This window comes from Neolamprologus brichardi, chromosome 6 (assembly GCF_056152115.1).
Source record: "Neolamprologus brichardi isolate AB-2024 chromosome 6, ASM5615211v1, whole genome shotgun sequence".
NCBI classification, from domain to species: domain Eukaryota; kingdom Metazoa; phylum Chordata; class Actinopteri; order Cichliformes; family Cichlidae; genus Neolamprologus; species Neolamprologus brichardi.
In genome coordinates this window covers 8,598,352-8,715,320 of record NC_142109.1, presented here as the reverse complement: position 1 = coordinate 8,715,320, position 116,969 = coordinate 8,598,352, and the positions used below count along the sequence as shown (strand labels likewise).

Genomic DNA, 116,969 nt, shown 5'->3' with positions numbered 1-116,969 from the left:
CCGAGCAACACGGACTTTCAACTCCCGCCACAGATTTTCTATGGGGTTGAGGTCTGGAGACTGGCTAGGCCACTCCAGGACTTTCAAATGCTTCTTACGGAGCCACTCCTTTGTTGCCCGGGCGGTGTGTTTTGGATCATTGTCATGTTGGAAGACCCAGCCTCGTTTCATCTTCAAAGTTCTCACTGATGGAAGGAGGTTTTGGCTCAAAATCTCACGATACTTGGCCTCATTCATTCTGTCCTTAACACGGATCAGTCGTCCTGTCCCCTTGGCAGAAAAACAGCCCCATAGCATGATGTTTCCACCCCCATGCTTCACAGTAGGTATGGTGTTCTTGGGATGCAACTCAGTATTCTTCTTCCTCCAAACACGACGAGTTGAGTTTATACCAAAAAGTTCTACTTTGGTTTCATCTGACCACATGACATTCTCCCAATCCTCTGCTGTATCATCCATGTGCTCTCTGGCAAACTTCAGACGGGCCTGGACATGCACTGGCTTCAGCAGCAGAACACGTCTGGCACTGCAGGATTTGATTCCCTGCCGTTGTAGTGTGTTACTGATGGTGACCTTTGTTACTTTGGTCCCAGCTCTCTGCAGGTCATTCACCAGGTCCCCCCGTGTGGTTCTGGGATCTTTGCTCACCGTTCTCATGATCATTTTGACCCCACGGGATGAGATCTTGCGTGGAGCCCCAGATCGAGGGAGATTATCAGTGGTCTTGTATGTCTTCCATTTTCTGATGATTGCTCCCACAGTTGATTTTTTCACACCAAGCTGCTTGCCTATTGTAGATTCACTCTTCCCAGTCTGGTGCAGGTCTACAATTCTTTTCCTGGTGTCCTTCGAAAGCTCTTTGGTCTTGGCCATGGCGGAGTTTGGAGTCTGACTGGTTGAGGCTGTGGACAGGTGTCTTTTATACAGATGATGAGGTCAAACAGGTGCCATTCATACAGGTAACGAGTGGGGGACAGAAAAGCTTCTTACAGAAGACGTTACAGGTCTGTGAGAGCCAGGGATTTTCCTTGTTTGAGGTGACCAAATACTTATTTTCCACCCTGATTTACGAATAAATTCTTTACAAATCCTACCATGTGAATTCATGGATTTTTTTTTCACATTCTGTCTCTCACAGTTGAAGTGTACCTCTGGTGCAAATTACTGACCTCTGTCATCATTTTAAGTGGGGGAACTTGCACAATCGGTGGCTGACTAAATACTTTTTTGCCCCACTGTATATATTTTGAAAACTATTATATGAAGCTAAAATTTCACAGGACTCTTTGTATATGTTCAGACCTTATACCATATTGCAAAAGGAAGATATTTGAGCTGAAAATGTCCTAAAAATTGGCTGAATAAGATGGAATTACCCACATATTAAAAACCCTTTAAAAACGTATCTCAAAATAGTCCAGCTTGTCCAAAAAACCCAACAAAATAAACAAAAAACACACAGATTAGGGTTGCTATCACTCAGGATGACTTAGCTCTGTGATAAAAAGGTAAAAAGTAGTGCAAATACGGTAAGCAACCTGCCTTTTGTCACTGTTAATGTTTTAAATGTTCTATATCAATGTTAGTTATGTTTTATGTCCTATTTTGCAGGCAGTATAATAAAAAAATCCTTATGTTGATCCCTTTTTCTATAACTGGGCCTCTTTTTTTAGCATCAGAAAACACACTTGAGGCAGCTGCAGTAGTAAAGTGTGGTTGCGGTTGATCAACAGCACACTTCTACCTCCGGGAAGTACCTGGACCCTGCATGTAGTCTCACCTCCTAAGCAATGCTGATATTCAGGTCTAGGAATTCATTCTCAGAGCAAATGATCTAATGATGGCTGCACTTTACATTTTAACTTTAGTGGCCAAAACCCATTACCTTATAAAACTGTCATGGTGGAATGTCGAGCAAGCAGCTGCTTAATTATGCATTCAGTGGATGTGGAGCAGCATTACAATTCATCTGGAGTTTCAAGCCTGCAGATCAATACAAATTCTCTTTTTACTTCTGTTTTTAAACTCTGTCAACTTTTAATGGTAATATGTGAATATAGACCGACTTAATGCTCCAATAGGTTCACCAGCTAGTCGTTGACTGTGTTAGCTGGGCAGGTAACACACATGTAGCTTACAACTGAAGATGCAAATGAGTGAAACTGGAGGCAGCAATGTGACTGAAACATGCCATTCACACAGATAACTCCACTCTAAGTAAACATATGCAGCACTAAGTGTTGTGTTAACAAATGTGACAAAAATGAGCAAAATTCAAAATGAAGACACATTTCCTATATGCTTTTTGAGTTATTTTGACACACAGTGTTGTTTCAGATATATTTTTGTGCAAGTTTTTGTGCCAGCAAACTAAATAGTTTTTTCCACAGTTAATTTCAGAAGTTATTTTAGTGTTATTTAACTGCAGTGACCTTGGTGCTTTTCCAAGAGTACACCCCTGTATTGTATTATACAGTACTTCTTTATTCTTTCTAAGTCACACTCGAGTCCTCTTTTGCTTGAGTCCACCCATAACTCATCTGTGTGAAATCACGTTATATCAAGTTCCTTGACCTCGTTTAACAAGTGATCTTTAAAAAGCTGCAAAATGACAAAGTGAGCTGCAGAGGCTGTCCCTCAGGTCTGCAATGGCAAAAGCAGTGACTGATGCCAGTGTAAATGCTCGGGCTCTAAAGTACTGTATTTTTTATGGGTGCATAATGTGGTCTCTAATGTTTGTGTGGCAGAGAGTGTGTGGGGACGTGTGTGGATGTGGGGACATCCACACACTCTGGCTGAATAACTACATGCAGTCAGCCAGTCAGTGTTCGTTTGCAGAGCGGTCACTTGAACACTAACTAAGCTGCACCCCTGTGGGAAATGTAAGCACACAGGATTTGCCACGGAAGCTGTGATTTTGTCTTCGCTCAAGAAAAAAAACAAGTTAAATAATGTGCAGAAAACCAAGGAAATAAACAAGTGAGAAAGTGCATGAAAACAGTTTAAACACAGTGGTGATATCTGACAGTATTTTACTGTGTTTAATGGGACAAATTGTGTATCTCAACGTGTATTTGTGTCTACATAATGCCACACATGTCGTCCTACATTTAAAGCACGTTGAACTCTTGTAGCTCCTTCTGTGCTGAGGGGAAAGGAGGTGATATGTTCGAGTGTTCGATCACTGCATTACGAATAGGCACCTCTCAATGTTGACGAAACATTACCACGCACGTTATCACGTGTATGATAATGACATAATAAGAAACCCTGAGTGCAGGGTTTCTCTGAACCACTGGATGGCACTGCTCCTCCTCCCACAGTTTCATTTCACCCACACCACTCCCTCCCACCATGTAGTCTGTTTCTCTCCCTCTCTCTCTTGCCCTTTCCTTGCGTCTCCTTATCTTGTGTAGGAGGAAGATTAGAATCACCAGAGAGCACAACGAGGATTACCAGATCAATATCGGGGACAATCTTTCTCTCCCATCTCTTTTACATGGTCTATCCCTCCGTTTCCTTCTCCTCTCAGGCTCTGTCACTCACTCGCTCTCTGTGGTTAATTCCTATTTTCACCCTCTGCCCTTCAAGTCACTCATTGCTTCTGGGTGAGAGAGAGAGGCAGAGAGAGATAGAAGGAGAGAGGGATAGCAGGGGGTTGGGGGGTGAGGGTGAGGGGAGCACCGATAATAAAGGAGACAGATACAGCTGAGTGAGATGGGGACAGAGATGAGAGATTTAGTTTCCTTTCACTCCACGGATGCTATTGATCCACTCTAACCTGCTTGCACACACACACACACTCATAATGGGCAGCACTCTTAATTCATTACACAATGCTAAACAGGCTGAGCTGAGGCTCGGTGAGGCAGCATATAACCCATTTTATACACAGATAGGCGAGTGGCGCTGATGAAAAACACCTAAAGGTATTTTTCTGTCCTGTCAGACCGACTTGGGGCCTGAAGGAGGGGAGAGGAAAACGGAGAGGAGAGACGGAAAAGTCGGAAATGAACGCACAGGTGCACAGATCCATACAGGTTTAAAATAACAAGTGGAACGGAGGAACCTTGTTTGTCCACTTCCAGGGTACACGGAGAGCTGGTAAATGAAATCCCACGAAAAGGAGATTAGTCAATAGACTCAGGTAAACACTTATAGATATAGTGCAGCGCGTGTATGTGTGTATGTCGTGGGGAGGGCGGTGGGGTTGGGGGACTCATCTTTTATGTATGAGTGTTTGTTTAGCTGCACTTGCAGCTGTGCCTGGGTTGCTTCCCATTCTCGGTCAGACACGACTTTCTCTTGCCATAATTAAACACAGTGCTCCATTTAAAACTGTCTGACTGTCAACACGCAATGTTTACATTATAAAATGTCCCGACAATACATTCACAAACAGAGGAACATGACATTTGGTGAAATGACAGTAAAAAACCCCCCAACAAACAGGAAATTATCTCATTACTTTTGCTGGGGCTCAGAGTTAATCGCATGAATGGACTTGCACACTTGACTGTTTGTTTGCGTGTTTGCACATGGGTTTGCATGTGTGAACACTGTGTGTGTGTGTGTGTGTGTGTGTGTGTGTGTGTGTGTGTGTGTGTGTGTGCGTGTGTGTGTGTGTGAGAGAGACCAGCTTGCATCTCAGTTGGGCACAGGAAATGGGTGTTTGTTTGGGAACAGTTGATGGTGAACCTGTCCCAGGCAGAACTATATACCAGGAGGTGGCCAGCGCGCATGCGCACACACACACACACACACACACACACACACACACACACACACACACACACACACACACACACACACGCGCGCACACACTTCCTTTCCCACTTGCATAATGAACCAAAGAAAGGTCTGTCTAAACTAATGGCCATATCAGCAAGTCCAAATAGTCAAAAAGACTGATGTGAGTCACACTCGCAGATCCACACACACAGACACAAATGAAATGTGGCTTTGCAGATGTGCATGTGTCTGTGCGTGTGTGAGAAACTCATTGATATGTGTGAGCGAAGGCGTGTTATTGGTTCCTACAGGCTCGTTTGGGGCTAATTAGAGAGAGTAATGAGATAAGAGGAGTGGGAGAGGGAGGCGATGCTCTGATGGATGTGGGGAAGGGGACGGCATCTCAATGAAGAGAGACTCTGTGGGAGGGAGAGAGATCAAATTAGAGGATGAAAGGGGAACAAGAGGCAAGGTAGTGAGGATGGAATAATGCAGGGAATCAATAATGTGGGCTGAGCGGGAACCTCGCCTGTAGTGGTTCAGTGAAGGGGAGGTCCCGGACAAAGGACACAGTATATTCCAGGAGCTCAGGGTTAATGTTCAGTACCAGGTAATAAGTCAGAAAAGCAAACATTTCCTGCATCTGGTGATATACACACTGAAGTACCTCTCTGAAGACCAAAACCTGTGAAAAAAACAAAAACAAAAAAACCCCAAAACAAATACAGCCAAGCATTGAGTAGCTTATAGAACAGCTTTTAGCGGCAATAATTGCTTTCTGTTATCTCTTTATCAGTTTCTGTGGAGGAATTCAGGCCCATCTTCTTTACATAAAGAAAATAAAAGAGACTGCGGTCATTTGTTTATGCACAGCTCTCTTCACATCACATGGTTTCATCTACATCTGGACTTTGCGTGGGTCATTGCAACACCTTGATTCTTTTCTTTTTCAGCCATGCTGTTGTAGATTTGCTGCTGTATCTGGGATCATAAACCTGCTGCATGACCCAGTTATACCCACGTCTTACCTATCAGACAGATTTCATGGTCGACTCATTGACTGAAGCTTGTGCCCACGTTCTTTCGCTACAAAACAAATCACACCTCCACCACCGTGCACTGCAGTTAGTATGAGGTGTATGAGCTGTGTTCGGTTTTCTTCTGTTACTTGCCATCCAAGTATGAACAAAGTGGATAATCTCATCTCTGCTGCAGAAATACTTTGTTTGCTTCTTCATTTTAAGTGGCTTAATATGAGGTGAGTCACTAATATGAGTACTGTGAAAAAATAAAAATAAAGAGCTTGAGGACAGCAGAGTTTGTTTATAACAGACCTTCCCAAAGTGTGGGGCCCGCTCCCTGGAGGGGGGGGGGGGGTGCAGAGCCATGGCAGGGGGGTGAAAAGGGGGGAAAAAAACAAAACGCTTGGACACTGCTAGCATGGGCACCTACAGAAACGCAAAGCAGGAGATGAAGCATCGCTGAATATGTTTCCAAACTAACTTCATTCTAAGCCAAAGACTAGAAAATATGGTGAAGCATATCTGCCCTTTGGCTTCACCTGCACAAGTGCGAAGGTAGGTCTCCCCTGCATAATTGGTTTTCCCTTCGTTGGGAGCAGCGCTGGGCTCTCCAAATCACGGACAAACAGCATCCCACATTCGTGATTTTTAGTTCACAAACACTTCTTGTAGTGACTACTCCTGACATTTTGGAGATGTTAGCTCTTTATACAGTAAAGTTACAGCGGGATAAAAATAACATCAGGCTGATCCTGCCACGATTTGTTCCCCCGCTTCAAATCACGGACAAACAGTATCCCACAGTTGTTTATGTTTTTAAACCTATTTTGCACAGAGAGGCATTTTTTGAAAAATGTATTGATAGCAATGTTGAATATTATTACACAGGAAAAAAACAACAACTACATGTAAAATATTTACACCGTGAAGCCTCTGCCTTTGTAAATGGATGGCCAGTAACTGCGTGTATATGTAAGCGTGTAAAACCTGCAGATAGTCAGATTAACAGTATTTCGTCTCTATCTGCCATTCTGCAATTCATCTCATGTAAAAAATAACGTGGCGCACAGCGTGACGTGAAAAAGGCACATACCTTTGACATTGCCTGACGAACTCTGTATTCCTCGTCCACACATAAATGCAAAAAAGGTGTTTTAAAAAATCTGTGTTTTCGGTGATTCGAAACGCCGTTTACGTGTGGACGAAACAGCTGCTTTTTCAAAAATACCAGTGTAGGTGCGGACGTAGCGTAAAAGAGTTAGTTTATTTTATTACTACCTGTATTTTATTGCAGATTACTTGTATTTGCTTAATTGTTTACTAAATATTTGAGGTGTGAAATAAACCGCAATGGAGCAAAATATGGGTGTGTGTGGTTGGAGGATGTGTGCGTGCGTGCGCGCGGGCACGCGGGGGGGAGGGGGGGGGCAGCAAAAAAAGTTTGGGAACCACTGAAGTTTATAATAAGAAAAACTATATTCCTCTCAAGAGTCAGGAGAATAGAAGAGTGCAGAGGTCCTTGTTACACTGTGAGGTAGAGCCATAGGTGTGAGGTCAGTGAGAATCTGTAGCTGAGAGACAGAAGTGACAGAGTGACAGAGACTCATGCATCCAAGCACTGTTTTCCAACTGCCCTGATACATGTAGTAGGCCTGTGTATTATTCCAATAGTACACTTGTTTGGCACACCTTCCACGTAGTTCCTTTTCCCCCCTCTGGTATTGTAATACATGTGACCAGTGCATGAAGAATATTTGAGCTATAAAGAAAGTATCTATCTATCTATCTATCTATCTATCTATCTACCGACCAACCAACCAACCAACCGACCGACCGACCAACCGACCAACCAACCGACCAACCAACCGACCGAGATGAGAAAAATTCCATCCATGTTCAACATGGAGTTGGTAGATTTTTTAACCTATACTGCAACCATCCACCAGGGGACCACTGAACAGGACGTGGTCATGTTATCCATGTTTATATACAGTCTATGGTTTCAGCTTTCAAATTCACTTGAATGAAGCGAGGTGATATTTCGAGCTTAAGAGCTGGGTTCTTGCCAAGACAACAACAGCGATGAACTGTCCTGTGTTATGTAAGCTGATATTTTTAGACTTTTAATGTTACACAGCAAGTGGAACTGTATTACATGCAAATTGGTGGACTCTCCTCAGCTCGTGCAGAATACGCATATTGTTACGCAGGACACAATCAAGCTTGAAAACTCTCTCATCATAACTCATACGAAAGGCGACTGCTGCTGTCAGCACGAGGTTTATGTTTCCCCAGTGATTCTACAGTGTTGTCTGTGTGGACTTTATTTCTTGCATGCCTGTCATTTATATTGTCATTCAAGTACAAATAAATTTAAATATAGAGACTTTGGTGTTCAGTGTAATTTAATGTAACCCTGAACTATTCAAAACCATTAGATTAAATTACACCTAGACCCATTTAATGGTATTTTAAAAAGTTTTCTTTTCTCAGATGTCTGACTTGAATTAAACAAAAAGTTCTCGGGAGCAGGTCCAGATATTGAACATGTCTGACAACTACAGAGGCGTGACAAACATGAATAACTTGAATAAATGATTTGTGAAGCATAACAAATGCTTCCCTAAAGGGCAAAGAAGCTCACTGAATGGTTTGATGAGTATGAAAGTGATGTGAGTCATGCCTTCGCTGTATATACATTGGTTAGTTTGGACCGAATTATAGGCAGCAAGTGTTCACTTTTCATTTCAGCCTCGAGTCTGTGGAACGTATGAGATGTGCTGGATTCCTGACTACAGTATCAGAGATGATGTCTCCAACTTGGCATGTCAACAAGCTGCATGAAGCACAGCTGCAAAGATCAGAAACGCATAAACCCTACAGTCATTGACCCTTCATCTCAGTAAAGATACAGTATGTGATACCAAAACAAACCAACGCAAAGAGTTAAATCATCCGAAGTCAGTTTAACAGAATTAAACAGATCAGCAGCTCTAAAAGGGGACTTTTGCTTCCAAAATTAGGCTTTTGGATAACTGAGCCAGAAAATTTATAATTAAACTTTTCCAACTTGTCACAAACTAAATGTTTTGCTACTTTCAACTGAAAAGAAAAGCAACATAAAATCATTTGCATTATACAGTCTTCACTTGTATCTAATGCTGTACAGCACGGGTGTCAAACATAAGGCCTGGTGGCCGGAATCGGCCTGGCAAAGACTCCAAACTGGCCCACTGGACGTCTTTGGAAAATGGTTGGGTCCATGGTCAAAAAACAAAAAATGAAAGAAAGAAAAAGAAAACTAATGTTAGTTACTGTTGATTAACAGAAACTATCTGTTACAGCACAGTCTGACAGAACTTTTTCTGCAGTTCTACTCATTATACTCAAGAGTCATGCTGACACATTTCTTTCATTTAGTGCGGCAGAATTTCTTTATCATGTAGAGAAACTAAGAAATACAGCTGAAATAACATCTCCGCTAAATTTGCCGTTAAAATTCTTTTCGCTGACAGAAAGGACAGTTTCGCTGGTGTGGCCTACTTAAGATCAAAATGAACTGCATGTGGCCCACGATGTAAAATGAGTTTGTAGAGAATATGATCAAAGATCACTGGCATATTCTTGAAGTAGACCATTATCTGTAGATAAAACACAGGCATACCTCTGGGGCACAAAACTGACGCCAACAGCTGAATATATTTAGTAATGGCAGCAGGGGACGACCTCTGTGGGTGAAAAATAGTCACAAATTGATCTATAACAACGGAAAATGCCCTTTAAATTTCCTGATCAATAATTGTGCTCAATCACTGGCTTCACATCTTGTTGAGGACAACATGATGCTAATTTTGTAAATTGTATCGCTCATAACTGTTTTGAAGAAGGTTAAAGAAACATTTGTTTTACCCCATATGGTGAAATATGCCTGGTTTCTTTGCTGAATTTTCTTAATACTTCCAAAAGCAAATGAAAAATTTACATGAACAAAGATGTAAAATTGTTATAAAATCAGTTTTTCTTTAGGTTTTGTTGGTATATTTCAGCAGAGCATCATTGCTGTTGCCTTATTTATGCAGTTTGGTGTAAACGATCATCCTGTAACCTCAACACCATATAATATTCAGTCATTCCTATAACTCTAATAATAACTATGAATTCAAACCTGGGATTGTGGGGGTTTCTTCTCATTTCTCAAAAACAAAGTAGGTAAATTCTCATGTTGTTGCGGCCTATAACAAGGTGGTGGCTTACATCCTGATCCCGAGGTGCTGAACCTTGGCTCCACCTTGCTTCTTATATTTTTGATATATAATATGCAAAGCTGGAGCGTCTCTGCCTGGATCAATGAAGATACATTTTATGCCCATCTTAGCTGCAGTAGTAGTAGCATTTATTATTTAGCAGCATTTCTTATAGTGACACAAGTGACTGCAGACAACACGCCTCCATGTGTCACAATTTGGCAGCTTCTTCTTAGGTTGCAGTTTTGTGAATGAAACTTCCCCCCACTTTTCCTGGAGAACAAACACACACCTCCTTATGAACAAATTGTTGTAAACAGACCGAAACAATTCGGAAAGCAACGTCCTTGTTCACACATGATTGTGTGATAGGCAGACAGCCTTGTCTGCCTATCAAAAATAATTGCCTTTTTTCATTAGGCTCTCCTCATTGAAAACCTATACAGTTTGAAGTGTAATCTCCAAACACCATTCAGCATCTAGTGTTTACTGGCTAACGGATATGAATAAAGACATTTTTAGACTAATTGAAAATGAGATGTTGCATTTCAAGGGGATGATCTAGATAAAATAAATTTCCTAGTGTATTGCCTTTGTATAGTAATTATGCTTACACAAAACAAATGCATAGCTTGTGTATCAATTGCTGCAACTCCTAATTTACATCACTATTACTTTCAAAATCCCCCAAAACCAGCACAGCATCACATAATCAGACTTGTGAATTTCAACCATTTCTAGTGATGTTCCTTCTCACAACACAGCCAACCAAACATCGGTGAGGGGGACATCATTAGTGTTCTTGGTGGAAAGCTTCCCACGGAGGTCCCTGAAGAGAAGATCCAGGTGACAATAAGTGACAAAGACAACGCAGCTGACATCTCTATGAATGTGCGAGAGAGAGACTGAGTAAGGGGTTTACTGCTGGTACTGGAGCTTGATTCTAATTGGCTGGATTTCCCTTCCCAATGTGCAAGGGCTTCTATTAATAGAACAGCAGACGAGCCCGGGTGGAACCTTATGCCTCTCTTTTCTCTCTCAGACCCCAGCATCCTCTTCATTGCTCATTTACACCCAAGCAGGAAAACTATCTGCCACTTCCCTGACCTCTTCCTCCCACCAGCCCATGCTTTCCTCTCAGGCTAGTCTTTCAGCCAGTGTCCTTGTTAGATAGGCTGATCTCTTCATTATTAATTAAACATGATCATGTCTCTCTGTGTGCTTTGCTTTGCATCGGTGTGCCCCACTATCTCCCAAATCGGGATTGCGTTTCTCTTCCAAAGGTCTCTCTTTTTGTCTTTCCTTCCTCACTTTACCTCTCCTTATTCTGTTTCCTTCTCTCCCCCTTCTGTTCCCCTCAGGTGGTCTCTTTTTAACAGCACTAAATTATTCAACAGGCTGATTTCCGCCCAGGAGACAAAAAGCCAGGGGATACTTGGACAGATAGAGATGAATAAATAAAAAGATAAAAATGATATATCCACCTGTCTATTCCTTGCGGAGCAGCATTTTGTCCAAGTCGTGATTGTGTGTCTAAATGAACAGCGTGTGTGTGTGTGTGTGTGTGTGTGGGCGTGTGAGACTGCATCGCTGTGTGGAATTCCGGCAGGTCTTCCGGAGAGGTGCTTCCACTATGCAGAAAATCTGAGCCAATGATGGTGATAGATGGGGAGAAGGGAACCTTGCAGCGGGGACCATGCCAAACTGACTGGGGCCCTGCCAAAGACAGCAGGGAGGTGGCCAAACAAAGGAGCATGAGATAGATGGTAAAAGTGAGACATAAAGGTGGAGGTGCACAAAGCAACTGGAGTAAATTTTCCAGGAGTCTGTCTGCCTGCAGTCTATCACCGAGATGTGCATTCAACAATATGTTCACTTGTCTCAGAAAGCAGAATAAAAATGTGTGCCAAGCTGTTATGTAACGTGTCTGCAAGGATAACATCACAACCTGCAATACCAGACAACGACCGTGGTTTACTGCATGCAATAAGCAGCAGTGACACAATACTGACACAAGAATCCACACATATATATATGTGTGTGTGTGTGTGTATGTTTGAAAAACCTCCTGCTACCTGTGTTTTTAAAAAGTGCAACCATTATTGGATGTGAAGATGACACTAAATTATGGGTTGGTAATTTCCTGTGTGGCTGCCAGGAAAGAGCTGCGCAATTTGGTACTAATTATAGGGGAAATAAAAGCAGTGTCCATTAGGTACAGTTACTTGCTAATCTAATTTTACTGGTTAGATAAAAGCCTGATATTTCCCTGTTATTAGTGCCAAATTAGTTTTGCATGGAAATTCTTGAAAATTTGAACCTTAATCAGCTTTTCTTTGGAGGGTAACCCAGGAGCACACAAACATTTTCTGTTAAACTATTTGAGATAATAGTGTCTGCAAAGAAGATGACTCACAGGCTTAGGAAAATAATAAAAAATAATAAAAGCTGTTTTTATGCTGTTCCCTCTTATTTTCTTAGAAACTTGAATGTAAATGATAAATATAAGAAGGATTCTGACCTTCAGGTCTGAGAAAGGTCTGAAGCCTGGTTGTACAGAAATCTGTGGAAAAATAACTATAGGACTCACTTTTTTGTAAATAGAAACCTTTTTCGTGAGTTTAGTGTAATATTAATTAAATGCAACTTAATGTTTGCTTTGTTGGTTAAATTTAAGATCAAATAAATGTTTTAGAGCATACTTAATTTGTGCTTGACAAGCATCTGAGAGTCCAGTGTTCTTGGTTCCTCACTCAGATTCATCTCTCACTCGCCATGTCCAGTTTCCAAAAACAAGATAGTAATGGGCAAAAAGGTCAACTCAAGGCTTCAGAACTGGTTTGAGTCTATTTGGGACAAATCATGGTGGTTCCATTCATCTTTAGAAAAAAAGGCTAATTTTAATTCAAATATTCTAATTCTCAGTTTAAAATGCGGCGTTCCTCAAGACTCTATCCTTGGCCTACTCTTGTTTTTTAATGTATATGTTTCCTGATCAGATCAGTCATAATCATGACATTGCCGTTACAGCTATGCAGACGACACATAGTTATATGTCCCTCTCCAATCCCAGTAGCCTTGACAATTTATTTACCTGCACTTTTCCCTGACAGTAAATCCAATGTATTAGTTACCTTTCTAAAAATTCTACTGCCTGAGCCTACAGGAAAATTAACTCACTGACCAAAATGTCAAGCCTTGCACTCATGACAGGGGAGTGAGTTTTGATACTGTGCTCACTTTCGATGCACATGTAAAAAAAAAAAAAAGAAAAAAAAAGAAAAAGTTGTCCAGTCATGCAGCTGTTGGCTTAAGCAAATTTCCAAAATTAGATCATTCTTGTCTGTCACAATTTCCAAACCTTATGCAAGCTGTTATATATTTTTTCCTTTTATTGACTTGGATATTGCAATGCTCGACAAACAGTGTCAGTCAGACGCCATGTGTAGAAATGTGCCATATACATTTATTACAACTATTGTTGTTGTTGTTGTTCTATGTGAAAACATAAGATTTAATGCTGCATCAACAGACTGAATGATTGTTCTTCTGATCGCTTATATGATAAATCCACACATCAACCTACAGCTTTATACCGGCTTTCAGGATTGTTTGTGTGTGTGTGTGTGTGTGTGTGTGTGTTTTTGTTTTTGTTTTGGGTTTTTTTAGCCACAAATGACCCTTTGGTTCACTTATTTCAGAGCCAGCTTCTAAAAAGCAAAAACACTCTAAACTACATGCCCATATCCAAGCACCAGACAAAGCTAATTGGCATTCACATCATGACTCAGTAAAAGCAAACAGGACTTAGTTTGGATATGATGGAAATTAAAAAAGCCCCCCCCCCCAAAAAAAAAAAACAGGACTGGAAAGGCTACCACATTGAATATACATCATTCAAAACAATTAAAGGAACCCTGCCTCTTTTGCTTATCCACATCGTTTGGTGGAAATGAAAATGATCGGTGTACAGAGGATTGAATTTAAAGACGACCTGGAAAATCAAATTAAAAAAATGATGATGCAGGCTAGTTTATTTCATTTCAGTCAGGTAAGTCAAAACGGTACTCTATTCCTTAAGTGACCAGATCAGTATTACAAAGTGTAATTGACTTGATGCTGTACTCCGTTTGAAAAGTAGGGAGTAAAACTGCTGAATGGCTCAGTATGGAGTGGGAAGCAGGTGAGCAGGCAGGTGTGGAAGGTCAGGTGACTGAGCTAGAAAGCATAAAGCCTACCGCTGCATAGCAGGTTATCTGTACAAGGACCTTTTTTATTTATTTATTTTTTCAAAACTGGCCAATAGTAAAATAACAGCATGGTGTGAAGACTGCATACAAAGTCTGCATCCGTGCAGGTTTATTAAGCACAATCTTCACCTGCACACCACCTGCCTTGTTTTCCAGATGGATGGCGTGCCACACACCTACAAATAGAAGTTCCCTATAGTTATTTCAGAGGCAGTTCCTTACTAATAAATAACATGAAATGACTTTGTTGGAAATATAAAAAAAAGGATATTGGCAGTGCTTCGTGTTTGAAGGCAGAATCTGTGGAATAATACATCCATCTGATAGCAGTATAAATCACCACAGATGCTCGAAGCTTCTGTTTCCATCTGAAAAAGGTGAAGGTTTCTTACAGCCTGCCAGTGGCTCATTTCCAATCTCCACCCTAAGGGCCCAATCAGTAAACCCTCACAGACTTAACTGAATTCACCTGGTAAATGATTGAGTGCCACAGGCTGCACGAGCTTGAGAAAGTGTAAACAGAGGTCAGGCAGTATTTGTTGACATGTACAGTTTTAAGAAAAATCCTGTTGGCTCATATCTGATTAAACAATATATGACTTTCATCATCTTGCCATCACAAGAAAAGCAACTGCACACAATTAAAGCTATAAAATTGCTTCATAGTTCCATCTTCCTTTTCCTTGTAATGCTGTGGAGTGACTGATTATGCCATTGTTTGTTTACTCTTTAATTCTCCCAGGCTTTCCCTGGTAAACGTTTAAAGTCACAGCGCTATGAACTGTGGGTAATTCCCTCAGGCAAAGTCTGTAGAAACGCAGACTTGTTGAACAGGAAAGTGTGCATAAAGGGCTTAAAACGTCTGCAATAGAGAGTGCTCATGCATTGCCGATTTAACAGTGGGATAGCCCTGAGCTCTCAAGGACTGAAGGGGAACGTGTCTCAAAGTCTGTGAGTGTGGGCATTGAGATTGAGCCAGCATGCTTGCTCCAAAAGACTTAATTAAGAGACACTTTGCATTTGCAAGTGGAAAGTGAATTGGAATTGAGTTACTATATTAAGTCATAAGAGAAAAAGTGCAGCAGTAAAATCATATTCTCAGACAACAGGACTTGTCTGCACGTGGCCGGAATTATCGTGATGCTGAATATTTCTGATAGTGTCAATAAAAATGAATTTAACTAAGAAATCACAACTGTTAAATGTGATCTAATATATCATGGTCACATTCCCATGTGTAATGTAAGTAAATCTGTTAATGCAGTTAAACCTCTGTGCGCCATCCTGTTCCTAGAGTAGTTCTAGGAGAACTCCCACTTAGAGAAAGTCAAACCCCAAACTGTCATTATCCACCAGTGGATGTCCTGGAGTTTGGTGCCTGTTTTCCAGTGGTCACCTGATCTTCACACCCACACACACGCACCTGTGGCTCATCACGGCTGACAAACACCAACCAAACTTAAGGCCTGGCTGGCGTGGTGTTCCTCACTGGAGTATTGTACTTACTAGTGTTAGTAGGGATGGGTATCGTTTAGGTTTTATCCGATACCGGTGCCAAATCGGTACTTTTGAAACGGTGCCGGTGCTTAAACGGTGCTCAAACCGGTGCTTAAAGAATGGAGAACACAAAATTGGTCCAAAAACCTCTCATGTTCAGCTGTTTTTTTGTAAAAAGATAACAATGTTAGCCTTTTCTGCAGCTATGGGGCACATATGGTATCACTCTTGGCTGGAAGCAGTGCTTAAACAATGGAAAAAACACAAACTTTGTCCAAAAACCTCTCATGTTTAACTGTTTTCCACTTTTTCTTTGGTCATTTTAGCCTTTTTGGCCAGGGTGAAGGGAGTATCTGCCATCAAACAAGAAGACAGCCGCATGTAACTACGACCGTGTTCGCTATTTCACCTTACATGCATTAATGTAATAACGTGGTTAGCCTACTCAACGTAAATTACACACGAACAACATTAAGCTACTCACGCAGAGAAGAACGGCTGCTGCTGCCATCATCATCCGTTATCATTTCTGCTACACTGGCAGGGCTAGGGGCCAGGACTCTCCTCTTCGGGATTTTGGGGGATGTTGCTAACTCCGGGTCCGATAACAGGCACCACACCCGCAGTAGATGTACACGGTGTGAGGTTTCGCAGCAAGCTATCAAATACGGCGCATTTCTCGGCTTTTAAAAAAAACGCTATGCGTCGCCAGGTGTTTCATCGGATTCGAGGTGTTACCTCCTTTGACAGTATCACAGTATCAGCTTAAAGCACTTGTTGCAGGCTGCTGAGTTTGCATATTTTGCTGTGAAGTACAGCCAGACTTTGACCGCTTCGCCTTGGGCATTTTTAATCTGTAGCTCTGCTCTAAAAGAACGTACGTACCTGGACCCGCCTACTATCCTCGGAAACGTAAAATGATTGGCTAGAATCTAAAGTGTATCACAGCTCAGGAAAAAAAGCACCGAAATAAAGCACCGAAATGTGCGCTGCTTTTCGGTCTGGTTACTACCGTTTATGTCAGAACCGGTGCCATCATGGTACCAGATACCGGTACCCAGGGGCGATTTTAGCCCAGTTTTGGAGGTGCTTCAGCACCCCCAAAATGAATCAAAGCACCCCCAAAGATGTCTTACTTTTTTTGAAAATATTTGCTGTTTGTGGGACACACTACTAAAAGTATAAAAAGCATACAGTACTTAATTGAGATGGAACATTTTAACAACAAAAGTATAGATAACCCCTCCCCCCTCCCAAAATGGTTTGTTCCAGCTCGGCTCTCTTCTACTCGCTGTAGCGCCGTTGCTGCCAGAGCGATGGTGGCTGAGACGCAGCAGAGCGGAGGTGGAGGTGCCTGGCTTAAAACAGGACATATTAGCGGCATTTAATTTTCAGTTACTCTTTATATAGTTAGGTAGGAGTCAGACCATGTTTCTTTTTAACTGAAAAACATTACACCACATAACCTGCTGTGTTGAAAATAGGGCTGCCACGATTAGTCAACTAGTCACGATTACGTCGACTATCAAAATCATCGACGACTGATTTAATAGTCGACGTGCTGTTTGAAGCTTTGTAAGATCACAAAAGACACAGGAACAAGTAGTAGAATTTAAGAGTGTAATAACAGACTGAAACAGAAGATGGCAGCACTGCATGTACAAGGATGCCAGCTGCCGTTAAAACCCGAAGAAGGAGCTGTGTCCCAGAATTCATAGCGCAGCCCAGCTCAGTTTCCAACAATGGCGGCAGCTAGTTAGTTTTAATATTACTCTTATTATTCTTTCTGGGTCACAAAATAAACGTTTAGCATATTTTCAGGCGAGAATGTAACTGTGTAAACCTCAAATATCTGCTTAGTTTATCAAGACACCACATATTTTCAAAAGCGCTCCGACGTTTTCAGAGACGTCTGTTACCCACTAGCTTGATAGCTAGCCGGGGGCAAGGCTCACTAGAGCCGCTGAGAACACCGGACTCCGGCAAATCGCTTACAAACCCACTGCGGTCTTTTGCTACTCAGGTTAAACATATACAAGTCACTTAGATAACTTAAAAATGTTATTGTTTGGCTTTTTTTTAGTATTTTATTTGTTCCTGAGTAAATTGGTTAGGCTGAGATTAAAGTTATAGTTTTTACACAGCTGAATAAACGTCAAGCAGACAACTGATTATCAGAAGTGTGAGATGCTCGAGAATATACTCCGGTGTCCCGTTATATTTTAGATAACAATGAGTTTATTAAACTTCACCGAAACAATCTGCAAATTTCATTCAAATTTAATAAACTATCATCTTGTCTTTATTTTTAGTTAGCACATACCTTAAACACTTAAAGCTGTAAGCTAATGATAGTTATATGAGAGCAGATGCATGCTGGTGCAATAAGCTGTACGCTGTACATCCAATGGATGCATGATCTGATTAGTCGACTAATTGCAAAAATAATCGGTGACTAGTCGACTATCAAAATAATCGTTTGTGGCAGCCCTAGTTGAAAACGTGTTTTCCGATGATGTTTGGTCTGTAGTAAAATTAGCGATATTTGACTGCCCTGTTGATCTCATTGAAATGTATACAGCCTATTTAAAATCTAAAACTTAACATTGTCCGTAGCCTGCTGTTGTTACCTCTGTCCTGTTTGAAATGTAATGAGAGAAACTGGTTATTTTGCCATATGTGCATGTGCCGATATTGAACCCAAGGTACTAACTAGCTAACTGACTGGATGCCCATTAACCTTATAACTCCTGTTGTGTGTGTGTGTGTGTGTACAGATTGTCAGTCCAAAGAGGGAGAGAGGAAAGAGGGGAACATGAGGACAAAGTACAAGATCAGGAAGTACCAGGTAAGAAAACAGACAGGGAGTACTAACAGGCAAAACAGGAACTGTTAAACTGGCAAAGAAAAAGAAAGACAAACAACTAATACAAACAACTCATACAATCTGGAAGTTGTGTTCTCCCTATATTAAAGCTGCAATACAGAATCTGCAAAACAAACTGGGTTGTCAGCCCTGGCACTGCATTACCATATTGAGCTTCAGTCAGAGGAAGTCACGGTTGCCAAAGACTTTATAAAGCTCAAGAGTGAGGCTGGTGCCATTCCAGATATGTTAACATTGTACAATCTTCTGGATAATCAGATCTTCCCCAAACTGAAAACTGTTATTCAGGTTGCCCTAACAAACCCAGTTAGCAGCTGTAGCTGTGAAAGGTCTTTTAGTGTCTTGAGTCAGCTCCATACCTGGCTGAGAAGGACCATGGGTCAAAGCAGACTCCAGCAGCTGGCTGTGATGTCAGTTGAGAAAGAGATGCGTGAGAGACTTGACCACCAAAATGTGATAGACGGATTTACCAACCTCAAGGTGAGGCGACATAGGTTAAAAGAAAAGAAAAAATCTGCAGAGCCATAGTAGTATCTGCAGTAAAGATATTTTCATACATTGTATACATTGTACCAAAGGCCAAGTGTCTCCATTTTCTAATAATATTTTGTATATTTCAAGGACTCTTCTATTTTTGGAGTGTATTTTTTATGTATCTGTATTGTATTATACATACACTTTAGAAGTGAATCTCTGTCCAAAAAATGCACACAGTTTACTTTTTACTCACTATGAGCATCATTTATCATTTTTCCCCAGTAATTAAGGTTAGGATATGTGTTTTTTTTAAATTCCAATCCATTCTTCTTTGGCAGCATTTTAATAACCTTGATCAGATTTTATGGTTTTGTTACAGACTTTTCAAAAAAGTGTTTTGCTTTTCTTTCACAAATGTGGGGATTCAATTGTGTTAAAATGTACAAAACAGTGATGTCATGTTTTGTGACGAGGACCCAGGCACAGAGAGACTTGATGAATTTAAGAAACTTATGATTTAATAAAGAAATTTGCAGACTTGCACAGAGAGGGTAAAATTGTGATGACTGATAATGGAGATGAAGACAACAGACGATGAGGACAGGGAGGAACAGGGGTTTAAATGCACCAAGGAGGCAGTCAGAGAGAACTCGGGACAACTGGAGGCATTTAGGGATGCAGGGACTGACAGAGATGGGGAAGAAGTCTCATTGTGATGAGTAAAGTTTACCTTGCCTGGATGGGCAGCTCTCTGTGTGCTCAGCACCCCCAAAGCTCTGATCCTAGAATCGCCCCTGCCGGTACCCATCCCTAAGTGTTAGTGTAGTCCGGTTTAGTCTCTTGTTGTTCTCCCTGTGTTCCTGAGTGTTTCTCTGACGTCTGTCTCCATCTCCCTTGTATAGACTTTCTGGGATTTAAACCTGTCTTTCCTGGACCCTTCCCAGTTGACCGTGAGTGAGAGTCCACAGTTGGAGTGGACGGTGTGGAATCTGGATTTGGACTCTGCATAGTGGAGTGTGAGCGTGTGTTCCCCTTTTCCCAGGTCTGGACCTGCACTTGGAATCCTCTTTTCCCCGCCTCACTGTATATATGTACAAACCCACTTGTTTGATTGCATAGTTCAGAGTTCTGCCTTTTGAGTTCAGCGCTAGAAAACTACAAATCTTAAAATCTGATTGGTCTCCTTTGGGTTTCCTGTATTAGCTGAAAAGAAACCATGACGTCAGAACATCTGGTGAAGCTGATTCATAAAATGTACGCTGCCAACGGTTAACATTTTGGCTGTTTTGTATCTTGGAATTTTTCTCTTATAGTGCAAACAATTGGTATGAAGGAAGAAATTAACTGTTTTTTTCTCAGGCTGTGAATCCCTCTTTTTACCCTCTAAAGAGGAGAATGTTAACATACGAGTCTGCAAGAATTGACTCAAGTGGCCAGCCGAGGAACTGCAGTTTTTCAGCGCTCACAGCAGCTTGCTTCTTTTAGTCCTGCTGTTTGCAAATTGAAAGATGGAGCAGTTTTGTTCAACCAAAGACTAATATGACCACATTTTGTTGCACATGCTTGTTCAGTTGTTTCAGTTTTGTCACTTTAATTATACTTCTTGCCATTACAACCTGAATGTAAAAACCTCATTTAGCCCTGTGTATAATTGTTGTAATTAAAAAGCATTGGTGATTATAATCAGCTAATTATTGCTGTGAAAGGCAGTGAAGGGAGGTGGTAGGATCACACCTGTTCTCTCCAGAGAATGGAAAAAAGCTCAGCCTGTGTAAAAGAAGCCAGTGATGCAGACTCAGTAATGCTGAGTGTTGTCAGCACGGTCTATAGAGTGAATCCACAAATTTTAGATTAGTGTCCATACACAAGAAATTTCATTTGCTTTAATGTCTCTTCATTTTTGTACTAAAATAAGTGGATGTTTCTGAGCAGTGACCTGAACTCAAAGCAGTTAGACACAATATAATCACAGTCACCATGGCAACAGAATGGCCATTTGTGTTGTTTCCACTGTCTTTATTATCCTCCATCGCTTTCTATCAATCCAATATTTTGTTCATCTCGTTATCCATGAGCCCGCCACCGCCTGTGACTCCTGCCTCGTCTGTACATCTGCTGTGTTACAGTATGCATTTCGTGTATGTGAGCTCATTTGTGCGAATGTGAGTGTGTGTTTCAAGACTGCCGGTTTCAAGAAGCAGCACTGACTAATTTCTGGCTGTGTAATCTCATCATTTTCAGTCCATAATAGCCACTTAAATTATAATGAGCAGGTTAACCTTTGCAGCTGTGCTTGTCCAAAGCTCGTTCAACTCAGATCCCGTGTAACACGGCTGGGCTCTTTTGATTTCAAGCTGAGGTCCAACCTTGGAAAACAAGTTATCACCAATTTTTTTTTTTTTTTTTTTTGGGGGGTGGGGGTGCTTTATACAACATACAGTGCTATTATTTTCTTCAATCTTTGACTCTACTTTGTATTGTGAAGTTTTCTATTATTTTTTTTTTTTTTTTAACTGAGCCGTCCTGTCATTTCAGATCCTGACATCCTGCCCTTGTGTGTTTTCCTTCTCTATTATTACCTGCGATACACTAATTTGTATCACATGGATCTTAGTTACAGGTGTACCATCCTATTCCGAGTGGTCCCAGCTGCCTGATTTTTTGGGATAATAAAAAGCGTGATTTTTTTGTGTGTTTTTGAGTTGTATTTGAATCTGCCTTCCGCATTGACTTGTTACACTCCCTAAAATAATTTTAAAACTAAGAACATTTGCTAAAAATTTGTAAAATGGGCAGCAAGTTTTATCTTATCGTACAGCACCAATGTATCATCTGGGAGACCTCATGACGACAGAAACATTAGCATTTAAAGAGACATCCACATACAGTAAGAAGCAAACTGACGCTTGGTAGCTACCAGCTGAAATTTCAAGGCCCAGCTCCTTACAGTACTGTGAAAAAAGTTTTTGCATGACTCTTTGCAGCAATAATTGAAGTAGTCATTTTCTCTATGACTTTGTCAGTACCTCGTGTTGTAAGAAAGAAGGAATTTGACCCACTCTTTTGTATATCATTGCCTTCTTTTATTGAGGTTAGCAGGGATTTGTTTATACACATCCACAGCATTTCAATCAGGTTGAGGTCTAAACTTTCACTAGGCAACTGAAAACTCTCTGATTCTTTCTTTTTTCAGCCATTCTGTTGATATAATTGGGATCAATGTTGAGGCGTTTGCAACTGGCTCAGCAGCTGCAAAACAAGCCCAAATCATCACCCCTCCACCTCCATGCTTGACAGTTAGTTGGGGTCTTTGTGCCAATATGCTGTGCTTGTTTATTCCTAAACGTGGCGTTACGGCAGACTACACTTACATTCTTTTCAGAATTTGCTAGCTAGCTCTCCTTATAAATTTCAATGCACAGCATAAGAGTAAACGTGTAGTTTGACCCATCAAATGAAAAAATAAACTGATTTTTATCACCAGCATGAGAGAAATAAAGTGCAGACAAACTGTCTCCTGATATGCTCACCTGGTTACTTACAAAGCTAAACCTCAAAATCAGATGTGTAATTGCTATGAGAGAAGATTACTCAGTCGATTTTCTCTCTCAAAACTATCAGCTCGATATTGAAGTTTGCCCAAATTAAGAAATATGTGTGTTCAACACATAATCACTCTAGTAAGTGTAGAAACTGAGAAGGAAAAATGGAGACACAGTTTACACTAACCACAATTTACCAAGTTTCCTTTAGTACATGGTGGGAATCATTACTAACATGTCGATCACATAATTTTCCCTTAGAAATGCTCATTTGGGTTTTTTTCTTGCAGAAAAAGGTTTAGAATTCAATTTTTTTGACCCTCATTGGGAATGCTAGCACATAAACATAAGAGGCATTTTCCATATACTGTTATTAAGATTGGAGGAACCAGTTGTCTATATGTCGAGTTTTTCAGGTGTTTTTTGTAAGCAGCATTTGTATTGGCTGTCACAGCAACATGTGCGAGACGGTCTACTGACTCATGGAAGCCAGTTGCCCAACCACACTGCTGCATTCTTGAGGAGCTAATTGCAATCAGTGCACTGGTTATAGGAATGGCATTCCAGACGCGATCGTCACTGCCCTTTAGTATCCATTACACTCTTTATTTCTCACTCTGTATTGAGTTCTTCCAAAGCCATGTTAAAAAGTACCTCACACAACATAGCAAGCAGATCCTGAAAAGCTAACGCTAAGAAGGAAAAATTTAGCAGACTGTCACATGATTGGATGCTGCTTTGTTCTAGAAGATGTGCACTGAAGAGCATCTGCGGCTATTTGAATATACTGCTTACACCTGCCATCCCACGAGGACATCTTTGGTTCCCTGTTTGTGTTTTTTAATCTCCATCCAGGCTCCATCCAACCAGATGCCCAAGTGGAGAAAGGTAGAAGGAGGGAAAGCAGAAAGCCTTTTTTGTTTTGGTGTATTTGTGTATACTATGTTGTGTAGAGATCAGGACAAAGAAGTCTTGGCAAAGTTTGACAGTAAACTTTATTGAATGAACAACCATGCTGACTGAACACGTCCACGATCACATCACAAACCCGGAATATCTCAGTCAGGGCCGTCGTCATAGCTCGAGGTTTGAAGCGAGGTGAAATTCAGTTCATGAGCTGTGTGTATATATATATAATTTTTTTTTTCCAACAATGCGACCTCGACTTCCAAAGTCACTTCTTGATATACGAGTGGAATGAAACGTAATAGAATATGGATGAGCTCAAAATGTCTGACTTCCTTCTTTTCTATCAGCGTCCCTGCTGCAGAGGCAGTTAATGTCCATCGTCGCGGTGATGAACACTCTTGTCTGTGACCTTTAGACTGGTGTTTGACAACCATGTACTGTGTCTAGTTATTAGCTCAGCGAGCTCTCATCATCTAGAAGTCATTCAAATTCAAACACAGACAGTACTTATTACCTTGTTGAGATGTGAGTCGCTGTTGTGTGCGTGTGTGTGTGCATGCGTGTGTATTTTTGCAAGTTTTGAAGTGTCCTTTAAAAACCTTTCTCCTTCATCTCTACTTTGTTTTTTTCATTTTTATTTATATCTTTTAGGTGTAAATCTATCCATCGCTCCTGATAACGTGAAACAGTGTGACATTATAGAGGACCTGGTGACCGTTGTTCCAGGTGTACAGTGCTCTCTCTCTGGGGTTGTAGTCCATCATGCTGATGTGGGAGTACTGGTTGTGGAAGGGAATGTCGGTGTATTCGTACGTGGAGGTGTTGGTGTGGTAGGCAAAGTGGACCTTTGCGCCGGCCAGATGGGAGTTGGTGACGTACAGGGTGCCGCAAATCATGAAAGCCTCCCCAGCACTCCGCTTAGGAAAACCCGTGTCCCAGCTGTGGAGGACTTCAAGCGAATGAGGGTCGAGGCGACTCACCTGGAGGCAGAGAGGACAGGGTTGGCAATGATGCCGTCTCACACGGTTGGGAATAAACTGAGGTAAATCTGTAGCAGCAGAAATGGTGAAATTTGTTGAAAGCAGCGTGTTTGTCGTAGATTGTACATGAGAGAGGACTTTTATTTTTTTGATTTCTAAAGGGCCTCACAGTACCACAGACCATCTGCATAAAAGATGGATGCAACCTGTGGGCTTGAAAAGAGAAGCCAAGGAGCCATAAACCTGTCTTCTTTCTGATGGAGGTGGATGAGAAAATGACCCTACATTTCAACTGATTCAGAAAACACTCGATCACTAGTTTCTGTCTTTACTGAAAACAGCACAACGTTCATTGGTGCATTATAAAGTAGATGATGGCGAGGATATGATTTAGGGCACAGCTAATAACTAACTGTCTCCCCAAAACACAACTGTTGTGTGTGTTGGTGTTTTTTGTGAGCGTGTGGCTTTTTTGTCGATTTCTGTCGTTTGTTTTCATTGTATTTGCGTTGTGCTTTATTCAAATTTCACTGCATATCGTGTGTTTTTGCTGGATGTTTCTATTTGCTGGTGTTTTCTTAAGATCCAGTGCCATACGTAAGATCCTGGCTGTTACACATGAATTTGATGTACAGCACAGCAGCTTCTTCTCTCTGTTTCAGTGTGCTAGTCATAACACTTAAATCAGTCAAAATTTGCTGTGTGGCAGTGTGTCTCATGTGTCTCTGTGGAGGAAAGTTAGAGAAAACGGAGACAGACCATAATGTTTCCAGCGTTTGGGATGGAGGTGTAGACAGCCCAGAGTCCTGTCTCATCTGCCATGAGGTCGATGTCAGAGGATCCTCCCCAGCTGTAGGGGAAGGTGTTGTTGTATCCTGCACCGCTTAGGCTACGCTGGAGTAACACACTGCGAGAGCGGAAATGGTACTGAACCTAGAAAGACACACACACACACGTACATACACGTACAGCATCTCATTTTAGTCGACCGTCAATCATCAGCATCAGCTGTTACTGATCGTGACCCAGTCTCGTACCAGGATGTTGCTCTGGTGCTTGTTGTAATAGAGAGACCCGTTGTAGACCACGTGGCCGGTTCCCGCCCAGGGGTGGGGTAACAGATGCTGCACGAAGTTTTGGCCTTTCGTGAAGTCCCCCATGGTCCTGTACTCTAACACACGCCTGCCCTTATAGTAGCCATCCATCGACCACACCTGTTGGAGAGAAGGCAAAGGAGCGCAGATGGCTCATCTATAGCCAGGTCGTAAAATGAACTCCTGCTGAGCAATAAATTCTGTTACGCTTTGAGAGTAATCCATCATGCCCCCCCCCCCCCCCCCTCCTCCTGCTGTCCAACAAACTGATTAGATCACGACATAATGTACTCAGACTGTCGCAGTTGGATGCTGCAAACCTTGAGTCGGTCAAATCAAATAAAAGCAAAGGCAACAGGTTGGTATCACCCAGACCTCCAGGTGGGGAAGATAACAAACGCAGGTTCAGCAGGCCTGCCAAAGCTCTGGATTTGTCAGCATGCTGAAGTTGTGCGTGTGAGGCCGCAGCAAGAGAGACGCTCAATATACAAAAGGTTATAGGGCTTTTCTTCAGCTGCTTTTCCTGCATCACAAATAGCAAAAAGTGTATGCAAGTCGGTTTTCGTCGAAGGTTGCTCACCAGAAATAACAAAACTGCTTTTTGTCTGCCTCCATCTAGGGAACGCCTGCTCATCCCCCCCCCCCCCCCCCCCCCCATCATATTCCTATTTCAGGACTAGTCAGTGGAAGCAGTTTTGGCTATGCATTTCCACAGTTTATAACATTCCCGGAGATAATTAGCAGCAATAAATTCTGATCTATCCCAGGCATGGATGTTTGATGTCCACCTTTTTCCCACCTCCTCAATCAAGCTGACCTGAATTTAAATCACCGCCTGATGAAAAGTAAAAACTCAATAATCTTAGTGAGAAGAGCTGTAAATATAGGACAGTGGAAGAAGTTGTGGGGAGGGAGCAGAAGATGAAAAAGATCAGTGGTGAAACAAACGACCAGAGAAGAAATGGGATGGGTGGAAAATTGAGCGTCTGCAGCGTGGAGGATTAATTACCCGGGGAGGGGACGAGAGGTGAAGCAGATGAAAGAAAAGAGCAGAGAGCACTGGGAAGAGAGAGCATTGTTGGTGAAAAAGATGCTCGTTATTCCCCCCCCCGCAAAGACTGAAAAGTACCGAGGCCAGATAAAAATGGGGGGTGGGGAGGGGGCAGATGAAAAGGAACCTTTTTGTTAAGGGGAAAAAAACCTCTCTTGCAGTAGAACAGCAATTTTTTAAATTACAGTTCATTTGTAGCAGCAATATTTAAAATTCACATTGAATTAGAGACTTTCAGACAAAGGTAACTGATTGCGGTTATTTTGAGGGCCTTCAATAGCAGAGTTTAATTGAGACTCGGCTAGTGGTTTGAAAAGACAATGAAGCAGACTGATTGGCCTCTCCCGCTCCTTCCAGTGCGCTCTCTTCTCTCCTCCAAACACTGATGAAGCTTTCTCAGTTTTAATTCGCTTTTAAATAGGTTTCAAAGGAAGATGAGTCCCTTTGTTTATTGGCAGCTGTAATCTTCTCGTGTCTGAATGCACCATTTACTTTAAATAAACAAGCTCCAGATACTGATTATATAGCAAACGGTGCGCACGGAAAGTGACTCGGGATTTTGTTTTCTTCTTCTGCTTCTAGAGCTTACGTCAAAGTTTTACAAATTAGTGAGCTATTTTCTTTCTGCTCCCCTCCCGGCTGGCCTACTCACATACGCCCTTAAAGGATCAGTTGTATCTTATTACAGTATCCACATGCTGTGAAGTGATTCCTCCCCACTGTGACTACACTAAGAAGGAAAGAATATCCACAGGTCCTGCTCTTTGCAAATATTCATTCGGGAGCACGTCTGACATTTCAAGTGGGTCTCTACTGGCAGTCACATGTTGGTTTACATTAGTGGGTTGGACTGCATTTACAGGGCATTTTTAGCATGTAACTGATGCACTGATACACTATTGCCAGTAAAAGCACCGGTCTCAGCATCAGGTGCAATTTAGGGATCAGCATCTCTCACAAGGATACTTAAACATGAGGAGCCAGTGGCCGAATAAACACTGCTGTGATCAGTGTACTGATCCTACTCTGAAACTACTGCCAGTTAGCTTAGCTTAGCAGTTTGTAGCTTCATATAGAGTAGGCTCTTGTATTTATATTTTCTTAAGAGGGAAACATACAGTACTGCGCAAAAGTCACTCTCTTTTTTAAAATATTTTTCTAGGGAAATGGGAAATAGATACAGGGATTTATTGAATGATCTGAAAATATACATGGAAATACAGTCTAAATTTGCTAGAGCCACTGCCTGAACTCTCATAGACAAACTCTCTTCTTTAAGTAGTCTTAGAATATTTCTCCAGGCTTGTTAAAGGACATTCAAAGCTCTTTGGTTTTTTGCTGCCTTTTGTTTTGTTCTGTATCAAGATGATCCCACACTGCTTCAATAATGTTGAGGTCTGAGCTCTGGGGAGGCCAATCCATGACTGATAGTGTTATTGTGTGATTTGGCATACCTCAACCTTTTCTCCTGTTCCTTCCTTTAAAAATGGCTTCTTGATACCAAACCTTTCAGTAGATGGATCAACTGAAGCCCCAGATGCAAGGGCGTAGATTTGGCATGGAAAGAAGGGACATGTCCCCACCAATATCCAGCGATCATTGAATTGTCCCCATCAATAATTTGATCTCTTTGAGTAAAGAAAAACAAAACCGACAGAAAGAAAAGAAAAACGATCTGTCAACGTCTCGTTCACCCAGCGGTGCAGAAAGAGTTAAATTACGTTCTCTACTGGAGTCCTACCTCATATGACAAATATGGCCAATGTGATTGGCTGTGCCTTTCAGTGAGCTCTGTTTAGTTTTAGCAGCGGCAAGCCTGCGCTGCGAGGAGGAGAGGAGGACGGCAGCAAAAAGGAAGAAGCTGGATATAAGAGTGTTTCAAAGAAACCTGTAAGTCACTTAAAGTCAAGTTCACTCATAAAATGTATCCGTCATAATAATGTTACAGGCTATGCTAGGCTATGGCCCACTATTGGTTATTTCAGTCTCCCACAGTAACATTTCTAATTTTGATTGAAACTGTCAGAGAAAACGGCAACCTCGAGTAAGCCAGGATATTAGTTTACAGAGGCTGTTAAAATTATATGTCTAACGTTAAAATGTTGGTGACACAATAATTTCATCCTAATGGCACTGACATATGCATAGGGTTCATTTTTGAGACAAAATATCATGAGGTAGTCATGATTTTGCAAATATTCCACCTTGTAGTGCTGTTTGCACAAATTGTTTTAAAAATGCACTCACCCTACAAACATTACTGATGTGTGACTCATCAGCAATGTTTGTATAGTGTGCCTAAATGGTTGCATAATTTTGCCGAGAGATCTTTTACTTTGTGGTAATCTTAGATGAGTGGTTTTATGGACGAAAACCACCAGGTCATTCAGTGTTCCCTTAGTGCTAATGTGTAAGAGATGTTGGTGTACTATAACTGAAGTAATGTTGTTAAGTCCTTAAAGTCATATTCTTTTATTGTCATGACTCTATATGAAGCTATTTTTATTTTTGTATGATACCTGATTTATATGGAATATGGCTGAGGTAAACTAAAGCCTAAAATACTTATTATACTCATTATATAATTCACATATAAAACTATGAAATGTAATTTTAAATGGTTTAAAAGCATGTAGAATACCATATGTAGGCAAGTATATTTCTCCTTTTTTTTTTTTTTTTATCAAGAAGCAAAGAAAAAAAGGGGGGAAAAAAGAAACAGGGCAGGGTTCGGTGGTTGAATCATCCGTCCCCACCAATGCCAAAACCAAATCTACACCCCTGCCCAGATGCATCTCTCAGGTCCTGTGTCAGGTCACTGCTGGATTATTTCCTGTTTCTTAAGGATGTGAGTTACAGATACTGTTCATCTCCTGTCAATAGTTTTTAAGCCAGCTGATTCTTTATTTGTTGCCTGTTATGTTTAGACAGAACTTCACCCCTTGGGTGAAAAAGCATCCAGTGTCCAAAGGCAACCTTTGAAAGACCTTCAGAAAACCTGGAGAACTATTGCTTTAAAAAATTACAAGAATGTTTGGCTCCTTGGAGGGAAAATACAAGGAAACGAGGGGTGGCTTGAGACTTTAGCACAGTACTGGAAATACCAATACATTACTTACACTACTAATACTGATGCATTACTTAAAATTACTTACGCTATTTCAGTAAAATGCCATTGATGCATTGTATTTATAGGACAACTAGACACAGGTAATTTGCAGAACTTGCCCATTGTTAGGCTCTTTACATCTTACCCTAACAACAATGAGCATATTTGCCAAAATGTCAGACTACTGCTTCACATTCAGCCCTAACTGTCTGACAAAAACGCAGCTCCTATTTAACCTGATCAACACTGACAAATCAAAGGCCTGCAAGCAGAGGGCTACAGTCAATACCAGAGGGTTGTGAACCTGGCTCATCTTTAACCATATCTCAATGTAATGTCATGTCAAGCACGCTTGAGCTTTGATGCAAACATAGTATTATATTCTAACCCTGTAATTTAATTCTGGCTTTAACAGGGAGGCGATGAAGAGAAAATAATCCAGGAGAAATGTGATCTCCTACTCTTGTTCCCTGTTAGCTCTCCGGCCGCTGCGTTTTCAATCACCAGAAGGCTTTTCGGGGAGCTTTAAAGATAACTGTACACCATAGAAATACAAAAACGAAGCCTAGAAGTAACAAATGCATTGAATTTCACCATCGCTTACAGAGCATCTTCCTAAAAACCCTCACCAAAAGAGGATCTACTGCAGCATTCACAGTGTAGTTTTCAGCAGGGTGAACCAGATCAACAACTACAATTCGAAACTAATCGAAGAATTAACCCTGATTTAACCCCCTGCTACTGGGGAATTATGCACTGAAACGCGTGACATTTTCTTTTTCGCTTCTTCTTCTTCTGCTTTCTTTGGTTTCACATTTTTCACCTTCACCATCACCTCCCCGGCTCCCCTATTAGTCTCGCTCTACAGTTGCTCTTTTGATCAGCCTTCACTGGCTCTTCTTCTTCTTCTCTTTGTCTCGTCCCCTCCTTCTGTTCGCCCCTTGTTTCACTTCTTCTTTCCCTGCCTAACACCTCTTCAGCAACCGTCCTCATGCCCCCCTTCTCCCCCCTCCATTTGCTATGTCTCTCTCGCCCTTTCGCTCGTTCTCACACTATCAGCTGAGGCATCTTGACAGATCAGGGGATATTCACACCTCAGCAGCTGTTCTCAAATACAGCGACAGGTGTGTCCATGCGTGCGTGCGCACACGTGTGAGTGTGTGCCGCGTGCATATGCACACGCACATACACATTTGTGCGCTGATGAGCTAATGAAGAATTCATAAATGCCAAAGTGGCACCCTGTAGTCATGGATACCAAAGGATGTATGAGAATGACTTTACTTATTTTGGCTCACAGTGTGTGTGTGTGTGTGTGTGTGTGTGTGTGTGTGTGTCTTTTTGTTAAAGAGAACAAAATTTTACAAACAAACTCATTTGGTCTGTGAGGTTTTGTGATGTTCAATATGTGCACTACTACAAACAAAGCCTGAGAAAATATTATCAACATCATTGTTTGGAATTTTTTGTCTGTTTTTGATGAGATGGGAATAAAAAGACGCCGTTTTTGGGGGGAAATCGATTCAATAAGATGATTGTCCGTTAGTTGGCTGGTCTAATCATGAAGAATAACAGCTTTAACAACAAGAACACAATGGCTGTCAAAGTCACATCATCTTCTCCGCTACACCCACACCACTCTTTTGTACCTCGCTTAGGTTTGATTCTTTTTCTCAGAACACAGCAGATGAAATTAATGCCAAAACTGCTGTGTGCTTGGAAAAACGTTTGGAAGGAAAGTAAAGAAAACAGAATTTGCATCATTAGGGTGTTGAATTTGCATTTAAGAATATTAATAAATCACAAATTTGTCAGACTGTGATTTTTCCTGCTCTGGAGCTTTGTGTTTCACACTTTGTTTTCACTCCCTGATTACTTTCATTTTCACTCCTTCATAATTTTGCGGTTAGTTTTAGAAGCCAAAAACTACAAAACCTGGTCACATTTACTAAAATTAAGTGGATAAAATTGTTTCTTAAAGAGTAACCAGACAATTTAATAACACACAATATCTTGTTTGTAATTTTTCTTTAATAGAAGGTCTTTTTATTACTACTTTAAAATTCAGGTTATTGCACAGAGCTTTTTTTCCCCCTTTTTATAAATAGTTACAATGTTAACTTTTAACTCTGAGGAGTCCTCACCCACCGCTGTCTATCCGGGGCCTTGAAGTGGAGAGGGTGAGCAGCTGTAGGTACCTGGGCGTCTACATCTCTGAGGACCTCACCTGGTCACTGAACACCACACAGCTGGTCAAGAAGGCTCAGCAGCGGCTGTATTTCCTGAGGAGGCTGAGGATATTTGGTATGTCGGCCAAGATCCTTAGCAGGTTCTACAGCTGCATTGTGGAGAGCACCCTGACCAGCTGCATCACTGCATGGTACGGCAGCACTACTGCTATGGACCGCAAACCCCTGCAGAGAGTGATAACAACTGCGGAGAAGATCACTAGGACCCCGCTGCCCTCTCTGCAGAGCATCTACCATTGCAGAGTCCAAAGGAGAGCTGCCTCCATCCTCAAAGACCCCTCACACCACCAACACGGACTGTTCACACTTCTGCCCTCGAGATGAAGGTTTAGAAGTGTGAAATCCAGAACATCCAGACTCACTAACTCCTTCTTCCCCACTGCCATCAGACTCACTGACACATTTTGAACAGTAATAATATTTTTTTGACCCTCTCCTTATTCTCCATATTTCGTCTCCTTTTCTGTCTTCAGCTATTTATTTGTACTATTTGTATTTATATGTTCTATTTCTATTGTATATATTAATCGGCATCTGTGGTTGGTCAGCAAAGAAAGCATTCCATTGCAGAAAGAAATGCCTTTTCTCTTGTGACACATGACAATAAACACTTTGAATGTTGAATTTTGAATCTTTTAACTTTCAATTACCGCAACACAAAAAGAGAGAAGACTAGATCGAGTGGCAGACGAATGGAAACAAGGAAATGGCAGCTGTTTTACTGGCAGATTAATGGCTTCCTTATAAATTACAGTCAGTTATTATGCTAATGTTATTTATCATTACAAGTAAACTAGATTCAGTCACAGCCCATTACATATTATTATTCTGTTTCATGTGAGAAATGTCTGCCCAAATCAGTATGCTATGTTTACATATTAACCCACTTCCCACTTTATTTGGCACTGCTGTTCAGCTGTTCAGCTTGTTAATTAATCAGCCAATCACATGGCATTCCTTAAGAAATGTCAAAATGGTCAAGAGGACCTGCTGAAGTTCAAAGCGAGCTTTAAAATGGACAAGAAAGGTGATTTAAGTGGACTGAATGTGGCAAGGCTGGTCTGAATATTTCAAAAGCCGATGAATCGGCTGGGATTTTCACATTTTGGAGGTAGAGTCAGAATTTGGTGTAAACAGCATGAAAGCGGAGAAAGCATGCTCCTAAAGCTGCTTAACATGCACCCATATGTAAAAAGCATCAGTTGGCGTGTCATATAACCAAACTCAGAGGACACTGAGGAGCCAGAGACTTCTACAGTACATCAGTATTTGCTGTACTGGAAATGAGAACAGGCTGAACTTACTCAACAGTTTGAAAGCTCCACTTTTTTGTTCACAACATGGGAGCAAATACTGAAGCTTTTTTGTGCCTGTGAACCAAGTGTGCAATTTTAATTCAAGTGAGTCATCTTGACTCTAGTTTTTAGTTCTCTTTAATGCATCCAAAGAGTCCATATGCAGCGTCACTCAGTAAAATGTATTCACCGTTTTATAGCTGCGCCCTTTCCAGCTGTGTACGGAGCAACTGTTTTGTTTTGTTGTTCCACTGCAGGAGTGGTTGTAAAATTCTAAATGCATTTTTTAGAGCCTGGCAAACACATGCAGAAATAATTACTTCTGTAAAAGGAAACAGCCCTGCAATAGTCTTGTGAGGGAGGAAATGTAAAGGACTTAATGATAAACGTTACTGTCATTTTTCTACAGGGCTCCATAAGGCTGAGAGGGGGGGGGGGGGGGAAGATAAAAGTGATTGAAGCACTTTACAGCATATAATAGCTTTGCTGGCTTATTTAAAAACAACACAAATACAGAAAAAAAAACCCAGTGCATTTATAAAAGTGCACTTCTTGTGCTTTCTCCACACTCCGATTCAGGAACATCACCTACTGTGCAGCATGAAAAAAACAGAAAAAGCTTCCAATTGTTGGGACAAAGGTGCAAATAGATAGAGAGACTGAGAAAGAGCCGCCACCCATAACTACACCAGTCACACCTGGAACTGGAAAACAGACAGCAATAACTGGGATACTGCTGCTGTGTATAGCGCCTTCTCATCACCAGGGAGACATTCTAATAGAGAACAGGCAAGGGTCACCATGGCGATATAAATCACACCTGGCAACTGGGAGACAGTCGCCTTGACAACTAGCTTAATATGCACTCCCTGAACAGAATGTGTGTGTGTGTGTGCGTGTGCGTGTGCGTGTGTGTGTGTGTGTAAAATGGGTGAAGCTCGCAGTGAGCGGAGACAGAGTGCACACAGGAGTCATGTTAGAAATGAGGCTGAAAGAAACTGAAAAATACATCAGCGAAAATATAGAAGCGGGCAACTTTATGACCACTTTCACCTGCCATACTTGTCATGTGCCCACAAGAGCACACAGTCTTATTTTGATGATTACATCAGTTCCCTTTACTCCATCTAAATCCAAACTTACAGTACATCTAAGCTCACACGTGACTTCACACTAAAAATTCATTTCTTATGGGTGCATGTGTATTGAAACTTTAATATGACATTCATGTATCCCCTCACAACACGAATACTAACAAGTACATACACATATATTTGCATGCCTATCTTTGTGGGGACCCTTATGAATGTAACACCTAGCAGAGAAAAGTTTTGATTAAAAAAAAAAGAAAAAAAAGACTGACCTGCTAAGAACTTAACCTAACATAATTTAACATCTAAATATATCTCCAGAACATTAGCGGGTGACCCGATGCTGCTGCGACAACTGCATCGAGCAGATCATGTGTGAGTTGGAGCAAATAAACACTGAAATGCAGGTGGTGTGAAAATGTCTCCTTTTTTGAGGTGCAGTAATTTAAGTTAAATCAATGAAGCTCATAAATTGTTCAGCGGGGCTGTGAAAAGAAGAAACTGCAAATAGTTACATTTGAGAAATACTGGCCACTATGCTTGCATTGGCAATATGGAGGAGGCGAGATAGAGCCAGAGACTATTACATAAATAAACAAGAAGCACTCCAGGAGCACAAACCTCCATCAAGGCAGCTCGTTCTCTGGGCTGTATTTGCTCTTAAAGAAATAGTATTTTATTTTGTATATATTCATTATAAAAACAAAATCTTTTTAAATGTACTTTAAGACATTTGTAGTAAAGGAAAATCAGTTAAGGGTAGCATTACAGATTCACACTTTGATTAAAAGCATTTTACACACAATTTTAAAGATAAAAAACATTTTGTGAAAGTTTGACCGTTTGACTTTAAAAAAGAGGTCAGAGGTCAAATTTGAGATGATTTTTTATAATGTATATGTTGACAATGCTACACTTTGTTTCTAAGTATCATAGTTTCTACAGTATTGAGCTTTTTGTCAGTTTTTGACCAATAAATCATTAAGTTGACCTTGCCGACCTTGGTGGATGTAAGCATGTGTGACCTCACTCTGCATTCCTGCAAAGTTTTATGAGAATTCATTCAAAACTTTTCGAGCTATCATGTTTACAGAAAGAACGGCTCCCACACGCACAGGAGAAGGTAACCAGTCACCAGTCTGAACCTCGGCCAGGAAATTGATTGGTGCATTTCCAGCTAAAGAAGAAAGCAGAGGAATTTTGTACTACCAGAAGAGCTGCTTATATAAACCAGGAAACTATTAGCCAGTCATGTTGCCCACACGTGACAGCAGAGTTTCACTGGTCTTAGTTTACAGTTGTTCAGCTGCTCTGGTGGGCCATCAAAGACATCACTCTGGATTAAGTAATAATGAATCTGTAACATCATGAAATTTGCAGAGATTTAAATACCCAGCAGCAAACAAACAAACATCCCTCCAGCTACAACCATAAATAAATAAATGTAATGAATTAAATAATCTCAGAGATAGTGATAAACACACAATAAAAACAGGATACAACAAGATAAATGATGGCAGAAAGAAGTGAAATGCATGAGTTAGAGATGATAATTTAAGGGTTGAGGGCAGTCTGCATGGTGGTCAGAGCAAAACCAAGTTATCAGACTTTTTGAAGCTGCATTTTTATGTTTCAGTGAAATGAAAGTAACATCTCTGTCCACGATCATGTAAGTAAGGGGCTCTGTAAGAGTTACAAATATGGCTACTGAGTGGCGAGACTTGCTTCTAGAAGGACTTTCCCCTAGCCAGACCACCAAATGCCATGCCTCAATCCCAACCTAAACCTTATTCTAACCCCGACTGTAAACCTTAAAAAAAAAAAAAAAAAAAAAAAAAAAAAAAAAAATATATATATATATATATATATATATATATGGAACAAACTGAAGAAGAAAAAACAGAAAAAAGACAAAGCACACTGTACACCTACCCTGCTGTCAGAGCTGGGAATCATGGCATCGGTCATCCAAGAGCCAAAGCGGGATCCCGAGGCCCTCACAGTGATGGGATTGCTAACGGCAGTCAGACGACCACATCCTGTTAACAAATGATAAACGAACCATGTAAACGCTGAGGCGGAGAACCTCCATCCTAGATCTGTTGTTTATGCATAGAGCAGCCACATGGAGAAGATAATGCAGATGGAGCACCAGTTTGTGCTCATGTCATCCGGATTGGTCTGAGTAATGCTCGTCGTCAAGGTGACTTGGCCAGCTGGTTTATGAGCAGCCATCACCTGCCACCAGTCTTAACTCACTTCAGCAATGCTTCATAAAAACTTGAAAATGTGTTGACGCCACAGGCGTGAGCTGTGAAAAAGCAGCTTCTATTTCTCGAAAAGATAACACAGAAGAATACATTTGGGTGTTTTAATCATTTAGATAATAACTTTAAGAAATTTTGTTTTTCAGGTAAATGAAACTGCCCACTCACAGTGATACCGCATGCACATTATTCCAACTATAAAACACCGTTTTTAGGTTTGAAAAGTGGAGCTGGTTATTTCACTGAGAGTTTTAATAGAGCCTTTTCAGCCACCTGAATTAACATCAGTTATAATGGATCTCAACAGAGACAGCTTTTTAGATCAAACCCAATGTCAAAACATTCCCGGAAAAATGCATTTCTACATCAGCATCCACTTGTATGCTTTCCACAAACAGGCTTATTGTGTCCCGGCTTTTCAATTTTCCTCAAAATGGGCCTAAATAGATGCACTTCTGTTTCTGTCCCCATGTTAGACTTTGTTGTTAGAGCACTCTCTGCTGCTCTTAAAGCAATACTTTGACATTTTGTGGAAAATATTTATTCACTGCCCGTTGGAGTGTTAGATGAGAAAATCAATACCACTCTTATGTCTGTCCAGTAAAAATGAAGCGACTGCCAGCAGCCTAGCTTAGCACAAAGAGGAAACCGGGAATGTCCATCTGTTTCCCCATAGCTGTCTCCGCATGTTACTACCCGATGGCTATTCGCCTTTTTTTCTTTTTACTGAACAAACACCCTCAACTCTTACCAAGTAAATAAAATAAGAATCCGTCAAAAATCTCTTCAATCCTAAACCATAGTCTTACTTCACTATAGATATTCCATGTGCTCCTCTGCAAAAGCTGCACATATCCCAACCCAATATCACGACAAAGCTTGCAACAGACACATTGAGCTTTGCCTTCTAAAACGTGAAATGTACGTGCATGCAGAAGTTGCAGTAACAGCAGAGGAAAATATTTTATTTCAAGCCAACATGAAAATTATCACGGGAAAGTGCTTAAACAGACTTTATTAACACCTTTGCATGTATACACATTAGCGCACATTAGCCGCCTAGCTTAATCTGTTCTGCCAATTAAGGACCCTGGAATGTACTTAATACATTTGTTGCTCACTACTGACTTCGTGGCTTAAATATATTATCTCCCCCTGCTGGTAATGCAATTTCTGCACGCGGTAAAGTCGATTTCATGTTTTGGAGAGACAAATTGTGGAATGGACACAGTGGACCGGCATGTCTATTACACGTTTTGCCATGATACTGGATTGTATGTCCACTTTGTACTCCCCTGCGTCCCTTTGTTCCTTTGCCAGTTGGTCCTGTTTGCTTCTAAGTAAGCTATTCCAACTTCTTAATTTGTATTCCCAACGTCATCTTTTTCAAGCTCAGATTTTCCTTATGTATGTATGCATCTTTCCCTAAATATCCTGTTTAGTGAAGTCTTGACCCACTATTGAGCGTCATCGCATGAGCCAAGGTGTTAGGGGCTTTGGGTGTAGTGTAAGTGAGCTAGTTGGGTATATCCTAGTTTGGTAGGCCTGACTTTGCAAATTGTGTACTAATTTTGAAACTTGGTCCTATTTTCTGTTACACTCCTTCTTCGCTCCCTGTGGTAAATTTGCATGTTTTTAAACTTCACTCCCCTCCATTATTCTTCCTGAACGTTCTTCTTGTTTATAATTCAGTTTTTTATAGAACTATTTTTGCAGACTGATGAATCGTTGTTATAAATAAATCTTTGAGTGTGTAAACCTGCGGAGTGCTCCTTTGCGTGCTTCCACCCCCCGCGCGCTCACGTTCTTCGCTTTCATGTTCAAATTGCAAACGCGTGAGTTACTTTCAAAGGCAGCACAAGTCATATTTTGTTATTGCTTTCTTCCCAGCACGTACCCAGTTTATTCATGCAGCTGTGCAGCCTGGTCTCCAGCAACAGGACCCTCTGCTGAAGCTCCTCGTAGTCGTATGCTCCAATCTCTTCCTGGATGGCTGTCAGGACGATCGACAAGTTAAGCAGCTCCATCCGCAAGGTGGCCAGTGTCTGTAGATCCAGTCGATACTGCTCCACCACTGACAACAGGGGCCGTAGCTGAGACATCTGACCCTTTAACTCCTGTGAATGAGTTAAAGAAAGTGAGAGAGGCCATTTGCAGTCATTATTTTTCTCTTTCGGTTGCTGTAGTTTGGCGTAGTGCCATCCTTTGAGGCACACTTGAGGCAGTTTATGTGTCCGGACTGGTCAGGGTGCCCCGTAAGGGTGACCTCATCCCAGCATGTGTAACAGGGTTAGTGGTTTGTTTCTCATTCGGCTGATTACTCTCCTTGTCATCCTTAATCTCCCGTTGTGCTGCCTTCCACCTATGAATGTTTCAAATGACTCTGTTCAACTGTCCCTTTTGTTCACTCGTCGATGCTGAAAACTGAGCACATGTTTGAGACAATCCTTGTGTCACAAGGCAGCCCCCTGGTCTACCTGTTGCTGATAAACTTGTTGGTAGGAGACAAATGAAATGAACTGAAACACATAAAGCTCTCGTTTCCTTTGAGTTTGGTTCAGAAGAATATTTACTTTGCTTCCTTAATTCTTTCTGCGCATTTGGCAGCTGAGATGCTGCACATCATATTTCATTTCTGCCTCTGTCGCCGCATCTCTTTGCTCTCCCCGAGGAACAGACGTGAGCGAGGGAAGCGGAGAACCACGTTAACCGAATGGAAAGCGCCCCCAGAACATGCTAGAGGGACTGCGCAATCCATCTGGCCTGAGAACGCTTCACAGTCCCACAGGAGGTGATGGAAGATGTGCTGGAAGAGAGTACGTCTGGGCAAGTCTTTTCTGGCAACGTGACCCAAATAAGCAGCATAAAATGGATGGAGGAAAACTCTCATTTTAAAAAAATGCACTCTGGATCATATCGGGCCAGAAAGGCCCCCTTTCCCCCTCTAATCAGCTTAAATGGAGATCAATAAAAATATGGATAGCATATAAAACAATTGTGCTTGCAGCAAGAGGGACAATACATTTTTATTTGCTACTTTTATATCTCTGCTTTTAGCCTTGATACTTAGATGTATCTTCTCTTTCAGCTTACTGAATAAAGAGCTGGATTTGATATGGAAAAGAGAGGAGGATAAAGAGAAGTGTCAAAAGCGAAGACAAAAATGTTATCATCTTCTCATAACATCTCTGCACCCCCGCACACAAACACAACAACATATCCAGGAAACAGTCAGCAGTTGGCAGTCAGTCAAACACTTTATGTATCTAATCCCTCCCCTGCTGTCTTGAAATCGCGACCTGAATACTTTTCCAACATCGCTATGACGCATTTTTCCAATTTCTACATGTCACAAGAGCACAGCGTGAAAACTCTGTAATTCCAAGCAGCTTCAGCTCACTACATCATCACCGCTGATTGATATTGGCAGTGTTCTTTGCATATAATTGCAAGTTGGTTAAATATTCATTAAAACCCCAATTTTGATAAAATGCCAAAGGTGCCACGGTTTGTTAGATAGTGAACCACTTTACCTGGCTAATCCCTCCCCTGCCACGTCTCCGCCTTCATCTCGATTTCTCTAATCTCTCCCTTCCTGATTCACACTTTTATCTCTCCTCCAGTCTCTGCTTAACCTTTACTTTCCCTCTTACTTCTCCTTGCACAGTCCTCTCATGTCCTCCCTCCCACCAAGAAACATTTAGGTGCAATAAGGCTTCCTTTCCTGTCTCTTTCCTCCTCTTTCCTCCACCATCTCTCTCTGTTTATGACTCCCATTTGACATCCCATTCTCCACTCCCACCCTCCACCCTTGTTTCCTTCCTCCATGGGTTAAAAATACTGTTTAGTTATTGATAAACTTACTGAAGTTCCACATAAATATTCAGGAGTCTTTCCTCTCAGTGCAAAGGCAAAAGCTTATGACTGTGAAAACCCCCCAGGAGCAACAATCATATGCGCACACACACACACACACGCATATGCATAAACCAACTATATAAAAACTTAAAAACAGACCCCCCCCCCAGCTGTTAAGATATGCTCGGCAAGAGATGAAAGGCAGAATGGATTTATGGGGAGGCGGTAATATGCCCTATTGGGGTAAGTAAGGGTTAGTGTGTGTGTGTGTGTGTGTGTGTGTGTGTGTACTTCTACTGCTTTTTATGAGCAGGCAAAAAAAATTCTGTGTGTACAGTCACAGTGTGGAGCTTGCGTCCCTTTTGTAGACAAAGTCCGCATGAATTAAATATTTTTAATTCTTAATTATTAATGAATTCTAATATGAAGACTTGGTTTGGGGTTATGGTGAGGATTACAGTCGGACAAGATGGTTTGTGGAGGGTTATTTCTTGTACACACTAAAAACAAAACTATTCTTCGTGGGACCACAGAATATTAAGTGTATATTTCATAAATCCATGATAAGACTGTGAAGGACTGTGAAGTACTGCATCTTTTGTCCTATTTCCTCCAATCACCCCCGACCAGTCACGACAGACGGATCCCAAAGCCTATTAAAAGAGTGTTTTTCGCCAAGCACTTGTTCATTGAGGGTCGCCTTAATGTTGAGGTTTGTCTTTACTTTACAATATTAAATGCTTTGAGGCAACTGTTGTTGTGATTTGGCGTTATAAAAATAAAATAGAACTGCATTTATTGAAATGATTCACCTGTAAATTTGGAATTACTGACATTGACAAGATGAGCAAGCAAATATTTCACAAATATAACCCGAGTATCAATCAGTTCTGAATGAACTGGGATGGCAGTCTTTCGATCAGCTATCACCTACTGAATTTAGGTTATACTTCCTGAGGCTACACATACACACATATGTGTGTGAATATTTGTCTAAGTTCACCTCTCAGTTGGAGAGCACGGTGGAAAAGCAATTACCTTTCCAATAGTAGATTATCAGTTTTAATCCGAATTAGCACAGGCCTTACTTCATTAGCCATTTGAACAGGACAATAGAAGTGTTTTCAGTTGAATTAGTCACTGAACACACAATTAGATCAAGTTGATACAACAGTTCACCGCTTAGTTGAGTCAAAAAGGCTTCCTTCAAATTTACACAGCTTTTCTTTCCTTTTCCAGTGTAAATATGCTGTATTAAAAAAGTTTTCTTTAAATAAACACGAATAGAAATGGATAATAACCTTAAATTCTGCAAACTTAAGCTGAGTACACATAAATGCCCTCGCAGCTGCTTGCCTCATTGTTCGTTGTTCTTTATTTACATTTTGTTATAAAATCTAAATGTAATAAAATCCAAACGGTCTCCAAGATTAGAATGTAGGTTAATGCCGTTCCCCGTGTTTATTCTGCATTTATTCATCTATTAAGTATACCTTTAAGGTACTATGACTGTGAAAGGCTGTATTTTTGTGTAAATCACGCTCTAAGTAGAGGGTCTAAAGATGACAACAACTGAGGCCACTAGGTGTGCTCATAACAAAACAAAATAACCTGATTTATATTTGGCTGCTATCCTCCATCAGGTTGTCTTTTTTTGTCAACAGCTGTGAGCCTCAGAGCGCTCCCGGGAAGTCCTGCTCTGACTATTTGCGATGCATGCTTTGTCTCCCCCACTGTGTCGAAAAGGTGACATTTTGTTTCATTTTCAGGAAGAGGATGCAGAAGCAAGGAGCCAAATTTGTGCTGCGTGCCAAAGTCAAGGTGTTTGCACGAATGTTGTTTTGCAGACGTTACAGCAGAGCTTGACAGTTTGGCCCCGTGATCTAATTTACTGTGCATAATGTGTGCTGTGTGTGACCCCTCAAAATGACTGTCGAATTACAATGTTTACTTTGGATCTGTGTCGTTTTTAACTGAGGTTTAAACATTTTCTGTTTGACATTTATGTCACCTTTCTTTTAAGCATTTTTCCCTCCCGTGTTACCTTTTCAAAGCTGGAAGTGAGGTAATTTGATAGAAAGAGCAAATAATTCAAATGTTTGGCTGTGAAAATACTCATTATTTTTAAGTAGAAATCTAATGAATAAGAGCACTGACCAACTATTTTTAAGATTGATTGCTATTATATCAGTTTATTACATTTATATACATGGTCCAATTAACTGAAATAGTAATAACTTCCTGGTGAATTTGTTCTCATTGTGTTTTAAGATATAAACCTTTAATGTTATTAACTATGTACATTAGTTTGTTATTGTTGTTTTCATGCTTGTTGTATTAGTTTATCTCTGTTCACTGTAATATAGGGCTGTTATTTGTGTGTGTGAATATGGGATTGTGCAGTTTTATGACAGCGTTTTCATTATTTTACAGTGCATTTGAGAACTGTGTGAACTGAAATTAGCACTGGATCATGTCAGAGCATGGCCGTGTTTGCAAAGCTGCATCTAGAGAAGACTTATGGAACAATGTCTATTGGACAGACAAGAACAAAGTCGAGATGTTTGGCCGTATTGCAGTGTGGTATATGAAGAAAACCACAAAAAGAGTGCTGTGCATAAAAACAAATACCTGCAAATCTAAATAAATGAAAACAACAGTGTAAAGAACACCGGTGACATGCTGATAAATGACACTTGAGGCATCGAGGTGAAAGTTATCTTCAGCTGCAAGTATCTTGGTGTGACGAATAATAAGCTGGACTGGAAGAACAATATGGAGGCGGGGTACAGTAAGAGACAAAGGCTGAGGCCTTTCCACTCCTGCTGTGCAGTGTGGACAATATGATGGTGGCCAGTGCTTTGTTTATGCTGTGGCCTGCTGGGGTGAAGGAGACCGCACAGCAGACAGGAACAGAGAAGACAAACTTATTAAGAAGGCTCTGTGGTCAGGTCTGAATTTGAAACAGTCCAGCACTGTTGTGGCAGAGAGAAGAATGCTCTTAAAGCTAACATGACCACGCCACGCCCAGGAGGTTATCACCAGTAGCACCTTCAGTCAGAGCGCTCCAGGAGGTCCTTTAAACCAACCACTTTACAGCAGCTGTTTAATGCACAATAATATGATTTTTTACCACATTTTCATATTTCAAATGTGTTGGCTGTTTTATTTATTACTTTTATCTGTCTATCTAAAGTCACACAAGAAAATAATTACTTGTTCACATCACTTTCCATTCATAAAATCCATTTACATCCGTTTCTGATCAACTTAATATAGACTAAAAAACCTGTTAAAGCAGCAGATTAACAAACCTTAAATGTGGAAAAATGTCAACCATACTTTACCATATAGTTTTCGCCTATCTTTCCCGTGAGATGAAAGTCCCTAAATCATTGCTTAAAGTTACATCCATGTGTAAACAGTGTGCAGGGTTATGCTAGGCTTCCACTTCAGTGTCATTAAGCTGCCAAATGAAGCCGTTTCACAGCTGATTTAACTGTTTAGATCATTCAACTCTCCCTCCTGAGATCCACGGCCTGTCATTCTCTGCAGCTCTTGAAATAATCTTTCACTACCCCTCCCCATGTTTTGTTGTTGGCACAGGCGCCTGCCAGTGGCATCATGGCAGAAAGCACCAAGCCTAATGAGATTAGTGCTCCTAATTTAGGAAGTGAAATACATTCAGATTTCCCTCAGTAAAACACAATACTTATCCAGGAAGGCAATCTTATCTTCTCTCTCTACTGCAAATTTAAAGTACCAAGGAACAAACTATAAAAGACAAATGCAGAAAAAAATGTTCTGTGCTTTTGTGTGTCAATATTATTCTAATCTGGTCATTAATATTAAAATTCAGACTCTTTCCAGACAGATTTTTTTTTTTTATGACAGCTTGAAGCCTTAATGTGTGCAGTGATGCTGCAGTTTTACTGGCACCTTCAGAAAAAAGGCTGTGCGACACTTTAACACAGCAGACATGAAGCCAGCGAATTGACAGCTTCAAGACAAGTTTTGTCCTCTTGATGAAAGATGCTCGCGTGTCTGAGAGCAGGCAAGAAACTTCAGCTTGGCATGCGTGAAATCAATGTTTTCACACCAAAGGTTATATGTTCCCTGCAGCGACTGTCTGCATTGTATGCGACTTGATGTGTATGTGTGTGTGTGTCTGTTTGTGTGTGTGTTTCTGTGTGTGTGTTTACCTGCAGGCTCCTAGCTGTCAGACTGCGGGGACTGGCCACATAAGTGTGTAACCGTCCATCCACTCCTCTCAGCAGTGGCTCAGAGTCTCGAACATATTGCAGGTCTCTGGATGTCCGCAGGTCAACCACCTCCATGGACTGACTCACGTTCTGGACCTGATGTACACACACACACACACACACACATACACTGCTGATACCATCAGTGATTACTGTTTGTCCCTTCCATTGATATTTATGATTGGCTTTGGCTGCTGTCTGATTACTGGCACCTGTTATTTGTTTCCAAACACCTGTTGTTTGCCTACAAATATGGCTGTGTGGTGATATGATGAAAAACAAAGGGCTAGTTCACTGAATTTTTAACCCCCCATGGTAACTAACATAGCAAAGACAAAAAAAAAGTTGTTGCACGCTGGTTTGAATGTTAATGTTAAACCAACAAAACAAATGCTATATTTCAATAATCATTTACTTAATTTACGTTATTTTTTATATTTTATAATGTATATGTATATAAGGACTTTTATTGTGAAATGAAAGAGCAGGAAGAGCCACGTAGTTGCTGTCTGTACCACAGACAGCAGAAAAGATTCCAGGTCTGAAAAGTAAAACCAATGTGGAATTTGTCTTTTTAATGGCCAACAGAGGGGACACAAAGTCCTATGGATGTCTATGGAAAACATAATGTATAGAAAAATTAGATCAATTTTTAAATGTTGGTAATTCTATGTTTCAGAAAGAAGTATTATCTGGAGTATGCTCATTAGCTAACGACTTGTAAATGACAATCAATGAGCGTTTGACCCTTCTACCACACAAAATGATCCCTATGAGCAACGCCTGCTTCAGTCAGAGGAGCTATCAGATGATGATGATAAATTGGTCTCTTTAGAGACCCTAAAAACTCAACAGCAAATAGAATAACAGATCTTTTCTATAGAAGATCATTAACTTGGTTATTTATGTATTTAGCTAATCATTTAAAATAAACATTTTAATGTGCGTTCATAATTTTACAGCTGAGTGGGCTCTCAGTGCTGCTAGTTATCTCTAAAGTGGTTGCTGTATATTAGAGTTCTGAGACTTTAAAACTGATACATTTAAACATTATAGCTTACTGTCCCACAGCCTAATACACTGAGTGGAAAGATGTGATAAAGATGTGGAAATTGCTTCAGTTTACTGGCTGATCAAAGTAAAATTAATTTTATTGAATGAATAGATATACTTAAAGTATGCGCTGTGTTCTCGTTGCTGCAATTCTACCCTTGTAAAACTAAGTGAATTTAAATCAAGTATAAAGCCATTTATACACTTTTTGCATCACAAAATCAATGCATGCACATTTTAATGACAATGCAGCACACAGTCTGAGATGCTTTAACCTACACCTTGGCTTCTTTCCTGACATTAGTAAGGTTTACAACTACTTACACAAATACTCCATTTTCTAAGCAGATACTATATATTGCTCTGAAAACATGCTGTAAATGAAAGAACCTGCTCCTGACCAGGTTATGTGTTCAATGTAAGTTACCATGGTGAATTAGCTTGGTAAAAACTGAGCCACTTTCTTGACAGAGTACACTCTGATGTTAAGCCTGCTAGCCCAGTAATCTTACTTTGTAGTACCCACCCCTGGTGATCAGTGTTGGGGAGTAACGGAATACATGTACCGCCGTTACGTATTTAAAATACAAAATATGAGTAACTGTATTCCGTTACAGTTACCGTTTAAAAAGGTGGTATTTAGAATACAGTTACTTTGTTGAAATAAATGGATTACACAGCGGTACTTCCCTGTTTCATATTGTGGCGGGTCAGGACTGTTTGGGTTTTGTTTGACAGCTACGTTCTGTTGTTCCAGGCGGCAGCGTTACGGTTGGCATGGTTACAGGGTGACGCTCTCTCTCTGCATGTTTCCTGGGTGAGAGAGGCCTTTTTGTTGTTGTTGTGCTAAGCTAATAGGCAGAATGCTACAGTAGCATCATAGGCAGTGTAGTCCGTGCTGCAGGAAGAATGGACTGCCATACACGTTATGTGTCTGTGAGCGAGGGAGGGAGAAAAAGGAAAAGGAAAAGTACGAGCTGTCATCGAGCAAAAACGGGAGCTGGAAGCATGTAAATATAATAATAACCACTGCAGCCAAGAAGAGTGCCTGACGAGCCCAGTTGTAAGTAAGCTATTAAGACTCGACTGTACACTGTGTTCGTGTTTTCCTCTGAAACAATAAGTCCCGTTGCAGCAGCCTTTCAACGCCTCTCTCTGTCTCTCGCTAGCAAAGTTGACCCAGACAACAAAGTAAAGCTAGTTTTCGGCTACGAGCCCGACACAGAACCCACCGTATTAGCCAGAAGTCTCTTTGCTACGGTTCGGAGCCGCGGACCTTCAGTAACAGTAATAAATCACACAGCAATAGTACATTCATGTAGTTGTAAACAGCATGATAATATATTAAGTAATCCAAAGTATTCAGAATATGTTACTCTCATTGAGTAACGTAACGGAATACGTTACAGAATACATTTTGGGACATGTATTCTGTATTCTGTAATGGAATACATTTTAAAAGTAACCTTCCCAACACTGCTGGTGATGCAATGCCATCTAGGTATACACCTTTATGGATCTAGTAGTGACACGGGCCACCAACCAAGACGGAGGAGGCAGCAGGAGGAAGACAAGCTGTCAGAACTGATAGTGATGCTAATGTTAGCTAACAGCTGCAGATGTTTTCAGACACTGATGTTACACGTGTTCAGGGATTCATTGGTGATTGTTTTAAATTTTCATTTTCACTGAAGAGGAATATCGTAGCTGTTATTAAGCACTTCACAGCTTGCTGTTTTCAACTTGAGACAACACTACCCTGGCAGAATTCACGCACTATGCTAGAGGTTTCTCATGTGATGTCATGTGCATATTCCTCAAGAGCCATCCACCATGCTGGACATGATACAACCGCCTGTTGTGCAGTGAAAAAATGTGCATTCACCAACTGGTTGCCAAGTGGTTTCTGGACGTTGCTGACAATCTCTAAGAGAAATCAGTTATAAATAGAGCGTTGCAACACAAACCTCTTTCCGATTGCTCTGGTCGTTAGCAGGCTGCCACAGTCACGTGTTGTTTGCATGGAAGATTGAAATTACTTTCAAGCAGTAGTGAAACTGTGAAAAGTGCAACACAAACTGTAAACGGTCGCTTTAATCTAAAAGTTGTGCCACAGTGCCGTTTCCAACACATTTGAAGGGCAGACTTTTTACTCTGAAGACAACTAGTCTCCATTTACAGTTTGTGTCGCACTTTTCACAGTTTTACTACCTCTCAGAAAGTAGCTAGCAAGTGTTTGCTAACATGCCAGCAAGGTCCATACAAACTATTGGTGACCACAGCAATCTGCTGGTGACAAAGGCAATCATAAGAAGGTTTTCACCAACAGGCCAGAGTATAAACATTTTGCTAGCAACCGGTGGTTCAAAAAGGGTCACTAACCAGTCTCTGGCACTGTGTGAATGGAGCTTTAGTCACCTGACCCTACCTTTGATATATAAGTGGATAATGGTGATGGGACTCCAAAACCCCAGTATACATAATATACTACATAATGTTTATATGCAAAAAAGGGACAGAGTTACAATCAAGCTAGCAACTCTGGATGTAAACTTTGCAGCACTGTACAGTGACACAGTGATCCTTGGAGTTAAATTCTACCAACAAAACTAACAGGCTGTTTTTTTTTTTTTGGCAGATTTAACAGATCTTGAATGTTAAAAGATGAAAACAAAAGGATCACCAAAGTTATCGGAGATAACCTCTGGGGTCCGTGAATATCTGCAGCAAGGGTTACAGCAATTCTTCCGAACTGGTCGAGATATTTGAGTCTAAAGCAGTGACCAACAGACAGTGCTAAATACAGTCATTCTGTTCATGTGGTTAAAAATGTAATCTGCAAACAGTATGGTGAGCAGTTTTATTGTTCTGTGGTTTTATGTGTTTATTTTATTTAATTGTTCATTTAAATAATTGATTAATTTTATTTACTAATTTAATTGTGTATGTGTTTTTAATTTTCTGTATTAAAGGAAGGTGGTGAGAGTTTTTAAAGTTGCGTAGAAATAGAATATATCATTATTATTATCAGCATCATCATCATCATCATTATTATCATCATCATCATCATCATCATCATCATTATTATTATTATTATTATTATTATCATTATTATTATCAGCATCATCATCATCATCATTATTATCATCATCATCATCATCATCATCATTATTATTATCATTATTATTATTATTATTATTATTATCATTATTATTATCAGCATCATCATCATCATCATTATTATCATCATCATCATCATCATCATCATCATCATCATTATTATTATTATCATCATCATCATCATCATCATTATCATCATCATCATTATTATTATTATTATTATTATAATTATTATTATTATTATTATTATTATTGTTATTATTTCATTAAAGTTGTAGGCACCACATTAAAAAAAAATTTTTTAGCTCCTGACTGAAAATAGAAATAGACAGGTCAATAAATAAAAATGGATAAATAAAAGAGTGTGAGGAAAATATGCTTTTTAAATTAAAAGCAGTTCATGCTTTGGGTTTAACATCCCCCATTCACTGCTCAACAATATGATACAAAGACACACAGTTTGCAGACCCCCTGTTCCCCTCTCTTAGATCTCATTAGGTCCATTTGAACAGAAGTTCCTCTCCTTTCGTGTCCTGCTCTAAAAAAACAACCCCCACTCACGCCCCGTCTCATTAACCAGGCAGAGGGTGTACCACACACTTGAAATCTCTTTTAATGTTGAATGAAGAACAAGTGTTTAAAAAAAATCTATTATAAAAATGACCCAGATATTTCCAGATATTCAGGAGTGATATGCAAACAAACAAACAAACAAACCCGCCCACACATCTCCTGTACAACACGTTCTGTGGAGGCCAGACAAGCAAAAAAATAAAAAATAAGCGCTCACACCACCGCACACAAACTCACAGCGGGATCTAGGTGTCACTTCCACAGACATGCTGAGCTGATTAAGATTCATAAATACAAAAGACTCTCAACAAGCGAGGAGAGAAGAGGGAGTTATTTCTGATAGTGTTCATCTACCTTTTTCTCATTTCTCTCTCGTTTTGTGTGAAGCGAGAACAGGATGTAACAGCACCAGTGTAGGACAAAAAGAGTAGTAAGCGTTGTGATATTGCCATTGGTGTGCTCCGGTTTACTACAGCGCTGGTGAGAAAATGTGCCGTCGTGTGCGAGGCTGAGAATAGTGAATGCATTCAGAAATGTTTGCTTACTTGATGCCGTTCAATAATTCATCAATTTCTGTCACAAATCACTTTTATTACCCTCTCTTAGGACACAGACTTAAACTGAATAGCCTCGTACACATGTACACACACACAAGCAGTTACACGCAAATGGTTGTATGCTGAGCTGCACCCACGACACAGAACAAAGTGTTTCTTTCCCACCCATCTGCCAGCGTTTCTTTCTTTGATTTTAAACTCTTTTGGCATGCTGAATGACTGGCAGTCTACAGAGGATTTGGCTACTGATGTATCAGGAATACATCTGTCAGCGAAGCCCGTGTGTGTCTGTTCATGTGTGTTTCTGCAAGTGTCAAAACAAAGAGACAGTCCAGTGAATATTTTCATTCCAGTACACCGCCTCTGCCCCGTGCCGCATGTCAATGCTGACCACTGAAACGTCAAGGCGCGAGGCGAACACTCACAAATGCACACGTACCTGCTCGGTCAGCGAGCGTAGCTGTCGACTCCGAGGGTCTCGTTTACAGAGGTTCCGTGCCGGGGCGACCACCGTGCACATGCACCTGCCGTCGGGATCCGAGGCCGTGCTGTACACCTGCCAGCCTTCCTCTGAGCCTGGGTACAGCCCCTGCACACAAACACGCCCGGTGTTAATGAAGTCACTGCGGGATAACACATTACCAGACGAGAGGGTGAGCAGAGGAAAGCACAGAAAGCAAAACAGAACAACAAACAAATTCATCACCTATTAGCAGAGCAGATGATGTACACAACAAGCTGGAGTACAACTATTTCCATTACCAAATAAACACCTCACCATTGCTCCTTGGCTTAACTACTTTATGCTTCTGTGACACGCAGGCCATGGGTCTGTTTTTGTGAGTAAAAAGACTCTAAAACGTCTGGCTCAGATTAGATTAACCACAATGGAAACCAAGTTAAAATGTGTAAAACTGACATTTAACAATGCACAAGTTTGACATTTGAAACCATCAAATCTAACCTGGAGGAATTAAATGATTTATGGTGAAAATGCCTTTTTGTTCTGCATGCTGCAGCCAGGTAGCAGGAAACAAATGTGTAAATGCACTAATGCAGGAAACTTATTGGTAAAACAATGAACATCCAGAGATGGATGGAGCAACATTTACATTCATTTGAAGTTGTTGATGAATGTAGGGTGATGATGTTCAACATTCACGGTCTTGTAAATGTCGAATATCTTTGAGAGACACATTTTGTTCTTCAGCTGTGAAAACAGCAAGAAACAAAGAAGAAAAAGAGGGAAAAAAAGCAGAGGTTTAGGTATTGGTGGTTATTTATTTCTGCCTTGTCAGTTTGATTTAAATTTAGCTTAAAAAGGGGTTTTCAGAGGAATCTGAAAACCGGATGCTACATTTAGAGATTAAAGCGAAGAGCTTCAGTGCTATGAACTCACTCGTATGCTTTGACGTTGCATAATAATAATACAACAAAACAGAAAGCAAATATCAGTGATTAAAATTTAAGTTGATGATTGAAGTTTTAAGAGATTAAGTGGTTGCTCGTAGATGTTTGGTTGTGCACTGGTGTGGACTGTTTTCAGGGTAGAAATCATCTTTTGTGCAGATTTGTGGGAGCTCTGGGGAGTCGGTGACTTTTTGCCAGAGAGAACAGCAGTTCCGTCCGTGGAGGCAGAGAGTGGAAACTCTCCAGTAATGCTGCTAGCTTTCCTGGACACAGACATGTGGGAGACGTCACAACTGATTTTAGCAACAAATGAGAAATTCAGATTTGGAAATGCATGTCTCTGGTGAAGTCGAGCCCAATGAAAACACAGAAAGCGCGCAATCGCCGTCTGACAAACATAAAAAGACGCTTAAATCACGAGACGCATCCTGGTGAGATCACGCAGAGATTTACGTGCCGGCTACGACAATAACGACATAAAAGGGAAATATCTGTTCAGCCCTGATGACTGCAGTCTGACCTGAATAAGACTGAGACGCTGAAAAGAAGTGTGTTGGCTGAAAATAAAAAATACATGCAAACACTTCAAAGGCTACGAAACTGAGATTTAACAGCGACTACATTCTCCTAAAAAAAGAAAAAGAAAAAAGCACAGAGCGGTAACTCCTCTTATCTTTATTTCTACCTTTACACCAAAATAGCTTTTTTTTTCCCCAAATGATGACTGCACATCTCCCATGATCTGTTTATGTATGCCTACTTTTATCTTTCAGCACCTACTGTAAATGGGAAGTAGGAAATGTATTCATTCTTAAGCAAAGCCGTTATTGAATCATGCGATTCAACATAAAATCATTACATATCATAACACCCTCAACAGTGATCACAGCGACTGAGGGAAAATGTTTTTGATAGATTTGATAAATCCAATTAAGCCTGACTTTCTTTTAGATAATATTCTGGACACCTTGGAAACAGTAGCTAGTACAAATGATTTTGATAACACAAATCAGAGCCTGATCAATATATTGGTTGGGACTGATACATTGGCATCAGCATTCATAATGAAAATTTAAAAGGTAAGAAACTGAGGTGGAAAAAATATTTTAACCATGTTACGAGTGTTGAGGCTGCATAGTTTGTCCACCAGAGGGCACTCTGCAACTTCCTTGTTGGCAACACGTAATTGGAAGGTAACAAACACAAGGAGCTGATCATGTAACAGTGAAATAAGATTATTTTTAATTTGCATTGTCTTATTATCTCAGTGAGGACTCATAAATATTCTGCCTTCAGCTGAACGCGTCTAAGATTAAATACACGATTACTGATTTTAGGAAAAGCCCTCCTAAACACAAAGCTACTTTTATTAAAGGTCAGATTGTGGAGTGTGTTTAATGTTAATGCCTCGGAATAGTTGTTGATCCAAAGCTTGATTTTAAAGCAAACTGTGAAGCTGTGTGCAAGAAGGGGCACCAGCGACTCCCATGTTTAAGAAGGCTTTCTTGTTTCCGCACTGATAAAACCATGATGATTTCATTTTATCCTGCTTTTATTGAATCTGTTTTATCCTTTTCTTTGTTGTCGTGGTTTGGATTCTTATCTGTAAATAACACAAACTCACTCAATCAAACTGTTAAGTGGTCTAACAGGCTGACTGGTTAACCACAGCATCCCTGCACACCAGACAGTTCCAGTTTCTTCCTTCTGGTCGAACGCTTCTGTTCCCAAAATGTAAAACAACAAAAGTTAAAAATAGCTTTGCTGTAGCAGCCATTACTCAAATGAACAAATGAGAGTTTTTACAGTTTTTTCCCTTAGCGGGGGCGACATGAAGCCCAAGGTATTTTTAGTCATTGTTTTATAGTAGTATGTACAATTGTTGTCTGTTCTGCCTGTATTGAGAGCGTGAATATGACGATGGATGACCCACTGCTGCAGAACAAATTTACCTAAAGGTACAAATGAATTATCATGAACATGAATGTTAGGGAAAATGGTTTCCTGTGTCTAAAAGATAGTAATATACAGTTGTATTCAAAATATTCCTATATTTATATTCAATCTGAATCTGATGACTATTCTTAAGTTAATAATCTCTATTTTTTCCACTTAAAGAGTTCTGTACTTGCCAGAAGAGGGGTCTACACCAGCCCACTGGATTGCCATGTAAAATGTGAAAACTGCAGATAAAGTGCATAAAAGAGTGTTTTCCCCCACAGTATTACGCAGCAGGAAACACGGTGTTCCAAGTTATTAAGAATGAATCTCATCATAAAAATGGCTGAACTGCTAAATGACATTAGCTCATCCAAGGAAAAGCACCTGTGTGTTCATTCACATGGACAACAAAATGCTCATTTTTTCATCTAAAGTGGTTTCATTACGTTCACAATTCTTATAAAACTATCAGCTGCAAAATTACGTCTACTCCAGTACTGTCCTTAAGTGCCTATTTGAGGTCCTCCTGCTGCAATGGAGTGGGGGTTTTTCACTGAACTTTCAATTTCTACTTAACAGTCAAACGAAAATATTGCTTTTATAGTGCTTTTTTTTTTTACCCCACTACATTTATCTTACTATAGTTACAAGTTATTTCTCCTGTTACAATTTTTCATAACCGTCCTGGTGAGTAAAAACGATGTCAGGTTTGTGATAAACTGCAGGATTGAACTTTATTTTGTGTATGAGGAAAATTCTCTTTTTTACATAAAGAAAACATAAAAATTGAATTAGCTAAACAACATTGTCACAAAGCTAACAGCAGGGAAACAGGAAACACTGTAGTAATCTGGTTTTGAGTGTGGTTTGGCTGTTGTAGAGGTGGAGGAGAGATCAATGCCATTTTGTTGATTCAGTAGTTTCAGGTAAGCTGATAAAAAAGGAGTAAAGCTGTGTTAGCAGGTTTTCTTCCCTCTGGATATGAACAATTACTTTTATCTGCTCTGTGGATCACTTAATAAAGCAAATCTGACTGAAATCAAGACTGGCTTCAACAACAGTTAGTAGTACGAGTTGGCTATTAATAGATGGCACCTCAGCAAGCTAATGTGTGAAACAAGCCTGGTACAAACACACACACAGATATAAGCTCGTGTTCAGCTCTTGTTTAGCCAGTAAGTATAAACGTATTATTTAACTGTACCACGAGATTTCAGCAAGAAATTATAATATGACAGAATTTGTCCTGTTCTTTAATGTTATTAGGACAGGTGTGTCAAACATGAGGCCTGACGCCTGCTGAAGACTCCAGTCTGGCCCATGGGACAGCACTGTAAAGTTTAAAGGAAAGCATACATTTGGGAATTTTAACAATATTTTTGTAGATTTTAGAGCTTTTCTTACTAATAAAAATGCCCCCCGTGGCCTCTGATACCAAAGTAAATGACAGAAAGTTATTGTTTTTTCTAAATCTGTCATTTAACAAAAATGTTCAGTTTTATAATTACAGGAGCTAACAGGACTTTTTCTTTATTTTTACACATTTATGTCTTAAAATTTAATGCCAACGATTGGTGACGACAGACTTCCGCATCATTTCTTCATCATGAAGAAAAACTGAGACGCGTTGTTTTAACTGCACTTCATTTCCTTAAATTAAAGTGTTTCAGGGACTAAATATGTAATAAAATGTCTTTGCACTGACAGAGAGGAGAGCTTCACGAGTTCGGTCCACTTAAGATCAAAGTGGGCTACATGTGGTCCACAGTGTAAAATGAGTTTGACATCTCAGCTTTTAGGATTTGATTTTCATTGATTCCTGAGCTTTCTGAGCATTAAGTACTTGTCATGTTTTACTTCTGGTTAATGTTTTATATTTGCTTCTGTCAAACTTATACATATCCAGTGTGTTCTTTTGTTTATTCTTCATTTCCTGCTTTACTTTGGTAATCCTTTGCCTCTTGTGTTTTACAGTTGCTTTTACTTCCCATCTGTCCTCATCTAGCTGATTGTATAGCTGATATTACTCCCTCCCTTGATTAGCCTTCTGTGTATAACTTGTCCCGCATCTCCTTAGTCTTTTGTTGAGCTGCCTGTAGTCGTACCTTCTCTCTGTGTTCCCATGTTGTTGCCTTGTTTTTGGAAATCTGCTATTTAGTTTATTGGCTCTCGCTACAGCCTAAATGAACAGCTCGCCTTTTGTTATTGGAATTCTGCCTCCCTGCATCTTGCATTTGTGTCCTCTCACTACACATCTCACAGTTCTAAACAGTCCATGTTTAACCAGGCCCAAGTTCAGTAACTAATCAAATCACTGTGGGTCAGTCTGCATGTTCAACATGAAAGGATTCTGGGGCCTGCATTTATGACATCCTTTAAAAAATCACTTTAAAATCAATATTTATTTTAACATGCACCACTTGAATTTACCCATGAGGATCTAAAATCCAGTTATTAATTTAATATTTGATTAAAGTGAAAAAGAAAAAAAAGCACTGGGTCAGAAGATTAGTGTTGATAATCCACAATCAGGTGCTCTTCAGAGACGAGGCCAGCGGTCGAATAGAGATTTTAATGTTCAAAAAGAAAAACAACGTTTGTGCTTATTATTAATGGAAGTCCTTGGTATTGATTTGGGGAGGGGGGGACGAAATCAGAGGGGCTTTGGTTTAAGACAAAAAAGGATTAATTCATGAATCAAACAATGGGTTTCAGATCAGAGAGTCTCCATCGTGATACGAGGAACAAACAAAACAGAGATTTCATTGAAAGGGCTTAAGAGGCACACCGTGTGCGAATTCTAGCATTTAAGAGGCATTTCAAGTGGCTCCTTTACAACTCTGTTTGAACGCTGTACATTTGCAGCTATTTAAATGTCAGCACTCCTGCTTGTGTAATAGTGTGTACGTTTTGTTTTTTGTTATTCAGACAGTAGGAAAATAAAATAAAAAGTTATTATTTGCCTCACCATAGGGGAATCCTATTTTTAATCTTTTGTAGCCTAAAGAATGGCACAAATGCAACCTGCTGAGGTGATTTTAAAAACTGCAGCACAGAGGAGTGGACAGGCAATTATTAGCACTTGAAAAATACAGTCTAAGCTGTTATATAATCAGGCCCTTTTTATGTTTTGGGTTATTTTGGACTCATTAGGTTGAGGCGACACCGATTGTTCCCAGAGGGCTGACCATTTGGAAGCAAGTAACAGCAGAGGAAGTTAAAAACCATAAAGAAAAAAAAACACAGAAGATGCTAAATCACGAGCTCATTACTGTGAGGTTTATCCAGGTCTGCAGCTTGACCTACTTAGTGATAACACTTTAGAACAATGTAAAGGAACGGCTGAGTTTGATCTGACACTCACAGCCCGTCACACTGAGCTGCCCTAAAAACCCTGGAAAAGAATAATGGCAGAGGAGGAGGACGAGAGAAGGAGGCTGCCGAGAGGATGAAGGCACGAGAGGGAAATATGGAGGGGGGACCGTGGCGGCCTGGAGGGAAACATCTGATAAATCTATCAGCTGGGTTCAGAGGGGTAACCTTCACAATGTTCACAATGGAGCTGACGACGCGAGCGTTGAGGTTTAAAAAGAGGAAGATGTGAATGAGCTGAATGTATGAGCATCGGCTGTGCCTCCTGCTCGATGTAATTAAACAGAGGACATATGGCACCTCGGGGCTCATTTCACACGAGGGAAAAATGATAAAAATCTACACAGGCAGCTCGACTGATTGTGATCAGAGCAAATACAGAGAGCGCGGAGCAAACAGAGCCGCATTTCTGCAGTTGACAAATTGTTGATAAGAGGCTGAGGAGACAGGAGGACGTACGCAACTCAGAAAAATGTGTGTAACATCCTATATAAGAGAAAAACAGGAAAGTCTTACTGACACCATCTAGCTTAGAGTGTGTTTACCCAGACTAGCACTGCAATGAATAGACTGTATAGAAGCTTTCTTTTTTCATATGCTCTTATGACATAAGAAAAATCTGCACATAGTGAGTCAGCGGTAACACATAAACACTGAATGCTCTGACTGAGCGTGGCAAAGCATGTAACAGAAATGCTGCAACATTAATCTCAATATAATAAAATTATGTAGCAAAACGTAAAAGGCCAACAATTGAAATGTGTTGTGGCAACAGGCTAAATAGATAAATAAATGAATAGTACAGTTTAAAAAGGACCAATAAAAACTAAATTAAGCTTAAACTAAATGCTAAAGAGTCAGAGGATAGTGAATAGTTACAATAGCTGCTTAAAACAATAAAGAATCCATTGAAATGCTTCTGTTACTCAGTATGTAAGCTGAACAAAGCACCAATTCATTAGCGAGCCTTATCTTAAAAAACAAAAAGAAAAACCTTTTAATATAATTCATGTTTTAATTAACATGCAGTTTAAAATTAATAAGAACCTGACAAGTAGTGCTGATTAAAGAGCATTTGAGTTCATTTGATAAGACTCCGGGGAAGCACAATTGGCAAAAAATAAATAAATAAATAAACACTTTGGAGAAAGTGATGTAGCTAACAATTAAATTTATGTGCAATTAAGCTGGATGACAGAGACACAACAGCCAGATTTCAGACATTTCCCATCTAGAAACTGTCTGTCAACTATTGCAGTAGCAACACTGCCCATCTAACATCTCCATCTGCTTCAGCCACGGTCTGTGTGTGTGTGTGGGCACCTGCTTGCATGAGACTACATGCACTTTGCTGAACTTGCAAAGTTCCACCACGCAGCAGATGCGAGGTGCCAGAAAGGTAAATCATGCAAACCCTGAGTGTGCGCACAAACGCACACAAACGGCAATGCACGCACAGGATACGCATACGGGGTGAAGAAACCAGGGTGCGTGCAGTGATCCCCCATGTCTCGGGTTGCCAGGGGGGTTGCTAGGGCAACAAATCACTGGCTGTCCCATTGGGTGAGTCAGCCTTCCCTAGGAGAAATATCACCCCAGTAAGTCTGAGAAAGAGCAATCCTATTACCGGTCTGTGGGTGTAGCAGTGTGTGTGTGTGCAGCAGTGTGTGCATACTGTACATGTGTTCTTTATGACTCATAAAAGCTTATTTATTTATTTATTTATTCATTAGTGCTATTTATTCTTCAGTTGTGCCACCTGCTGTAGTGTATTTTCTAATTGTGCTCTGATGCTTTTTTTTCTTCCTCTACCTTCTTTCATGTCTTTTCTGCACCAGTGAATGGATCAAATATCTGCTGCATGCAGGCTAAAATATCCCCGAAGATCTTGATAATTGAATCTGACTTACTTCCCCCGTCATCGTAGATATCTTAGATGCTGGGGCTTTTTTTCTTCTACAGTGAATAAGCAGACATTTATCTTGGAATAATTACAGATCATGTAACAAAGGAGAGCTTATCTCATTATATTTACTGAAAGTGGATGTTGCTGTGTAGAAAAGAGAAGTATGTGAAGGTGCTGCTGAAAATCACAACTCAAGTGACAACAAAAACGCGTCTCTATCGTTTGATGAAGACGAAGTTCTGGAAGTGCACAGATACAGCGTGTATGCGTGCGTGTTTAGTCATATGAATATGAATACGTACGCTGACGATCCGTTCATGCGTGCCCTCTGAGGAGATGATGGTTCCATTGAGTCCAACCAGCGACGGTAAGGTCTGGGACATCCAGTTAGTTACCATAGCCATGGTGCTGAGCACCGCTCCAATTTTCAACATGGGAACACTCATCCTGCTGCATACACATTCACACACCGCACACACACACACACTAACAGAAACTCTGGCCGGCTCTCACACACAGTCCAAACTGTTCACAGCAGTCATTCTAACAAGAGCAGCTGCACAGCATGGTGTTACAGGTTGTGCAGTCGCTCTGTAGTGTTTGTTTAAAAAGAAAAGAAGAGAAAAAACCACAAATGTTCCCTCTTCTGAAGTCTAAGACACTGCCACAGGTTAGTAGATAAATCCAGATGCATCCATGCAAAGACGCATCAAGTCCAAACATCCAACTCAGGCTGCAGGAGGTGCTCCTGGAAACAGCTGGTCTGAGCTGTGTGCATATGTGTGTGTGTATGTGTGTGTTTCCTGGACTCCTTCCTTCGTCTGGCAGTGAGGCGTTGTGGCTGAGCCAGCGCTGCTCTCTCATTTATCCTCTAACTCTCTGCCTCTCCCTCCCTCCCGCCTTTCCTCCACCCTCTCTCGCAGACACACTCCTCCATCTCTCTCCCAGACTCTCACCTATTCCTTCCACTTCTTTATCCAAGCGCCACAGTCTCCTCTCAAACCATATTTCATTCAATGAAAAAAAAAGCACGCCGCAAAAAAAGTGCTAACGAGAAAAAAAAGAATATTCATCTGACACTTATCCCATTCTCTTGCTTTTTTCACCCTCTTTTATCATTTCCATACCCATTTTCTTCTTCTTCTTTTACCTGACCTTTAATTTTCCCTTTTCATCCTGACTGCAGTCAACACCTTTCTTTTTCCTTTCTGTCCAATGTCCCCATCTTTTCCTTGATATTGATTAAATGCAGACGCCTACAGGAATGCACAATGATCTGGACTGACCTCTCCCTTAAGTGTGTGCGTGCGTGTGTGCATTTGTGCTTCATGTAAATCACACACTGATGCAACACTGCCACCATGTGGCCCTCGGTGCCTGCCGACAACCAAACTGTGTAAGAGATTTTACACTGGATTTGATCAAAACTTCAGAGAAAGTACAAGATGTACAGATGCTTTATTTGATCTGGCTCTGCAGCATTTCCATGGCAGCAACAAACTCCAAAAATAAAGTTCAGCCTGTGTACCACTTCTGCCACTATGTTTACAACGTTTGCATCCACCTGCTGGGGACTGCAGATTAAAAGGAGTTGGTACAGCACTTATGCACAAAGCCTAACTGTGTCCCAGTTAAATAATATACTTACTGTATACACGATACACAATACTACCTAAGTCTAAGTCTCTATGTGCATTTTGAAGGCTTTTATTCCTGGTACCCACTCTGTCTATCAGCAGCATTTGCAACACTGCTACTCTTCAGACTATTGTTCTGTTATTGATTGTTTTTGCAATGAAGATGAGTTTTTCTAGCTTGATATGTTTTATTTTCCCAGTGGTTTAACTTACAACCACAGTTTGTCTTCATTTTTGTGAAGCGGTGAGCTGTGTTTCTTTAAAAAAAAATGTTTTCTGGCACTTTTTTAAACCAAATGACTAACTGCCCTGCTTATTTATTTATATGAATGAATAAATGAAAGCCTTGCAGGCTGTAAAAAATTAAAGTGTCATTATTATGCTAACTAGCACAATTAGTATTTCAAAACAATCCCCTTTGTTAGTCTTGAGCCATGACATTTTGTCTCCCTTCTCTTCCCTGTGATTGGCTGTGCTTCACAAACACAAGGTTTGCACAACAGATTTGGGGGGTGGGGGGGTGGGGGGTGTACATTACATATTAGACCGTGTCATGTATCATCTATTTAATAACATCTAAGCCAGGATGCAGAAGCGCTGTAAGATTTAGTAGCTTGTAGAAAAACCTTAAACCTAACCTTAAAAAAAGCAATAGCTTGAAGTAATAATTTTCTGTGTGACTTTGTCATAGAAAAATATTGAAGGAATTTCAGCCCACTCTTCTTGACAGAGTTAATTCAGTTCACTGGTTTTATGCACATCTCTTTTAAAGTCCACAAAAGTCTTTCAGTCAGGTTGAGCTCTGGACTTTGACTGGACCATTGCAATGCCTTGATTCTTTTCTTTTTCAGCCATTAATTTGTAGATTGGGATCATTGTCCTGTTGAATTTCCCAATTTGGGCCAAGCTTGAGCTGTCAGACAGACAGCTGACTCCAGAATACTTTGTTAACAGAGGAGTTCATGTTTGAACGAGTGACTTGTCCCGTGGTTTCAAAATAAGCTCAAATAATCAGCCCTCCACCAACAAAGCTGACAGCTGGTATGATGTGCTTGTGCTGATATTCTGTGTTTGGTTTTCTCCAAACAACTTCTCAGAAAGAAGAGGCTTTCTTCTGGTAACCCGTCCAGCCAGGCAATACTTGTTCAGTCTTTTTTTAAACTGTATACTGTTGTGAACTTTAATATTTAACATGCCAACTGAGGCCTGGAAATCTCTTGAATTTTTTGCAGTTTCTCTGAGTACTGACCTTGAGGTAAAATTCCTAGAAACATCCACTCTTGGGAAAACTGGCAACTGCCTTGAATGTTTTCCACTCATGAATAATCTTTCTCAATGTTGAACGATGGACTTCAAATTGCTTGGAAATGTCCCTAAGGGTCCCTATAACCCTTCTCAGATCGATGGGCAACAACATTTGCGTCTATAAAATCATTGCTGTTGTGTTTCCTCCCTGGCAGTGTGTTAACACACACCTGAATGCTCCAGACCAGCAAACTGACGAAACATCTGCTTTTATAGAGGCGCTCGCACTCACTCATGATCAGTTAATCACGTGTATTTGATCAGCAGCGCTTGGCTACTCTTAATTGTTATGGAAGCAGTAAGTGTTCTGCATTTTGGCTGATGTTTATAATAACCCATGTAAAGTCTTTTTTTTTTCCTTTAATTAATATAACCTGACATATAAAACCTTAAATGTGAAAGACGGTGTACATTATTTTTTAAAAGCCTGCATATACATCTTTTTTTTCTTACAACAGTGGCTTGAGTTGAGTGTTGTTGTGAGCTGTTGCTAAATAAATGAATTTCAGTTGAACTGAACTGTAAAACTAATTTGTACAGTGACACTGCTAAATGAATCCTTTACTCATGAGACACATTTCACTGTATTTTTTTCTGACCGTATTTAGGACAGCACTTAGGTGGCAATTTTTGATGAAGTCTACAAAATATGGTAATGAATGTAAAGCTTAACAAAAGAACTAAACACAAACTAAGTATACTGTACTGTAAATTCATCGTGTGTATGAAAATGTAATGCAAGGATCAAACACAATATTGGAATAGTGTCAAATAGGCCTCACGCTAATCACCGGTCAAGAGGAGGATCAAGATCATTGAATGATATACATTTTTAGCAATGGACATTTGCAGTTTGTAATTAGTTCAGTCTAATGAAAATAGGATAATACTGACACATCAAGCTGGTGTTTTTGAGCTGTAAAAGGCCACCCGCGATGCTAAACAGACTGCAGTGCACAACTAGCAGCCCTGTAACTTCAAAAGCTATAGAAGGACACGGCTCTTCCCCGTCTCCTGCCTCGAGCAATTATGTGTCAACAATTTAACTAACCAACACTAAATATTTTATAGCGCCTTTGTTCTCATCAGGAGTAACATACTCATTGTTTCTTTTCTAGATAAAGAGTCTGCAGAATACACATGGATTATACATAAAATCTCCTTCAGCAAATATTCTAAACATGAATATTTCAATCAGCTGCACTTAAGGTTACACAGTCATGAGGAGGAGGAGGGTAACAACAGAGCCAACATGACAAGTGAGTGGTGTAAAACACCTTCAGGGTGTTTCTGGTCACTGACTCAGGTGGCTGCCTCTCTGCATTTTTACAAACTAATCATCGCCATCTTTTCAGTAGAGCGGAACGACAAAGTTTCTCAGAACAATACAGTACAACAGATCAAAACAAGAAGAAAACTCAAAACTATAATATAATAAAATAAAAATAACTCAAACAATAAATATAGATGATCGTGATTTCTCTGAGCATAAAACTTGGCAAAACAAATCTATAAAAATATAATATTTGGGAGGTCGATTTTGAGCTAAACTCCTTTGTCAGCAATATTTTCTTTATCTAATATGTTTTAAGATGTGGATCTATATAAAGCATTTTATTTCTTTCAGTCAATTTATTTCATTTTATTTTAGTCCTGTTTTTGTGACTTATAAATATGTTTCCCTTAAAAAAAAATGCATGCTCTAACTGTTAGCATGTAGGCAATATGGCTAAACTATTTTGGAGATGTCCAGCAAATACCAGGAGATATACACAAGGTTGGTTAACAAAATAATAAATCAGAGTACATCAAATTTTTTCTAGAACCACTTTAAAGTTAAATTTTGGCTCATTTGACACAAAGGTTGAATGGATAAGTTGGGCACACGGTGTCTCCTTACCTTACATGAGCTGACAGTGACCAGCAGCAGCAGCAGCACCCACAGGGCTTCAGGTGGACTCATGGCTGTCCTTTTCTCTCCCTCTGGTATTCCTGGTCTTGACCCAGCTTTGACACGCACCAGACATGAAAGAAAACTTGGTACTGTACACCTTCCTTGCTTAGCTTCGGGGTTATGACTAATTTGACTAGTCTGAAGTGACTGAATCCCCTCAGGCTGTGGAAGAAGAACACAGTGCTAGTGTTCTTGCTGTGGAGAGCCACTCAGGAGCTGACTGGAGACAGCAACTGTCTTTGAGGAAGATTAGAGAGGAGGCGTAGGGAAGGAGGAGTTGGTGAAAAGGATGATTATTTGTTGCTTAACACAGCCAGTGAATATACAGTTAATTAGTGAGTGGGTGCACTTGTTAGTAACAGATTGCATGTGAGATTGTACTGCTGATTCTGGTATCATAAAGTTACTCTCTAGAACTCAGGAAAACTTTTTCTATTACAGTTTGGAAAAAGGGCCGGAATTGTACGGAATCTTAGTTTTTAAAAACTCCCAAATTCCACATTTTAAAAAAGCAAAAAATGTCCAACTTTTCTGACTCATGTAATAATAAAAATTGCTCACTGGTAAGGTTGTCAAAATAAAAAAAATCATTACTCAGATAATTTAATAATCGATACTAAAAATTGGTATAATACCAACAGCGCTGTCTTGGCTCTTGCAGTTGATACACGACTTCAGCCCCTCATAACACAGGAACAGTTATCCATCTCGTATCGCATGACTATATAAGAGTGATATATAAAAGAGTTTTTTACACTCATAGTTCACAACACTGAACATTTTCTAAAGTTAAGCAAAGCCCTCATTTTCACAAAACTGGAACATTAAACAGTTGCTAATGCTAATCTAGCTGCTGCGCACATTAACATTAGCTTTTTAACTGCTAGCAGTTTAGCCCTGTGTTAAGCTATGATTAAGGTAGCAGCTAGCGGCTATGGCTAATAATAAAATAATAACATTCATGTTGGAGCTAATCAGGGCTGTGGTCTGTAGCATTAATATACAACATTTATTTAACAGGATAACACAATAATTTATTTCTAAAAAGTGTTGTGTTTCTCTTAAAGTCCCTGACTAAAGCTGAGAAAGTTTACGAGCAACTAGACAGAAACTGGCAGCCTATCTTACAATTATTTCTGCTGTTTAACAATAGTATTGTCTTTGATGTTATTGTTCAACACTTTACTTTAAAACATCCATCTTAAGTTTGTAGTTGTTTCCTGCATAAAATATGGAATCCAGTATCAAGTATGTTTCCCATTACAGGTATCAATGGATGCATTTATATATAAGTTTCTGCGTTAATACCAATGGTTAATACCAGAACATTGATTTTTTTTCTGTCTCTTGATGGAAAATTAAAGAGCCGCATTCAAACAAACAAATAAATAAATAAAAAACTAATTTAAAAAAGTGTATCTAAGGAGCAATCATTACCAGCTTATATTATTCACAACCATAGACTGCATAAATTAACTGTGGCCGCCACCCAGAATAGACTGAGGCTCAGCATCCGCCTAAATAAAAGATGGATAAAACAAATGCAAGTTAACTAAAATTAACTGTCATGTTTATTAAGACACAATAGTAGAAAAAATCTGTTGTATTCTAGTGAGCTAAAATTTTACGATGTTACACACAAACAGGAAGGTTTTTTATAAATTATTACAGCAAATTTACTATTCAGACAAGTTTAAATGTAAAATTGTTAAAACTGTTTCATCCTATATATATTATGTTTAGTTTTAGTTTTAAAGATCTGAAATATGTAAAATCCGATTGAGAGAACACAGTCTAATATAACAGTAAACTAAAAATATTTTATATGTTAAATCAATATTAGATGTGACTGAACAGCATTTTACAGCATAGTATAAAAGATGGATGTTGTGCTGTAATTGTCATGTATGCTGGTGTGGTACAGTAACATCACCCATTGTTTTCTAATAATAAGTCTAATGACTTGTGATTGACAAGTGTTTACCCAGTTAGGGTTTGGGTACATACCACAATTTTAAGAAAACAGACTCAATGTTTTATTCAATAAGAACAAAAATGAGTGACTAAACCTATAGCAGGAAAGTGTTTACAGAGGTCATGATGACAGAAAGCCTTTTTCCCATAAACTTCTATGGGACCCCAGGTCAACCACAGCTATGGCCATCTGGTGGCCTTTAGGCAGAATGCAGCCTTTTAGGCAATGACCTATAGGTTATGTCCATGTGTTATAATTTCTATGGTTTTGAGCATTAGTTTCAAGGCTAGGCTAGCCCCAGTTAACAAACACGATTCAAGTCAAGGCAAGCTTCGTCATGTTGGTAAGTAAAATGTTAGCATATATTCTGGTAATTATTCCCAGTATCTGCTATCACACCTCAGATGGCTTAAAAAAAAATAAGAGAAAGAGAAAACTTCCTTTCCTCTGCATTGTTCTCTCTCTGGACACTGACATCTATCTTCAGTACACAAACCGAACAGGAATAAAATACTAACTTATGCTGGCTGTCTTCCATGTGAACCTGCCACTCTGGCTTTAAACACAATGTAGGTGACTTTCATGTCACGCAATCCATATTTCATTGCTGGAAATTAGCTGTTAAATACTCTTGGATGAGCTCGCTGTGTTCACTCGCTTCCCCTCATTAAAGTTTCAGCATGATTGTAATGCAGATGTCAAGATGGCACAGCAGGCAGAGAGAGAGTAACAGGAAAGGCCAGCTGAAGAAGACAGAGAAATATAATGCACGCATGCTCGGCCTGTAGTATAAACCCAAGAACAAATAGTCATACACCTTACGCACAACCTCATTACTCCAGCTGTGCGTGAAATTAATGACAAACTTGACTTCATGCCAACCAAACAACAGGTCCCAGCCAGAAATTCATGAATCACTTTTCACTCAAATGTTAAGAAATTATTATTATTATTACTTATTTTTGTATTTTTATTATTTTCAGTGAAAGCTTTTGAATGCTGCTGATGTAAACCCAGCAGTGCCTTTATTTTCACCTTCGATATTCTGCACTTTGGAAATGATTCAAAATTTAATTGGATTTTAAATTCATGTTTAGAGATGACATTTCAAGCATGTTAAGGTCACTGCAATCCAGTTAACGATAGGTTTAACATTTTACACATCAGCCTACACAGTGACCTTTCAGAATAGGGAGTTCAAACATGTGCTGGTTACACTCACAAAATGTAGTTTTACTATACGTCATGAAGAGCTCCATAAGTATCTCAAGTATTTGAGAGGAGCTTCTGTCGTTTTTGTTTTGTTTTGTGAAAGAACAAGAACGTGATGGAAGTGCAAACAACCACAAATGCAGCAGCTAACAGGACATCAACTCTTTGTAAAGACAGCATGCTTATATAAAGCAAATTGTGAGAAACTGACCCATGTGAAAGAGCAAAAGCTTGCTTTTAAACAGGTAACAAAAGCAGTGATGAGCAGTCAGGCTTGTAGGATTAATCTCCATTTCTAGCACTACTTTTTTCTCCAGCAGAGTCAGCCTGGCCACAACATTTTCCTTTCCAGCTTTGCTCTTGGCTTCGTGGTAGTAATTAATCACTATAAGAAAGTGTGTCTTCTGTGGAGCTGTAGCCTTTGGTTTATGTTAATTAGATGCATTGCTTATTCAGTACATCTCAGGCCATGTTGAAGATTAACTAGAAAGTAATGTAACGAATACTGTAACAAATAATTATCTGCTGAAAGTAAGTAACTTAATGTATTTTGTAATTTATTTTGTGATTCATTCAATTTTCAGAACAAGTACCCCCACACTACCCCAAAAGATGGACACTTCCAGAGACATAACTACCTCAGTGTGATCCTCTGTTTCCTCAAATCCCATTTCAAAGCCTTGAGATGATCGTAATTTACTTTTGCCGTCTTGGCCTCTTGGCAGAGCAAGGGACTGATCTGAAATGGTAATGATCGGATCACAGATAATCCTCCTTTATGAAACTTGGAATAACCCAAATTTTAAAAATGGAAATACTATGAACGGAAATGGTAAATGGGCTGATTCTTATATAGCGCTTTTCTACTTTTCCGCTCTATACAACATGCCACATTCACCAGACACAAGCACTGTCTTCTATGCTTTGAAGTGCTTACTTGGTGCATCAGAGAGCATCCATTGGAGTTGGTTAATATTTTGCCCGAGGATATTTGGCATACAGACTAGGGGAGCTAGGAATTGAACCACCAAGCTTCCAATCAGCAGATCACCTGCTCTACCTCCTGAGCTACCCCATGAATGAATGGCTGAGCCCATAAACTCACCAGGAAAATGTCAAGCCGATGGCTGTCTATAATAATAATAATAATAATAATAAAAAGAATGCTGGTTTAAGACACTTTCACCTTTTTTGCTTTCACCTGAAACCAGGTTCCCCCTTTTTATACTTTTACTTAGAACATGAAGAGTGAATGTTGCAGAAGCAGGTTTCTGTGCAGCTGTGTATGAATGACATTTTAGTGTATAAATCAATTTTTGTAATATTTTATACTTTCTACCCTTATGGTCAAGATACTTTATTATAGCTGAACTCTGGACATGTACACACATACACTTACACTGATAAGCACGCACTCATCCCCCTCCCTTTCCAAACGCCTTCGATGCTTGTTTCCTGTGGGGGAAGACTGTCTGTGTGCCGTGCTGGGATGGTAGCGCTGTGCAGCATGACTGCTGTGTTTCCTTCGGATTACTCCTCACCCCCTACCCGACCCTGTGGCTTGTCACGTGCTCCAATGTTGTACTGTGGACATTTATGTGCTCTCTGTGCAGAGGAGTTTTTTTGTTTCCTGTTCTCATGCTGTCCTCCCATAGGTGCCCAGCATGAGTAGAGGTCTCTTTTTTTCCTCTTGTACTCTCCAATTGTTGTGTACTTTTTCAGTGTTTGTTCTGTAACGCTGCCGATCTTCGACCAGTATTCCCATGTGATGTCTATGTTGTGTGTGTAAGTCGGGGGGGGGGGAATGTTCTATTCCACTGCGGGGCAACCTGCATATGGCCAATAAAGCCTTCATTCATTCATTCATTCATTCATTCATTATAGGTGGATTTCATACCAAGAAACTGAGGATGTGCACAACTAGACGTTTAAAGATTGCTGCTCTTGCTAGTCAGCACAAGAAATACTAGCCAATTAAAAATTATTCTCATTTTAGTATCACACAGCAGTTACCTGTTGTGTCAAAGATATATTATGATGTCCCACCGACCACCAACTGGGGCTCCAGCCCTGACAGCGGCAGCACCTCTCTCTTTGTGACAGGAAATTGGAAACAATGAAGTGACTGTAAACAATTGTCAGATATGCTAACTACCACAGCTCTGCAGTACTTGCAGATACAAAATAAATAAACAAATTAATTACATTTTAAAAACTAAAAATAAAGGTTGAATGTTGGTAACTGAAGGAATTGGTAATCACTTGTAACGTAACACAACCTGTGGATGACAGGTGCTAGCACTGCTCATGTTAGCAGACCACACACAACTAATCTAATATAGTGTGTTCAACATTGTACATGACAGTGTACATAATTCAGCTAAATTTCAAATGCAATTTGATTATTAAGGAATGTGATTAGCAATTTTATGCAGCTTTTATGTAGCTAACCTTGTTCATTAGTTTTTATTTATTTATTTTCATGTTCTGTCTTTTAGATGTGTCGACGAGTGCGATTTAGTTTAAAGGAAATAAAAAATAAGTTACCAATAAGAAACCATCAACATTTGCTGAGACCGACACACCTGCAAGCTCTAAGACCATTTTCAAACTGACATGTATTATGAAATTGCAGACCTAAAGCTGCTCCTGGAGTTGTCTTTGTTAAGCAAATGTATTCAATAAAAAAAAAACAAATTTCATCTTATTAACTTAAATGTACATTGTGTACTTTTATTAAAATATGTTAATCAGTCACTTCCCCACACATATATGCATAGAAAGATCTCGAGGCAATCACACACCACAGTTTGTTAAGCAGAAAAAATATTAAACATGGCTTCGCAATGTTGAAAAAAAAGAAAAAAAATGCACTGCCCCAGTACCCATTTTTTAAAAACTATTTACTCCAGAAGGAGCTCCATTATAGCACCATGATGAATTAAACTCCAATATACATGACATAACAGATTGGCATAATTGAAAAATTACAACAACAACAGATAAAAACAACACAACAAATTGAGGTTTGATGACAATGCTGAAGAACATGGAGAATGAATGTTACAGAAACATGCTCCTGTGTGACTACATATGGATGAGATTTGAGTGCACAGCTCATTATTTGTAAGAACAGAAGGACACAAATGAAACTGTGAGAGCACCACTTACTCCTTCAAAAAAGAAAAGAGGGGTTTTTAACAATCAGTACATGTATGCAGTTCTCTTAATCACAGCATGTAAGCCCACAGTGAGAATGCATGACAGGGCTGTGTGAATGAAGGACAGAGTATGCAAACGAGTGTGTGTACAGAAGAAGGAACACTGTTGTAGGTATATCAACTTATAAATATGTGGTTTTGAATCAATTTTTTTTCTTTTTTTCCCTGCATGTAAAAAATGTCCATGGCTCGTTTTCCCTGTAAATTACTCCCTGACTCTGTTAACCGTTGAAACAGACCGGGCCAACTTCGAAACCAAATTTCTGGTTCTTATTTCCAAAATCGGACACAGCTACATCGATGATGGGAAGCGTGTTGGACAGCGGAGAGTCAAATTCCAAAACGGTCCTCTCCTGCCCTGAGCGTGTCTAGAGCAAACAAAGACAATTGAATAAAGTAAATAAATAATAAAATCATTAATTAATAAGTTATCCTCAAAAATGTGTCTGAGTTCCTCACCCGACACCCGTCGTATAGTGCAGTGATGTAATGTGTGTTCTCGTATGTCAGCTCCTCGCCGTCGCTGCTTCTGAAGCGCAGTGCGTATTCGTGGTTGTACGTGGCGGTGTGCAGCCAAGCAGCAGAGTTAAGGCAGTGGTAGGTGAATATCTGCTTGGCTGTGGCACTTAGCAGCTTCAGGAAGGTCATCTGGACAATGTGGACTGAAACGCCATCTGACCCGGAGTAGGAAAACTGGAACACCAAGATCACACTGACTCATTAACAACACCATACAAAGTCAAAACAGTGCAGACAAAGAAAATATAACTGCAAACAGTTTAGGGTGTAACACATTACAAAGTAACACATTACTGCAATCACATTACATTTTTTCAGTAGCACGGTATGTAAAGCATTGCTATGTTAAATTCGGTAATCACCTTACGGTTGCAAGTATCTTGTTACTTGCGTTACAAAGGTTCTTCGCTTATCTGAATGCTGGGCAGATAGAGAGAAAAAAAATCAAACAAACATGTTGTTTTCCCTAAGGGAGAGATCAGCAAAGACAAAGCTCAATTCCACCCCTAGTATTTGCAATCTTACTCTTTCGGTCACTATCCAAAGCTCATGACCATAGATGAGGGTAGGGTGGCTTCATAACCTGATGAAGCCAACAGAACCAATCATGTATGAAAAGCAGAGACAAGCTTCTCAGACCACCCGAATAAAAGCCTTCTCCCACTTGGCTACACCTAGAAATTCTGTCCATAAAAATTATGAACAGGTTCGATGACAAAGGCAAAGAGCAGCCTTGCCGGGAACAAGTCTGATTTACTGCCACCGGCCCTCTCATCCCCAGACTGCTTCCTTTATGGAAGACATGTCAGAGGGATTAAGGAGGTCCTCGAAGTATTCCTTCCACCGCCCGACTATATCCTCAGTCGAAGTCAACAGCGCTCCACCAACAATACACAGTGCAGGTAAAGCATATCTTTCCCTTCCCAAGTCGCCGCACAGTTTGCCAGAATCTCTCCGAGGCAGTCCAAAAGCCTTTCCATGGTCTTGCAGAACTCCTCCCACACCCAAGTTTTTGCTTCTGGCGCTTCCCACTGGCCTGTCAATAGCTATCGGCTGCCTACAAAGTCCCACAGGCTAACCAAGCCTGATAGGACTCCTTCAGCCTGATTATTCCCTTTACCTCCAGTGTCCACCATCTAGTTTGGGAGTCACCACCACAACAGGCACCAAACACCCTGAAGCCGCAGCTCAGAGTAGCAGCTTCACCAGTGGAGATGCTGAACATGATCTATTTGGACTCAGTGTCCCCAGTCTCCCTTGGAATGCTGCCATAGCTCTGCTAGAGGTGGGAGATGAAGATCTTGCAGACTAGGTCATTATACAGAGTGGGCCATTTATATGGATACACAGTAATAACATGGGAATGGTTGGTGATATTAAAGTCCTGTTTGTGGCACATTAGTATATGTGAGGGGGCAAACTCCTCAACATGGGTGGTGACCATGGTGGCCATTTAGAAGTCGGCCATCTTGGATACAACTTTTGTTTTTTCAATAGGAAGAGGGCCATGTGACACATCAAACTTATTGGTAATGTCACAAGAAAAACAATGGTGTGCTTGGTTTCAACGTAACTTTATTCTTTCATGAGTCATTTACAAGCTTCTCTTTGTTCACAGCCATTGACATGTCGAAGAGGTTAACACGTGAGGAGCGGATCGAAATTGTGTTGATATCTGGTGAACGCAGTAACCGGGTCATTGCAGCAGATTTCAATGCAAGACACCCTACGAGACCACCCATCTCCCATGCTACAGTCAGCAAACTGCTTGCTAAGTTTCGTGAAACTGGTTCAGTGTTGGATTTTCCAAAATGTGGACGCAAGAAAACTGTCACTGATGAAGAAACATCAGTGGCTGTCCTAGCTTCATTCAGCAAGAGCCCACAGCGTAGCACTCGCCGCATGTCACTGGAGAGTGGCATTAGTCGAACATCCCTTCGGCGGATATTAGCTACTCACAAATGGCACCCTTACAAACTCCAGCTACTGCAGCATCTCAACGAGGATGACCCAGATCGGCGCACAGAATTTGCAGAATTGGCAAAACAAAAATTGGAACAGGACCCTCAGTTCACGCAGAAGATTTTGTTCAGTGATGAGGCAAACTTTTATGTGAATGGTGAAGTTAACAAACAAAACCATCGCTATTGGTCTGACACTAACCCACATTGGATGGACAGTGTTGGGAAGGTTACTTTTAAAATGTATTCCATTACAGAATACAGAATACATGCCCCAAAATGTATTCTGTAACGTATTCCGTTACGTTACTCAATGAGAGTAACGTATTCTGAATACTTTGGATTACTTAATATATTATCATGCTTTTTACAACTACATGAATGTGCTACTGCTGTGATTTATTACTGTTACTGAAGGTCTGCGGCTCCGAACCGTAGTAAAGGGACCTCTGGCTAATACGGTGGGTTCTGTGTCGGGCTCGTAGCTTAAAATTAGCTTTACTTTGTTGTCTGGGTCAACTTTGCTAGCGAGAGACAGAGAGAGGTGTTGAAAGGCTGCTCCAACGGAACTTATTGTTTTTGGAGGAAAACACGAACACGGTGTACAGTCGAGTCTTAATAGCTTACTTACAACTGGGCTCGTCAGGCTCTCTTCTTGGCTGCAGTGGTTATTATTATATTTACATGCTTCCAGCTCCCGTTTTTGCTCGATGACACCTCGTACTTTTCCTTTTTCTCCCTCCCTCGCTCACAGACACATATCGGGTATGGCAGTCCATTCTCCCTGCAGCACGGACTACACTGCCCATGATGCTACATTCTTTAGAGCTATACCTGTAGCATTCTGCCTATTAGCTTAGCACAACAACAACAGGCGCTCTCTCACCCAGGAAACACGCAGAGAGAGAGCGTCACCCTGTAACCATGGCAACCGTAACGCTGCCGCCTGGAACAACAGAACGTAGCTGTCAAACAAAACCCAAACAGTCCTGACCCGCGACAATATAAAACAGGGAAGTACCGCTGTGTAATCCATTCATTTCAACAAAGTAACTGTATTCTAAATACCACCTTTTTAAACGGTAACTGTAACGGAATACAGTTACTCATATTTTGTATTTTAAATACGTAACGGCGGTACATGTATTCTGTTACTCCCTAACACTGTGGATGGATCCCTCCAAGACTGTTGGAACAACAAAAGTGATGGTTTGGTGTGGTATATGGGGTACAACGATAGTGGGTCCATTCTTCATCAATGGAAACCTCAAGGCCACTGGATATTTGAAATTGCTACATGATGCTGTGTTTCCTCTTTATGCACTGAAGCTGGCACGTTCCCTGAGTTTTTCCAGCAAGATGGTGCACCACCACATTATGGGTGCCAGGTCCGAGCATTCCTAGATGAACAGTTTCCTGGAAAGTGGATTGGTCATCGTGGGCCAGTTGAATGGCCCCCAAGGTCTCCCGATCTGACCCCCTTAGACTTTTATCTTTGGGGTCATCTGAAGGCAATTGTCTATGGTGTGTAGATACGAGATGTGCAGCACCTGAAACTACGGATACTGGATGCCTGTGCTGGCATTTCTCCTGCGGTGTTGGTATCAGTGTGTGCAGAGTGGGAGAAGAGGGTTGCATTGACAATCCAACACAATGGGCAGCACATTGAACACATTTTATAAGTGGTCAGAAACTTGTAAATAACTCATGAAAGAATAAAGGTACGTTGAAACCAAGCACACCATTGTTTTTCTTGTGACATTACCAATAAGTTTGATGTGTCACATGGCCCTCTTCCTATTGAAAAAACAAAAGTTGTATCCAAGATGGCCGACTTCTAAATGGCCACCATGGTCACCACCCATGTTGAGGAGTTTGCCCCCTCACATATACTAATGTGCCACAAACAGGACTTTAATATCACCAACCATTCCCATGTTATTACAGTGTATCCATATAAATGGCCCACCCTGTATTTTTAGGCGCACCAGGTCTGTCCAGCATCCTCCCCTGCCACCTGATCCAACTCACCAACAGGTGGTGATCAGCTGACAGCTCATCACCTCTCTTCACCCGAGTGTCCAGAACATATGGCTGCAGTTCTGGTGATACAATTACAAAATCCATCATTGATCTGCAGCCTTGAGTGTCCTTGTGCTATGTGCACTTACGGACACGCTTATGTTCGAACATAGGGTTTGTCATGGACAAACTGTGGTTTGCACAGAGGTCCATTAACAGAAATTGCGTTGAAGTCTCCTAGTCGGACAAAAGAGTCCGCAGGTGGAGCACCCTAAAGCACCCCACCAAGAAGGTCGGGTACTCTAAACTGTTCTTCGGTGCATAAGGGCAGATGACAACTGGTTCCCCAACCCAAAGGTGCAGGGAACACCCTCTCATGCATTGGGAAAAACTCCAATGTACAGGCAGCAAGCCAAGGGGATACTAAGACCCCAGCTCACCAAGGGCAACCCTGACTGAGACAGAGTCCAGAGTTCAGATGGGAATGGATCAGAATGGATGTGAAACGTGGGAAAATTTGAGGGATACATATGCATGCCACTGAAAAAAACTGACCACAAGAAAGATTCTAAACTTCCAAGTCTAAGCATTTTCTTTGTTTCTATCAGCTGGCACCACATATACAATTCTGGGCATTTAAGTAGGTTACATTGTTGGTTCTACAAATATTTGCCCTAGAAGAGTAAATCGGAATATGCACAAAAAAAGTTGTTAACCAAGCTTCCTAGCCTTAAGGCCCTTTCACATCGGACGCAGCACACGCAGCGCTGTGTTCTGAAACCCATTCGTGTCTATAATGGTTTCCTGCTGCGCCGAGCAAAGTGCAGCACAGGTCAGAGAGACACATGTTTTGAAATGACAAGAAACGGGCACCTCTAGTACACGTAGAGTACTAGTTTTACAAACCAACTTTCATACCTCTTAGCTTTTTTAAATTGTTGTATTATTTTTAAAACATTTACCACACAACTGTTGTTTAACATTAATCTGAAGTTTTCTTTGAGCTTGTTTTTCCAAGTCTACTACCCTTTGCAGAATTCTGAACTCGTAAAGACAAGAATGGAGCAGCACCTGCGTCCCTCCAGGCCACAGCAGTTTATTTGATGGAGCAGCACACATTCAGATTTTTGCCCTCACCTGAATCCTCCCTCACTAAAACTTAAAAAAAAAAAAAAGCATTTTAATTTCTCCTCTTTAACAGTCTTAGATGGACAGCACGGGCTGCACAATTATTCTCTGTCTTCACCTGCAGACTTCTTCTTCCTCTTGTTGGAGTTAGCAGGTTTTGCAGAACATGCTGCCTATTCCGCTATTAACCGCTGGACTTTTCTTTTACTTGACATGATGAGTACGAAAGTACCATAATTAGCCCTTTAAAAAATGTATGTTTATTTTGCAGTTGAACATTGTTGTTGTTGTTATTGTTATTGTTATTATGATATTATTATTATTATTATTATTATTATTATTATTATTATTATTATTAGCTTTTAATGCAGCCAATTTTCCCATGAGAACAGCCAGCTAAGGTAAACACATGCAGATGTGAATATGGTTGCTATTACAAATACTATGCACCTGTCTGCGATACAGACAGATAAATATTTTATTATTGACAGGGTTGCTGCCCCTTACATCAAACCAGAAAACACACATGGTCCCCATGGATGTTCATGAAAGGTTAGCTTTGACTTTTAAATAATTTTAAGTTTCAGGATCTTTGCAGTAGAATGCAGCAGCTATAGTCACAAACTGGCTTGCTGCAACACACCAATGATTCTTTAGGTGAGCCAAGCGCTTTGAAAGCCAGAGTGTGTTTCCATCCCATCTCTACAGTACCACAGTAGGCGGACAGGATTTCTGGAGAAGTTGGAACTATTTCTTAGCAGGAGTTTAAAGCCATCTGTGTCTTTGTATTCATTTAAAGCTGAAATCTAAAATTGTGGATAACAAAAAACCTCGTCACATATACCACAGTATTTATTATTTCCCCACTGGCCCATGCAGTCTGCGCAGTCCACTCAGTCAAATATTTTGGGCTGAACGTCTGCAGAGGAGTATTCATCCACCCTCACAGATTTATGTACATGATGAAATGTGCGTCACTCTGACGTTTGCATGCAAAAAGCATGAATTGGCCTTTAGTGAGGGAGACAGTTCCTGGTGTACCCATCACTGATACGATTGCTGCCAAAGTCTAAATTCAGATGGTTTGGAATTACTCATGAAATCTGTAAGATGTTTAGACCAGATTTACTTGGTTCGACAAATTAACACCATGTTACAATAGCAAAATGTGTGTAGAAATGTGACTATAAGTGTGATTCACTATAAGCACCTCTGCTCACTGTAAAAAGTAACTTGACTCTCTGTAAAAGAGGTTGCATTATTGAAGCATCATCCACCGACACTCCGCGTTAACTACAGTTCAATTAAGTTCAGCTCTGTTTGATAAAAACAGTGTTACTGAGAGCCAGAAATATGTGGGGCTTGGGTCTAAACATGCAGGGTGAGGACTCTGAGTTAGACAGCCAAAGCTTTGGCACAGGACTCACAGCTTTGAGCCATCTGCCTTACTCGTTCTTATAACTAACTTGTTCTCTCTTTGTTATTTAAAATTAATGTTATTTTAAGTAAATTTACTGGTCCTTACATAGGCATTTTGTACCAATCAGTGGAACAATCCAATCAGTGCATCAAGGTTCAATAATTTGCCCAAGAAAACTTTGGCATGAAGACTGGAGGAGCCAGGGATTGAATCAGCAACCTTCTAATGAGTAGATAATCTGGTCTAACTCCTAAGCCGGATGAGGTGAAAAAATAAGACATGCCTTATTTCAGTATTAATTTAACTCAATGTGAGGCTACAAACTTTAATAAATCATGTTTAATCATTTAAATCCTATCCTCTCAAAATGTTAAGCGCTGGAAGAGAATCCCAGACAAACATTTATGTGGAGAGGCCAGCTACAAAAACATCGTTCAGTTGCAAACTGACACTGTGTGTCTTTAGTAAATACCAGCAGCAGCTTTTCTTACGCCAAAAGAGGATTTTGTGCTGGCACAGTCTGTTAGTAAATCTGCCCCCAAGTGTCTCTAAAATTCAGAGTTTCTTTTAAACCTTTGCAACTGGCACTCATCCAGATGTGTTAAGCCCAACAAATATGTGCAATAATCATCAAACTATACCTTTTTTCCTTTCCTGAATTGACTGTACCATCTGCCAGGCTTTTCCTCTTTCCAGGATGCTAATTTTACCTGATAACAGACAAACAAAATAATCACCTCCAAATTCACACACTCAGCAAACTGCTGATGACTAAATAGTGTTTACATCATGCAGCTTTTGATACAGCCTCCTGCTTATTTTTAATGTTAATCGTATTGCTCCAAAAAATAGCACACTGTGTTATTTATGTAAACGAACCGACTGGAACTTCTTGTCGGGGTACAGACACGTCTCTCCCTGTGCGGTGAAGTTACAAAACACCTTGAAGGAGTCTCTATGGCAACCCTGGTTGGGATCTATCCAGTATTCGCCTGGATAGAGAGACAAAGAGAGGACCTCAGGGGGGCCAAGGCCACAGCAGACAGAAGCAGCAGAAAAAATCTACAGATTATCTTGAAATGAGACAGCTGTGCTCAACAGATGGCCAAGAACATAAACTGATGAAGTACCATTGGGGAGATCTGGGTGGAGAAGCCAAAGCTCTTTGCAGGTGCGGGCGGGGCTGTGGTATGTCCCTTGCGGGGTGCGCAGACCTTCTACTTCGACTTTCATCGAGGATAGAGAGGCAAACACTTCCTCCATGCCTTGGCCCTTCTTTTCGTTTAGCTGGCTGTCCTGCTCCGCCTGATCCCCTTGCATCATTTCCTCCTCTCCCCCACCTATGGCCTCCTCCTCCTCCTCCTCCCCATCCTCTTCATCTTCAAGTGCAGCACCATCCACCCAGGAGTGATTTCTCCTTCTTCTGCCTCGTTGTGGCAGAGGGACCACACCAGCTGCTGGTAGTCCCTGAGACGGAAGTAGATGAAAAGACAGAAAGAAGAATGGATTGAAGTAGACAAAAAAAGAAGAGAAGAGTCCAGATACACACGGATCGATGGCAAAGTAACCAAAGGTCATAAGATTCTTGAATGATCTAAATATTACTCACTGGGAGTCCTGGAGGTCCTGCAGGCCCAGTGTCTCCTCTAGGACCAATTGGACCCTAAATGAGCCACAAAATGATCAGTCTTTCAGTTTTAGTTATGAGAAGTTATGGTGTAATATAATAGCACTGAATAATTCAGTTGTGTGAAATGATGAATCTCAGAGTTACCTGATTTCCTTTAGAGCCCTTCTGACCAATCACACCCTGTGAGAGAAATGAGAGAGCAAAAACGAGGAAACACGGATGCAGAATGAACACTTGCAGAAATCTCCATGCTTATATGTTTATAAGTCATGTAGGAAAATAATCGTGCACACTCACAGACAGACCCGTAGAACCAGGTGGACCGGGAGGACCTGATGGACCAACTGGACCCTGATATTACACAGTGGGGTGAACATAGTCAGCAGATTCCTTTTTGTGCAGTTAGTTATCAGAATAATACTGGAAAGCTTGGGATTAATGCCAAATGATATCTGTTTAAACCAATTAAAAGTATATAGACATTAAAAATAATGATCATGTTGTAGTTAATAAACAGATCAGAGTGTCAGCAATCATCAGTCATACCAACAATTTATCCAGTGATAAAAAGTAAAAAAGACAGAAATATGTTCTTATATTATTTATGAATTGTTCTTATTGTTAAAGCAAGTTGTTTCTTTGGTTTAGCGCTACACACTTCAAAAGGTGCAGCTTTTACTTTGAAGGTGAACTGTCTCTGTTTCCAGCTTGCTCTGACGTGCCTGTTCGATTTTCACTGTATATAAAGGACATCAAAATCAGCAACGTTAATCCGTTAGCACCATGCAGCTCCACCCACGGGCCGATCCGCGCTAACTCGCTAATGGAGATTCGCCGCGTTAATGCGGTTGTGGCGTTAACGTCATTTTAATGAGATTAACGCTGACAGCACTAAATAAAACACTTAGATGTTTGAACAATGTGTCACATGAAAATCTAAGATTTTGTTCAAGGTTGAAAAAGTATACCAAGACTCTCTGCCTTGAAATCCTGTCGCTTTAACTACATTTACATAATTATTATGTGGCATTAAACCTTTTATATAGTGTCTAAGTACAGTAAACTTGACTTCATAAGTTAATGTGTCAAACATGTAATTTAATATTTGCTAAATTAGATATTACTGTCATTAAATTATACATTAAATTTACTTTTATAAGTGGTTATAGTAATTATTATCACTATTATCATAAATAATAACATTTTGTAATTTTATCCCATTGGAAGGTGGTTGCTAGGTAACATCATGACATTATAAAATCTGAAATATATAAGAACCTTCAGGGACTAAATATGTATTTTCTTTACATTTATATAACTGGACAAATTTCAGTTCTTTATTCACTCGATCAAAAACAGATACTAAACCATTGTTTGTAGCAAACTTTATACTTTGCATATCATCATAAAGCTAAAACTGTGACAGCAGCATCTAGATGTCTCCGTGATTTGCTACTGGACTTTCATGATACACCTCTACACATCTTGTGTTATTTGCTTGGTTGGAGAGTGTGTTCAAGCGTTTTTTAAGCACCTCATCTCCCTTTGGACCCAGTATTCCCTGGTTTCCTGGTAGTCCTCTGTCACCCTTCTCTCCAATGTCTCCTGGTGGCCCTATCAGACCTATTACACCACCATGACCCTACAAAGATATCAGAGATGAGGTCAAAGAAAAGTCCCAGTAAAGGATAACTTGAATATTTGTGAGTACAGTATGAACACACCTTGTCTCCCTTCTTGCCGGGGTCTCCCTTCAGTCCTGTTATACCCGGTGGACCCTGAGGAGATGAAATGATGAGTCAATTCAATCCACTTCAATTTTATTTATATAGCGCAAATCACAACAACCGTCGCCTCTAGGTGTTTTATATTGCAATGTAATGTTAACTTTTATAGTTCGGTTTTATGTGCTATACACACGTATTTTCTCATTTAAATTATCTTTAGAATAATATCTGTTTTGCAAAAACATCAAACTGTGGTTTTAATGCAAGATGGAAGCATGATTTTGTTGAAAACTTCTCAGATTTGCTATTTGATGGGTTTTCTTACGATGGGACCTGGTGGTCCTGTCTGGCCTGGTGGTCCATTTAAACCCTGCTCACCCTGAAAGAAAGAGAGACAAAGAAATGATTGAAACATCATCTATTTTGTGCTTTACTCACTCCTTCTGTGCTCTTCCTAAATTAACTCACTGCAGGCCCGGGGATCCCTCTCAGACCCTGGGGACCAGGATTGCCAGGATGCCCCTGGGCTCCCACAGGGCCCGTCTTCCCAATGGGACCTTCCAATCCCAGAGCACCCTGCAGTGACAAAAAGCAAGTCAGCTTTCAGGCACTGCCAGTATTTAGAAGTTATTATTGAAAGACTTGTTTCAAACTCTCACCTTCACTCCTTTCAGGCCTGCTTTTCCTTCCTTTCCTGGTTTCCCCAAGTGGCCCTGAAGAACAACATTTTAAAACATTTTAACCTGAATCTGTCATACAGGTGCAGTCATGCACAAACACACACACACATACGCACAGTGAGAATGCATTAAGCAAAAATACTCCCAACCTCTGCCCAACAGCAGAAGTTTTAATCTTTAGATTTAACAGTAAATAGAAAATGAGGTTTCTGCATGCAGACAAAAGAACATCATAAGAAAAACAGACAGACCCTTCGCCCTGGAGGTCCAGGTGGTCCAGGTTCCCCGGGTGCCCCTGGGGGTCCCTGGTGCATTTAAAGAAAAAGGTTAGCTGGTCGGTCATTATGTTGCGTTTTCTTTTGTGTTCATACAGCAGTCTACAGCTTACAAGGTTTCCAGGGTCTCCTGTGTCTCCTTTAGATCCAGGGAGGCCATCAACACCCTGATGGGGGAACAAAGATTGTGGGCAGAGGAACACATAACAGCTTTCAAAGCAATAAAATGGGAAAAAAATAAGAAAAAAACTAGCCTGGTAGACGTCTGACTGAGAAAACAACAACTACAAAGATGTTACATAATGAGGATTTTATGTACTTTCGTTTCCAGTGGTAATATAAGAGCTCACGAGGACCTTTGTTTCTCCACAGATCATCTAAAATATATGTTTGCCTAGTGTTTTCAAATTTAGCTCGGATGTAATTTCAAAGTTTGGTTTATTCCACATCCCCCTCTCTATGGGTCCTCATATATTTTTAACATTTTAGTTTGAATTAATTCAAATCCAGGAAACTGCAAGTGCAATGCAACCGAGAAAGATGAAACATTGAAGTCCTTTAAAAAATAATGACTTTTTATCCTAGAAAGCTCTTTTTTGGTGAGTCTTTGTTCTGTAAAGTGGATGCATCAAACAGAATGAGGACGATAGATCAAACAGAAGAGAAGGAAGAAGAAGAAAACAAAGAGCAGACACTCACGTTGGGCCCAGCCTCTCCCTGCTGTCCAAGGTCCCCAGTCAGACCTATAGGACCCTGTGGAGAGTGAAGGAGAGGCGCTACTACAGCAACATGTTGTACATCATAGAATGTATTTCATAAATGATTGAATCATGTACTATACTACAGAAACAGTGCATTTGCTACAAAGTATACAACACTTTTAAGTTTTAAAGAGAGACTTTTTCTTTTTTTAATCATGTTCTATTCTTTATGAAATACTCCTTGAAATGTTCCGTAACCCAATTTTTCTTGCTTAATTGGCTTTACTTTGATTTTCTGACTGTTTATCAGTGTTGGTCAAGTTACTTGAAAAAAGTAATCAGTAATTAATTACTGATTACTTCCCCAAAAAAGTAATCCCGTTACTTTACTGATTACTTATTTTCAAAAGTAATTAATTACTTAGTTACTTAGTTACTTTTTAAAAACATGATTTACAACCTGAATAGGTGATAAAGCGATAGATCTTTCAGCCCAATTCTACTTTTTCTACATAATCCATCATACAAAATGTAATCAAATGGAAAAGTCTCTTTTTAAAACTTGTTTTGTTAGTTTTAATCTTTTAACTTTATGCATGAAGCAAAATTTTAATTACATGCACCATTCTCTGACTGGAAGAAATTAGTTTAACATTTAAACCTATTTTCTGCACATTCCAGCACATAATATATATATATATATATATATATATATATATATATATTTTTTTTTTTTTAATTTATTTATTTATTTTTTTTGTGTTTACACTCATTCTTTCAGATGCAAGTAAAACACAGCAGAAAATAAATAAAGTCAAAGACTAGCGGTCCTTTTGCTCTATTTTCACCTGTAAAGCAGGAGTAGAGTAGGCGGAGGTTTATCCTGGTGCAGGTGTGCCGCAGCGGTCAGTGGAAGGATACCGCAGTTTCTCTGTGAGTTTCTCATTACATCGTAGCTACTCGGTGCTTGCTTGGAAGTTTAGGGGTTTTTTTTCGCACGCACAGCGGACACTAATGTTTTTGTCACTTTTTACGGAATCAAACTCAAAATAAGGTCAGTACTTCCACGCTTTAAACGCTGCAAGCTCATACTCTCTCCCGCACTCGATATATGATCCATTGTTGATCTGCACACAGCTGCAGTGTTGCCAACTTAGCGACTTTGTCGCTATATTTAGCGAGTTTTCAGACCCCCTAGCGACATTTTTTCTAGAAAAAGTCGCTAAAAAAAGGCGTGAAAGCGCATATCGCTTTTACTCTCAACAAGCAGCGGGTGCTGTAACGCAGTCAGTTCTTCTTTTACTCTTATGCTGTTTTGTGGATCAGGTTTAAAACTACTTATAAACACACACACACACAAAGTAACTCCACCAGAGTGCCTATTTCGGGTCACTTTTGCCGGTCCAAGCCTGGGTAAAGGAGCAGGGTTGGAATTGTGACATTACAAAAAACAATAATTGCTAAAAGAAATTTAATTTGTAGTTCTAAATAAATTCTAAATGCATTTAGGACGTTTTTTGCTCACTTTATGTCTCGTCCACGATGTTATTTCTCTCTCCAGCAGCGTAGGTTACAATTACATTAGCATGACCAATTATGCAAATTAGGTGATGACGTCATTTAGCGACTTCTAGCGACTTTTAGGACAACCAATAGCGATTTTCCTTACTGAGGAGTTGGCAACACTGCACAGCTGTTGTCACGAACATCACACTCGCTTACCTCACTGTCATGAGACATTCTCGCAAGAAGGAGTTTTAGTAACGCAGTAACGCAGCGTTCCTACGGGAAAGTAACGGTAATCTAATTACCGTTTTTGCAATAGTAACAAGTAACGCGTTACTGCCCATCTCTGCTGTTTATATATTATGGAAATTAAATAGAGCACTGCGTTGTGAAGCTTCTGTCTCTAAAGTCTTAAGCTAGTAGTTAAAGGCTTTAGCTAATTGCTAAATGCTTTTTTTGCTAGCCTTATTTTTATAGTTCTTTCTGAGGCCCATAGTCTTCAAGGTTTGATCTGTTGTGCATTAAGAGATGCTCTACTGAATACCTTGATTGTAACAAGTAGTTTTTTGAGTTATTGTTGTCTTCATATAAGCTCTGATTATTCTCTCTTTTTGGCATCAACAAGGCGTTTTTAGAGAACTGCTGCTCACTGGATATTTTCTCTTTTTCAGACCATTCTTTGTCTGCAGATGACTGTGTGTGAAAATCCCAGTAGACTGGCAGTTTCTGAAATACTCCAGCCTAATACTAGCAATCTGGAACCATCAACAAATCTACATTCGAAGTCACTTAGATCACTTTTGCTATCCCATTCTGATGCTCAGTTCTACACGCCTAAATGCACTTCCCAACAGTTCCCGACATGTGACTGGATCATTGAATATGTGAAAAGATTGTGTTAATAAGCAATTGAACAGGTTTCCAACAAGTGGTTGGAGTAGGAGTATATTTCCTGCTTGTCTAGTACATTAAACAGTATAGGAAGGGAAGAATGTTAGGGTACCACAAACTATATTAAACGTAAACAGGCAATCAAAGATTTTCATAGTGTTTTACAGTGGTTTGGGTTGACTAGTATTATAATACTGATAAATATAATGTTTTTTTGTCATGAATGTCGCTTACAGCATTGCCTTTGGCTCCATCCTCCCCTGGGGTGCCTCTAGCTCCTGGAGGACCAGACATTCCTGGAGGACCCGTATCTCCCTTCTCCCCTTGTTCTCCTTTTGCTCCCTAAAACAACAAAAGAACAGAGTAAGTGATCATCTTGGGTATGTCAAAGGAAAAGAGAAACAAATTGAGTATTATAAATGGATTAAAGGATGTCCGTGCCTTCCAAATAAGCAAACAAACTCACTGGCTTTCCTGAAACACCAACTGGTCCAGGATCACCTGCCTCACCATCCTCACCCTAAGAGGGAAGGCAAATTAGGTGTAAGATCGTCTGGAAAGAGCATCAATATCTAAAAGCTGTTTTATTTGTTATTTTCTTTACCTTCTCTCCAACAGCACCTGGCTGCCCAATCATCCCGGGACGACCAGGTGGCCCCTGTTCACCACAGAGACTTTTTAATTTCATCAAAACGTAAATCAAGCGCTTGACTAAATGCAGATCCACGAATATGTCTGTGAGACTTACCTGCCCCCCAATAGGTCCTTGAGATCCAGAAGGTCCTTGTTGTCCAGGTGGACCCTAAATCATGTGATGAGACAGAAACAAGTTTACTGATTATAGAAAATGGAGTGGAAAAAATGTGGCAAATAATAAAACAGATTAAGAGCTCACCATCAGTCCCACATGGCCACTCTCGCCTTTTTCTCCTGGTAGGCCAGGCATGCCCTTGGAGAACACATACGGCATTATATGACGAGAGTGCAGACTTTATTGTTTGCCTTCATAAAATAAGAGTCTCACCTGTAATCCTATTGGTCCTGTAGAGCCCTTGAAGCCTCTGGGACCTTCATCTCCTTTGGGGCCATACATGCCCTGTTGGCCCCGAGGACCTGGCAAACCATCTAGACCCTGGTATGCAGGGGAGAGTGAGAAATGTCTTTATGACTGAAATTGTTTATTTAACTTTATGAAATGATGTAATTCCTACTAAACCTGTTTGACTGAGAGAGACAACAAACTGTGAAGTATCAGTACAAAGTACCAAATGGAAATAATTTATGAAGGGATTGATCGGATGGGTAAATTATTTATAGGTCAGACGTTTGGTACCCATACTACTGGTAAGAATCCAATACAGTTTCATCATGAAATACACACCACGGTAAATAAAAAACTACAAAGTGAAAAGTTAGCTGAAGAATTGACACTGACAGTGTAAATTGAGACATTTCAATTTTCAAAACCCTCAAAATGAAAAAATGAGAGAAGCAAACTCACTGGAAGTCCTGGCTGACCTATCGGCCCCTGGGGGCCAGTAGGCCCCGGAGGCCCCTGTGAGGAGAGAGGGAAGATGAAACAAACATTTATGATCATATTTTTGTGCACTATTGAGTAGGTACGTCCGCAGCTCCAGACTCACTCCTTCTCCTTTGTCTCCTTTGCTGCCTTTCTGTCCAGGTTTTCCCTGCTCTCCCTGTGGACACATACAGAGGACACAGCTTATAACAACAGTACAGACACATACTCACCCATCCCCTCCGGCTCATACAGGTGCATTTGGTTTTACCTTATCCCCGTCCTCTCCTGCAGGTCCCGCAGTGCCCATTGCCCCAAGCATCCCTACAGGTCCCTGGTCCCCATCCTGACCTGCCGGTCCTATTGGACCCTTCTCTCCCTGGGACACAAATACACACATTTAATTCATGTTATTCTGCACAAAACATATCAATAGTAAAAACTAACAATCCAACCAAAGACAGACTACTTGGATGGATCTTTGTTTTTCATCCATGCTGCTTATGAAAATGGACCAAATGGGCAAATATAATATAAGAACATAGAAGATTCGATGTAATTACAGGCTCCCCCTTCTCTCCCATTGGTCCAGGTCCTCCAATTGCTCCGGCCCTACCAGGCTGTCCAATGGCACCAGCTGGTCCTGGAGGGCCCCTCTCACCCGTTGGCCCCTGGAAACAATCAGTACACCACGTTGACACTTGAATGCTTAAAAAACTGGGGTTTTTTAAGTCATTGTAGGAAAATAATAGCACTTGACATAAATAACATATATGCCAAATACTATTTGAAAAGTGTTTTTGGCTTTTTCTTTTTAGGTTTTACTTCAACCACACATGCACATTGGAGCTACAAACTGTGTTTGCAAGGGCAGCAGCATGAATGACTTGATGTTTTCTGGTTTGGCTGTTTTAAAGAAAATGATTAGCTTTTTATAGGGACAGGAGAGTATTTGTCATACAGTCACCATTTCTCTCAGGATCATTTTAGTCGAGATCGGACTGTTTTATCCATCTGCAGCAAATTATGTTTGTCAGTATATTCTGCCAAAAAGCAGGAAAGCAACAGCAAGAATCCCTGACAGAACAATGGACATTACTTTGATTGTCAGGAAGGGTTCAGGGGGTTTACAGAGTAGCTTGCACAGGCGACTGTATCTATCAGCTTAAACAGTGTGCCATGAGTGTGATTTACCAAGAAAAAGCAACAAAGGGGTAACAGCTGTGCCATTAGCTAATGTAGGACTGCATTAAGATCTGCTGGGATTACTAACCACGCTTGACTCTGATACTTGGGTTTGTATTCAAGATCTCTCAAGTGGTTTCTCTCCATTGTGTCATTTCTGTCTTTGTTTAATTTTTTATAGTGAATGTGTGAATCGGAAATCACCTGATCACAGTCTAGCAAAAATGGTTCAAATGTTTGAAATATTCTACTTTATAACTATGCAACAAACAGAAACCCAGAAGACATGCTGAAGACTCACTATGGCTCCTGGTGATCCACGAGGTCCCGACCCACCTTTCAGACCAGGAGGTCCCTGGAAATATCACACACCATTTTGAATTTATATCTTATATTATTCCTAATCTTAAGAAAGCAAAAACTAAATATTAATGTGTGTGTGTTACCATAATGCCCGGGGCTCCTCTGCTCCCTCTGAACCCTTTCATGCCTGGAGGTCCATTTTTCCCAGATGTCCCATGTAAACCGGGGTCCCCCTGAGAGGAAATGAAAAGCATAGTGAAATTGAAGCACGCGTTATATTTATATCATACACTGTGGACCTGAGAATGTGGACTGACCTTTCCACCTTCCTTCCCAGCAGTCCCAGGTAAACCATGCTCTCCAGGTACACCTGGTGCTCCTGGGTGACCTCGGTCCCCTGGTGGGCCGGGCTCTCCTGATTTGCCCTGAAAAAAAATATAACAATGTGACTGGCTCAGTAATACCAATGAAAACATTCAGCACATGAAGGATTCACACTTTCGTGCTTACCTGAGGCCCCACCACACCTGAAGGTCCTGGGGGTCCAGTCTTTCCTTGGAATCCCTGCAGCATAGAAAATATGGAAATAAAGCATGTTCTGATGAGTTTTTGTGTGTGGGGAGACAAAAAGAGCATCTTTAACCAACGACCCATGACCTCACTCACCGGCTCTCCTCTTTGGCCTGGGTGACCTGGAAGCCCATCTTTCCCAGCTGGACCCTACACACAGAGACACTTGGTGAGAAATGAACAGGAGCTCAGGAAGTTAAATACGAGGTGGTAAAATACCTTTCACCTTCAACCTTGTAAACAAGTCATGAACCTGGTAATAGTTTAGAATTGTAGAATATCAAATAATCACTTAGAGGTCAAATTCATCTTTGTTTTTTTTACTGTACAGAATTTCAGCAGATCTACAAACTCGAATTCCTCCTAACTTGGTCTATTTTCTTCTTGCAAGAAGAAGTTGTACACAGCAATGAATCAGTTCTAAATGTACATCTATGTCAAAAAAAAAAAGTCTCCACAGCGCCATTTGCAGTCCTGTGAAAAACTAAATGCCCTCTTAATGCGTCCACAGGATTTAAGAGGATAAAGAGCAATCAGGAGCAGGTAATCAAATGCACTTGATGAAATGATCGTCAACAAGCACAAGCACCTCTATAAAAGCAGATGTTTTGGTAGTTTAATGGTCTGGTGCATTTGGATATGTGTTAACATAATACCACAATCTTACTGGGAGTGGATGTCCTAGCAGATTCACCCCAAGGTTAGACTCTGCAGGCCTCAGTTAACAGGTTACATGTTAACATTCATGACTTTCTAAAAGAACGTTTGCAAAGTTTTATCAGAACAAACCAGAAGACTTGTGGAACAATGTTGAGAACAAAGTGGAGATGTTTGGCTATGACACATGCACACAGCGCCATGTTTGGGGAAAAACATCTCATACCACCTGTCAAACGCAGTGATGGAGGGCTGGGGATTTGGACTCATTTTGCAGTCACAGACCTGGGCATCTCGCAGTCAGTGAGTTAAACATGAACGCCTCTGTTTATCAAACTATTCCAGAATTAAATATGAGAAAATCTGTGACAGCTGAAGTTTGGCTGAAACTGGGTCATGTAACATGACCACGATCTAAAGCACAGCAGTAAATCTACAACAGAACGGCTGGAAAACAAAATAATCAAGGTGTTACAAAGGCCTGGTCAAACAACACGTCTGAATCTAGTTCAAATACTAAATTGGGACCTTAAATAGAGCTGTTCATAAATGAGTGCTCGTAAACCTCAATGAGCTAAAGCAAAACTGTAAAGAAAAGTGGACCAAAATTCCTCCACAATCCTATGAGAGACTAATGAAGACGTGCAGAAAATGATTATTTCAAGTTATTGCTGCTGAAAGCGGTTCTGAATCATGGGGTGTACTTAATTTTTCACAGGACTGCATACACTCCTGAGAAAAAAACTTTTTTTCACATCACTGTATGTGTGAAATTTTGTGAATGTGTCTACATATCTCTGTACTGCACTCACAACTGCTCCTTTAGGTCCCGGCTCTCCATTCCTTCCTTGTAGCCCTTGAGGTCCCTAAAAAACAGAAAATAGCCTATAAACAGCAAAATCTAAAGATAAGATATTATAGGTTAAAAGTATTTTTCTTACCCTTTCTCCAGATGGTCCTGGTGGACCATCATGTCCTGAAGCGCCCTATGAAAATATAAGAGAGAAGAAGAACAAGGAGGCGGTACTGGGTAAAAATATTAAACCATAGCTAATGGTGACAGGATTTTGCCATTGGCTAACAATACAGTCAACAAACCTTTTCTCCTGATTTACCAGTGGGCCCTCTCGCTCCCCTGGCACCTCGTGCACCCTGCCAAAGAAGAAACTTCAAAGTTAGGGCAAACAAACCTGTGCAGATCTGAGAAGGAAGATAGTCAGTGCATCTGCAGAGGCATGTACATTACTGCTGGGCAAGTGGCAACCTGTGAGGCTCAAAAACAAAAAAAGTCAATGGGGAAGTGCCAAAATGTAATTTTTTCAACAGCCACTAGAGGCTTCCTGTTAAAGTGGGCCGGTGAATAAATTTAGAGCAGATGTAACCATATTTAAAGCTTTAATTACAGTTTTTTGTTTTTTTGCCTCTATAGCTAATTTAGTCCTTCATGACAACTGTAAAGGCCTTGAGTTTTTGATAACTCACCTGTTTAATTCATTTTGAAGGCTTAAAGTTAGGGTCACAGCCTTTCTGCACACTTTTGACAGATGTGCAAATGCAGGGAGCTGTAGCAGCAAGCTTTCTGCCAGTCTTAAACTCCTCTAATCTGAGTCACTAAACTGCCTCTCTCGCCTGTGTTTGTTGTGTCTGATGCTTGTTTGTTACTTTGGCCTAATTAGCAGATACGTGTGGCTATGCTCTTCACCCATAAATTCAGAATTTTGCTAACCAGGCTTGATCGCTGATGAATCGACACTCTTTACACTCTGGAGCATGGGAGTGACAAAAACACTGATGTTTTAAAACAGGGCTTCACAAACCGATTGGTGACATCACCATGGCGATGACCATATTTTCTACACAGTATAGCTCAATTTCTTTCAAGAGAGGGGAGGACAAGAGAAGAAACCATTTTGGGAAAGATGTGCAGATGTGCAGATGTGATGGTAAAATTCTTCATGCATCAGATTTTATCTGAATGGAGATGTGCTGCATCTTTTTGAACTGTGTGTCCATAACTGTGGCAACAGCAATGTGCCAGTTTTACTACAAAGGTAGTACTTTCAGATGTTTATATGTCAATCTTTCTGTGGAGAGATTTTGTCACTGCCATAATATCTGTGCAACATACAGCCACAGAAATTTGCAAATGAGGTCAAAATGAGTTCAAAATGAGGGCTGATTCTGATGATTGCTGCTTTGTGAAAACTCCGTCTTATCAACATATCACATCAGCTGCACCATGACGGTCTCCTCAATGCAGGCCGTAGCTGAAGACGTACAAAAAAAGGTTACAAAAAAAAGAACAAAATTATACAGTCTATGATCAAATCAGCCAATTTTCTTGTCCCTCTTCAATTTATATTAAAAACATTATAGCATTTTCTTCATTTGTAACTAAGAATTTAGTATAAAGTATTTACATCTTTTACTTTACAGTACTGTGAAATTCAAATACATGCTATTCAGAAATCGCCACTAATTGTCTTTTGCAACATTAAACCTTTTTATTAGTCTATGTTCCAATATAGGACTTTGCAAGAGTGCAGGATTTCTTTTTTGTTTCCCTTTTTAACTAGCCAAAACTTTGATATTTGTTTCAAATCACAGAGTCTGATTCATCTTGATGGTAAGAAAGGCCACTGAAATTTCCAGGCTTTTATCTTTAATAGTTTTTGAGATACTCATGTTCAGACATTGCTGCAGATTTCAATGAGAGAAGAAAAGGCCTGAAAATGGATCGATTTAAAAAAAAAAATGCCTTGAAAACTATTTGATATATGAAGCAAAGATTTCACCAAAATCATCATATTTATTTTTGCACCATAAAACTTTTATGGAAATGAACGATTCAAGCAGAAAGCCCGTGCTGATTTGAGCCAGAATGACCCCGATATAAAGTGAGACAATGGCATCCTTGACCGTGTCCTTTCTGGTACCCATTACTCAAATATCTGTTTTGAGACGACACTCACATTCGGTCCCCTCTGGCCTGCGCCTCCTGGTTGTCCTGCAGGGCCCTAATTTAGAGGACAAAAGAAGAATATTGAAGGAAATAACATCCTTTTTCAGAGAAAATATAATCACACTGTCAAACCCTCTACTTACTTTTTTCCCTTTTTCTCCCAAAGCTCCCACTGAACCAGGAAACCCATCAGATCCCTGGAGGAAAAAGACGCACAGATTTGCTTTGCGTACATTATATCTTCAACATCTGGTTTACTTTCATTCAGTTTAGTTCACCTTTGGCCCCTGTCGCCCTGGAAATCCTGGCAGTCCCGGTACTCCCAGTTTACCCTAAAAAGAGAGGCAGTATGACTCCTAATACATGTTGTGCAATATGAGTTAGGATTATTCACTGATTTTTTTACTGATCAGCTATGATTTGCTCTGTACCTTCTCTCCGGGAATACCAATAAGTCCAGCCTCCCCCTGGGGACCCAACTGGCCTTTGGGACCTTCAGGTCCATCTTCGCCTCGAGACCCTGGTGCTCCATTGTCCCCAACATCCCCCTTTGCCCCCATCTCCCCCTTGGCCCCTGGAAAACCATCTTCTCCCTGCAGGCACAGCAAAGGAGAGGAGACAGGAAGACAAAGGAATGTCCAGATAATTTAACAGACAGCATAAACAGATGGTTCTGGAACAAATACCTTGTATACTGTATTTTAGGACAAATTGCGCTGTTTCTCTGTCTTTGTTACCTTCTCTCCTTTGCTGCCCTTTAAACCTCTGAGCCCATCTGCTCCCTGTCAAACAGGAAGATAGACAACAAAGCTGGAAGTCAACAAGTAAACAGAGAACACATGATACAATGTCACAGTTGGCTGTTCCTGACTTTAGCATATGGTGATATCCAATGTGGAAGAATAATACATTTTGAGTACGCTGACAAATCCTGATCAGTCACAAAAGTTAATTAGCTTATGCTTCTTCCTGCTCCTTTTTGAACATGAAAGTTATTTGTAGTTGTGGTTGCTCGTTTTCCTTTTGTTTTGCTTTGTTCATTTGTCTCTTTTAATTCTATGTTGTTGTACTTTTTCAACATGTTCAAAATAAAGATTCAATTAATCAATCAATAGTAAAAACTGATTCCTCTCGCAGCACATGTACAATCTGTTTTTAAAGCTGGTGTGCTGGAAGCAAAAATAGGAGAAAATGGTGAGGACCTGAGTCACTCATAGGGTGAAATGGAGATGACTGGGTCAGAGCATCTCTGTAGCAGCAGGTCTTGCGGCGTGTTCCCAGCATGCACTCCTTAATACCTTCCAAATGTGTTCCAGGAAGGGACAAACTGGGAACCGGTGATTGAGTCATCGGCGCCCATGGCACATAAATGCACACGTAGAGCTACAGTAGCACAAACTGCAGCAAAAACACGTTGCTGGCTCTGACAGAAAGGTGACAGAACATGCAGTGCATCGCAGCTTACAGAGCTGCATAAACCTTTCAGAGTGCCCGTGCTGACCCCTCTCCACTGCTACAATGGGCACTTGAGCGTCAGAGGTGGACAGTGGAGCATTGAGATAAGGGCTGCTCTGATGAGACATGTTTTGATTTACATTGCACATGCTCAGTGTGTGTTGTTCACCTGGGGCAGCGATGGCAGCAGGAAGCAATGTTCTGCTCGGAAACCTTGGCGTTCATGTGGATATTGCTTTGGCGAGTACCACTTCCCTGTACATGGTTAGAGACCACATACACACCTTCATGGCAGATGTATTCCCTAATAACAATGGCCTCTTTAAACAGGGTAATGCTTCCTGCTACAGATTATTCAGGAATAGACTGAGGAACATCACAAAGTGTTCACTATGTGCTTATCATTAGTTATTATTATTTATTAATAATTATTAATTAATTATTATTCATCTCTGGCTCTCTTCCACAGAGTGTCTTTTGTCCTGTCTGCCTCCCAATCTGTTGTTACATAGGGCCCGCTCCTGCTGGAGGTTTCTTCCTGTTAAAAGGAAGTTTTTCCAACCCACTGTCGCCAAGCACGTGCTCGTATCTGATTGGGGTTTTCTGTCATTGTAGGGTCTTTACCTTAAAACAGTGGTTCTTAACCTTGTTGGAGGTACTGAACCCCACCAGTTTCATATGCGCATTCACTGAACCCCTCTTAACTGAAAAATAAAATATGATTTTTTTCTAATTCAAGACATAGATCTGTTTTTTACTGGTGCACAAAATGAGCCGTGCATGTCACGGCGGAGGCTCTGCCGAACCCCCGAGACCGACTCACCAAACCCCTAGGGTTTGATCGAACCCAGGTTAAGAACCACTGCCTTAAAATATAAAGTGCCTTGACGCAACTGTTGTGATAAAGTTGAATTGATCTCAAATTCCTAAGACCTCAGTGGGATTTTTCTCTCTGACAACCCACTCGCAAGTTACAAGACTCAGTGGTCAGAGAAGTCCATGCTTTGATGAGTCTGTTTTGGACCTGCACTATATCAGGCATGCAGTTTTGATATTGTGGATATTGTATGCTATAAATTCACTGAATTGTAAAAATGTTTTCTTTTTAGAACTTCATGTATCTTCACAGAGAAGCTTCCTTTGCCAGTGCTGCTGTAGTGTCAGTTGATACTGATATCATGTGGTTACATACACATAAGATTAACCCTACTAACTGGAAACCTCATTCTGCCTTTTAATATATCCAGAAATATACAAATTAATGGATTCATATATCCATATATCTCCAAACCAGGTTGCATTTTCTACCTTAACCCCTCGTTGCCCAGGGTATCCAACAGGCCCTTGGACACCTAGAGGACCCTAGAAATGAGCATATTCACATATTATAGTCAGTTGAAATACCATGAAAACAACATAAATCCTCAAACAGAGACAACAAACTTACTGGCAGTCCTTTTTCCCCCGGGGTACCTTCTCGTCCAGGGTGACCCTGTAGACAAGACGATGTGTGAAGTTGAGGGAGTGCATCATGTCACAAGCGATCACAAAAGTAAAGAAATACAAGTGTGCATTTACTGACTGGGGGCCCGTCATTTCCTGGCAAGCCTCTCATCCCCTTCTTCCCTTGAGGACCCTGTGAGACAAAGATGAGTCAGTCAACTGAGATTCTCTTTGCTCTGAGGAAAGAATCCAAGTAAAAGACTCTCACTTTTTCTCCTGGCAGCCCTACTAACCCCTGAGGACCAGGAAAACCCTGGAGCAGAGACAGAGGATTAGCATTTCCTTACATACATGCATGCAGCTGAGTTACATTTGTGAGTGTATGTTCACTGCTTTTACAATGATTCCAGGGTTGCCCTGCTGTCCGGGTGCTCCTACTTCTCCTGGCGGTCCCTGTCACAGAGGAGACATGATGTCATCAGAACAGATCAACATAGATCTGGGGTCTTCAGCGTTTATATTACTCACTATATTTCCCTTTGAACCCTGAGCCCCATCAATTCCTCGAATGCCCTGTGAGAAGAAAAAGGATGGCGGTTAAAGAAGGAGACGACATTTTTTTTATATCTTCAAATCTACTTATGTGGCCTCTAAACCAAAACATTTAAAGCACATGAGGTTTTTGTTCAGAATAATAGGACTCTGGCTAAAGACGTGCATTGTTTTGTGGGCCGACTGTGAGCTGCTACTTCCTGTGTAAGATAATTCCTTTGCATGAGGTGTACTTTCTGCCACTAACTTTCTCTGTTGTATGAACTCTTTACTCCTACAAAAAATAATGTCTGAGTAAACAAAGAAGCCATGCAGCTGCCATTGTTTAGATTTCTCCAGAACTATAAGCTGAAACATTATCAGATTAAGTCCTAAATGAAAAAGAGAACTGAAAAAATGAAACAAATTTTCACATTTAAATATTTTGATAAATATTTCAGACTTGCTGATTTTTTTCTGTTCTTTTTTTCTAATTCATTTGTTGAGGAAAATGAGCAAAAATCACATGTTTGTGTGAGGAAAACATACAATACAGTCCATAAGTATTCGAACAATCGCTTAAAAACAATCAAAAAATTGAGATGCGATTGAAGGTTGGACTTTTAGCTTTAAGCTTTAAAGTATAGCATTAACTGTTCAGGAATAAGGCTTTTTCTTTTTCATAAAATCCCATTTTCAGAGGCTATTTCAGCAAAATGTTGTGTTTCCTCCCTTGAGATGCCCTTAGAGCTGTGCAGACTCTTCTAGATGTTGTGTGTCTCTTACCTGGCTTTCCTCTTCTTGAGTATAACCCCTGGTTTTCACCTTGTAAAGGTGTCTCTGGACTGTAGGCCTTGACAATGATTCATTTACATCCTTGATAATGTTCCTAGTTGGCTTTCTTTACCAAGGAAAGAATTTAGCAATCCACTTCAGTTGTCTTCCATGGTCTCAGGTTTCAAGTCTTTTGATGTCGATGAGGTGGTCAGTGCATTCCTACATTTTAAGAATCTACCAGATTGTTGGTTTGGTTATCTCTGATAGGCTTATTTTGATTTTTCATCCTTCTTGACTTGCATCAACATTTCTTTGGGCCTTATATCGAGAGTCCCAGTGAACGACTACCAAGAAGAAGATGAACAACGCTGGGGACCCACTCCTGTCATGAGCTTAACTTGTCATGGCTAACTGAGGGAACAGGACTCACAGCCATAAGGCTGTTTGTCACTCAACTGTCCAGTAACTTTTGAGCATGTGAAAATGGTGGACTGTATATAAAAATAGCTGTTATTCATAAACAGTTGTAACCCCTGAATTAAAGACAAAAGGCTGCACTTCAATCAGATCTCGGTTGTTTTTAACATCCGCTGTGGTGGTGTGCAGAGGTAAAACTATTGCTTGTGAAGCAATAAGCTACAATTAAACACTTCAGGTAACTTTTGATCAGTCCTGCACATTGTTTTAGAGGCATTTTTGTCCTTTTCTTTGTACAAAACAGCTTCAGACTGGATTTACTCACATAAACTGTGCACGTCAGGTCTGTCGACAGCATTTCTACCACTTTTGCTCTTGCGCTGAACTCTGTCGATAGCTGTTCTTAAATTTTGTCCATCTGTATACAGTCTGTTTGACTGCGGACTGGTGACGTTCAAACTCTTTAGAGATGGCTATATAACCAATTCCAGCTTGATTCCTCCTGCTCACACCTGGTTGTCATCCCATGTGACACTTCCAGTGTACTCGTAATAGTAGAAGTTTCCCTTTCACTGATATGTAATATTCGATGGTGTTATAATCTAATGATATTTCAGGTCACTATTAGAATTTTTAAGTGTCCTTCAGCTGTAAGGAGGAGGGTGTATTTCCCCTACATTTGTTTTTCTAAAGCTTGTTACATAAAACCCCTGGGACTGGAAACAATTTAAAAATGATCAACTGCACCACTGGTTTAGGTATAACACCTTTCCTGCTTGAGGCTTATAAAGCGTAATGAACCAACATCAATGAATAAATTTAAACAAAGCAAAGAGCATTGTCGGATGCCAACAAGCGCGAACGTGTGTTGCTACAAGTGCAAACAGACGTTACACAAAATGAAACGGCTTCAGGCCAGCAAACAGTCTCTTTCTCAGATAAGAATTACATAACACAATGTTAACAAATGGAGAAGTGGTGCAACTTTGTGATTAGGTATTATCTCCTGCAATTATCTCATAGTTACACCACAGATGGATTCATGCGGCTGATGTAAAAGAGGGTTTTTTTCATGGCTGAACACAATTGGCACAGAACTGTGATCACTCTTATCTTACATTGTCTGCTGTTGTTAATTGTAGATGTTAATGTGTGAAAAGGTGGTGCATTAAAAATGATAAGGTTCACACTCACTTGCATGCCTGGGGGACCCGGCCGACCTCTGGGGCCAGTCATACCTCTGGGTCCCTGAAACACAGATCAGTTAATATAAATAAGATAATGCAGCATGCAGTAGAGACTGTGCACCATCCTGCAGCCACATTTTAGCACCGCTTTCTGTTGCAAACTTAAGTCTCAAACTGACTGGTTCTTACATAGCACTCAAAGTGCTTTATACAACTTACGTCATTCGTACAAGCCCTTTTTTCTATGCTTAAGTGCTTTCTATCTAACGTTAATACACACTCACAACCTAAGGTTAATTTTATTTTAAATCGAAAAGAGCTGCAATGGTAAAGAGCAAACTGCCTCCAGGACATAAACAATTGCATCATAATACTAACACTATGTCAGTTCTTTGCAAGTATCTGCACAAACAGCATGTTAACACAAAGCTATCCCAGAACCCAAAGTGAAGCTGAGTGTGTGTTCATTTCAGTCCAGCCTAAAGTTCTACAAGTAACAAAGGCAGTGATGAGCAGTCAGGCCTGTAGCCTGTGTTTCTACCTACCAACACTAACAGAAAGATCACATGTGTGTCTTCATTAGGACAGCGATTTGTGTTGGTGTTGATAATTATGTGACGGTGCGTTCCAGGTCATGTTACCGAGAAAGTAATCTACTTTCTCCAGTGAGTGATTAAGTAGCATACTGCATTACATTTAAGAAAAGTTTTTAAAAATGTGTAATACATCACTCACTGACTCCAAAACTGCCAAATGGTCTAAGTGAATATGCTAAATGGCACTAAGGTGTGTTTTTGTAAACACTCACAGCATCACCTGGTTGTCCTCTCGGCCCAAGTGGCCCTGGAGAACCCTGTTTTTTAAAAAAAAAAGCAAACATGAATAACCATAAATAGAAGCACCTGCACACATGAAATACACCTACAACTGCCACGACCTCTCACCTTTTCTCCCAGCTCTCCAGGAGGACCTACAGGGCCTGGCTTCCCTCTGTTGCCCTGAGAAATTACACACATGGGAGCTGACAAGCGCTATTCAGAGTTATCTACTTAACAGGAACTTTTTCAGCCACATAACTTACGTCATGCCCTTTGTCTCCAGGGAGACCAGGCAAGCCATCAAATCCCCTGTCTCCCTTAAAGAAAGATGAAAAGGAGAAAGTTAATGTCTCAGTTTAAGGAGACGCAAAAGTGAGGTGTGACTGAGACTTTAGCTCACCTTTGCTCCAGTCTCCCCTATTTCACCACGACCCCCGTCTGCACCTGCTCGACCCTAAAACACACACAGACCCAGACATGGTAGTAGTTTAGTCACAGAAATTACTTTAAATCCATGTTTATAACAGTTTCAACAATAAAAACTGTAGTAAGTATTCACACCCGTTTCCCAAGTCGCCCATTCTGACCAGAGATACCTGGCTGTCCTGGAGGGCCCTACAGGAAAAATAAAATCATCAAAGGAACAAGATCCAGGTGATATGTTGCCAGTGGTGAATTGTGTTAACAAACAGAGTTTAACTGGTGCTCCAGTGTGTTTAAACTAACTTACTGGTGGTCCCATCTCACCAGTGGTCCCCTTCAGCCCAGAGGGGCCTGGTGCACCCTGAGAAAAGAACATATTGATATTATTGACGTATTTATTTAATAGTAAGAATTTTTAAAATTTGTAAATTGCAAATATATATTTAAAAAAGAAAAAAATTGGAAATTGGAAGTGTTTGTTTAGGAAGAATACACACAGACAAATGAATGTTTCAGTTACATAAGCAACCACTCAACCTTTTAAATGCACATATGCACATGCTACATGAATCAAATCTATGTTTATGCACTCTCATATACCAGGTTACAGGCGAAAAATGTGAACGATAGGTGCTATCGTATGCTGCAGATATTCACGTAAATATATTTAATACATATTACATGGTCACACAATCGTCACTGCATGGGTCATTAATGGTTAAATAAAAGAGATGCACTCAGATTCCAGCCCTAGGGCCTAAACCTGCATTCTTTTTGATGTCCAGCAGAGGGCGACTCAACTGGTTGTAAAGACTTCCAGTTGTATAGAAATCTATGGAAAAAACGGCCCCTGATTCTGCTCATGGTGACTTCAGTAAATGTTTTTCTTGCTTAGTTTATGAGCTCAGTTTCATGATTTTGGTCATAGGGAAGACAACATGAAGTTGATTTTGTAAATTATGGTCATCTTTAGATTATCCAGGATATGCTCACTGCCCAACGACTTGTCAATCACAAGTCTGCAAGCTTCCTAAATTACTCCCTATGTCCTGCAAATGCTTCATCTGCCAAGTACTGTGTGAGAAATAACTTTTAAAATCCTCTGGGCTGCCAGAGTTTACATAAATAATGAGGGATGCACTCACCAGTGGCCCAGGTCTTCCCCTGAGGCCGAGTGGCCCTGGAGGTCCCTTCATAGCCAGCTGGGAGACAAAGAAGAACCAGTATAGAAGAGATAGTCTGGTTTTAATAATCTTCAGAGCTATATATAAGCTGAGTAGGCTGTATGTGCAGCATGCAACCGGTTGTATACCTTGGTCTGCTGCAGGATGGCCTGAGCTTGTGCTTCTTGTGCAGAAACCACAGAACCTGTCTTTGGATCGCCACCTGAGTGGAACTGCACACAGAGACAGAGACACACACACAGTTGAGCGGACATGATACTCACAAGTTAAACTAAATACTCCTCCCAGTGGCCGCTGCATTGCACTGCTGCTCTGGTCTTGCATAAGAAGGTGCAGGTGGAAGGCATTTTGAAGCCAGAATAAATAAGCTGTAAAACGTTTCATTGTTTTATGATTCTGACAGCAACATGAATGCTATGCTGTGGGCCTCGCAGCCACCAGATCTCAGCACAAGTGATTAATTTTTAAAGAGATCACTAAAATAAATGATCACCCTCAATCACTTGATTTGACACAGAAACTGCACCAAATATATTTTGCTGTAAACAAAAACATGCACTATAAAGCTTTCAGAGGCAAACAGATGGATCATTTCTGTAACTACCTCCAAACAACCCATTCCTCTGGCATTACTGGCATTCAAACATTCCCATTTGCCCTAAGGCTTTGTTGAAGGTTAACAGGACCAAATAACTGCTGCAGCAACATTAATGCAGCTTGTTAGCCTCGGGCAACGCTGTGCTATCTTTGTGTTACCGGTATAAGCATGATGTTTCCTGGGGGACCTGGTATCCCATCAACACCATTAAGGCCTGGCCGCCCCGGAGGACCCTGACAGGAGAGATATGAGAACGTTTATGGAGACTTGTCGATGTGTGGAGCACTCAGCCATTCACTCAGCATACAGAGGACAGTCCTCACCGGCTCTCCAGCGTCTCCTCGAGGTCCCACCGGTCCCGTGACTCCAGGTGGCCCCGGCTCTCCCTGCAAACACACAGATAAGCAGTCAGCAAGTCACTATGACTGAATCTATTTAATTCAAATAATTCAAACGTTTGTTCTTTTTCTTAAATAGTGAATGAAATTGTGTTTCATGTTATATCTCATGCAGCAAGCATTGCTAACCTCGGGCCCTGGAGGTCCATATGGTCCTGTGATTTGTGTTCCCTAAAATTTCACATGAAAAAAAGATTTTACATTCAAGTTATTTTGGTAAAATACAACCACCCAAACCAGTTAAAACAGGATTTGTAGGCACGCAATACTGATACCTGAGCAGATATTAGTTAACAACAGCAAAATTATATATGTATTACATTAATTATATATATATATATATATATACATATATATATACATATATATATATATATATATATATATATATATATATATATATATATATATATATATATATTAGGTGTGCAACGATACACAAAATTTACGGTTCGGTTCGATACTTTGGTGTCACGGTTCGATATTTTTTCGATACAAAAAAATGTTCATGTTCATCATTTGTCATTTATTCAAAAGTACAGTTTTTAAATGTAATGTTGCTGAAACAGCAAAATAATAAAACGCGCTTCAGGAACCATCAGGCTCATGCTTCACATGAAAACCAAAATAGTTCCAAACGCCAGATCTGAATGAGGGTGGGGGAGGTTCAATTTCTGGTAGCGTTGAGGCAGTTGCCATGTTGCAACAAGCTTAGCTTCTATCTTGCTAGCTTGCGCTGCGCTCACTGGATCTGCGCTGGACAGTGCAGCCTAGGCAGAGTAGTCGAACGCAGATCCACTGAGCTCTCAACACAGACAGCATCCCAGTTAAATTTAGAATAGATTTTAAGATTTTATTGTTTAGTTTAAAGAGTTTTCTGTCTCATTCTCTTGTATCAGTTTCCCCAGCTTTCCCTGTGTCTGTATTTGCTGTTTACTTTCTAGTCTCACTTCCTGTTTTATTTTGGTAGTTATTTGTCTCTGGTGTCTGATGTCTAATTTTGCTTTCCCCCGCGTATTGTCCTCTGTGACTATTTGTACCTGTGCCTTGTTGCCCTCCTGTGTCCAGTCGTCTACAGTCAGTCTTTGTCTGACCATCTGTTAATCCTTCCAGCATTTTTTAACTTGCCGCCGGTCATTTATCTCACCTATTCTTGCATCCCTTCAATGACTTTTTGCGAAATTCAGAACCGACTTTAAAATTCTGTTGTTTCATGTAAAGCTCTACATGGACAGGTCGCTGCTTATATAGCAGAGCTTCTGAAACCTTATCACAGCAGCTGGCCTCTCATCTTCTAGCCAGGTGTAAAACATGTAATAGACACGCCAGTCCACTGAGTCGGTTTTACGTTGTGGTACCAGCAAGGGGAGATAATATCTTTAAGGCAAAGAATTCAGTAGTGAACAAAGCAAGGTGATTAACAGGGCTGTTAGAGACAGGTGCATTTGCATTTACAACAAAAAAAAGTTTAAAAGTATATGAAATACATGAAAAACTGAGAGGTGTGTTTTATGTTGTTAACTTGTTATTGTGGAAAGTAAAAGTCACAGTGTTTTAATGTTCATTAAAAAGTGCTCAGAATGTGTAAACTGATGAAGTATCATCTCTTTTCTTACCGCTCCCAAATACCCTGGCTCTCCTTTCTGTCCTTTCTCTGGTATATCCTGACAAGAAGAGCGAGCATGATTATTGTAGATGACTGCAAGGATAGTTTTCTGTATGTTTACATGTAAAATTGGATAAATGCGTTGATGGTACCTGTCCGTTAATGGAGAATTCCCGCTCTCTCTCCGCAGGTCCATAGCGGTCATCATATTCTTCCTCATACTCATACTCGTTCACGTGGTGGTAGTTTGTCGTGTTGTCGTAGTCTTCGTACTCTATGATCTATCCGACGGACGCGCGCAGATACAAACGGTGAAGGACAGAAAAAAGCAGATGGAGCACAACGAGACACAACAGGTCCGAGCTCGTGATGCTGTTCATGCTGCACAATCTCACCTCGTACTCTGTGACGTTTGGACCGGCGGTCACCGTGGAAACATAGGAGTCATCATAGAGGTCGCTGAAGTCAAACTCTTCGTACTCTTCGACCACGTGTTTCTTTGGCGGTCTCTCCACCTAAAGCGTACAATAGAATCAAAATAGATAAAACATTTGAGGCCTTTTAGGACATAACGGATCTTTAAACTTCCTCTCCCAGCCTGTTGGACTCAGAAATATCACGACAACTCTAAAAAAGGTGCAGCGAACTCCAGTTTTTTACTGGTGCCCTATTTCCATGTGTTCTATTGGCTTCCTGGTTGCATTTCTAGTGGTGCTACATTAAAAACAAACTGAACCCAGTAAAACAGGATTCTTTCCGTGTGTTTTGAACTTGAAGCCAATGGGAAGAGGAAGAGGATTTGAAACCTTTCCCAGAAGTGTGGTCCGTTGGCAGACGGACCCTGGCGAGCTACTCTGAACCACAAGAGCCGTGTAATGTGCTTCACTACAAGCACAGGAAGAAACAGAGAAAGAGATAAAATGTAAGAGTGGGAGAACTGGTAGCGTTTATGACTTTATTTTAAGATACAAGGGAAATAAACAGCCCTGTGGTGCTTCTCAAAATGCAGCTACAATAAGAGGCATGAGTGCGTGTCGGGGAGAAAAAAATTTATTACATAACTGGCAACTAAAACAGTGTGAGCTAATGATCTTTCCCTCCACACAGTGAACATATTTTCATAGCTTTTAATTTATGACACCTAGAGGATTTCAGAGAAGAGAAATATGACCAGCATAGTGTAATTAAACCATTCGTCTTTTTTGTCATATCTGGTTTCTAAAATGCCCATAAATACTGGTAAAAGTTTCCCTGCCGCTTGTAACCTTGGGGGGACACCTTTAATTTTAAAATGACAGAGCAGATTTACAGCATTCAACACCTGAGATGCCTCACGGTTGTGTGTGCCTGTGAAACTCAGCGCTCATTTCCCTTCCTTCTCTCTGACTCACCGTTAATGAGGACTTACCTCTTCGGCCTTTGTTAATATGCTGTTGTAGGGTAAAGGTTTGTCACAGTCTGGGATGTAGTCCTGACAGTACGTCTCCGCTGCTCTGGGATCGTCGATGATCAGTAGCTGCTGGATGTCTCCCTGTGTCCCAGAAACACACACCAAGCTGAACTCGGAAAAGTCTGTGACTCCACTTTAGCTGTCAGGAATGCACGTTAAGGATGCCATTACTTGTAATCACTGAACAATATCACTGGCCCATCCACGTGTCTGTAACATCTCTATCTTCTGTGTTCATTTAGACGGATCAAAGTGACTTAACGGGCTGTTTTTATCGCCGCTCCGCACGTAATCGTCTCCAGAGCTTCGGTCTCAAATGGAGCCAGTTAAGACAGACACAAGCTCTTTCTTCTTCTCTCTGTTTTACACATGTACACACACATTAACGGATGGCGAGTCCAAGCCAAACATGCCTGGGAGTTGTTCACCTAAGCAGCTGGACCACCTGACAAAGCAAAGGTTACAGTTTGCACATTTTGCATCTGTGTCAAAACGACCGCAGATGCTTTTGAAGTGTGCGCAGATTTGTTTATTTTAATGGCTTATTCATCTTTTGCAATATCACAGATGAACTCCGGGAACAAATATTAATAAATACACCAGTAAATAATATTAAGAAAATAAGCCGTTCAAGAACTTAAACTGCACTGCATCCACCCACACAACCACTGGAGGGCGATGCAACGGGGAAAAGGCTCGATTCATTTCTCACTATTTGACTGACAAATCAAACAAGCGGCAACAAGCAGAGACACCTCCTCACCGCACACAAAGACCTTATTGTGGGTCCTCATCGTTTGTTTTTTTTTTTTGCATGTTTTTATAGTTTTTATCAAAGACAAATGAGCTTCTGGTTTTACTAAATACACTGCAAAAAAAAGTCATTTCCATGGTGACCCTGAGAGCTCAAATGCACTGCAACTTGAGAAAAGAAAAATGCTGCAAAAGCACACAAAACATATCTGAAGATGAATGAAACATAATGGAAGTAGGAAATCTCACTAAACACAACTGAGTAAGGAATTGATTCAACTTCCACTGTTTTTTGTGCTTTTGCAGCATTTTCCTATTTGTTGGTGGGGGTTTTTAAGTCGCGATGAGTTTGACCTCTATGGGCCACCGTACATCACAATTAGCAATGACCTTCGCCACGGCTCACTTGACATATCACTTGTAACCCCCTCCCTGTCACCAATCTACCTCAAACACATCTTCATCCAGCAGCCGTGTTCCAAACACGGTAACGCCCTCAGTGCTGATGTGGGGGTCGTGACCTCTGAGCAGGTCAAGGGTGTTCAGCTTCTCACAGTCCAGGTAGAGAGTCACTGACTGCCCATCCACACTGTAGGCTATTCTGTGCCAACTAGTAACAAAGAGAGAAGAAAGTTACTCTATCCAAAGCTCCTGCTGGTTGAGAAGGTGTGCCTGTAAGTACAGAGAAAGATCTGAGCATATTTTCAATTCAATTTTATTTATATAGCACAAAATCACAACAACAGTCACCTCAAGGTGCTTTATATTGTAAGGTAGACCCTGCAATACAGACAAAAAAACCCAACAATCATATGACCCCCTATGAGCAAGCACTTTGGCGACAGTGGGAAGGAAAAACTCCCTTTTAACAGGAAGAAACCTCCAGCAGAACCAGGCTCAAGGAGGGGCGGCATCTGCTGTGACCAGTTTGTGTGAGAGAAGGAAGAAGGAAGCCTAAACAGTAACAGATTCACATATGATGTTTTTACTAACATTAATAGTCTCTTTTTCCCCCTCATATTAATACTACTAAATGCTTCTTAAAAATTCTACTCCTCTGTTCATTGTTAGGTTCTTCTGTCCTGGGACTAAAGACGAAAAGCACATGCACACAGCATGTATTACCACACGTTATTTGCATTAAACAAATGATTAAAAAAGAAATAAGAACACAGAATGGTCATCATGGGTGGCTGTGTATGTGTGTAGTTACCCACTTGCCATCAGCCAGGTTGACCTTCCTAAAAGTGGGGTAAAGGTCTGGAGGGGGCTGGCCCTCATGGTCCTCATACAGGAATACAGGAGAACGGCCGATCTCTATGCCCAGCTGCTGTGTGCCCTGACAGATGCAGACACAGAGACCAGAAGGAAAACATGTCATGTTCATGAAATGATCATAAGAAAGAAAGACCTCCAAGATTTCCTTATATTTGATATGCACACAGGAATGCATGGATTTGTTTCCTGTAGCCATCATAGGATGCAACCAATCAGAAAAAAGCAGATTTTGGGTTGGCGGCCTTTTTATTTTTGTAACTGCAGCATAAAAATCTGCTGGAGAGAGCTAATGTGCTCACATTCTTCCAGCTAGCATAAACACACTTAAATTAGATTAGTCCAAAATTATAATTTTGACAAAAATGATCTTTATCAGAGATGAGCAAACTCCCATTCTGATGACAAGCTGTGTTTCAGGTGCAGGTTGCAGTGCCAGTGCAGATCCAGTGTTTCATATATTAGTATGGTGACATAACTTCATTATAAAATGTATCGTGGACGCAGTCAAAAATGCAGACAGATGAGGTTCAGTGGTGCATGTGTGATGCGTACCTGCGAGTCATACAGGGAAAGGAGAAAGACCTGTGAGCTTTTCCGAGCTCTAACTGTTGTCACCACTGAGAAATTCGCAGGGAATGGAGAATCTGGGAAGAAAGCACGAAAAAGAAAATATATATATATAAAAAAAAAACAGATTCATTTTCATTTTTTCTGCCAAGCAAGTCTACAGACTCGAATCAAAACTCACCAGGGAAAAATTGCATGGTGGGAGCACTCAGCTGAATCTTCTTATTGATTTTAAAGGAGAGGTCTGGCTCCTCTCTCCCCTCTCTGCTGATGCACAGCCCTGCCTCTAACGACACGCCCTCCATGTCCTCCGATACTTCCAGGACCTTCAGGACATCAACAGGAGCGACTGCCAAAAGACGAGAGCACTGAGTGGGTATGATTATGGCCTGAATTTTCAGGTATTTCTCAAGTCAGCCTAGCCGGCATCTAAATTACAGCTCTTTCAGACTCAAAAGTGACACTCTTATGATGCATGCTTTTTACCGTAATCGCACACCGGCATGCACAGCAGTGTGCTCTGCTGCCAGCGTCGAGTGGCAGACGTTTGACATGGTCAAAAGTCATGTGGGAAAACGGGAAAATGTATGCATAGCAACTCCCTCTTTCATTTTCTAAGACTGCAGTTGCTGCCATGCTCATGCAACACATGCTCATCATTGGTGTTCCTTCTCTCATTAACCCCACTGAGCAGCCAGACAGTAACCAACCAATTAAAAACAAAGAAGTTCCTCTGCAGTTAATTGAAAAGCAAACTGAAAACCTTGTGTTCAAATGCTGTTATGTGTGCTGTCTCCTCTAAAGTTTGTGGGGTGATGTTGGCACAACATATAAGCAACCCGATCGAGACGGAGAGAGCACATCCCCCCCGTCATCGTTAAACTCTCTCATGTTCGTTGCAGAGGCTCTGTGCACAAAAAAGTAATACCAGACTGCAACAATGAATACACACGTTTTGATAGGGACCTACTCTGCTGTTGTGCAAAAAAAAAAAAAAAAACCCAAAACACTCCATGTAAGAGACAACTGGAATATGCCCAGAGTTGAGGTTTAAGTAAAAATGCGTAACATATGCACTCACAGACATTCAGATTCTTTTGCGTGATGTGCACACAATAGCTGCAGAGCTCTGGGAGGACACTAAGCCAAGAAAGATGTGATATAAAAGACGTTGGGCGGGTTGGAGGGAAGGGGGGGGGGTCAGCGGAGAAATGTGCAACATATTGGAAGTAGGGAGATGAGAGGGGAAAATAGGAGAAATAATAGATGGTAGGGGAGAGGAGGGCATGCCTCTACTGGTGTGGCTGCTTTTCACACGTATTCTGAGGCTTACGTAAACCCTCCATCTGCCACGCACCTTAACCCAATCACCCTCCCAACACACACACACACAGGCATGTGCATGCACACGAGGTTGGCATAATGTCTGAGTCTGAGTGCCAGATGTATTTGTTGCCTCTCTCTTCTTTTTTCTTTTTTTTGTTTGTCCGTCTGCTTTGTCTGCCAGGCTGCCTGCTAGCACTCTGTCAGCTTGTAATTCAGTCTTCCTGCCTGGCATCGTATCATTTACAGATACAAGTCTATGCTATTAAAATATGCCAGTGATTTTTATTTGTCCCTTTAACTGGCTGAGGAAATGACATCTTGATTACTTGTTCTGTGTTTAGTCCTCTGACTGCTTACCGAAGCTTCAGAGCTGGTGATATCATGCCTTTTGTTTAAAGTGAGCAGAAAACAAAAACAAACAAGAAAACTACAAAAAAAAGCTTCCATGTAAGGGAGTTTACAGTCAGTGTGAGTACTTTGTCACTGTCTTGGTATTTTGTTTTGTTCTGCAACTCTGTGTTTTTAGTTCCCTTATTTCCCCTGTGCTGTGTGTCCCCCTGCCCCTCCTCTTTATGTCAGTCCTCATGCTTTAGTATCTTCATGTTTCAGCATCATATATCTTTTCATTTCTTCCTGTTTTACTTTGTTTGTTTTTCCTCACGTCTTGATTTGCTTTTACTTCCTGTTCCAGTTTCCCTCTTGTGTGACTGTCTGCTTTGCCATCCTCGTTTTCACCTGTCGCTGATTACCTTCTCCTGTGCCTTATTCCCCCTCCTGTCACTGCATAGACCGTCCGTTTATGACCCTCAGCTTGACATTGGTTTTTGTTCTTCCTTTGTGACTTTGTTTATCTATGAGATCTTTTTGCCACTAATCAAATAAATTGAATGTTATTGTTATTTAATTCCTTGTGTCCTATTTTTGGGTCCTCACGTCTTCAACATACCTTGCCAATACTAAAAGGTTGAGTTTTTGGTTGAGACTACTCATTTGGTTCACTAGTACAATTTGAATTTGAACTGGAAATCTGGTGGTTCCAGATGTGTGCAGATGTGTTGCTCGTTTGCAAACTGAGGTGAGCTGAAATTTTGATCCTTTACTGTTTCTACCCTCATCTAACCACACGTTGAATTCTAGCATTTACCATTTATGGAAACATCTGTAAAAACTGATAATGCACTGACAGTAAATTACATTTTCTGCTTTTTACTGGAATATTTCCATTAAAATGTTTCCAGTATCCAACCAGAAGACTCCACGGCAGATCTTGGATATGCTGAAGAGATTATTTCTGAAGAGATTATCAGCAGAGGGAGGTCTGGATCGCCCTGCTCATGCTGTTGTCCCAGTGGCCAAATGTTAATGTTAGAAAATGGATGGATGATTGCATTTGAAATAAAAACTTATAAACCATCTGCAAAATAAAAATATACCTATAAAACTATCCTCTACCTGTATAGCAGTGGTGTTAAGCTTAGTTTGAATAAAGGTCACCCCATCATATGACACATACTGTATGAATGTTATTGTCATGCTTTATTGCATGGGCTTATACACTTGCATGAAAAGCCCTCAACCTGTCAACAAAAAGGTGCTGTGCCATTATACCATTCATCCATCAAGATAATGCATTCTGATTACAGCTCTAAAATGAAACTCACAAAAGTCTGTTTGATCATCAAGTTTGAATATGACAGCTGGTAGTTGCATGCTAACAAAACCAAACAAATCCTGATGCAAAAGCAAAGTGATGAATATTTAATCGTGTTTCTGCACACTCTTCTACAAGTCTGATATTTCTATTTTTTTTTTATTGCTCAGCCGTGAAATTGTATTCAAAATTTTCAAATTAATTTTACAGTTTCTAACAGCCACTTAGCCTTTTCCTCCGTTTTGATGAAAATTGCCCTTACAGCTCCATCATTTTGGGATCTGGCTTGAAGAAGCGCACTCCGCTGTAGTCGACTGGCACTTTCTGCATGCCAGTTCGGCAACTTTGTGATGCCTTTGTGTGCAGTTTTCAAGTGACGGTGCAAATTATCCTTGAAAACAGTGATTGTCTTGTGGCAAATGAATGCACAGGCCTCTGAAATTGTTCACCTTCAGGATCAACTTCCCTTTGCAGCGTGGATGCGCTTTCTTTTATGTCTGGTGTGTGCACGTGATGCAAAACCATACACACAACACCTAATTTATCTGGGAACTTTAATTAACAGGTGGGGAATTTGCAGAGGGCCAGATTTGGCCCACAGGCCCTTAGTCTCACATATGTACTAAAAAGGTCAACACTATATAAAACTGTTTTATTACTCTGCTCCAATGTTAGCATGCTTTACTTATAGATAAAGATTGGTTGCAAGGTAGCTCTTGTTGTGCACGCAGGATGGAATGATAGACTTAAGGGATGACACCTATAAGCAGGCAGAGGGGTTTCAGTCATACATCAGCAGCACTGACATCTGAATGCAGCTGAGGACAAGACACGACATGGAGAGTTTGCTTTTACTCTATATGCACTTAGCTAATGTCAGCTAATGTTTCCATATGCTCTTGATGTGTGAGTGTGTATGGGTTCAAAGCAACATCTGCAGATACACACACACACACACACACACACACACACACACACACACACACACACAAACACACAGACAAACAGTCACATCGTACCTATACTGTGCTGTATATACAAAAGGGGGTGTTCTGCTCTCCATCGGGTTCTGCTGTTATCCTAAGGCGCTAAGCTGTGGTGTGAGGGGCACCGTGAGCAACATGCACATACATGCAGAGTATGTCAAGTGTAAGCCTCCACAAAAAGCAAAAAGATTGTGGTTTGAACAGAAAGACGAAACAGCAGAATGCTCTTTACTGTATAAAAATGTTCTTTACTGTACTCAAACTAATCAGGGGATTCAGGTGCAGGAAGTCAAAAACCTTCCAACACAGCTTAGAAATGAAAATCAGTGCTGTGGAGGAGTCAAAGGGTCATATTAATGCTAAATACAGTTAATCATTTACTTAAATGTATCTAATTTAATTTATCCAGTTACTTTAAATAAAACAAAAAAGGTCAAAAGGTCAATGCTAGAAAGCGGCACTTTTGAGTGTACCTCCAACCTCCAACGTATATATGCTTTCTGATTCGCTGCCGCTCACAAACAAAAGGTTTAACTAGCTTCTTTGCAAACAGTCAGACCCAGAGATCCCATTTTAATGATGTCACACACGGCCAAGAGTGGAAGTAACAGTCTGAAGTCTGATCTTCTGTTTCACACTGATTCCTTGAACATACAGTAGACCAGCGATGTCAGACTCATCTTATATCACGGGGCAAACACAGCTCACTTTAACCTCAAGAGGGCCAGACCAGTGAAACTCCGACACGCCTACTACACATGTCATTCCTGAGATGTCTTGACTATAAGAAGAGGGTACGGTTTCAGCATCATATCTCAGATAAAGAAATCTTTCAGCATGGCTTTTTGAGCTTAAACTCTAAGAAATAAAAAACTTCATCTACACGGGTGGATGATTGGATGAACCGTGCAACACAAGTTAGACTGCAGCACTAAAGCCAGATGCAAACAACACACCAACAACTAAACTGGCACCATGTTGGAAAGACTATGGATTTTCTGGTAACCAGATGTTTGAAGACTGGCAACTTTTTTTTGCTATCTGTGTGTGTTTCTGATTAGCGTATCATTATCTCAATAATAGCAAAGAATGCAATAACACACACTTTGCAGTTAAGGTTTCCTACACTGCACCAAAACACACACACACACACATAAAAAGAGGGCACTCAAGGGCACAAACCCCCCACAGAGCATGTGCCCTAGGAGACTATCATTACAATCCTTTACCGCTTTTATTTTTTTGTAGACTCAAAGTCTCATAGCTCAAACGTCCCTCTAAAAGGTTCGTCTCCACAGAGACAAAACCAGGAAATAATAAGAACAGGGAGGATGGAAGCCAGGGGGAAGAGAGAAGGGCAGACTGTAGAAAATAGGATAGAGAGACCATATGTTTTCTTTCCTCCCAGTTCAGCTGGCTTTGATCAAGAAAACACACTGGATTGTCTCTCCTGCTGTCAGACACACACACAAGTCTGTGCATAAATTTTCACAAGAGCTTCAATGAATCCATAATATCAGCGTCAGAGAGAGGGAAGCCTACAAACAGACCTGCGACATGTGCTTCCGATCTCCTTCGAGGAATCTGCGTCTTATTTGTGATCTTCTCCCTTCTCTTTACCTAAATGAGGGTTTCACTCGCGTACAGTGCATACAGTCTGACTCTCATGCAGGCTTCCTCTCAAACGCCGATCAAAGACTGCATCAATATTTGTCAGTCGCAGGGCTCTGGCTCTTCTTGGGCCGATACTTGTTGCTTTATGTGGCTCTGGCCCCTATTATTGTTGGCTGTTGCATCATATGGTAGCTTTGATTTTGGAGAACAAAGGGTGAGCATATTTTTAAACATGGAAAAAATTAAAGCTGTGCCAGAGTCATAAAAAAAATATACAAATGGTGAAAAATCTATCAGCACCTTAACATCAAAGCATGATTTTATTTTATTTTTTTAAAAAACAGATAATAGAGAAATAAATATGATTCCTCGTGTCAGATTATAAATTGAACGCATTCACTGGAGAGCTGCTGTCCCAGAAAAAGAAGGAACACAACGCCGATCTCATGATTTTTCTGTATTTTATCACTTGGCCACGACTCGCAGCTGGCTCAAAGGTTAATCCTGTACATGCATCCTTCATTTTAAAGTGCTCTGTCTGATATTTCAAAATAAAAGCCTGAAATCACCAGTGGTTCAACACGTGTTTCTTGGGGTCCTTTTAGAAACTTTTTATACAACCAGTTACTCGGCAGTAAAATACCCAGGCATCAGCTGATTTGAACTAAACGAGTTTAACTAAAAGCATTTTTTTTTCTTGTATTAATGGAGGGCCTTTAAAGTCGTCATATTTTGAGTGCATGTAAGTTCCTGTGTTTCCTTAGCATTGTGTTGTTTGGGACAGTGGTTGCTGCTGTCACCTCACAGAAAGAAAGTCCTGACTTAGAAAACACAAGGCTTTCTGTGTGATGTTTGCATGTTCTCCCTGTGCCTGTGTGGGCACCCTCTGGCATCCGCACAGTCCAAAGACATGCGTGTTAGGTTAACTGGTGGTTCAAAACCTTCCCTCTCTCTCTGTATTGGCGATTCAGTACACTGATAGGAGTGAGCCCAATCTTTTGTTTTATGACAGCTGGGACAAGCTTTAATTGTATAAGTAGATGAAAATGGTTGAGAATGACTTTTCCATCTGAGTAATTTTTCTATTTTGACATATCAAGCATACTCATGTGGATTCTTTTGTTTTGCTTTTTGGGGAGTGGTTCCCCTTCATGCACTAATTGTAATTATCTTAGTCATGCTAACATTTAGCTAAAGACAAAGCACAGCGGAAACCGATGAAAATGTCTTAGTTTTGTTATTATTAAAGTCATACACATATCCTTCTTGCTTTGGAGGAAATACTTTGTCTTTTTTCTGTTTAAAACAAGTATTAAAAGTCATTAACCTTTTAAATTAGGGTCTTAATATGTCTTTCTGTTTGCGTAATACCAGTTTCAACTTTCCACATCAGACGTTGCACACTGGACCAAAACTCAGTTCCAGACTATCTTTGCTGTCACACATCATCCTGAAATCAACAGTGTTCATTGAATAGAAAATGTCTGTACAGATTTCATGGCAATCCATCCAGACATTTTGTTTTGATCTTAAACAAAGTGAACATAATTTTCTCCTGAGGATATATAAGGCATAAACTGAGTACAGATGGGGGAAACTCTGCATTTAGTTATTGAGAGATTGAGTGAATGTTTTCAAGGATTTCTTCGTCGAGTCTTGCATGGCAGACTCGCTTTAAGGTAAGGCAGAACGATACAGTCTATCCTCATCGTCTTATCCCGATATTTGCCTCTGAGCGCTAAACAACAAGGCATTTAAAAAAACAAAGTTGGATAAATATAAACTCACATCTAGTGCCAGATAAGAAGTTCAGGTATTACCAGTTGGTACAAAGATAATACTCTAACTCTAATTTATCCCCTAGTTGTCAAAGTGTTTCAGTCTGACAGGGCAGGCCGACCCCCACACTGACACTCCCAGCCCTTATAAGTACAACATCTGTCACCAGCAGTCATTTTAACATGAAACAGAAGGTAAACCCAGGTGTTGCTCAGTTTATCCAAGGTTTAGTTCTGAAAGAAGTACCTTTACTAAGGTGCTCAGTACCACCTGCCTACTCCTTAATAACTGATGCTGAGAAAAGGGTGAATCTGTTGCATTCACATAGGTTGTGTCCCCAGGATAGTCAGTGGTGTAAGTCGGTCAGACTGTAACAAGAAAGCCTCAAACTGAAAAAATGGCTAAACAGACTGTGTCAGGCTGATAGTTATCAGTTACACGGTGAGGAAGGGTAGGTGTCAGAAACACCTCAGGCCACGCTGCTCTGAGGTCTGAGCTCATAATTTAAACAAAACCTGTTGGACAGCCAGGTGCGTGACCTTTTCCTACCATGAGAAAATTATCAAGAGTGACCAAAGGCTGTTAAAAAATACAAGAGTTTGTTCGTTAATTGGAAAAGAGCTGATGAGGTAAACAAAAGAGCGTTTGTTCATGTGTTTTCACTCTTTGTGAATCTGTGTTTCTCTTCACTTCAGTGGGATATTTTCTAATAAACTCTTATTTACAAGAACATCTTGAGACACGCTCAAGATGCCTCCAGGTCAGGTTTATAACCTGAGTTTGACCTGAGATAACCTTCTGGTCCAGAGGTTACATTAGTCAGCTTAGAAATGACCTTCACAGATAAGGTATGTGAGTATGTGTGTGTTATTACTTTAACTGGGATGGAGGAGAATGAACCTTGAAATATGGGATTGTAAGTGTTTTCTTAATCTCCAACACAAAGGCAGATGCTATTAAAGGTTATTGAGACATAACACAAGTAGTTTTATGCTTTCTCAGCATCTTCTCAGACGGAGCACGTGAAGACAACATGGTGGAGTGTTTGCCAAGTCACCTGCTCGCTACTCCTGAACTAAGCTGTTGGTTCTGGGGGGATTTCAAATGAAACCACAATTAAATGAGGAAAACAAGAACAGTTAGAAGATGAAGAACACAGTTCAGCCGGGACTTTTTTAAGCCTATCCTTCATTTTCTGAAGAAATTTCCGTCCCTGAGAAGCACTTTACAGTCCGTGTGACTGATTAAATTAGCTCATCTTAAGCTTTTCCCTTAGTTTACATGATCTTTATCTAATATCCAACACTGGACTTGTTTTGTTATAAGTGCCATTTCCAGATTTGAGAATGAAGCTCAAACACAGATGGTGATGTCCTCATGTCTTTAAGCTAAAGTGAACAAAAAGCCGTTCAAGCGCTCAAAGAAAAATGTTCCAAAACACCTATAAACACACTGAGGTGAATTGTTGGCTAATGACTTAAAGGTCAAAAATTCATTTTTAAGCAGGACCGTGTTACTGAGCAAAAACTAACTTGTTTTCACAAGTTTTAAGAAGCCACGGGAAAGTATGTGGCCTCTCTTGACTAAGGTTCAGTCAGTCTTGGCTTAGCAGGTTAAAACAAACTATTTCTTTGCACTTCACTGAGTTCCTCAGAGGAGCTGTATGATGTCAGTAACCATAAAATGGACTGTTGGAGGCTTTTCTCATTCTGTAAAATAAAAAGAAGCTCACTTGAGCTTGTGCTGGTGATGAACATCGGCCACCCTGAGCTCTAAAAGCCCTGGACAGTTAAAGTCCTCCACATATGGTTCTGGTGCAGCTCCAGGAGCTGCTGCAAGGATCAGTTCAGCACAGCTCACTTTAATTTGCCTCAGTCTGTTCCTCATTACCCAGCTGTATGGGCTAAAAAACCCCGTAAGCTGTGCTATGAGAGAACAGACAGATGCAGCAGGTATGGACTAACAAGTCTGGACATATAGGCCGACATCTTACCAATGTCTAGCAAATGTGCAGTGGGCTCGAGAAAGGTGATTCAGTTCAATAAGCCTTAGGTCTGCATAACACAGAGGAGTGAAATTATACCTCAAAAGGAGGCCAAAGAAAATGACTAGAAAACGTATTTATGGATAAGAGTTTTAGGAAGTTTTGAACCAAACAAGTGGCTGACGGTGCATTTTCTGGAAATGCATGAAAGCAGGATCGAGGATGGGCTAAAAAGGACACTCAAACTTGGCTCATGAGACTTGGAGGGCAGGCGGTGACAAGTGATGTGACAAGGTTAGAGGAGGAGAGATAAGGAGGGAGGATCCAATTCAACTTTTCATTTAATTTAATTGGGTAACTGAAGTTAGAGGATCAGTTATTAACACAAGATAAACTAACAAACAAGCGTGGATGCTTCAGCCTACCTGCTCCTGAGGTATGCAGCGAGGCGACGAGCAGCAACAGCAGCCACGTCAGGCGCACTTGGCTCCATCGATCCATCATGAACTTATTAATGAAACACTTCCGTCGCGGCTGCTCTTCGCTCCTCTGGACACGGCTCTGACTCTGCACCAGAGAGCTTCAGCAGTCTGGCAGCGCCCGTGCGTCTTAATGCGCAGCTGTAATTAAGAGCGCGCACGCATAAAAGCGGACTCAGCTGATTACAGGTGATACCCAGGAGCCCGCACACCGCTCTCTTTGCTCTTTGACTTCTGGGTGGACGGATGAAAACGGCAGACCGGTGATGAAGAGCCCCTTGATCTGGGGGAAGGTGTTTCTAACTTTACCCGCAGAGAACTTTCCTCACTTTCTCTCCCCTCCCTCCCCTCTCCTCCTCTGCAGGGCGACCCCTCCCTCCCTGCCTCCCCGGAGACTCCTTCTAGGCTCGTGGGGCTGTGCTCAAACCATAATTACTGCGCGTGTCACTCTTAGCATCAATACTGGATGAGTGATTTAGGGATTATGTGATGTCTCTGTGATTTGGCGCGCCTGTGTGCCCTGCGTGCACGAGCACAGATTGCAATACAGCGATGGCA

General features: G+C 40.6%; 2 protein-coding genes and 1 long non-coding RNA gene across 5 annotated transcripts; 1 reads left to right on the top strand and 2 right to left on the bottom strand.

The window, feature by feature from the left end:
* Positions 1–23,627: 23,627 nt before the first annotated feature.
* LOC102799924 (noelin-2-like) lies at positions 23,628–63,872 on the bottom strand. Of its 3 annotated transcripts, none has more exons than XM_087841624.1 (8): positions 63,590–63,872; positions 50,558–50,707; positions 44,756–44,911; positions 38,593–38,812; positions 36,361–36,467; positions 25,577–25,753; positions 25,299–25,472; positions 23,628–24,539 (listed from the first exon to the last, which is right to left on the bottom strand). In XM_087841624.1, the coding sequence occupies exons 1-8, from the start codon at positions 63,650–63,652 to the stop codon at positions 24,219–24,221; spliced, it is 1,368 nt and encodes a 455-aa protein (XP_087697750.1). In that variant the 5' UTR covers positions 63,653–63,872; the 3' UTR covers positions 23,628–24,218. The 3 variants fall into 3 exon arrangements, with proteins under 3 accessions (XP_087697750.1, XP_087697749.1, XP_087697751.1); XM_087841623.1 differs by lacking the exon at positions 63,590–63,872 and adding an exon at positions 59,050–59,823; XM_087841625.1 differs by lacking the exon at positions 63,590–63,872 and adding an exon at positions 51,231–51,868.
* A 5,694-nt stretch (positions 63,873–69,566) lies between these two features.
* col5a3b (collagen, type V, alpha 3b) lies at positions 69,567–116,693 on the bottom strand. The gene is made up of 66 exons (XM_087841609.1): positions 116,358–116,693; positions 106,774–106,941; positions 106,578–106,669; positions 105,965–106,086; positions 105,195–105,357; positions 103,953–104,075; positions 102,940–103,059; positions 102,697–102,825; positions 102,555–102,602; positions 101,068–101,109; positions 100,864–100,926; positions 100,699–100,773; positions 100,071–100,154; positions 99,904–99,960; positions 99,066–99,119; positions 98,897–98,950; positions 98,736–98,789; positions 98,599–98,652; positions 98,462–98,515; positions 98,326–98,370; positions 97,525–97,578; positions 95,134–95,178; positions 95,005–95,058; positions 94,874–94,918; positions 94,745–94,798; positions 94,610–94,654; positions 94,471–94,524; positions 92,445–92,489; positions 92,139–92,300; positions 91,986–92,039; positions 91,851–91,904; positions 91,718–91,762; positions 89,844–89,897; positions 89,687–89,731; positions 89,558–89,611; positions 88,185–88,238; positions 88,029–88,082; positions 87,836–87,943; positions 87,662–87,751; positions 87,517–87,570; positions 86,594–86,701; positions 86,302–86,409; positions 86,155–86,208; positions 86,013–86,066; positions 85,536–85,643; positions 85,407–85,460; positions 85,260–85,313; positions 85,116–85,169; positions 84,978–85,031; positions 84,746–84,853; positions 82,113–82,166; positions 81,527–81,580; positions 81,390–81,443; positions 81,118–81,171; positions 80,927–81,034; positions 80,784–80,837; positions 80,456–80,509; positions 80,266–80,373; positions 79,029–79,082; positions 78,876–78,911; positions 78,711–78,764; positions 78,232–78,568; positions 77,981–78,093; positions 77,743–77,811; positions 70,511–70,744; positions 69,567–70,419 (listed from the first exon to the last, which is right to left on the bottom strand). Exons 1-66 carry the CDS (start codon positions 116,434–116,436, stop codon positions 70,273–70,275), a joined length of 5,244 nt encoding a protein of 1,747 aa, XP_087697735.1. The 5' UTR covers positions 116,437–116,693; the 3' UTR covers positions 69,567–70,272.
* LOC148102480 (uncharacterized) lies at positions 83,063–86,867 on the top strand. The gene is made up of 3 exons (XR_015719120.1): positions 83,063–83,168; positions 84,292–84,874; positions 86,193–86,867. It is a non-coding gene; the product is annotated as an uncharacterized LOC148102480 (long non-coding RNA).
* Positions 116,694–116,969: the final 276 nt, after the last annotated feature.

Bases quoted from the DNA above. Each gene is read 5' to 3' on its own strand.
- LOC102799924 (XM_087841623.1), bottom strand. From the start codon at position 59,193: ATGAGTGTTCCCATGTTGAAAATTGGAGCGGTGCTCAGCACCATGGCT. The intron at 25,754-36,360 runs GTAGGTGTACAG...TCTCTCCAACAG, and splicing joins TTCCCAGCTCTGACAGCAGG to GTGTGGTCGATGGATGGCTA. The intron at 24,540-25,298 runs GTCTGTCTCCGT...CTCTGCCTCCAG, and splicing joins CAAACGCTGGAAACATTATG to GTGAGTCGCCTCGACCCTCA.
- col5a3b (XM_087841609.1), bottom strand. From the start codon at position 116,436: ATGATGGATCGATGGAGCCAAGTGCGCCTGACGTGGCTGCTGTTGCTG. The intron at 99,961-100,070 runs GTATACAACCGG...TTTGTCTCCCAG, and splicing joins CCATCCTGCAGCAGACCAAG to CTGGCTATGAAGGGACCTCC. The intron at 89,732-89,843 runs GTTTGTTGACTG...ATATTTTCATAG, and splicing joins CTGGTAAATCAGGAGAAAAG to GGCGCTTCAGGACATGATGG.